The 120682-nt window shown below is 46.9% G+C and overlaps 3 protein-coding genes and 1 long non-coding RNA gene across 9 annotated transcripts; 1 reads left to right on the top strand and 3 right to left on the bottom strand.

Annotated features, from left to right (window-relative positions):
* Positions 1-24407: 24407 nt before the first annotated feature.
* UQCRB (ubiquinol-cytochrome c reductase binding protein) lies at positions 24408-29432 on the bottom strand. Of its 2 annotated transcripts, none has more exons than XM_084864620.1 (4): positions 29229-29432; positions 25809-25880; positions 25012-25178; positions 24408-24607 (listed from the first exon to the last, which is right to left on the bottom strand). In XM_084864620.1, exons 1-4 carry the CDS (start codon positions 29245-29247, stop codon positions 24530-24532), a joined length of 336 nt encoding a protein of 111 aa, XP_084720746.1. In that variant the 5' UTR covers positions 29248-29432; the 3' UTR covers positions 24408-24529. The 2 variants fall into 2 exon arrangements, with proteins under 2 accessions (XP_084720746.1, XP_084720745.1); XM_084864619.1 differs by lacking the exon at positions 29229-29432 and adding an exon at positions 27154-27193.
* A 934-nt stretch (positions 29433-30366) lies between these two features.
* On the bottom strand, positions 30367-45297 carry MTERF3 (mitochondrial transcription termination factor 3). Of its 2 annotated transcripts, XM_084864569.1 has the most exons (9): positions 45136-45266; positions 44012-44137; positions 41963-42305; positions 40847-40999; positions 35462-35651; positions 33781-33928; positions 33392-33463; positions 32125-32286; positions 30367-30650 (listed from the first exon to the last, which is right to left on the bottom strand). In XM_084864569.1, the coding sequence occupies exons 3-9, from the start codon at positions 42288-42290 to the stop codon at positions 30456-30458; spliced, it is 1248 nt and encodes a 415-aa protein (XP_084720695.1). In that variant the 5' UTR covers positions 42291-42305; positions 44012-44137; positions 45136-45266; the 3' UTR covers positions 30367-30455. The 2 variants fall into 2 exon arrangements, with proteins under 2 accessions (XP_084720695.1, XP_084720694.1); XM_084864568.1 differs by lacking the exon at positions 44012-44137 and having other exon boundaries at positions 45136-45297.
* Positions 45298-45557: 260 nt separating this feature from the next.
* Positions 45558-93049, top strand: PTDSS1 (phosphatidylserine synthase 1). 4 transcript variants are annotated; one of them, XM_084864571.1, is made up of 15 exons: positions 45558-45886; positions 55413-55504; positions 62392-62448; positions 63753-63801; positions 66589-66632; positions 69643-69767; positions 71529-71687; positions 74256-74407; positions 77382-77523; positions 78344-78456; positions 80037-80102; positions 85112-85211; positions 89317-89385; positions 90030-90099; positions 92050-93049. In XM_084864571.1, the coding sequence occupies exons 1-15, from the start codon at positions 45708-45710 to the stop codon at positions 92148-92150; spliced, it is 1518 nt and encodes a 505-aa protein (XP_084720697.1). In that variant the 5' UTR covers positions 45558-45707; the 3' UTR covers positions 92151-93049. The 4 variants fall into 4 exon arrangements, with proteins under 4 accessions (XP_084720697.1, XP_084720696.1, XP_084720698.1 ...); XM_084864570.1 differs by having other exon boundaries at positions 62392-62460; XM_084864572.1 differs by lacking the exon at positions 62392-62448 and having other exon boundaries at positions 45559-45886.
* On the bottom strand, positions 92573-97462 carry LOC311611988. The gene is made up of 2 exons (XR_014793192.1): positions 94193-97462; positions 92573-94154 (listed from the first exon to the last, which is right to left on the bottom strand). It is a non-coding gene; the product is annotated as an uncharacterized lncRNA (long non-coding RNA).
* Positions 97463-120682: the final 23220 nt, after the last annotated feature.

The following is a 120682-nucleotide window of genomic DNA, read 5'->3' as shown; positions in this document are numbered from 1 at the left end:
CAGGCCAGAGCACATCTAACTCTGGTAAATTAAGCCACTTTTTGAAAGGTGCAAGCTTATCTTTTTTTTTTTTTTTTTTTTTTTTTTTTTTTTTGTGGTGTAGCATCAGAAATATTTAGAAAAATAAGGGAATGGCATTTTTCATGAAAGTTGTGTTTTCATGAATTGAATAGGTCATAGTTTGACATTATTGTCTACGATAAAAGCCTGGGAATTCTGAATTGTTAGAAATAAAACAAGAGAGTGGTAAAACTCACATTCTTTCCTGCGAAAATAATGATAACAACAAAAGAATTGAGTTTTAGGTGTTGAATATATAGGTGCTTTTAATATATTCATTTTTTAGCCAAGACCGGTTTGGCTCAATGGATAGAGCGTCGGCTTGGGGACTGAAGGGTCCCGGGTTCGATTCCGGTCAAGGGCATGTACCTTGGTTGCGGGCATATCCCCAGTAGGGGGTATGCAAGAGGCAGCTGATCGATGACTCTCTCTCATCGATGTTTCTAACTCTCTATCTCTCTCCCTTCTTCTCTGTACAAAATCAATAAAATATATATTTAAATAAAAAAAATATATTCACTTTTTAAAAATATACTTTATTAATTTTTTACAGAGAGGAAGAGAGAGGGATAGAGAGTTAGAAACATCGATGAGAGAGAAACATTGATCAGCTGCCTCCTGCACACCCCCTACCAGGGATGTGCCCACAACCAAGGTACATGCCCTTGACCAGAATCGAACCTGGGACCTTTCAGTCCGCAGGCGGATGCTCTATCCACTGAGCCAAGCCGGTTTGGGTGGCAGTTGAACTTTTAATTTTTGAGGAAACTCCATGCTCTTTTCCATAATGGCTTCTCCTCTCTGCATCCCATCAGCAGGGCACCACGGTTCCCTTTTCTCCACATCCTCGCCAGCACCTGTTGTTTATTGATTTATTGATGGCAGCCATTTATTGATATCTCATTGTAGTTGTAATTTACACCTCTCTGATGATTAGTGATGTAAAGCAAACCACAAGAGGTGCCTCTAAACCAGAGGTTCTCAACCCTGGCTGCGAATTATAGAATCACCAGGGGAATGTAGTTTAACATCTCATTCCCGAGGCTCCATCCCAAACCAGTGAAATCAGAGTTGTCAGGGTGAAATCCAGCCTTCAGTACTTGTGAAATGACGCAGATGATTTGAATATGTAGCCCAAAGAGGAGAACCACTGCTTCAAACGATCACCGTCATCACCAACATCATCATCATCATCGTTGTCATCACCTCCACCCTTATTTATGTAACATCTTGCCCCATCTTCTCCCAAAGCTACATATTCTGACATAACGGGGAAATCCCCTGGCTGGGAATAAGGCAACAAAGAGGTTTTTTTTACGTTCTATCAGTAACTAGCTGTGTGATCTTCTTACCCCAATTCCTAAAGCTACAGATGATGATGATGATGAAGCTTACATTTATTGCATTCTTACTAAGCGCCAGAAACGTCAGAGCTTTACATATTTTATTTCTCTAATCCTCACAGCCACCAGTGAAGGAAGCGTTAGTCTACAGAAGAAGTAACTGAGGTTCACAAAGGTAACGTTCCTTGTCCAAGGTCATAGAATAAGTAGCAGAACCCGGATTTCAACTCCAGCTGGCAGATCCAGAAGCTCGCCTTCCTAACCACTCTTTAACACCACCTCCCTCAAGGACCTGCCCTAATGACAGAACTGGTAAAGCAGAGAATGCAAGACTTCCTTCCACCTCCGCCTACCTTCCAAACTCGCCCTTGACCTACTCAGTTTCCTCAAGACACCTGAATGACAGGGGGAAATATTCCTGGCTAGAAAAATGGAAACAGCCCCAGCCGGCATGGCTCCGCCGTTGAGGGTTGACCTGTGAACTAGGAGGTCATGGTTTGATTCCGGTCAGGGCACATGCCTGGGCTGTGGGCTCCATCCCCAGTGAGGCGTGTGCTGGAGGTAGCCGATCCATGATTCTTTCTCATCATGGATGTTTCTCTCTCTCTCCCTCTCCCTTCCTCTCTGAAATCAATAAAAAATATTATTTTCTTTTTTAAAGAGAGAAATGGAAACAGTCTAATCTAGCGAAAGGGGTCACTGCACTGAGCTACAATTCAAGGGGAAAGCGAGTCCCCCGATTAAATGTTCAGGGGTTTCCATTTGTGTGAGGAAAAAAACACAATTCATACTAGATAAGATTTAAGACCAGAAACTGCGGACTGGTAAATTTTTCTCGCACTACACCCCAGATGGCAATAGCAAGTGGAGGCTCTGATTTCTTTACGTTCTGTAGAGACCATAAAAAAAGTATACACGTGCAGAAATCGGTATGTGTTTTCTTTCCTGCCGTTCCACATGAGAGACAAATACAAGCGCATCCGACAACAGAAAGTACATTGCCGTTAGATAGCCCCAGAACGATGCAAGAGCGTTGTCTGAGCTCATAGACTGTTTAATTTCAAAGACTGTGCTCTGGTGTCCTGGGTCACAGTCCCGTGGGAGTGAACATTCAGATGGTTCCTGGTGAGCATCAGGGGTACCTAAGGCAACGTCTAAAATTGATTAGTGTCATGTACTCCAGGAGAAACGTGTTGTGTGACCTTCCTGGGGTAGACTGTCATCGCGCGCGCGCACTCAGAGGAGCCCTGTGAGGACATGGGAACTCACACCTGACAACAGGACCTGGTAGACAGGGACATCCCAGATATGAGGCCAAGGTGAAGAAAGCCCCTCCAAAGGCTGCATGCCTGGGAAGTTTTATTACAGATTTGTTCTAAGCAGGGCAGAGGGAGAGAGGGTTTAAAAGGGGGAGTCCCTCTATAGTAGGGGTGTCAAACTCAATCAGAGAAGGGGCCAAAATCTAAAATCCAGCCTAAATCGCAGGCCGAATGGTTTACTGAACAGTCATAAACTGACAATGTCATAAACTGACAGCAGAGTGCAGTGATGACAGCGGGGTTCGGGCCACATTGCAAGGCCTGGCGGGCTGGATTTGGCCCGCGGGCCTTGTGTTTGACACATGTGCTCTATAGGTTTATCTTCCCAGTCAGTGGTGGTGGTGAGGGGGTGGGGGTGGGAGTGGCCGATGGATGATTATCTCTCATCATTGATGTTTCTTTCTTTTTTCTTCTTTTTTTAATGTTTTTATTGATTTCAGAGAGAAAGGAAGAGGGAGAGATAAAAACATCAACCAGGAGAGAGAGAGTCATTGATTGGCTGCCTCTTGCACACTCCTTACTGGGGATGTGCCCGCAATCAAGGTACATGCCCTTGACTGGAATGGAACCTGGGACCCTTGAGTCTGCAAGCCAAAGCTCTATCCATTGAGCCAAACCAGACAGGGCTCATCATTGTTTCTGTCTGTCTCTCTCTCTCTCTCTCTCTCTCTCTCTCTCTCTCTCTCTCTCTCTCTCTCTCCCCCTTTCTCAAATCAATAAAAATATATATTTTTAAAAAAAACAAAAGACTGAACTGGCTGGATCATTTAAAAATATGAGAGGAAAGGATGTAATTACAATAGGACTGACAGATGGAAGAAGCAGGAGGGAACTGGTAAGCGTCCTTGGTATTTGCTGCCCATAGCAAGAAAACAGGCAACTGTAGAAGCGGTCTGATCCTCTAGCTATATAGACATTTGCTGGCTTGTGTTTATTCTCATTATTCAAGTGAGCCTTAGAGCATGTGCTGGACTTTTATCAGCTTACACGGCGGGGCCAAGTTTGCATAGTGCACATACTCTGTAGAAGTGAGTATTTATGCTGGGATTGTTGGACAAATACACAACCCGCTGGAATTCCTTCCCACAAAAGCTATCAAACGGAAAGAAAAGCTGGATCCACGTATAATGGGATTTGCTGACTGTGGGTCCCAGGGCTGTGCCAACGTTGGGACGAGTAGAAAGGTAATTCTATGTCTATTAGGTGGTTAAAAAGCAGTTGCGTAAAATCATCACCAAGGATCATTTTCATACGGCCTCAAGTCACTCTCACCAAGTAATTCTAGAGTTAGGAACCTTTCCAGAGAATTCCTGCAGAGCTATACTGGGATAAAATCTGGCCCATTGTGAATATAAAATGGCAGTTTTATTTAAACAGTTGTAACTCCTTAAGTCTCTTCGGGCTGACTCTAATATTGCTCCTTGTCTATGTACTTTGGACACATTTTCACTTTTCTCTAAAAAGAGCTCTAACTGCTTAGTCATCTTTCTTTGCTACCTCTGCCTTCTACTGAGTTTTTTGTTGAAAAAAAAAAAAAAAGTAAGTCATTTTTGCTTTTACAGTATTTGGACAAATTCGTAAGAAAGTTATCACTATTAATCCCTAATGCATGTCCTTACATTTGGCACGCTGACAGAGCCACTCTACTATCAATTTTTCAGCTGTGAAACTCCGCTGATAAGTCTTAATACCTCTAGTTTCTCAACTGCCAAGGGTTCCGCTCCATTGCCTTCCTCCCATTTCTTTGCCCAGAGTGAGTAATGACTTTCCACAGCCAAATTTAAAAGGCTGACTTAAATTATGGTCCCACCTGTGTCACTTCTGTTGCAAACGTGGGCTAATAAATGCATATGACCTAGAAAATGTTCAGTCGTTTTGTGTGTGTGTGTGTGGGGGTGTGTGTGTGTGTGTATGTTTTTTTTTTTGCAAGGCATGTGTAGTTTATGACCTTGAACTTGCATTGACTATGCATTGGCCAAGTTATCTCATCATCAAACTTTAGCCACCAGAATTAGTTTGAGCTTCATCCAATAATAGATTATGGTTTAATTTTTTTTAAGTATGTTTTTATTTATTTGAGAGAGTGGAAGGGAGGGGAAGAGATAAACAGCAATGATCTGCTGCCTCCTGCACAGCCCCCACTGGGGATGAGCCCACAACTCGGAGCATGTGCCCCGACCAGGAATCAAAGCTGTGACCACAGGATGATGCTCTACCAACGGAGCCACACTGGACAGGGCTGATTTCATTTCTGATTTGAGGAAAAGATAGATTGATTTGTGCAGCCAAGAAATAATTATTGGGTATGTATTATGTGCCATATGTGCCTAGGGTGACGAAGGGTGGTGAGAGTGTTGGTTGTTTGTTTTTCTTTCCTCAGTGGTGGCAATGAGCTAACCAGAGACTATAAGTCATGATTTGGGGCTATGGGTGAAGTAGTTTCCATGGCGACAGGTGCTAACAAAGGTGCTTTATAAGTGCCCAAAGGTAGTCTAAGCAAAGGCTCTGTCCTTAGTCTACTCTCTCGGGGATGGTAATGATTTTACCCTTTTTCTCTCTACTAATCTGCCAAGGACCAATCCCGGCATTTGATAATTACAGGAGTTTTACCAAAAGGTTGGTGAAGCTTGGGGAGATCAGCAGAGTGGGGTCACATGTAGTTCACCTGTTGGAAATGGTTAAAGGGCACTTCCCCTAAACCTGAATAGGATTGTTAGCTGCCAGACAGCTCAGGGCATTTTATTGCCTCCTGCTGGCCAAACACCTGGACAGCGGTAGGCTAGTCCCCAAACTGACAATGTTTCTGTAAACCCTTTGATACTGTACCCTTTGGAGTGTACATTTCCACCTTGACAAATTGTGTTTAATAAAAGTGCGGGTCCTTGGTCAAGGAGGAGAGCCTTCTAGCTCCTTCAGCTGGAAGCTCCTCTGACCCCCAATGCCTCTCAAAACTACCCTTTGTCCACGGACTCCTCCTTAATCATCTACGCGCAGCCCTTTCTCCAGAATGCTGAGCCCTTTGTAAGGCTGGGAAATAGAACCCCGGCACTAACCCTTGAACAGATTAAAGAACCAAACCCGACTTCTTGGGAGTCATTGGTCTCTGTGGGGAGACAGACATAAGCAGTACCAGCCTATGTTTGCAACCTTGCCTAAAACCTGTCCTAAAAACCCCCCTCTGATAACCACGCAGTTTGCAACCTAATGGCTTGAAACAGAAACCCACATCTACTGCCGGGATTTCCGCCCTCCTCTGTCTCCTCCTCAGTTCACCATCACCGCCATTCCCACCGCAGAGCGGTTCACTTTCTGGGAACTCTCTCCCGCCGATCCAGGCGGCTCACCCCCTGTCTGCCTTCAGGTTTCCTCTAAGGGCCACCTCCTCAGAAAGGCCACCTCTGCCCTCCTGTCCAATGGCAGCTTTCCCATCGTCTCCTAGCTCCTGTTCTTTCTCTTAAAAAAAGTTTATATATATATACATATGTTATTGCTCTTTTACAAAGAGTAAGGGAGAGGGATAGAGAGCCAGAAACATCGATCAGCTGCCTCCTGCACACCCCCTACTGGGGATGTGCCTGCAATCAAGGTGCATGCCCTTGACAGGAACCGAACCTGGGACCTTTCAGTTTGCAGGCCAACGCTCTATCCACTGAGCCAAACCAGCCAGGGCTCCTGTTCTCTTGATAGCATGATCCCTGCCTGCAACAACCCACTTCTTCGTGATGTCTCATCTACAGCAAAAGGGGAGCTCCTGGAGTACAAGGACTTTGTCTCTTCTTAGAGCAGCGCCTGGCACAGAATAAGCACTTCATAAATGTTTGTTGAATGTATGAATGAATTGTCTAAGAGACTGTGAGAGCCTCTAGAGCCAGAATGTGTCTTACTTATTTTTCAACCTCCAGGAAACAGTAGGCCTAGGGCAGTGGTCCGCAAACTCTTTAGTCAGCAGAGCCAAATATCAACAGGACAACGATTGCAATTTCTTTGGAGAGCCACATTTTTTAAACTTAAACTTCTTCCAATGCCACTTCTTCAAATAGACTCGCCATAGGCTGTGGTATTTTGTGGAAGAACCACACTCAAGGGGCCAAAGAGCCTCATGTGGCTTGCCGACCACGGGCCTGGGGCAAAACTGGATGATGTAAAGTAGCAGGGTGTGCATCGAAGCCACTGACCTTTGCTGAGGGTCTGCCTGTGGCGGGTCCCTGCAGTGAGCCTTAGGGGTGCGGCTTCGTTTCATCCTCAACTTTATGAGGTTGGTGCAATGGCCCCCACTTACAAGGGGAGGAGACTCACTGTCCGATTACTGATGTGACTTGCCCCATCACACGGCTAGCAAAGGGCAGACTCGGGATTTGAATAAGGTGACCAGACCCTCAGACAAATTGTTAAAAATCGGGACTGTCCCGCCCAAAGCGGAACGTCTGGTCACCTTAGATTTGAACCCAGTTCTCACCATCAGTGTCTCTATTCTTTCTTCCTCTTTGCTGCCTCCCTCAGCTACATCTAAATAAAGGGATACTTGACCCATATAAAGTCCCGTAATTAATGAAGAAAAACTAGAAAATTGTGTGCTACGTAAGCTATTTTACTTTCCCTGATTTTTTTTACTTTATTTTACGCCTGGTCAGTGATAGTGTCAGGTTCCCTGTCAAGAGGAATAAGGCGGAAGTCGTTATGATAAAAAGCATGACAGTTATTGAAGCCAATGGTGGACGTAAAGTGCTATATAAAGCAGCGATTGTGCGGCTAAAGTCATTGTTATTATTTTTCAATTAGCCACATGCTTTGCTCAGAAGTTAACTTGCTCTTGCCGCTCTTTCGACCTAACCTAAAGCATTCACCACTTTATTGTTAAAAAAAAAAAAAAAAAAAAGCCGAACCTGTTTGGCTCAGTGGATAGAGCGTCGGTCTGCGGACTGAGAGGTCCCAGGTTCAATTCCAGTCAAGGGCATGTACCTTGGTTGCGGGCACATCCCCAGTAGGGGATGTGCAGGAGGCAGCTGGTCAATGTTTCTCTCTCATTGACGTTTCTAGCTCTCTATCCCTCTCCTTTCCTCTCTGTGGAAAATCAATAAAATATATTTAAAAAAAAAAAAAAGGATTTGAAAATGCATTCCAATCCTCAGGTCTCCATGACAGACATGCTTTGCTTAGAGGTGCACTGTTGCATGTGTGAGTAAGAGGCAGCAGCAGGCAGCTCTTCTTCAAACTGTGAGCAGAGAGGGCTGTTTGGAGACTGAGGCAGGGGTAGGGAGTGGGGGGGGGGCGTTGCAAGAGGAGTGAACTTTAGACTGATTTGATTAAGTGACTGATCTTTAAATAGTTTACATTTTCCTAAGTCTGAAGTCATTGCCAGAGGATGCTCTTAGCCTGTTGGTTGTGGCCCATGCATTCAGAGTCAACTAAGGACACACCAGGAGCCAAAACATCTAGAGCCGTGGTCGGCAAACTGTGGCTCGTGAGCCACATGCGGCTTTTTGGCCCCTGGAGTGTGGCTCTTCCACAAAAGACCACGGCCTGGGCACATAGACATTGATATGAGAACTGTCGCGTCTATTTTGAAGAAGTGGCGTTAGAAGAAGTTTAAGTTTAAAAAATGTGGCTCTCCAAAGAAATTTCAATCGTTGTACTGTTGATATTTGGCTCAGTGGACTAATGAGTTTGCCGACCAGTGAACTAGAGGCAGTTGCTTGTGCTGCTTTGACTCAATAAAGGTTTTGCTAAGGTGTGGTGCTCCTGTCAAATAAAATAAAACAACACTGAATAAAACAACCACTTGGCCCTACTATTTAAGAGCTAACTACTCATGCCCTAGCTGGTTTGGCTCAGTGGCTAGTGCGTTGGCCTGCAGACCAAAGAGTCCAGGGTTCAATTCCAGTCAAGGACATGTACCTTGGTTGCAAGTTCCTTTCCGGCCGGGCCCTAGTCAGGGCCTCTTGCAGGAGGCAACCGATGGATGTGTTTCTCTCACATCAATGTTTCTCTCTCCCACTCTCTCTAAAAATCAATAAAAAAATATCCTTGGGTGAGGATTAACAAAAATAAAAATTAAAATTAAAGGAGCTAACTACTCGGTAATCGGCTTTAAATACAACCTGTGTGCTGTTGACTCTTCAATTTACTTGTCAGTCTGTACCCCTCGCATGAATGTGTAATAGGCAGCGATAACACAGCCACCCCGAGCACTTAACTGGCCCTTCAACTACCCAAACTAGCTCCAACTGCCCTCTGCGCCATCTCAGGAGTGGCAACTCTCTTGTTCCAATGGCTGAAGGAAAACATCTTGGAGTGTTCCTTCTTTCACAGCATGTGAGACTTCTGATCACATCAGCCTGGCAATTGTGAAAGGCCAAGTGGGCCCCTGCCCTGGGGCCTGGAAGGCTTGGGGATGCCTGGGGACCTGACACAGGAAAACATGAGTAGTCTCCCAAGTTGGTTTTGAAGGCCTTTCTCTTCTGACTCCCATTCACTCGCCAATGTATTTGCTCACAGGGCTTCGATTACCATCTCTGTGTGGGCTTTCCCAGTATCGCAGATTGTGGCCTTCTCTGAAGCACTTTCCCATCTGCAAGGTGGACATTTCCACATGGTGCCATGAATGCATTGGTTCAACCATGTATCAGACATTTATTGGCCAGTGGGTGTTCTAGGTATAAAAACACATGAGAAGTCTTACTGTCTTCATGGAGTTTATGGTTGGATGAGGATGTCATGCAGGCACACAAACTCAACACATGCAATATATTATTACAGTCTTCTATCCCCAAATCAATTCCATCACAACCCCACCACCTGCTAGAATTTACAGCTCCAAAGTCATACTTAATTCCTCTTTCTCTCTCTCCATCTTCCCCTCAATTTCATTACCTTTCCATCCTTGATCTGGTTATGTTACTATTTGCTAAGCAAGATATTTAACAATATAATGGCAATAAAGGTTTGCTGGCTTGAGCCAAATTTTAACTTCCATCTCCAAGCTTGTCACCCTCATATTCTATCAAGGTATCATTCTTAAGGTCCCCTTTAACAGAGGTTATTGTCTACGAAGACTTGTACTTCGTGCGTTAACATTTGGCTTATATCTTTGAAACCTATCTCCGAATCAAGGTTCTCATTATAGTTAAAGTTAAATTTCTAAGACTTCCAAAAGCCTGAAAACTTTATTGTCTAGAAAACGAAAACAGGCCGACAGACACGGTCTGGTTTTTTAAGGCCAGATCTGATGTTTCTTTAGAAAAGAAACATCTCTGCTGCTTAAAAAGACGCTGATGGTTCAGAAGGGGACTCTAAGGATTCCAGTTTTAAACAAACCCTAATAACAAAACACTGTCAGCCAAAAGGGAAAGCTGATCTCCAGACATGAAAGGTGCCAGCAATACCACCTTCCTTCCAGTGACGCCCAGTGACGCATCTTCCACCGGGCTTGTGGGAGAGCCAATCGGTTCCCTTTGAATGAAATCTTTATTCAGTGGCTTCAACGCTCCTGGGGGAAGGGGGGAGGTAGACAAGAGAAGCATTTCAGAAACAAATGGAGGCCCACATGCCAAGTTTCTGTTCTTGTTACTGTTCGGGGTTTGGCCCTGTGAAAACAGTCTCAGTTCCATGTTTTTCATTAAACTGGTTTGTTTGGCCAAAGCCCGGTGATAAATACAAATCTCTGAGGTTAGTCTCACCTTACTCGGAAAGCTAGGGCTGGGAAGTTCAGCTCTCTGCGGTCAGGGAACTCTGGAAGATGCTGATCTGCCATTGACAACAGGAGGCAGAGATGTGAGCCAGATCATTTTTTCTTTACAAATGTACAAATCTAGGACTTTTCCCCCTTGAAGCCCGGCAGACAGGCAACCCTTTGTTGGTCGTTCAGCACCAGGTGGGGGAGGAGAAAGCAGGGTGGGTGAAAAAAAATAAGATCCGTTCATAGGCCAAAGTCTGTTCTTTAGTGGCTCATAAGCACCAAAACTGAGCATTTCCTCATCCCTCCGTTTTCCTAATCCTTATCATAGGCAGTCCCACCCCTACAAGGGCGAGCCAGTAGGGGAAATGGAAGGGAGCAGGGTCCTATGTATTCTCACCCCAGTAGATCAGTCTGAAAAAGTTGATATTGACTTCTTGGTACTCAGATCCCCTTTCCTGGTATTGCCTTCCAGATCACATGCCCCTGCAGCTGATTTTCTCCAAGTTAATAAAATATACTCTATCTCCCCTCCTGGCATTAAAGACAAAGGAGTCTAGCCCTGACCGGTTTGGTCAGCGCATAGAGCATCAGCCTGTGGACTGAAGGGTCCCAGGTTCGATACCAGTCAAGGGCATGTGTCTTGGTTGCGGGCACATCCCCAGTAGGAGGTGTGCAAGAGGCAGCTGGTCGATGTTTCTCTCTCATCGATGTTTCTAACTCTTTATCCCTCTCCCTTCCTCTCTGTAAAAAATCAATAAATATATTTTTAAAAATAAAGACAAAGAAGTCTAAGTGCAAAAAAGAATGCTTTAGTGTTAGAAATCTGAAGGCCAAGGTTAATGTTTAGTTCTGTGTCACAACCTGAGAAATTATAATGGCCAGCAGGGATGAGGTGCTTACTAAGTGTCATGCACCATTCTGTGTGCTTACCTGCTTCATCATACTGTCTTATGAAACTATAATAATGTCATCATTATTTTCCTTTTTTAGAGATGATAAGCTAAACAGCTGGTAAGTGTGAGCTGGAATTTGAACCCAGACAATCTGACTTCAGTGACCATGCTCTTTAACAATTCAGACAGATCTGGCCTGCCCCTCAGTAAAAGAATGTGACCACAGCCAAGTGATTGGGCAGTGCTTCTCCCCACCCTTATTCCCAGGGGAGCAAGGATGTACGGAGGGCTACCTAGCGGAGCAGAGGGAACCACACAAGGAGAGAGCAGCAGCAGCATTCATTCCTTGGGCCAGGTGCAGCCAAGAGTACACGTCTCTGTGATGAGCCAGACACAGAGCCCCTACATGCCAGCATGTCAACCAACCAATCAGAATGGCGTGAGAGGTGCCTTCACAGTGCATTGTTGTTAATGGGAGAGAATGCAAAGACACCAAACGCCCTCAAATGTGGATAAGATGGAGGTGTTGATGCTGGACATCAATATGCATAATGAGATTAGTGCCCTTATAAGAAGAGACAGGAGAGGACCTGTTTCCCCTTTCTCTGTTTTCTCCACGTGGAGCTATAAGACGATGATCATCTACAAACCAAGGAGCGGGTCATCACAAGACACTGACCTGCTTGGGCCTTGATTTCGGACTTCCTAGCCTCCTGAACGGAGAGAAATATCTCTCTCTCCAGTGACCTACCAAAGATATGTAGGTAGGATTCAGTTTGTGGTCTAACACAACCAAAACGATCTATTAGAAGTTGTCAGGATGCTATAACAAATACTGTAAGACTGCATGTCTTAAATAATAAATATTTATCTCTCACAGTTTAGGAGGCTGGGAAGTCCAAGATCAAGGTACCAGCAGGTTGGTGTCTGGTGAGAATAGAGAGAGAGGGAGCAAGTTCTCTCATGTCTCTTCTCCCATCACGATGCTCTACTCTCATGGCCTGATTACCTTCCAAAAGCCCTATCTTCAAACCATCACATTGGGGACTAGGGCTCAACAGATTAATCTGGGGGTACACAGACATTCAGTTTATAGCAGGTGCCATTCTATAAGGCTTCATCAAAACACACACACACACACAAAAAGTACAGAGAGAGAGAGAGAGACAGGGAGAGAGGAGAGATAGAAAGAAGAGGGGGGGGGGGAGAGAGAGAGAGAGAGAGAGAGAGAGAGAGAGAGAGAGAGAGAGAGAGAGAAAGAAACCGTTTTAATTCCCACACTATTCCCAAAAGGCTTATTTCATGTCACTGTGTCACTAGGACAGACAGCTTATCTGTTTTGTTCACCACTGTACGTCCAATGTTTCATTGCCTGGGCCAGAAAGTATTTAGCCAGAAGTGTTGAATCCCATTAATCAGACTATCCCATTCCTCCAACTAGTCAAGGTCTGTCTTTATCTTCTTCCTGAAACGTCCCGTGCATTCAAACCTCACACAAAGTCTCAAGATTCTGACTAGACTTAGCTACTTCTGTTGACTCACAGCAGAAATGCTATAATTTATCAGATATTACCAATATTTTCATAATTGAAAGGAAGTCAACATTCCAATGTAAGGTTAATGTTGGGTGGGAAAAGCTTAAAGAGAGGAAACCAAAAATGCTATATCTCTACTTTTGTTTAACTCAGGCACAACCTCTACAATAGAAATACAGATTTTTTTTTGTGTCCAATGAAAGAATCTCTTTAGATATTAAAACAGCTGTTTTCATTAATCCCTCTACTCTCAAATCTCTATCTTAAATCTCTGAAATAAGTCCATAGGCCCTTTTCTAGAAATGATGAAGCTATGGAATCAAAATTATCACTCCAGTCCAGCCCCCAAACCAGGCTCCAAGTTGAAGTGTTAAGGTCTAATGTTGATATTTTGCTTTTTAGATTAACCAAGTCGTAATTTGAAACAGCTGTTCATTGGCAAATCCGTTTTCTTGCTTTCCCCTGATCTTCAGATAACAGCCTCAACAGTTAAAAGAATAAAATAGAGGCCAGTGAACTAAGCCATGTGTTCGGGTCTCAATATTTGTTATTGAGTTAGCTAACAAAATCTTAATACCAAAACTTCAGAGTGTGGTGGACAGAAAAGAAATTCGGGGAGAAAAAAGACAAATGCCCCCAAATGGCTGTTCCTAGCTTTGGCTCACCCATCTGTGCTGCAAATACCTGAGTATAGACCCAAGGCACTCCCTCTAACCCCAGAGACAAGTTCCAGCCAGTGGTTCGGCGTGTGCTTGGGCTTCTCTATCAATTTCCAGTCCGAAGCTCCCTCCCACACCCAATAAAAGGCATCTGAGTGTGTTGCTTTCCTATCACGTTTAGCTCATGAAGTTAAGTGACCTAGTCTTGCAATTTCCTAGTTTAAGGGCTTTAAGATTTGACCCTGGCTCCGGAGGGCAATTTAGGACTTATTCTTTCTTGCAGTGGACAAACTGCTCCCAGAATTCCAAGAAGGGACTATGAAGGCAAAGATGGCTCCACCCTCATGGCCTGATTACCTTCCCAAAGCCCTATCTCCAGCCCTAGCTGGTTTGGCTCAGTGGATAGAATGTCAGCCTGGGGACTTGGGAGTCCCGGGTTCGATTCCAGCCAAGGGCACATGCCTGAGTTGCGGGCTCGATCCCCAGGAGGGGGAGTGCAGGAGGCAGCCAATCAATGATTCTCTCTCATCATTGATGTTTCTATCTCTCCCTCTCCCTTCCTCTCCGAACTCAATAAAATATATTAAAAAAAACACACAAAAAAAACACAAAAAAACCCCTATCTCCAAACCATCACATTGGGGATTAGGGCTCAACAGATTAATCTGGGGGGCCACAGACATTCAGTTTATAGCAGGTGCCATTCTATAAGGCTTCATCCACACCCACCCACACACACACACACACACACACGGAGAGAGGAGAGAGAAATAGAGAGAGACAGGGAGGGAGGGAGGGAGGGAAGGGGAGAGAGAGAGAGAGAGAGAGAGAGAGAGAGAGAGAGAGAGAGAGAGAGAGAGAAGAGGAGAGAAGAGAAATAGGAAGAAGGAAGGGGAGAGAAGAAGAGAGGGAGAGAGAGAGAGAGAGAGAGAGAGAGAGAGAGAGAGAGAGAGAGAGACTGACTGTGAAGGCCTAGACTCAACTCACAAAACATTTAATTCCCAAAAGGCTTATTTCATGTCACTGTGTCACTAGGACAGACAGTTTATCTGTTTTGTTCACCACTGTACGTCCAATGTTATTCAAATGGCGGGAAATCAGCAATGGCTGCTACCCAGGAGTGCTCTGCAGCAAGTTCCATCCAAAATACTTTATAGATGACAACAATGACACAACACATATTAAAGAGTGAGAGATTTCCAAACTATACTTCAGAGAGACTATCGTTTTCTGGTAACATGCATGCTATTAAAAACTAAAAGAAAGGTGAAAAAAATGCAGAAAACTGAAGGCACAATAAATCTCTTACTTTATGAAGAAATGAAGAGAGATAAGGTGCTGGCTCCGAGAAAGGTTTGGAGTTTGCTTTTTATTTTTTTTATATAAGGGGAATACACATTGTATCAGTGATCCTTAAACTAGATGATTCTGATTATATCTATTTGCATACTGAGTTAGAACCTCTGAGAATGTGTACTACAGAAAAGGCACCCAGATGGATATCATGTATACCCCTGGTTAAGAAAATTTGTATTGTATACGTATTTCTTACTCTTTACTTTTTCCTAATACCATAATTTTTCCCAATGCCTTTAATTTTTTAATGTTCTTTTATTTATTTATTTATTTATTTATTTATTTATAAATATATTTTATTGATGTTTTACAGAGAGGAAGAGAGAGGGATAGTTAGAAACATCGATGAGAGAGAATCATCGATCAGCTGCCTCTTGCACACCCCCTGCTGGGGATGTTCCTGCAACCAAGGTACATGCCCTTGACTGGAATCGAAACCTGCGACCTTTCAGTCCACAGGTTGATGCTCTATCCACTGAGCCAAACCGGTTTCGGCTAATTTTTTTAATGTTCTGACTATAAAAACAATTATTTGAAAATATGGAAAAGCTACACATTAAAGGATTAAAATCACATCTATTCTCATTAGTGTTTTTATTTTAGTTTTTAAAATGAATTTATTGGGCTTAAATTGATTAAGAAAACCATACAGGTTTCAAGTGTACATTTCAATCACACATCATCTGCATACTGCACCATGCACACCACCCAAAGTAAGTCTCTTTCTGTTGGCAGTGAAAATGTCACCGGTTGTTGCTGGCTTTGGAGCTGGGTTCATCAACCTCAGTACTTGAGTTCTGACTAAGAAAGAATTCAAAGTCAAGAGGAGGTCATGTTTTTGTATCCATTTAGTTACCCTCTGTCTTTATATTGGAGCATTTAAGCCATTTACACTTAAAGTTATTATTGATAGGCACATATTTATCGCCAGTTCACTTTTTATACCTATGTTCCTCTCTTTTTCAATTTTTTTCCCTTTCTTCTTCTTAAAGTAGACTCTTTAACATTTTTTTGTAATACAGGTTTGGTGGTAATTAACTCCTTTAGCATTTTGCTGGTTTATTTTTTCCTGGGAAGCTCTTTATTTCTCCTTGAATTTTAAATGCTAGCCTTGCTAGGTAGTCTTGATTGTAGGTTTCTACTTTCCATCACTTTGAATATTTCATGGCAATCGCTCCTGGTCTACAGTGTTTCTGTTGAGAAATCAGCTTTCAGCCTAATGTGAGCTTCCTTGTGGGTAACCATTTTAATTTTGATGCGCCTTGGTTTGTGCAAAAAGTAGAAATGCCTTAAGAAATAAAGAACTTTTGAATAGATAGAGAAACATATCAGGCTCCTTGTCTTTAGACAATGGACATTTTAAAAATAGTATCTAAAGAGAAAATCAGGTCTATGACAGACTTGAACAGGCTGACTTTTATGTGAACATAAAATACAAACCATACAATATGTTAGCTAAGTCTCTTGGACAGAACTGAAAGCGGAGCAAAGGTAATCAATTTAGGATATTATTAAAACCTAAGGGGAAATGAAATGTCCATTTTGGTAACGTTGGGTGTGCCTGTGTTTCTCACACCTCGGTGTTATTGTGGACGCTCCAGTGGCTGGCTGCAAAATCCTGATGGTCTGCTAACCCTGGCTTCATCCAGGCTTGCGTGGAACACACATTGGAAGCACTTGAGGTTAAGAGATCTCTCTCCCTTGCATGACAAAGAGTTTTAAAGGCTGTTCTCCCCTCACCAACCATGCTCCCTGTCTAAATTCTTTAAGCCTTTGGACTCTGTCCTATAAAAATGCAGAAGCACAGGTGCACACGGAGTCCCACCGCAGCTCCATTTGTTGTAGCGTTCCATTGGAAGCAAACCAAGTGTCAGTCAACAGGAGCGTGGCTGAGTAAATTATGGGACATCCGTAACCTGGAGGGTTACGCTTCCTTTAAAAAGAATGAGTTTTATACATTCCACTCACTGGCTCTGCTTAAAACCCTACAGGGTTTCCAGTTATATTCATGCAAAACCCAAACTCCTTTCCCTGGTCTAAAATGCCTCCATCAGCCGGCTATGCCTGCCATTCTGACCCCAGGGTTTTCACTCCCCCTCCTCTGTTCAGACTCAGTACGATGGCCTTCTCCATCAGCTTCTCCTTGGCCGCTCCCAGCTCATGGCCACCGCATGTCCTTTGCACTTGCTGTTCTCTCTGCAGTGAATCATCTTTCCGGGACCAGTCTTTTTCAGCCTTAGTTATACATTAAATCCATCTGCACCCCCGGCTGCATCCCAGATCAACCAATTCCGAATCTGCAGTGGTTTCTTTCTTTCTTTCTTTCTTTCTTTCTTTCTTTCTTTCTTTCTTTCTTTCTTTCTTTCTTTCTTTCTTTCCTTTCTTTCTTTCTTTCTTTCTTTCTTTCTTTCTTTCTTTCTTTTTTTTAAAAAAAATATATTTTATTGATTTTTTACAGAGAGGAAGATAGAGGGATAGAGAGTTAGAAATACTGATGAGAGAGAATCATCGATCAGCTGCCTCCTGCACACCCCCTATTGGGGATGTGCCCGAAACCAAGGCACATGCCCTTGACTGGAATCGAACCCGGGACCTTTCAGTCCGCAGGGTGACGCTCTATCCACTGAGCCAAACCGGTCTCGGCTGCAGTGGTTTCTAAGCACCAGACTGTTTTGATCTGGGTGGCCTGCTTGTTTTTATGCTTCTCAGGTGATTTTCTGTGCAGCCCCAGCTTGAGAACCAGGATGGTTTCCCACGCTGGCTCCTCTCCAACATGTAGGTTATAATTAAATGTCACCTCCTCAGAAAAAGTAGGATCACATGATTTTAAAAACTAAATATTTTGTTTAGTTGAACGAGATTAAAAAAAAAAAAGTATCTATATAAAAGCCTAATAGGCAAAGTGTCCCCTAGGGAGTTCGACTGACTGGGAATTCGATTGCTCGCTATGACGTGTGCTGACCACCAGGGGGCAGCGCCGAACAAGGTCCGGGCCAGCAGCTGGCAGCCGCTAGGGACCTCCCCATACACAAATGTCATGCACTGGGCCGTTAGTAAGTAAAGATGAGCAGAGAATGAAATTGTAAATGTAAAGATGGTAAGTATGTGACAGCATACATTGAAAAGACAGCAGAGCAATTTCAAGGGGGACAAAATTTAAATTTCAGTTTGCTCACCTGCTAACTGTGATGTTGTTCCAGTTACCTAATATCTCTGAGCCTCTTTGAAAAGTGGATAGTCATACTTGCCTTAGAGCGATTTTTAAGGAATAATGAGACCACCAATGGCACGAAATGAACACTCGGCAAATAGTATTAGTTATTGTTCATTAACAAATGGCTGGTTAAAGCAGCAAGTGCTTCATAGATTCAAAGACAATAGAAATGTCAAGTGTCTGGGGATCAGAGAGAGTTTCTCCGGCAAGTAGAGAGAATACTGAGGGTTGCGTGTGGCATCCCAGGATACAGGAACAGGAAGGACAAGTGTTAGTTAGAGGTGACCTTTTTCAGAGTGTGTTTGGGGAAGAGGGAGTTAAACAGGAAAAAAAGAGCTTGTCCAGACAGACAGTGCAGCAGCGGTATGTCAGGATGGGCGAGCCTTCTGTTTTCTGTCATATAGCATCTTTTTGGCACTGCGTTTCCCTGAATTAAATTGCGTAGAAGAGTAAGTCTCTGATTGGAAGCAGATTCGTCAGGCAAAGAGGTGAGGGGGAGCAGGGGCAGGGGGTGGGGTAGGCCTAGGAGATGGGCTTTGGGGAGCCATTCTCTTCCTCAGGAACGTGTGGTCTCTTGGAGGCTGACTCTGAGTCATGAGTTGGCCAACATCAAAGAAGAAAGCTTGTAAGGTTTCCTGGGGGCAGACCACAAACCCGTTCCTAGTGGCAGTGCTTGGGGCCCCCACTGGGAAAACCTTGTGGAGAGCCCAGTTCTCTCTGTGTGACTCAGGGTCCTGGGAGGACCCCATTCGGCAACTGAGACACTTCCAGGGAAGGGACGACTAAGAAAGGACTGGCTGTGGAACCAGCAGGGATGAGCGTGGGGAGGGAGAGACTGTAGGAATCCTGAGAGGGGCTGATGGACAGAGAGTGGCCTTCTGCAGAGGAACACAGCCAACGGCCAACCTCTGATCCAGTAGGGGGCGGGCTGGGGAATGAATCCCACCATTTTTCTCTTTGTGTCCACCGTCTCCTGCAGGTGACTTCCTATTGGCCAAGTCCAAGCCAGAAGCCAGACGGCAAGGGTGTTATTTACATGCAACTCATACAGGTCAGCATCTGGGGGTGCAGAGCAGAGTGAAGAAGTGTAGAGTGCATCTGGAATATCTAGCACAGCAACCAATCTCATACAGAAGGGGCTGATTATCAGCCTGCTTCCCACTTAAGAGATCCCCCTTAGCGGGTACCCTTCATGCCTCTCTGTCTACTCCCAATCCTACCCTTGAACATGTCATTGGACCTTCTAATATAGGGGTGTCAAACTCAATCAGAGAAGGGGCCAAAATCTAAAATCCAGCCAAAATCGCGGGCCGAATGGTTTACTGAACAGTCATAAACTGACAATGTCATAAACTGACAGCGGAGTGCAGTGATGACAGCGCGGTGAGGGCCACATTGCAAGGCCTGGCGGGCTGGATTTGGCCCGCGGGCCTTGTGTTTGACACATGTGTTCTAATATCTCTAAAAAAATTAACAGTTGGACCTTCACTACCCAGAATCTATCCAAACACTTTCCTGCTAACAGCATCCAAACATCTTGCCATATTGCATATACTTTTCCAAGTTTAATCTCCCAGATATGTGCCACTCGATCAATGCAATGCCTGCTCTTCCTTATGCCTGTGCTTCCATGCTTCTGAGCATGTCCTGTTTATTTTCTTCTTCTTGTAAAGCACTTCACTACCTTCTTGGTTTGACTGGCTTTGCTGACTACAAACTCAGCCAGGTTGTCAAAAGGTCTACTTTGATCACCCTCTAGGCTGAAGGCTGTGTTAGTTCACTTGGTGCATATTTTTTAGTTAGTTTACATATTTATTTACATATAGATGTGTCCACCATCTTGATTTCGCTCTTGGTGGTTTTCAACTGGGGGCAATTGTGTCCCCAAGGGACGTTTGGCAATGTGTGGAGACATTTTTGGTTGTCACAACATGGGGGAAACTGGAGATGCTGCTAAACATCCTATAATGTACAGGGAAGCCCCCCCAATAAAGATTTATTCAGCCTCAAATGTCAATAGTGCCAATAGTGAGAAACCTTGCCCCACACCTAGCTTCTGCCTAGCTTGGCACATAAAAAGCATGCCCCTTCCCCTCCCCAAAACCACAAAACAAAACATAAGGGTAAAATGATATTTTTAAGCCCAATTTCCTCTTCTATAGGTGTAGTAGCTATGCCAGAAGTTTGCAAGGAAGATATGAAGAGAATCTGCTACTCCCATCATTAGTATTAATTCATACTAACAATGAAACGCATAAATAAAATTACATACGCAGAATGGTTTGGTGTGGAAATGAATCTTAAAGATTTTGTAGTCAAAACCTTTCCTTTTATAGCTAAGGAGCACCAATCTGTAAAGGCTAATGATTTGCCTAGATCATTGGTATCACATTTTAGTTTCCAGTTTAGTGGCAAACCACACTTTCAGTGCATGCATAAGAAAGGAATTAGAAACTGACTCTTGTAACAGAAATAATTATTTTTTTTTGCGGGGGGTGGGGGGGGTTTGGCTTGTGAATACAATTTTCATGTGTATTTATAAAATGTTCTTTAAAATAGAATACTAACAGAGCAATGATTCAGTTGAATAATGTTACCAGAAGTTTCATAGGGGTTTATTTTTAAATTACTTTTTGGCATTTATGTAGAAATGGGCAAATGTATTAAAATACAAAGTTAAACAAATACAATTTTCAATTGTAGGAGAGATATAGTCAAAATCCAGAATAACTTAAATAGTTTGTCTTAATACAAAATACCTAAGTCCCTCAAATACTAACAGGCTTCTGGAATCTATGCTGAAAATTACCTTGTAATGAATTACTCAGTTCGTCTTCTCTGCTCAATTGCTAATACATACAATAAAATTTCTTAACAAAATATAATTCAGAGGCACCATCTGACCTGACATCTCAAATTCTAATATGTTATGGCTTTTAATATGAACACCGGTATAACCAGAATTTAAACAAATTATGGCAAATAAATTAAAACATTTAGATTTTAACATCTATAGACTTTATTAGGTGTTCCTTATACAGTCATCTGGTATGTTTAAAGAGTGAGCAATCCTATAAGAGGAAATATGGTCATAACTGATTGAAGTAATAAAATCCTGAAACTAAATAACATCTCATAATTCATTGCACAGCATATATTAGATTTCATTACATCAGTATATAGCTTAGTAGTAAATTCTCCTGATGGCCATAAACCTCTAAGGTGTTGTCATCCTGAAAAATGAAGGGGAGGGAGTTGGTGAGGGTACAGAAAGGATAAATCTTCAGCAGTGTGGCGAGGTGTACTCTTAAATTGTAAAGTTGTAGTACATCACCACCTAGTGGCAGAATTTAGTACCTTATTCTAATAAAGAGACCTTTCCCCTATATTCTCTAGTTATGTCCCATTCACCCTTTAAGTATATTCATATCTGATACTTTAGTTACTAAAACTTATGTCACCCAAAAGGGTAAACCCATTTGCACTTCACCCACCAGACTATCAAGTACTTAGTATAGTTTTATGTTCATCTAGCTTTTATTATTTTATTATTTTTTCAAATATGTTTTTATTTATTTTAGAGAAGGGAGAGGGAGGAACATTGATTGGCTGCCTCCTACACCCCCACCCCCCCACCTCAAGGGGGATGGAGCCCGAAACTCAGGCATGTACCCTGACCAGGAATCAACGGTAACCCTTGGGTTCATGGGATGGTGCTCAACCAACTGAGCCACCCTAGCTGAACTTCACGTGGCTTTTAAATTCTAAATTCTTTGGTTATTTAAAAAAAAATTTTTTTTATTAAATTATTATCTGTGTACATGTTTTACCACACCCCCCCCCATACATACCCTCCCCTCCCTCTTTGATTATTTTCAAATCCATACATAGGTCTATGTTAGCATCATCCTGTTTATGAACATAGGATTATTATGGCTATAGTGACTTTAGGCTTCGGCCCTGTTACCATTCTTATTACTGAATCCTTTAGCAAGTCAGAATGGTGCTTACCATGTGCCAAGACCTGTTCTGAGTACCTGATATATAATGAAATTGGTTGATTTCAAAACAACCCTCTAAAGTCAGTTCTATCATTAGCTCCATTCTAGAGCCGAGAAAATGGAGGCACAGAGAAGTCAAACCCAACAAGTCAATGGATTCAGATCTGGATAGTTGTACCTAGAATTGGCTATGAATTACTCCTTTATTACCCTGTCTACAGGATGATGGGCCAAATAGGTTACATGGAAATAACACTAATCCATCATGTATGAGATTCAGGTTTACTTGAAAACGTCTGAGAGAGGAAAGAAACTGAAGCATTGAAATACTGGACGGTGCCTGGTTGTCTGGGAATTTATCTCAGTTACTTACTTGTAGGTCTGATAGGGAAGCATCCTGACACAAAAGTATGTATTCTTCAACTGACCCTGATGCAAAGAGTCCCTCACTAAGATGTCCCTTAACATTGTCATCGACCACGATCTTTATCAGTTTCTACGTGGTTTACAGTACTGTTCCAAACATGTCACAAATCTCACAAAATATTAAGCATATAAAAGAACCGCTGCCCCAAAACGATTTGCCCAGTGGTTAGAGCACTGGCCACAGACCCAAGTCTTAGATTCGATTCCAATAAAGGGCACATACCTTGGTTGCAGGCTTGATCTATGACCCCATCTGGGTGCGTGGGGCAATCCATGTGTCTGTGTCCCTCCCTTCTACTTTCTAAAAATCAATGGAAAAAATATCCTCGGGTGAAGATTAACAAAACAAGTGTGTTTACCATAACCAAAACCTTTATATCCAAGGAAGATTTAGGCAACTCAGACCAAATAAAAAAAAATTGACATGATATAGAATAGGGTTTCAGAAAATAATCTGAATATCAAAGAGAAGGGCAGCTCTTAGGATATTTGATCTAATAGATTAGCAAATTTTTAAGACCTTATGTTCATGTTGCAAAAGTCAAACATAAATAAATGTCAACATATCTAACTTTGTGGGAAACATAAAATATGTGAACACATGCTTTTTAGTTTTAGGAGTTTCACCTGACACAGAACTTTTCAGTTTTGCTCTTTGAGGGAAGATCCTACCACACACAGCAGGGGCCAGGAGAACCCTGTGCAGGCTGCAGGTCCCGGGTCCCTTTCCCACTCGCTGGGCTTCTAGGCATGCTTCCTCCACAGAAGTCATCTTAGGATTTAGGGGTGGCAATGATATCATTGAATGGTTTTTATATTAAAGTTATCATAACCTTAAAACTTCAAACTATTATTAGTATCTAACCTTTACAATATACTTTCTAACAATCATTTCAAAAGTAGAAAAGCCTCTGGGATATGGGGAGAAAATATGTCTTTATATTTTTGTCTGATTTTTGTTTTCTAATACACAGGAACACCTTATACAGACGCATCCTGGGCTATATACACAATTTTAAGATAGGATGCGGACTCAATTATATGTTGAGAACTGTGATTGCAGAGGGAACAACAGGGGGTGGATCCTCTCTCTCTCAGTAACAAGTCTGAGAGCCAGACTGCTCAAGTACAGTTTGCTTCAGATAAAATGATGGCACTTGTTTCTTGTTCCATTCCATTCCTGCAAGTTAGGCCCTACAGGGGCTACTAGGCATCTTGCTAATCTGCAAACGCAGTAGCAAGATGACTATTCTATTTGGAAGAATATTATATCTCTCACCAAATCAAGAAGTTATCCAACCTGATTAAAATGGTTTGGTAGCCCTGGTCACATGGCTGTTGGCTGGAGCGTTGTCCCATGCACCACATAGGCTTTGGGTTCGATTCTTGGTCAGGGCATGTACACAGGTTGCAAGTTCAATGCCCAGTCAGGGTGCATGAGGGCAACCAATTGATATTTCTCACATCGATGTTTATTTTCTCTCTCTCTCATATCAATAAACATACTCTCAGGTGAGGAATAAAAATAAAAAAATTTAAAAAATGGCTTCTCTTAGCTTCAGGAGGCCATTAAACAATAATTGAAGAATACCTTGTAAGTTTGAAAAGAATTTATTTATTTTAATTTTATTTTTTTAAAATATATTTTATTGAATTTTTACAGAGAGGAAGAGAGAAGGATAGAGAGTTAGAAACATCGATGACAGAGAATCACTGATCAGCTGCCTCTTGCACACCCCCTACTAGGGATGTGCCCGCAACCAAAGTACATGCCCTTGACCGGAATCAAACCCGGGACCTTTCAGTCCGCAGGCTGACGCTCTATCCACTGAGCCAAACAGGTTTCGGCAAGTTTGAAAAGAATTTAACAGATAAGTAAATGCAGTAGTTATTAAAAATAAAGTTAAGAATTCAAAAACTCCAACAAAAGTTATAATAGACATTTATTTATATATTTGAAACCCAGATGGTTTTAAATTGTGCATTTCAAGTTTAACCAACATAATTAAAATACTGAGGACAGATGCACCCACAGATTGATTCCATGATCATTTCTTTGCCCATTCTTCTCTTTCTTTTCTTTCCCGAATAACCTCTTTCAGATACGGTTCAAGGTAGAATTTATCCTAAAGAACGAATAAAAGAAAAATATCATATGCTACCATCACCATCGCATACTGGTATACTTCAAACACTCAATAGGTCTTAAACAACAAAAAGTCATTGAAAATTTCATTCCCAACTTAAAAAAGTATTTTCTAGCAAACTAAGAGCTGTCTGCTTTTTTAAAGTTTAAAACCCAGGAAGATATTGTAAACTTGCTTAGTGACTTTGGAACAGTCACTTCATGTTTCTGTCTCCATGTTTGTCTCTAAAATGAAGTTAACATGTGCTCTATCATCTCACCATACTGTCATAAGGACATTTATTTGTGACAACATTAAGAACCCTAAAGCCCTACGCAAATGAATGTTTCTGTCTGTAATACTCAGTCCTTAGCGGACAGTGTCAGACACAGAAGCTGTCCCACCTCCTCATATTTCGTCCACTGCTCCTTGGGCAGGATCTGCTGCCGCATGGACAGGTCCAGCGCCCTCTTGATGCGGAACACCCTGTCGTTGTACAGGCTCTCGGGAAGCCTTCTGATGGCTTCTTCCACATCTTCATCCACATGGATGGTGTCGTCTCGCATTAGCCCTACGACAGGAAACAGGAGAGATTAAATATGTGTCTCACAAATCAGGAATTAAAAAAAAAAAAATGAGTAAGATATCTTTATGACTTATAAACTTAAGACTTGGGGTGAAATATCAAGAGTTATTTATAATCAAGCTCAATGTATTTCATATATGATAATGGGTTATTTAGTGGATTATTTATAAAATGGTACTTTGGAAACAATAGACGAGCCTTTTAAAATCTGTTGCCACAGAATTCACCTTTAACCGAAAACAAATTTTAAAATGTCTACCTTGTTTTTAAACACACATAGGAAAAATCTCTACTTTCAAAGTTCATAGAACTTAAATTTTAAATGCTAAGTGGAGGAGGTGGGAGAGAGAGCGTATACTAAGAAAAAAGTCCAGCTACTATATTTCAAGAACATAAATCATTTCCTCCTCAAACATTTAAGACAAGTCCATCCCTCTCTTCTCAAAATAATAAAAAATGGATGTGATTTAACATAATAAAATGTGACCTAATAGTAACATCTTCTAAGGTACACAAGCATAGTTACTTTTTTGGACTCTTAATGACTTTTGCAAAAAAACTACTCTCAGAAAAAAGAAAAAGAAAAAAGCAGGAGGAGGAAGTGCAGACACTCACCCAGTTTATTGAATCCTGCCGCATTGTAATACCATTTCCGAATGCCGTCCAGCCACCGGCCCGATGCTGCAGCTGATAATTGTCACACTGTTAGTTGCTACAACTCACTTATTGTACTATCGGAAACTGCTGATGGGTAAGTCACCCCTGTCTGATATATCGTTAACGGTTAGAGAGTGCAAGCATAGGAAGGTATTTCCTTTTAACAGTGTATACTCCATATACTGTTGGTAAAAATTCTTATTTTGTCTATGAGCAAGAGAAACTGCAGGTAAAAAAAAAAAAAAAAATTGGGCAAGCCATGGGAAAACAGGCGAACTCAAACACCTAATGTACAAGAGATTTACTATTGCCACCCAAAGGCAAGCGTGTCATTCCTTTATGTCCCCCTGCACCTGTCAGAATTAAAGGGGCAGGGTATGGGAAAGAAACTCAGAATTTCCCAATTATAGTTTCAGAAACAGATTACAGGTAACAAATCTAAACTTCCCTGTCAAAGGGAGTTGGTGTTGTAAGAAAAGAAGGTGAAGTGTCAGGACAGGGTGGCGATCTAAATGACCCCCATCTTTCAAAATTTGTATTTTCTGCATCACCTTTTTGTTACTTGGCTACCCTCTTTAGTATTTCTGGGAGGATTCTGATACCATTACTTAGTCATTTAACCTTAAAAAGGATCAGCCAGAGAAGCCCATTTTCCACATCCCCCCCAAGCTTTCCATCAAGGGAATGGATATTTGAAAACGGATGAGAAGCCAAAACCGGTTTGGCTCAGTGGATAAAGCGTCAGCCTGTGGACTGAAAGGTCCAGGGTTCGATTCCGGTCAAGGGCATGTACGTTGGTTGAGGGCACATCCCCAGAAGGGGGTGTTCAAGAGGCAGCTGATCGATGATTCTCTCTCATCGATGTTTCTAACTCTCTATCCCTCTATCTTCCTCTTTGTAAAAAATCAATAAAATATATTTAAAAAAGAAAGAAAAGAAAACGGATGAGAAGAAACAGGTAACGTTAAAACTTGAGGAATAACATGACAGTGCCTGGTGTTCACAGGAGAAATGTGGTACAGAAGGGGAGGTGGAGAAAGCTTAAAACCGCCTTTACATTTCTGGCCTGGGTTAGGCCCTTATCAAGCAAACTCCGTTCCCTCCAACCCCTCCTTGCCCCTCCTCCTAGTACATCAGTGTGAGCCTTTGGTAACTCTCCTGGGAAACTAAGCACCACGGATGACCAAGGAGCCAACCATCTACAGACACGCCTGTGGAAAATCAGTTACTGGTGAGTGCATCAGCCAGCGATGGAGAGAGTGATGAACGTGCACGGAACACTGGTTGTGCGCCAAGCACTGACCCGCTTGCTTTACCCAGATCCGCATGCGGGTCCCTGACACGGAGGCACCGGTCTCACAGAAGCCCTCCCACCCGGGGTGGAAGCCAGCCGGGTCTGTCCGGCGCCAAGCACCGCGGAGGGGCAGAGCGCCTTCAATATTCGTGAAGTTAAATTTAATAACGGATTCTTACGGGTCTGCCCGTCAATGTCGCTTAGGTTGGTGAACAGCTTCACGAGGACTGAGGGCAGAGAAGGGGATATATATATATATATATATATATATATATATGTATATATATATATACACATACACACACACACATCATACACACACACACACACACACACACACACACACATATATTAACAGCTTTGTCAATTTATACCGTCAGAGGGCAGAGATTAGCAACAAGAACACCAAAAAGGTAAAACTCTCTTTGACGTTCCCGTTCTGTGTTAAATATTCCGGTAAGTTCAGCTTTCTATTCAATAACAGGTGTTTGTCTCAGTGCCTCCCATAAATACAGATTCCTTCAAATCCACAGGCCACGCTGAGCTCCCGGGTAAGGTACACTCGAAGCTTCCCTGTCACCTGTGCTCAGCTCCCTCTGGTTCCCGGTTTGGGAAGCGAGAGGGGCAGAAGGCCGCCTCCAACCCCATGTCCTCCGGCCACTCGGCCTCGGTTATCAGGGTCAAGGGTAAGGTGACCAGACGTCCCGATTTTTAACCATCTGTCCCGCGCCCCGCGCTGTTTTAAAAAAGTCCCGATGTTTGGAAGGAATGCACGACAAGCTAGGGAACGCGGGAGAGCGGGAAGGGAATAGACGGTTTTCGGCGGCCTTGTGGCTATTTAGCCAGGGTATGGGTTTTATATTATTTTTGTTAATTTTATAATGTTAAACTTTAATAACAACAAATAATTGTTGAGAACTGATTATCGAGGACTGCTTATCAAAGGTCGCATTGTTGATCAGTTGTTAGAATTGTGGAATACGCGCTGTCCTTACCAGGAACTAATGCTGCGACTGAACGCGTTTTTTTTCTACGGTAAAGTGTGGACGTCAGAAAAATCACAATTAAGTGTTGAGACTTTGAAAGCCGTTTTGAAATTCTTGTGAAAAATTTCATGATCTTTTAAACGACGACAGCAATTTACTAAAAAAAAAAAAATTCACTCAATTGAGAAATATGCCAAAGAATAAAATAATACTATACCTAATTTTTTTAATGTATTATAGTTGTAAATTGTACTTATGTTGAAATTTTAAAAAACGTATTACAGTACTATTTTTGCGTTCTATGAAAATTTTTGTTGCTCCATATAGACCAAATTTAAAAAAAATATATATATATCTTATTGATTTTGTACAGAGAGGAAAGGAGAGAGATAGAGAGCTAGAAACATCAATGAGAGAGTCATCGACCAGCTGCCTCTTGCACACCCCCTACTGGGGATATGCCCGCAACCAAGGTACATGCCCTTGACCGGGATCGAACCCGGGACCTTTCAGTCTCCAAGCCGACGCTCTATCCATTGAGCCAAACAGGTCTCAGCTATATAGACCAAAATTTTAATGAAGAACCCCCCCTCCCCCCAACCCACTCCCGTCACTGGCGTCCCGCTTTACCAATGTTAAAATCTGGTCACCTCAGTCTAGGGCGATCGAACACCCCCCGGGGAGCATGCGTCGCGCCCACGCCCCTGCGGGCACTTGGCTCCCCGTTCCTTTCGGCCGAAAGTCACCAGCCATGTCCTTGTGCCCTTGAACTCTCCTAAGGCCAGTCGGCAGGGATGCCCAGCGCAGGCAGATGGGACGCCAGCGGGGCCGGGGCCGCGCGGGCACCGCCACCCACAGCCGAGCCGCAGCGCCCCAAGGCCCTACCTACCTCGGCGGCCCGGGCTGGGGTCGCCGGGGTGCCGGGTGGGAGGGTGGGGGGCAGGCGGAAGGCCGCCTTCACGCCGGACCGGAGCCGCCCTTCCCTTCTGCCGCGGAACCAGCCGGCCCCGGAGAGAGCGAGAGGAAGAGGAGCAAGCCGCTGCGAGAATGAGAGGTGCGGCGCAGCGATGCCCGGCAGGGAGGACCCCGATTACCTACCGGCAGGCCGGCCCGCCATCTTGACCCGACACTGAAGCGTTGCCTGCTGGGTAAGTCCCGGAGGGCGCGCGGGGTCCACAGTGCGCAGGCGCCTCAGGGGACGCCCGCGCGCAGGCGCAGTTCTGACGGCGATGACGTAGGGTCGCTGTCGTGAGGGCCATTCCGCCGGCGTCCCTAGCAACGGAGGAAGTCGCTGTGCTCCGCGTGGCCTGATGGGAAAAACCCCAGGGAGGAAGGAATGAGGGCGCCGGGGCCGTGGCCTGGGTTCTGTTAGTGACAAGCTGTGAGACTCTGGGCAATGTTAATCGCGCCCTGTGCCAAGCGAAGCGCTAAGCATGGGCTGGACATATTCTGGTTCAATTCTCTCATTTAATTCTAACTTTTAAGTACTATGTGTAACCCTATTTGGGAGAGGAGAAAGCAGGCTCAGAAGGGTTGTCCTGACCTCTTACTGTCTCATTGACATCTACTTTCCTGCAAACTGCTTTCCTCCCTATGCTTTTTCCTTTCCTGATTATCAGTAGCCACCTGTGGGCATCCCTAAGTATCTGTGCTTGGGAAGACAGCACTGTAAATAGTCCAAAATTACATGTTTTGTAGCATTAGGTGAGTAGTAGATATTACGTAAATACAGTATGTTCCAGAAACTCATTGAACATTTAAAATAAAATACAGATGTCTTGTGATAAAACCACTTTAAAATCCCTGTGACTGCCCAGCCGGCGTGGCTCAGTGGCTGAGTGTCGACCTATGAATCAGGAGGTCACAGTTAGATTCCAGGTCCGGGCACATGCCTGAGGCGAGGGCTCATTCTTCAGTAGGGAGTGTGCAGGAGGCAGGTGACCAATGATTCTCATCACTGATGTTTCTCTCTCTCCCTCCCTCTGAAATTTAAAAAATAAATAATAAAAGCCCTGTGATTTTAAGAGGAAAATCCTCCACTTCTCATCTTCACCAGAAACGATGCCAGCCTATATATATTCAAACTGTTTCTCTAAGCTTGCTATATTGTGATTTTTCTCCTTCCCCAGAAGGAAGGGAATGGTTGAGTCAAAGAATTAAGTCACTAGGAACTTTTAAGAAAGATCTGAGAACTTTACCCAAATTTACAATATCAAGAAATTGTCTCCAGTATCAATTGAGATTCAAGGCATTTATTTTGAAGTATATTAATTTATTAATACATACTTTTATTTTACATGGTTACATTTTAACATTCATCAAAAACTAAAGAGTTTTTAAGAATTTTTCAAAGTCCTGTACTGAGGCTTTGGCAATCTCTTCACAAAATATTTCATCAGGCACTGATACCAATTTGTCCAAAGAGATGTAGTTAGCTTTTGCTGGATCATACTGTGCTCTTCCTAAATAGGCCAGAAAAAAATGTCTTTCTTTGACTTTAAACAACCTTGCATTAAATACCTACAAAAGAAAAAGAATTTTAAAAAATATGCACTGAAAGATGAACTATTAAAATGTTTACCGTATATGGCTAAAAATTTTAATAGGCTAACAAATGTAAAATATTGACCACATGCTCAGTAAGTCTGATAAATGCCCAAGGTTTATAGCTTCCACTAAGACATTATGATTAAAAAGGGACTCAAAGCTTACAAACAGAACAATTATAAAAAAATTAAGGGCTACATTGTAGTCTAAGAACACTGACTAATCAATGTAGAGACAGGAAAATTTCATTCTGTTAATGATCCATTAAATAATCAGGGAGTAAAAAACAAACAAAAACCTGGCCTGAGAACTACCAATTCCCTGTTCCCTGATGTGGAAGAAGCGCAGAGGGAGAGGGAAGACAAAGTTTTATGGAATCCTGAATATAACGTCTTTCCTTAACGAGAGATTTCCTCATGTCATTATCCTTTACCGTCAACCATTCTGCTCTTAAATGACAAATTAACCATACCTATTAAGTTATAATTGTTTCCCATGTTAATTAATTATAAAATTGCTGTGCCAACAATACTGTTATTTTCTTGAGACAATATTTCACACCAGAATTTTAAATGCACCTGTCAAAAATTTATTCTGTATCAGTTTCCTCGCAGCCTATTGTCAGTGAATGTATTTTTCCATTGATGATAAGTTTTGATTTTTGTTTTCCGAGCACTACCACCCAGACAGACCACTAGGAGTCTAAGAGTCCCAATACAACAATTCTACAATTCAAGAATCTAGAGTTTGGGGTGACTCAAATCTATGTGTGTATGTTTGTAAAAAATATATATTTTTATTGTTTTCAGAGAGGAAGTGAGGAAAAAGAAACATCAAGGATGAGAGAGAATCATTGACTAGCTGCCTCCTGCATGCCCCATACTGGGGATGGAGTCTGAAACCTGGGTATGTGCCCTTGACCGGAACTGAACCCAGGACCCTTCAGTCCCTAGGCTTATGCCCTATCCACTGAGCCAAATCGGCTAGGACTCCAAGTGCTTTTTGAGCCTTTGCTCCAAAGTGTTATCTTGATAAAAAGATGGGCAACAGAAATATGACTTTCACAGCTGAGACCGGTTTGGCTCAATGGATAGAGCGTCGGCTTGGGGACTGAAGGGTCCTGGGTTCGATTCCGGTCAAGGGCACATACCTTGGTTGCGGGCGTATCCCCAGTAGGGGATGTGCAAGAGGCAGCTGATCGATGACTCTCTCTCATCGATGTTTCTAACTCTCTATCTCTCTCCCTTCCTCTCTGTACAAAATCAATAAAAATATATTTTAAAAAGAAAAAAAGAAAAAAAAAGAAATATGACTTTCACACAGCTCTCAGAGCCAGACTGCATTTGGTCCAGTTCCTTCACAGAGCACGGCATTTTCAGAGCGAGCAGCATGGTGCTGGAGCAGCGGCAGACGGAGGACAAGGATGCTCTCACAGCCTGCGCGTTACCTGCGGGAACCTGACGATGATGTGGTGGGGAATGTTCATCACGTTGTGCACAAAATCGAACGTCTCCGTAAGTTTCCTTTTATTCGCAGTCAACATCTTTGGGATTCGGGTGATCATATGTTGAATTTCGTTACGTTGAAAACCTAGTTCAAGACGATAAACCTAAAAGAAAGGGGAGTTGCTATAAGTCATGAATAGAAAGTTAACTTGGTACTATGCCAGAGGACACATGGATTCTTCTAATATTTAAAATAAGGACCGAAAAGTCTGGAGACAGCTATGCCCCTGCCCTCAGGGATCGTAGCTTCCTGCTTCTGGGGTAATCTGAATTTCAGACCCCCTCCTGGGAATGAGCTGCTCAGCACTGAGGACCCAGAAGGAGCTTGCATGATTATGCGGCAGAATGATGGGGGCTGTTGAGACCCGGGCAGGTGGTCGTTTTGGGCCCTACCATACAGTAAGATTTTTCAAAATGCTTTTTGAGCCTCTGCTCCCAAGTGTTATCTGAAGCACATGTCAGAACTCCAGAGAGAGATGAGAAAACTACACACCCGAACGTGCGTTCGGTCTCCTATGAGCAGCTGAGCGCCCCGCCAGTCCCCGGCCTGTATCTCTCCGCGCTGTCCCCACTGGACCGGAAGCTCCATGGAGCAGGGCCGCCCTCCCGCACAGAGTGGGGGCAGGTGCCCACAACTTGTACCACTGAATGTGAAACACCGTGAGCGCCTCAGCAAACACGGAGGCCTTAGGTAATGATTTCACACATTCCTCCAGCTTTGTATACCAACAGCCAGCTGCCCTTGGCGCTACGCACTCGCTGGGAGAAACACGGAGAATGTCTGGCGTGTTCTGTGATAGAACCAGGGCCGGCATCTGGCACAGGTGTAAGGAGAGCAATGTGCTGGCCACTGCCCTTCACAGAAGCCGACCGGATCCAGTCTCCAAAACTCATCCCCACCTGCCCACACAGACAGAGGCTCTCGTTCTGGCAGCGGAAGCAGTTTCCAGGGAGCACCCACATACCTAGGAGTACAAGCGTCTGTGTCTGCAAGGTGACCTACTCATGCAACACCTGGTGAACACGTGAACATATCACCTACAACAAACAGCGTGCTAGATAGTTCTCATTTTCTAGTCTCATCTTTTTAGAAAGAACATGTATAATATAGTTTTCTTTAAGATGACAACAGCAAAAATCTATCCTCTTCAGAGGACTTAAACACCTCAAGAAAGAAGCTGATTTCTCAAAAGCTTAACGTTATCCTACCTTCATATTCTCTTTCACGGGCTCCAGACTTCCAGTTAGTAGCCTTGGGAGACGAACCACCAGATCTCTAGTCTGCAATTATAAAACAGTCTATCATTACCATATGTGCAACTAGTTTGGGAAGCCAAACTAGTTTCAAAAAACTAAAAATTCTAAAATGACCCTCAGAAAAGGGCGAGGAACCCCAGAAATACATAAACGTAAAACTGTTTGAGGGGAAAAAAACATACTAAAACAAAAGGAAACAACTGGATGGAATATTATAAAATGATACAGCTACATGTTTCAGCTAGCAGGCTTCTTCATTCATAGCTGTTAGAAACATGAGATGTAACAATTACTAAATGTCGCTGACCTGGAAGTACAAAAATTCCCCCCTTTGTCTTTACCTTCTTCACATTAAGTTCAAGTTCTTTCTGAAAGAATCCCAGTCTGTTATCCAGTCTTTCCACGGAAAAACTCAGCAAAAACGGCGCCTTCCTGACCATCTGTGTGATGTCCGACTTACTGAAACTTTTTGACTGTAGATAAGCCACTCTAAAAACACAAATACACATATGTGATAAACATTTACTAGTGCATGCTACTTTCCAAAATAACTATTGTTTTTAAAAAGATTTCTATACCCCCCCAAATAAAATAAAATATCTATAACAATAAATGCGAAATATGCTAATTAGACCGGACTGCCAAATGAACTTTCTGACGGCCTTCTGGATGAGGCCGGGGCTGTGAGGGCCAAGGTAAGCCACTGCAGCTGTGAGGTCCAAGCTTCTTGCACAAATTTTGTGCATCGGGCCTCTAGTTCTACAATAATGGCCCAGATATGGTTAAATCAAGCATCCATCCAACTATAGAATGGTACCCATCTACACTTAAAAGCAGTAAATAACCTTTTCAGTTAATCTGACTTACTTAGTTACTTGATAGAAAAAAAAAAAAAAAAAGAAGAAATGGATTCTGTTTAAGAATTTTTTTTTTTTTTTGTCTAAGAAGAGAAAATACACAAATTAAGAAAATAGATTGAGAATTCTTTTTACAAAGGAAGACTCGAGTATGAGAGGAATTTTATTTTAGTATCTCAGAGAAACTGAAAGGAATTTTACTGCATTTACTAAGTATGTAATTTTTACTGTAGTCTTTCAATATGTATTTTGTTAACAATGATGATATTTCCTGCTAAATTTCTGGAAACCAAAATAAGGTAGTGAAATATAGACAGTCTGACTATAAAATAACAGTATTGATTTTTAAAAATCTATACACAGAGTAAAAGTCAGTTTTATTACTAGTAAATGTCTAAAATATATCAGGACATTATCTTGTTTAATTCTTACCAGGAAAACAAAAACAAAAAAACCACACACAAACCTTGTGAACGAATGGGGGAGGGTGGGTGTGCGCGCTCCGATTGATTGGCAGGCTCCACGGATCTGGGGAACGGGTGTGTGTGTGTGTGTGTGTGTGTGTGTGTGTGTATGTGTGTGGCAGCGGACAGGGGCGGCTCCAGGCCAAGGCAGGTGTGGGCGGAGGGTGGGGCCGTGAAGCTGGGCAGCAAAGCTGGGGCTGCAGAGCTGGAGCTGCGAAGCCAGCAACCAGAGGAAGGAAGGCCTACCCTTGCACAAATTTCGTGCATCGGGCCTCTAGTAAAATATAACATCTGATTCATGGTATAGAAAGATCATAAGTGTTAAAGGGAGGCATAGAACTTAGCTGAAATCTCAATTTGCCATTAAGTAGCTGGTAGTTTTATAAGTTATTTAATTTCTCTGGATCTCTGTGTTTTCAAATGTAATATGGAAATTTTATCTGGTTCACAAGGTTCGTGTGGGGTTGTTTTTGTTTTCATATAAAAATAAGAATGGGCTATTGAATAAAAATAAAATTTAAAAAAAACAACAAAAAACACCTGTTTTAGATTCTTAATTTTGGTCAAAGTTCAAACAAAACAGTAATGTTCATGTTCATTCTCTCCGATGATACTTGTGCAGCTGAGATTTAAAAAACAATACAGATATTTCCTTCAGAATCACTTCATGGGTTATGTGGGAATCATTCTAAAATTCCTACCTGGTTTTAAGATTTTCAAGGTCTTCCGAGAAAATAGCATAATTTTTCGTCAGGAAGGCTCCCAGTTGGCTATCCTCTATACCCAGATCTTTAAGGAACAGGAGTACTTGGTTAATGTCTTTTTCGAAATCCAGTCTCAGAAGGAGATTGGCTGCTTCTGGGTGTTTCTCTATCTTGGACAAGTCCACTCCTGTGATAAATACAAACACTGCTTGAAGAGAACTGCTTAACTCAGCCATTAAACTTCACATAGATGTTTAAGAAATCAGTGATGGAGATCAACAACCTATCCAAAGGAGAACTGAGAAAGGCCAATGGAAACTTCAAAGTATTTTTAACTAAATTGGTTGCAGAAATAAAAATAAATAAAAATGAAAACAGTAATTATTTCAAAGTCATATACAGAGAAAAACAGTGTATTTGGCGCTAAGTTACCACTTAAAACAAAGTCATTAAGTCAGATTAGGATCACCACCATTCTCCATGGTCTCCTGAGTACAGTTTGAAGGATGCTTATGAGCCCCTAAAGAGCTCCATAGTAATCACCTACCTGGAAATTCTGTAGGGTAACAAACCATATGAATAAAATTAAGTTTCTTTGAAGCTTTATAAAAAATCTTTTTCTTATTTACAAGCATTGTTTTAAAATACGCTTATGATCCCCTCCGTAGGAGAATACAAAGGACCCTATGTCTTACTCATCATTGTAACCCCAGGTCTTTAGCACAAGACAAGCATCTTTTTTTTTTTTTTTCCGTAAAATATATTTTATTGATTTTTTACAGAGAGGAAGGGAAAGAGATGGAAAGTTAGAAACATTGATGAGAGAGAAACACCGATCAGCTGCCTCCTGCACACCCCCCACTGGTACATGCCCAGGTACATGCCCTTGACTGGAATCGAACCCGGGACCCTTCAGTCCACAGGCTGACGCTCTATCCGTTGAGCCAAACCGGTCTTGGCAGAGACAAGCATCTTAAAGGAGCTCAAGAAACGTCTGTCCGAGAGCAGGTGAGCACTGCGGCCTTCAAATACCCCACAGAGCGGAAAGGACACACCCTCCACCCGCACCTACTCGCACAGTCCTCGGTGATCTAAGCCAACCACACAGGACAGGAGAGAAAGAGTAAAAAAGGGAAATAGCAAGTCGTTATTTCAAATCATTCTTTGATTATGGATATGATTAGGTGTCAGCATTAGTTAGGCAGAGAATCAAAGTAACCTGTAATTCAAAATTCTCATTAAACTGAGCACTTTAGTCTCTCATTGTTTTCCTTTTATGTGATTTAAAAAAAATGAACATGAATAGGAAAGCCCTATTCTTTACTTTAGAATAAACATTTAAGGATAATGTAAAACCCTAATTTTGGATTCAAATTTCATATTCATTAACATATTTCACCAGGTTCAAAATAACTCGAACTGATTTATAGATGCAACTTTTCAGTCTAAAATATAAAAGCAATGAAATAAAAACATTCTTTCTTTATTGGTGTCTACAAGTAGAAAAATTATAATTTGTTATTTTTAGATCCATATATAATTCTAAATTCAAATTGCTGGATATTAAACAGGTATTGACCTAAGATGGTTGAAAGCAGAAAAAGACTATAGAATGAAGACCAGAAACAGAGCCAGGATGAACTAAAAATCTGGCCTACAGTAAAAGCGGCATTCAAGTCAAAAGGGGAAAACAGTTCAGTAGAATACAATGGGATCACTTGGAAAAAATTAAAGAATTCCTTTTATATATGATTTGAAAATTAATTTCATATAGATATAAACCTAAAGTATACCAACTTTAAAACTACTAGAAGAAAACAGAATTAAAAAAATAATATTAAGTTTGAAAAAACTACAAAACCTATGTACAGCTTTTAGTATGGTAATATTTGCATAGGAGAAGGTATGGCAAATCACTCCATAAATTTTTAAAAAAATATATATTTTATTGATTTTTTACAGAGAGGAAGGGAGAGAGATAGAGAGCTAGGGACGTCGATGAGAGAGAGACATCGACCAGCCGCCTCTTGCACACCCCCTACCGGGGATGTGCCCACAACCGATGTACATGCCCTTGATTGGAATCGAACCTGGGACCCTTCAGTCCGCAGACCAACACTCTACCACTGAGCCAAACCAGTTTCGGCACACTCCATAAATTGAAGAGTGGAACTGACAATGTAGAGAGGTTAAGAGTTCTTTCTTTTGTAATATTTGCACTTGTAACAACTCGATATAATTTTTTTGCAATTTAAAATATTAAGTTAAAAAATGAAATTTTTGAATGGACAGATAAGTAAATTAGAAACCAGTTTCAAAAATCTGTGCAATATGGGGGAAGGGATGCTTTAAAACTAACATAAAGGATTCAGACTTCAAATTTAACGAAATATTACAGTTTAAATGTGCTGAAGTGCCTTGCTCAGCATGAGCTGTCACGTCCTGACTGTGCTGAAATGAAAATCTTGAGAAGCTGCTTTTTCACAGCAAAACGAGAGCTGAATCTCATCAGGAAAGCACACTGCTGTCAGCACAAATCATGGGCTTACAATTTCATTAACTTGAGAAATAGTCATGAATGCCTACTATGGACCAGGCCGTTCTGGTAGGTTCTGGGGATATATAAAATGAATAATAAAGAAAGATTCTAACTTCTAGGTGACCACAGTCTAAGTTGGCTTTATTCCATCATTTCAGTCACTACAAACATTACTGTTATGTTCAGTTAGTGTTACACATATTTACTGTATCAATCAGGGTCTGGCGGGCAAAGGAAATTGCCCTAGAAAGTTAAAATGAAAACAACTTTAATGGAGGGACTCTATACAGTGCTGTGAGCAGAATTAAGAGAACAAAGGAGGGCATGCCTAGAGCTAAAGACACAGAGAAAAAGTATCCCCCACACCTAGCGGGAGCTGGAAGCTATGAAGAAACGGTTTCTCAGGAGGAGCTGTTGTCATGGAGGAGACTGTTACGACCCAGAGCAGGGAGGGAACAGGAAAAAAATACTCCTGCCTGCCTCCCTCTCCTCCGCAGGTGCCTCCCACTGGGCTCCAGCATCCCAGAAGCCGGCTGGCCAAGGACCCCAGTGCGCAGACGTTAGCCTCCTGGGACGGAGGACAGGCAGAGGAAGGCAGAAAACAGATCTGGGAAGCAGACAGAGAAGTAGATCACCAGGTTCTCAGCAATACTGCCTGACGGTGCAATCATGGTTCCTCTACGTCCTGTCACGTAAGTTACCTCTTAGATATGCACCTGAAGTAGCAGCATGCAGTGAAGGAATGCCTGACGCATATTCCACAGCTCTAGGAGTGCTGTAAGTTATCTGGAGGTAGGGACCCTGTTATTTCATCCAGAGCACCGATCACAAAGCTGGGAAAGCTGTTCGAAAAGGAAGGACACCGGTGCCTCTGTTTGCAGCAATTGTCTTTCTCTCCCCTTTGAACCCACACGTCGCTTTATTTGTGCCCCTTATATGGGACCTATCACTTCCCTCCTTGCATTCTAACTATTTGTATGTGAATATGTAGGTGCTTGTGAGTTTGTGCAGCTTCTTGAGGACCTGGCCATTCCCTATACATTTAGGCGCTTGCACAAGGACCCGAGTAAACAGTCACTATGCTATTAGTGCTGGGATTGAAGCAAGGAGGGGTGAGCCCAGAGAAGGGCCACGCTGTTTGGAAGGTCAGAGAAGATATTTCAGCAGGTACTTGAACTTGAATTAAGTTCTCCAGTTGCCCAAGATGACCAACCAAAGGAAGGGTGGCAAGCAGTGAAGCTAAAAAGGTCAGTGTGGGACCAGAAGAACTTTGAAGCCATGGGAAAGCTTTGAAGGATTTCAAGTAGGTTCCTGACAGTTGAATTTATTTGCATTTTAGACAGAGCACTAACCTTAGAGAGATTATCAGGGCAATATTGCTGATGAGAAGACTATCACGTTAGGAAGCACCCAACTTTTCAGTGAAAAATGAGAACCTAAACCAGATGGATCTGAGATAATCCCTTACCTGTCCTCCAGGAGAAAGAAGGTTCATCATCTGGAAAAATCAAGTAAGGGAAGTGGCAGACGCATAGACAGTGGAAAAAGCAGAAGGCTAAAGTAAGGTGCTATGCTGAAAACAAGAGGACTAATTAAGAGCTCGCAGATCCCTTGGGTGCCTTCAACTATACAAACCCAAGCGCATTCCGTGTCAACAAGCTCAGATACTGTGGAGCAGTCCTAGAGAGAACCCATCAAATCTGGGGAGACAGTCGGCTCCAGGAGGAAGGTTGGGGGAGTGGGGAAATGGAACAAATACATCATCTGTAGGGTTAACTGTAGGAAAAACTGTCCCGAGAGGCCACTGGAAGATGTGGGAAAATGTGGCCTGAGGAACAAAGAAAACTAATAAAAAAAAACAAGACAGCCGAAACTGGTTTGGCTCAGTGGTAGAGCGTTGGTCTGCGGACTGAAAGGTCCCGGGTTCGATTCCGGTCAAGGGCATGTACCTTGGTTGCGGGCATATCCCCGGTAGGGGGTGTGCAAGAGGCAGCTGGTCAATGTTTCTCTCTCATCGACGTTTCTAGCTCTCTATCTCTCTCCTTTCCTCTCTGTAAAAAATCAATAAAAAATATTAAAAAAAAAAAAAAAAAAAAAAGACAATTATCAATCATGGAAAAATGAAAAGTTTTACAGGAAGGAAAATAATCATGATACACTTCCTGGAGAGCAGTGAGGAATATTTATGGTCATTATGTAAGCACTGACTAAAGACTTATTTAAAACTAGTTAATATAACTACACTAGAGGCCAGTGCACGAATTCATGCACGGGTGGGATCTAGCTGGCTCGCCCCAATGGGGATCCATCTGGCTGGGACAGCTGGGGGGCAGGGCCATGGGCAGTTGGCCATCTGGCTCTGGCCCCGATTGGGGTGTTGGGGACCAATCTGGGGCCGGACTGGACAGGGGTGGTGCTGATTGGGCCCGGATCAGGCTAGTTGGCTGCCACAATGAACATCATAGCCACCAGCCACCGGTCATTCCGGTCATTCCACCATTCTGGTTGCTGGGCTTTTATATATGTAGGTTGGGAGAATTGATGAGAACAGGGGGACATGTGTGTATATATGAGATCAACTGATGTCTGAAACGAATAAGCCAAGCAGCAGCACTGCAAATAATTACAAAAACATTTAGGGTTAAATGCACACAGAAAGAGCTAAAGAAGTGGATCCTCTGGAGAAGGGGATGCCATGTCAGGAAGGATGAAGCAGAGTACAGTTTTCACTAGAAGCCATTCACACAGTTTGACTTCTGCTCATGTGTATGTACTATTGTGATAGATTATAAATGCGTAGTTTAAACCAAGTAAAAAAAGTGAAGAGTACACTCAAGACTTACCTAGAAGCACTAGCTTCTGCAGGGTCTCAGAATGATCCACATAGTCTCGAAGTGTGAATGAATCTGGGGGCAAAGGAGGGTCTGCAATAATCCGAACAGCCTCCTGCTCAGAAATTGGCTGCAAAGGAGACAATGGAGGCACATCATCCAGATCTGTGAAGCCAGCCACATGGAAAGAGAGAAGCAAGTCAGCTCTCCAATCTGTACACTTCAAACTGTTTCTACAACAACTTGCATTCTAGCTATTCTTATGTGTGTATTTAAATGCTTGGCTTCCCTAGTTGCCTTATTTATAAATCTTGGGATCATTTCAAGATTAAACATCTAAGAAGTACAAATATTTCTACCTTCTAATAGGAAAGGTTAAGACCATTTAGATAAGAAATTTCTTGGAAAATTTCTATTTCACAGATGAGTCCTTCCCCTTTCCTTCACTTTTAATCAACAGATAAGTGACTCTAGTTCACCCTTGATTCTGAGGTTTTAGTCTTAAACAATTACGGAAGATACTGGAAATTATAACCTAAGAAATAAGGACTGATTTCTTTTTGCCTCTAATCATCACACTTTCTAATTTCATATAGCCAGTCTCTTCTCCTGGCCTCCCAATCTCTTCTCCTCCCCCTGCCCCCCCATTGTCTTGCATATTCTTCTTAACCTAATATCTCATTTGCAGTGAAATATTCTTACATACAAATATTCCTAGAATAGGAGTAGCAGGAAGGAGAAGACTGACTATTGGTTGAGTGTGGTAGTCATTACATAACTAAATGCATATGTTAAAATTCATAGAACTATATACCCCCAAAAGGATACATTTTTATGATATAAATCATACCTTAATAAACCTAATTATCTGAAAAAAAATTTTTTTATAAATAAAGTATTTAGGAAGCAAATGTTGTATACAGAGCTATAAAGTAATTTTATACATATTACCATACAAACATTTTATCTTAGTAAAATAGAGGCAAAGTAGAAGTAACTAGAACTGGCAATGTTATTCTTCTTGCCTGGTATGAAATATGACTTGCAGTAGGCTAAGAGTATAAACAGGTAGCTTATTCAATCTACTAGTGGGGGGCAGAAGGGACTTTTCTGAAAGTTCAGAATTACCTTCTAGAGACAGCTCAGAATCAAAGTTGGGTGACTTCTGTGGCTGCTCACTCACGGAAGGAAGCACAGTGCTTTGGGCAGAATCAATCTCCTGCCCACTTGGTTTGGTACACTGGGAACTACTGTTCCATCTGAAGCAAGTCCTGAACGTCTTCAGTCCCCACTGGAGAAAGCCACTGTCAGAGGACACCTGCGGCCGAGCAGCAAGTCTATGCAACAATGTTTGTCCTGGTCTCCGATAATGACTTCTGAGTTGTGCAGCAGTAATTAAGCTGTTCAGTTTAATTGAGTTCAACCATCTGGGTATCTGTTGGGCCGACAGGGCCATTTTTCTTAAAGCAGCCTGCAAAAGATATATGAATAACCATTTAAAAAAAAATAGAAACGTACTTTATGTTTAAATGTTTAAAACAATATTCAGACAATCAAAAGATAAACTGGAAACTATTTTTCTTCAAATTAAAGGGTATTTAATAAATCTAGGTGACTAAAATAGTCAGATGTTTCTTAAACACAAGAAAAGTCAGAAACAAGGTAGTCTGATTTCCAAACCAAAAGACAGGAAATTCTAGCCTGGAAAAATAAAGCTATGCTTTACAATTTAAAAGCAATACGCCACGCCGGGTATAGCTCAGTGGTTGAGAGTCAACCCAGGAACCAAGAGGTAACCAGTTCGATTTCCGGTCAGGACACAAGTACAGGTTGCAGGCTAGATCCCCAGTGGGGGACTTGCCGGAGGCAGCCAATCAATGATTCTCTCTCATCGTTAATGTTTCTTTCTCTCTCTCTCTCTCTCTCTCTCTCTCTCTCTCTCTCTCTCTCTCTCTCTCTCTCTCTCTCTCTCTCCCTTCTTCTCCTAAATCAGGGGTCTTCAAACTACGGCCCGCGGGCCACATGCGGCCCGCAGAGGAGTCTGATCCGGCCCGCCAGGTTTTTTGGGCAGTGAGCGCAGCCGAGGTGTTACAGTAGGAATTAGTAGTTCATATAGTCCGGCCCTCCAGCTCTCTGAGGGACCGTGATCTGGCCCCCACTTTAAAAAGTTTGAGGACCCCTGTCCTAAATCAATAAAAAATATTTTTTTAAAGTCAAAACTAGAGAGCAAAATTAAATGAGATACATAAGCAATAAGCAATGAATGCATGTATATTTATGATGAAAAAAGTCACTTTTAGGAAGATTTTTAAAGTGACTTAAAAACTCTTATAAGAAAAGGTTGGTAAAAGGTTGGAAGGAATATGAAAGAATTTATATCTAGCCAGTTTAATTGAAAAGGTAAATCTGATGCACACATAATTTTACTTTAGGTATTAGTATTGATCACACAACCAAATATAAATGATTTGAACACAATTTATTTTTGCTTTGGTTTTCCATATACTGGAATTCAGCTTGTTTTATGCTCCAAGTTAGACCAAATACTTCAGACACTAAACTTGTACCGAAATTTTACAGTTGACCATTGAACAATTTGGGTGCCAGGGGCACTGACTACCAGGCAGTGGAAAATCTGGGTATCACTTGAGTCCACCCGGCACATATGCAGTCTCGTAAACATAAGTCTAAAGTGCTTAATTTGAAGTCTCCTGAAAGGGATTGAATAATAAACAAAGCCATACTGTCATTCTGAAATGATTTTTAAAAAGAAATAAGCATTCACTGATGATTTTTGTTAAATTTTGTTAGGAAATGAGCCTCCAAACTGTCACCTTTTCCCTCAAACCTACTACATTCATTCTCTGCACTAAATCAGAAGCCAGAAAACCCTCCCGCTGGCTACCTTGGCAAGACTGCGTTTCTAGCACATTGTCTGGCCCAGGCTGGGGTTCAATAACCATTCTTTCAATAATGGGTTTTTAAAAGGTTACAGGTATAATAAGATGATCCCAAGTCCCTATTTGCTGTAAAATGTTTTGACTTCTAACTTTATCTAAGAATGTCCTTATATTTCAAAGCAAACTCCTGAAGTCTCCCTCACGCTGAAGCCTTCCCAGGCTCAAATTAACACCCCCTCCTACAATACTCCTGTTAATCCTTCTTTTTTTTACTTACTTCATGTCACTGCTGTGTGTATTTCTTAATAACTGATTGGCTGTTCTTTCAGGAGAGCAGGGTGTCCTCTTTGGGTTCACTCTCCTAATGATGATCCCCCAGTAGCCTGCACTGCGCCAAAGTTTGCTGGGTTGAAATAAATCAGTTGCAACTACGGTTAACTTACCTGCCTACACAGCGGGTAAGACGTTTGCATCTATAGTAATAAAAGTGTAAAATGCTAATTAGACCCACAGCCAAATGACCTTCTGGATGTCATGAAGCCTCGGTGGCAGGTGGAGGCAGAGGAGGTTAGGGGCAATCAGGCAGAGGGGTTAGGGGTGACCAGGCAGGCAGGCAGAGAGGTTAGGGGTGACCAGGCAGGCAGGCAAAAATGGTTAGGGGCGACCAGGCAGGCAGGCAAGTGGTTAGGGTCATGAAGCAGGCTAGCAACAATCCCGGATTGTGCCAGCGATGTCTGACAGCCAGTTTAGGCCCAATTCAAATCGGCAGTTGGACAGCCCCAGGGGTCTGTCCGAGATTGCAAGAGGGTGCAGGCCTGGGCTGAGGGAACCATCCCCTCCCCCCCCTCCCCCCCCACGAATTTCTGCACCGGGTCTCTAGTTTGTGCATAAAAGCCCTCCTTAGTGACAACAGTCTTTGACTCTCTCATCAGGAATAGTAAAGAAAAAAGCCTTAAAGCATTCTTTTAGCCCACTAAAGCATTACATACTTCTCAACTGTTGGCCTTAGCCCTTCCCTCGGAATAGTCATTGGCACGGAAATGCTGTTCGAGGTTTCCACCTCTGCAAGGCTGACAAGCGACAGGTGAAACCGGGCTGGGAAACCGGCTTCGTGAGCAAACTGCTCCCGCCCTCCCCGGGCCACTGTGGTCTCCATCTGGGCATCCACACCGGGCTTCCGCAGACAGACAGACAGACAGACACTGACCTCCCCGCCCTGCGCCAAGCGGGCTCGTAAGATGGTTTTTGGTCTCACCGGCCGCGGGTAAAAACAAAACTATCCTCCCTGGGGCCGCCCAAGACCCCCAAAGGCCCCGCGAGGCCAGGCAAGGCCAGGCCGAGGCCGGACCCAAACCCCGGCGGCCGGGGCAGCGCCCTCGCGCCCCACCAGCTCCGCTTTACCTGCGGCGAGGCCCGGCCAGTCCTGTGGTTCGGTTCGGTTCGGTTCGCAGAGGCGGTCGCGGCGGCGCCGGGTCCCACCCGGCAAAGCGCTCCGGGTCCCACCTGCCCACCTCGGGCTCTCCCCGCGCAGGGCCCGCTCCGGGCCGGCCGCGCCCACGTGGGCTGCGCGGGGAGTGGGCGACACCATCCGGGAGGCAGCGCGGGGGGGAGGGCGGCTCGCGGGGGCCCAGAGCGGGCCGGGGCGCCAGCGTTCCTTCTCCCGCTCGCCACTCCCCTCGCTCTCATCACCGGGGAAGGTGAGGACATAGGACGCGCACGGAGACGCCGGTCCCGCGGCGCTAGCTGGGGCTCGGCCGGCCACTCCCCCCCCCCCTTCCCCGCGGCAGAGTGGGCGGTGCCGACCCCGCCCCCCGGCGCCCGTCCTTCCTCCGGCGCTCGGCGGGCCCGCGGCGCCAGACCCGGCTCCGCGCCGTCCGTCCGTCCTCCTCGCGCTGCGGCTCGTCACCTCCGGGGCCCCCGCCTGCCAGGGCCGGGGCCGCCGCCGCCGCCGCGGCAGGACGGGGAGGCGGGCCATGGCGTCCTGCGTGGGGAGCAGGACCCTGAGCAAGGACGATGTGAACTACAAGATGCATTTCCGGATGATCAACGAGCAGCAAGTGGAGGACATCACCATCGACTTCTTCTACCGGCCGCACACCATCACGCTGCTCAGCTTCACCATCGTCAGCCTCATGTACTTCGCCTTCACCAGGTGCGGCGGGGGCGGGGGCCGCGCGGCGGGGGCCGGGGCGGGGGCCGGGCGGGGGGCGCGCCCCGGGGCGGAGGGAAGGGGCGGCGGGGAGCGGCCCGGTGCGGGGCCCGGAGGGCGGGAGGGAGGGAGGGGAAGCGGCCCGGCGGCTCCTCGCGCGCCCGCACTCCGCCGCCCACGCCGCTCCTCCGCCGGCCGGGCGGCGGGCAGCACACGCCCCTCCCTGGGCAGCCCGGGCACCGCCACCCCGGACCCACCCCGGCCCGGCCTCTCCCGCCTCCCCGGCCGGCGCCGCGGGGCCAGCACGACGCCCGTCTCCTGCCGCCGCCGCCCTCGGCGCCGCTCCCCGCTCCCATCGCGACGCCGGCCCCCTCCTCTCCGATCCCGGTCTCCACCGCGTGAATCATCGCGATGCGCCACTCTGAGGATCCAGCCCCGCGGCGCCTCCCCGCACCGGGGCCAGGCCCCGGCGGACCCTTCCCGCGGAGCTGCTCCGGGCTGGGCACTCCCCCGCCATCTAAAAATAAAAATAAAAATAAAAATGCACAGGCGAGGTGCACGCCACCTCCCGCAGGCACTGTGCACGCATCATCCAGCACAGCCTTCTCCAGCCTCACACCGACACACATCCCTGTGGCCCTTCCTCCTGCCGGCCCAGCCAGCACCCAGCACCCAACGCACATCCCTGTGGCCCTTCCTCCTGGAGCAGCCAGCACCCATCACCTAACGCACATCCCTGTGGCCCTTCCTCCTGCCGGCGCAGCCAGCACCCATCACCTAACGCACATCCCTGTGGCCCTTCCTCCTGCTGCAGCCAGCACCCATCACCTAACTCACATCCCTGTGACCCTTCCTCCTGCCAGCACAGCCAGCACCCAGCACCTAACGCACATCCCTGTGGCCCTTCCTCCTGCCGGCGCAGCCAGCACCCATCACCTAACTCACATCCCTGTGGCCCTTCCTCCTGCCAGCACAGCCAGCACCCAGCACCTAACTCACATCCCTGTGACCCTTCCTCCTGCCAGCACAGCCAGCACCCATCACCTAACACACATCCCTGTGACCCTTCCTCCTGCCAGCACAGCCAGCACCCAGCACCTAACGCACATCCCTGTGACCCTTCCTCCTGCCAGCACAGCCAGCACCCATCACCTAACTCACATCCCTGTGACCCTTCCTCCTGCCAGCACAGCCAGCACCCAGCACCTAACGCACATCCCTGTGGCCCTTCCTCCTGCCGGCGCAGCCAGCACCCATCACCTAACACACATCCCTGTGGCCCTTCCTCCTGCTGCAGCCAGCACCCATCACCTAACGCACATCCCTGTGGCCCTTCCTCCTGCCGGCGCAGCCAGCACCCAGCACCCAATGCACATCACTGTGGCCCTTCCTCCTGCCGGCGCACCAGCACCCAGCACCCAGCACCGCTGGTGCCCGTGGCTACACACACAGACACCATGCACCGTTCATCACCTAACGTACTTGCTCAGTTAGGTGGTGTCTTTCTAATGGAGCAAGTACGCTGTAGATGTTGTAAGGACCCCGGTGCACAGTCAGTGAATGCTATAGAGCAGTGGTCAGCAAACTGCGGCTCCCGCGAGCCACCTACGGCTCTTTGGCCCCTTGAGTTTTTAGCAAAGGCCAGCGTAGGAGGGCCCTAAGTTAATAACAATGTACCTACCTAAATAGTTTAAGTTCTAAAAAAAATGTGGCTCTCGAAAGAAATTGTTGTGCTGTTGATATTTGGCTCTGTTGACTGATGAGTTTGCCGACCACTGCTGTAGAGTGTTAGAACACGTAAACCTCATACAGTATAGCACAACTCTTATCTCCCTGAACACACACACACACACACACACACACACACACACACACACTCAGTACTTCCAATAGACACTCCTATGCACAGTTGCTACTCAGCCCAATTCTTAACACGTTGTCAGGAGCATGTGGCCCCTCAGCCTCACCCCGGGGAACTGATTCGTCCCTAGTTCATAAGGACACACAACCCGTGGGTCCAGCTGACAAACATGTATATCTTCTGAACGAACGTCTTTAAAGCAAGGGGAGGCTTACCTACCACACACCACTATGGCTTACAAGATCAACCCAAAGAAATGTGGTTTGGGAGCGAGATGGTTTCAACACTGGGGGTTCTTTCTTATTTTTAAAATATATTTTTATTGATTTTAGAGAGGAAGGGAGAGGGAGAGAGAAACATCAGAGATGAGAGAGCATCTTGGACCAGCTGCCTCCTGCACGCCTTACATTGGGGCTGTGCCCTGACTGGGAATGGAACCATGACCTCCTGGTTCTTAGGTCATTACTCAACCACTGAGCCTCACTGGCGGGACAAAAACTGTGTTCTTCAGTTACTTAACCTTTCTCTAAGCCCCAGGATTCACACCTGTAAAATGGGGGTAAAATTCACACCTCATATGGGGTTATCAAGGTTGAATGACTATGAGTGAATGTGCTTAAGCAGAGTATCTGGTGCAGGATGCAGTTCATGTCAGTTATTTCTCTTCCAACATTTTAATACAACAATCAGTGGATCTCAGTCCAGGTCAGCAGAAAATGTGCAGTGATCACAAGCTTTGGGAGAAGGTATTTTGTGGGGGGTGGGTAAAAATGCTCACCGTGCCCTGGCTGGTGTGGCTCAGCTGATTGGAGCATTCTCCTGTGCACTGAGAGGTGGCGGGTCTGATTTCTGATCAGGGCACACAGCCAGGTTTCAGGTTCCATATCCGGTTGGGGCATGTACAGGAGGCAACTGATAAAAGCATGGAAAATGTTTCTCATAGCCACATTTCTGCCTGTCTCTCTCATTCTCTCTCCTCTCTCTCCTCCCTTTCTCTAAGTTCATTGAACAAAAAATAATTAATTGCCCTCTATATACACCTGTGTGTGTGTGTGTGTGTGTGTGTGTACTCAACACAGGTGCCAATGGTACCTCCCTTGGGAATCATTGCAGATTTTCATAAAACTAATACTAATATTTATTTCTTCCCACATTATACTTGTTCCTTACCTCCATATTTCTTTTGATTCTTGGTTTCTATTTTGTTAAGTGTTTATTTGCATGAATCTACCTAAAGTTGTAAAATATGTGACAGTCACTCTTAATGATTGGAGATGCAGCTACTGTTATTGTAATATCTCCTGCTAATGCTGTGCTGTGGGTAAGACTCTCTTCCCACAGTGTTCACTGTCTCCTTCCTCTCTAAAATCAATAAGAGTCCAGGAGCACATTTCTAGCTTTGGAGAAAAATCAGTCTTGTCCTAATTTTGGTACCTTCAAATATCTTGTTTTGTTAACTGGTTTTACAATTTAATAGCTTTGTGGCCACTTAATCTTGCTAAGCTTCAGTTTTCTTATCAGTGTAAGGAAAAAAATACCTAGTAATACTTCAGGATTATCTGTCATGAGGGTTCAATTATTTTTTATTTTTAGGTAATCTGTGTTTAGCACAGTGCAAATAGTAAGTGCCCAATATTAGCTATTGTTATTACATCATTTTACTGTATGTTAATACCTTCTAAATTTTTTTTTTTATTATTATTTTTTTGTGATTGAGGATGTAGTATGCTCTCCAGTTGAGAAAAGGGATAAAGGCATTGGAAAAATGGATATTGCTTTGCTTAGATAATACACCTGCCTGTTTCATATTAACTTCAGTTTAATTTCATCTCATATATAGGTTGGCAATTATATATATTTTTAAATAATGAGAAATAAGAATGAGTAGTTTGCTTCAACCTTTTATCTTTAATATTATTCTGGACCCCTTCAGAATAGATCTTTCTTCCTCTTTTCTGATACAGGAAGTCAGATTCTTCTGGAATTTCCCTTTTACAGCATATTCTGCCAAAACAGTTGACAAATTGCAACAGTGAACATATATAAGAAATCAATATGAATTTTAACATCTTGTCAAAAGTAAAGGCATAATTTGAATCTCAAACTATGGCCTTTTCTAAAAATTATGATTTTATCTCCCACTAACTTCATAAAGACAGACATCACACTGAAGAACTAACTAATAAATTTCTCCTTATGTAAAATCATAAGTACCATTAATACAATTAATAATTACTGTATCTTATTCATGTCTTGTAATGATTCCTAGGCCTTCAAGGTGGGACATTACAGTGATAGCTCTGTCTTCCTCCATAAAAACGGAAAGCACTCATTTGGAGGTGTCTTTGAGCTCGCTGAGTGAACACCACGAGCAAGTCTCACCCTCCCCAGTTAATAAATTTATAGACAAGAAGTTATCCTTGAAATTAAATGGCGGCAGAAATATCAAGGAAGATTGCGGAGATTCGATCCCTTTATGAAACTTGTGATAGGTCCGCGTGTAGAGATGGCAGCTAGTGGGCAACGGAGGATTGGAATGGTGGTAATATGAGGAAGTAGCATCAGCAGGTTAGAAAGCTGGGAACGAGGGTGAAGAATGGCTGTGTTCACCAGAGAAATCAGCTGCTTCCCTTCTCTTCAAGGCACTGCACTATAAACATTGAGTCGTGTACATCTTCACATTACACTTTTGTTAAATACTAAACTTTTATATTGGTAAAAAAAAAAAAAAAAAAAAAAAAAAAAAAAAATTTTTTGGCCCAGCAAATAGAGCATCAGCCTGTGGACTGAAGGGTCCCAGGTTCAATTCCGGTCAAGGGTACATGCCCAGGTGGCTGGCTTCATCCCCAGTGGGGGGTGTGCGGGAAGCAGCCTATCAGTGATTCTCTCTCCTCATTGATGTTTCTGTCTCTCTCTCCCTTCCTCTCTGAAATCCATAAAAATATATTTTTAAAGAAGATGGAAAGCTGTGACTTCTTAAATGAAAATTATTTATTCTGTTCTTTTCTGTGATGATTATCTCTGATACCAAATTCTATTTATAACAGATTTTAGTTGGATGACTGTTCAGTGCAATTCTGTATAAGTTTAAAAATATGTCTTCCAGTTTGTTTTTCAAAGACTTGTAGTGTAAGAGAAGAGGAGACGGAATACGTTGGGGCTGTCACGTTGTCAGAGAATACTTTTGGTGTGTCATATTACCAGCATGTGAACCACAGTACCTGGGTCATGTCACATGCTCCAGAGGCACAGCAAGAATTTGGGATTGGGACGGATTAGACACCTCGTGCAGAAGTCTGAGACAAGTTTGGATTTGTCAAGTACTTTTGTTAAATAGCAACTAGGCCAACTCACTGTTAAATCCTAGCATTTACATGTCCTGTCCCTATCGCTGTCATTAGAAATAAAATTGAGTCATTCTCCCCAAGTTTTACAAAAGCTTATTCTGCTACCTTTTAGAGTAAGTATTTCTCTAACTTAAATGCTTGGGCGTGTGTCTTAAAAGTCTGTTCTGCCCCAGTGGGGCCAGCAGAACCTTTGTCTCAAGCTCAGAGTATAGCGATTTCTCTGCTACAGAGGTTGGTAACCTTGAAAACGTTGACTAGCCTTAGTTTCAAAAACTCCGTTAGATTTGAAAACACAGAATCTGCTAACTCCCATTCACAGCAGCCCACCTCTCCTCAGAGGCCCCTGGAGATAGAACCAGCCCCTGTCCACTCACCGGCAGAGGTGGCCTCCCTGCACCTTGCAGTGCCCAACTTGTCCAAGCTACGTTTCTCCTTGACATGGGACTAAAGAGATGGACATGGTTAAAGCTAGCTGAGATAATAATTTAGTTTTATGTCTCATTGTCCCTTTTCTTTGTGATTCTCTCAAGAATAAGGACAGTGTCTGTTCGTTTTTGTCTTCTTAGCCCCCAGACTTATACCTACCCCCCCAGCTAGGCATGAGCTACCTGAGGGAGTAAGCAGACATCAATGAAGAGCATTCGGACATTGTGAACTGATAGCAGGCACTTCTGTACCGGGATCTATGATCTGTTAGTGTGTGTTACGTTACTTTATCCTTACAACAACCCAGTGAGCGGGACTGTTATTTTCCTCGATATACAGGGGAGGTGACACCAGGGCACAGAGAGGTTGGGTAATCTGCCCACGATCACACAGGCTGATGAGTGTTGAAGCAGAATTCTCACCCCGGCATTCTGGCCTCAAGCTTCCTACAGGGGAGAAAACTTTGAACTTTGGAGCCAGATCCCATCCATAAAATGCAGATTGTGATCATTCCCCCCTCTAGGCTGATGGGAAGATTAAGAGCTATCATGCACAGGCAGCATTCTGAGTGCAGCGGAGACAATGGCTGATGTTCGGAGCTAACTAATTCTCATCCCCTCATTGGGTTTTCCGGAGTCACCGATGTGGTCTTATGGTCTTTGCAGCTAAGTTGCTTTTCATGCTTACCTATAGAAAATTTTGGTTAATACCCCATTTTGCAAATGAGTCTGACAATGGGAGATAATGTTTATAAACTGCCATTCAGTGCCTGGCACACAGTAGATGCTTGATAAAGACGAGCTATTATTGTCTTCATCATCACCAGTATCAGCAGTGGGATGCTGGTCTGAAGGGGGGGCTGTGTCTCCGCGCTCCCTGTGTGTGGCCATTCTTCAGTAAAAGCTGACGCACCTGGGAATTGGATTTGGCTTCCCTCCTAAGCCAGAGGGCCTCTCACGTAACCTGGTCCTCTTCGGGCTGGCATTCTCATCAGGCTGGCATTCTTAGGCCTGCGTCCATAACTTCCGGACAGACTTAAGTCCTTAGAGTGCCCATTAGCATAGGACTGCATTTCTCTGCGGGAGGAAGTCTGTCTGACTCGGTAGTTTGGTTTTGTAATCAGATCTGCATGAACCTAACAGTCAAGCCTTGTTTGTCCAGCCTCGGTGTGAGTGCTGTTTGGCCATATGAAGATAAGAGACAGTGTTACCTGTGTGGTCTCTTTATTTTAGTGCCTTACGTTCAATCCTGTGTAAGTCTGGAAATTACTAAATAGAGTTAATAATTATGAAATTATTAAATAGAAACTTACTATAAACAGAAGCTGATATCTGCAGTAACTTCTGTTTATAAAACAACATCCCAGGACCTGTCTTTAATTAGGTAATTATTAGGTAATATTGTTTCATTCCATACCTCTTCGTGTAGTTTGATGTTCTAAATTTTTTAATGCTAACTTGGTTTTCTTCTAAGAGATATATATATATATATATATATATATATATATATATATATATATTTTTTTTTTTTTTTTTTTTAATATATTTTATTGAGTTTTTACAGAGAGAAAGGGAGAGGGATAGAAACCTAGAAACATTGATGAGCGAGAGACATCAATCAGCTGCCTCTTGCACACCCCCTACTGGGGATGTGCCCGCAACCAAGGTACGTGCCCTTGACCGGAATCGAACCCGGGACCCTTCAGTTCGCAGGCCGATGCTCTATCCACTGAGCCAAACCCGTCTTGGCTCTTCTAAGATATTTTTGACATTTTTTTTCTTTTAGCAATATTTAATCTTAATTTAATGTTTGTCTTTTGAAAGTTTTCACTGCAGTCCTTCCCCATATAAACTCAACTTTTTGTAAACTCAACTTTTTATAATCATTTTTGAATTTATTGCTATATCTCATTATCTCTAAAATATCTCCTTCCACTCTTTTTCTCTCATTTTCTGTCTACTCATCCTATATATTTTAAAAAATTGCTGAACTTCCCTTTCCCAAGCTTCTCAGTAATTACCAATAATTCAGAAAACCTTACTATCTTACATTTCTCTTTTCCCTTTCCTCTTTTGTTTGCTTCTTTTGAGCCCCAAATACCAGTATATTACTAGACTCCTCTCTCTCATATATATATATATATATATATATATATATATATATACACACACACACACACATACACACACACACACACATATGAGGAAGGATCATTGACCGGCTGTCTCCTGCACACTCCTTACTGGGGATGGAGCCTGCAGCCCGGGCATGTGCCCTGACCAGCACCAAACAGTGCCCTCCTGCTTCATAGGTGACGCTCAATCACTGAGTCATGCCAGCCAATTGGGCTCTTCTTCTTCTTCTTCTTCTTCTTCTTCTTCCTCTTCCTCTTCCTCTTCCTCTTCCTCTTCCTCTTCTTCCTCCTCCTCCTCCCCTTCTCCTTCTTCTTCTTCTTCTTCTTCTTCTTCTTCTTCTTCTTCTTCTTCTTCTTCTTCTTCTTCTTCTTCTTCCTCTCTTTTCTTTTCTTTTCCAAATATAAACTTTCAAAACCTAATTCTTCTTCTCCATCAGTATTAAGACAATTTTCATTTGAGAATTTTTACTTTGTTCTACGCAATAAGTTTTCTCCCTATCAATGATTAATCCATTGAGGACCTACTATGTGCCAGACTCCGAGGATACAATAAATGAATAATTCCCAACCTTTAGTAGGTTACTTTATACAGGGAAGGCAGACAACATGTAAACCATCAAATGGAGTCATTTCAGCTACTGGAGTTATAGAGATGATGAATACAGTAATAAACTGGAAATGACCAGGCATGGCACGGAGGAAGCTCATCTCTTTCCATTATAATTTTTTGTCTTCTGGTGTGATTTTATAGTCTGGTGTTTTATTTTCTCTTTTAACATTTTTTCAGTGGTACCTTTTTTTTATTCCACTTTCCCCCTTTTTCATTCATCCCCTAGTCGGTGGTCTGCAAACTCATTAGTCAACAGAGCCAAATATCAACAGGACAGCGATTGAAATTTCTTTTGAGGGCCACATTTTTTAAACTTAAACTTCCTCTAACACCATTTCTTCAAAATAGACTCGCCCAGGCCGTGGTATTTTGTGGAAGAGCCACACTCAAGGGGCCAAAGAGCCTCATGTGGCTCTTGAGCTGCAGTTTGCCGACCACGGCTCACTTATAAGGATTGAGTATAAGTGTAATTCATTGCCTTATGCCTTCTTCCTTATAATCTTTTGCTTTCTTTCCGATTCCTGGAAAGTTTCTTTCCCACAGTCTGTATCATGAAGGTCATCTTTAATTATTCTTGAAACCAAAAGGCATTTCTCCAGAATAAACCTCACCTTTTGACATCCTGGGGTTTTTTTGTTTTTGTTTTTTTAAAGAAGAGTGATTCTTAACTGTTTGTCTGAGCATAATGTGTGTTGGTGTGTAAGGTGCCTTTCTTTCTTTCTTTCTTTTTTTAAAAATATATTTTATTGATTTTTTTAGAGAGGAAAGGAGAGGGATAGAGAGTTAGAAACGTCGATGAGAGAGAATCATCTACCAGCTGCCTCTTGCACACCCCCTACCGGGGATGTGCCCGCAACCAATGTACATGCCCTTGACCGGAATCGAACCTGGGACCCTTCAGTCAGCAGACCGACGCTCTACCACTGAGCCAAACCGGTTTTTCGGCACCAGGTGCCTTTCTTATAAGAACTGGACTTTATTATGAGATTGAGTTATGTTAGGAAATGATAATGAGTAGTATATAGTGTGCATAATGACTTTGTTCAGTAAAAGAAATTTTAGCAATCCCCTGGTTTTTAGAACATGGAACTCTGACTCCTTCTAGGCTTAGATCTGAAAATGAATACTCAGTGTTCTTTTTCTGCTTTCAGGGATGACTCTGTCCCAGAAGACAACATCTGGCGCGGTATCCTCTCTGTTATTTTCTTCTTTCTTATCATCAGTGTGTTAGCTTTCCCCAACGGTAAGTGATGTGCTACTTATCACGTTTCTCCTATGCGTTGTGCCCTTTGGGTATTTTTAGTTGTAAGCCATCTAGAAGATGGAACTAAAAGGTGGAATAAAAATAACAGTCTGGGTTTCGTGTGATGGTTGAGGCACAGGCTCTGGAGGCAGACTGCCCATTCTGCACTTCCATAGCTCTGTAGCCACGTGAAGGACTCAGGAAACAGATTATCACTAAATGAACCTATCAGTTTATTACTCTACAAAATGGAGGTAACAGGTAGGTACTGTTGTAAGAGTTCAGTTCTCTGAAGAGAGAATGACAAATTGCAAGCTCTCAGTGAATGTCAGCTGCTGTTCTTGTTGCTGTTTTTGTTCTCATCAGCCCAGTCCTACATGCTCAATCACTCAGTTACTCCATTTTGCTAAGGACAGGTTCAGTGCTATAATGAGTATTACTTAATAATTTGTTGTCATGGTGAACTTTGCTGATTATATGTAGATATGAATTTGCATCAGCAGGTAAAAAAGACATTATTACCATGAATTTTACTCCCTATCGTGATTATAGAGTGAGGCAGAAACTTTGTTTAAAAAAAGTAGTTTGGTATTCTGCCATCCTTGAGATTCATTCTTTCCTCTGAACGGTCCCTTACAAATCACTTTCATTTTTCTTATTCCCCTTCAGCACCTTCTTCCTAGAATATTTTTTCTCTGTAACCATTTTTAAATGCTCACTTCCTATTTCCTACTTTTACAGTTATGGTATTTTGAAATTCATTCTTTCTTATGAGTTATGCTCCATAAGCCCCATTCATGATAAATATCTATTCTTCTCTATTTCATTTATCCAGTAGAAGGTAATGTGTGATAGGAGAAGCCTGTTATGAATGGTACTGGTTGCTGCGTGGAAATGCACCATGGTAATAGGAGTCTAGTACCCGTCCCAGTGTGTATGTGCTGGGTGGTGGTGCTCTGACACCAGCTGGATGTCCTGCAGTTCACCTCCATTCTGATGCTGTCTACCCAGCGAGAGTGTCGGGTCCCGCAGGTTAAGGGCTCAGACCCCACTTGGGAGGCCAGTTGCAAGTCTAGGTTGGTACCTGTGCTTCTTCCTAGAATGGCTGTAATCAGAGGTCCCATAACCTCCTCCTTGAGTTCCGCTGATTGCTCGAGAGGCTCTCAGGACTCAGGAAGCCAGTTTGCTCACTGAATGAACCCGTCACTTTGTTCCAAAGGCTGTTCATGAGCAGCCCGAGGCAGATGCGTGAAGCATGTGGTCAGAGTCCGTGGGGAGGGCCAGGAGCTCCCATGCCTTCCCCAGGAGCACCGCTTTCCTGGCCTCCACACCAGGTCTCAGCCCAGAAGCTCGCCAGCCCCGTCCTCGCGGGGTTTTCTGGAGGTCTGTCACATAGGCGGATGGATCAAATCACTGACATCGGTGATCGGATTCATCTCCAGCTCCTCTCCGCGGACTAGGTCTGGGAGTGGGACTGAAAGTGCCAAGCCTCCAGTCACCTGGTTGGCTCCACTGGCCCCACCCTCTGGTGCTTCCCGAAACTCACCTCATGATCTGAACAAGAGACACTTTACTGTCCTCATCACTTTGGAAATTCCAAGGGTTTTAGGAGTTCTCTGTGTCACAAACAGAAACACAGATCCTGTTCCAAATACCTATTTATTATAAATCACAGTATCACCCATGGCAAAGCCCTCAGGCTTTTCCGGAGGGTGGCAGTGGAATTCTGTATTTTTGCTTATTTTGTGCAGCACTCTAGGTTTTTTGCTGGCAGCATGATAATCCAGCCATTAAGCCATGACTGAATCCTTTAGGGAAGGCACTGTTGTAGATAAGCCAAGTCATTGTGGAGTTGAACTCTCCAACCACTCAAACTTTTAGATTAAATATATCTTTCGTGAGAGGCTGCTGTCCTACTCAGTGCAGACTGCGTTAACAGAATACTGTAGACTAGGGGCTTCACACAGGACTTCTCCTGAGGCCAGTTCTCTCCAGCTGTGAACCTGAAACTGGACACGTTCTGTGCTTTGTCTTCTTGAAGGAAAGATTTCAATCAGGAGACAAAGTGTAGAAAAGCAAGAATTTATTGACAGCAGCAATAAATACTTAAGGCAGAGAAACAAGGAAGGGCTTAGAGGAAACCACAGGAGAGCCTGGGCGGGGCTGCTTTCTCTCTGGGAAGTCAGAGAAAGGGGGGCTTTGGAGACAGGTTTAGGGGGTCTGCTGCCCATTGCTCCCCTGGTTACAAGCCTCATGGGGTCCCTTGGAGGCCTGTGGGGGAGGAAAAGGGGAAGAAAATGGCGTGGACATGTTCCTTGAAGAGAGTGCACTGGGACCTTATTTTCAGGGATTTTAAAGGATGGGCCTTTAGGGGAGGTCTGAGGGGCAGGGCAATAGAATATTCATCTGCTTTATGCTGATGGATCAAAATGAGGTTTATTCTCTTAATTTGTCTGTCCAGTGGGTGTGGTTGGCAAATGGCACTCTGTTGGATTTCTGAATCTGTCTCCCTGAGTAGGAGATTTAAGCTGTTTACCCTCCGGCTGGGGAGGAGAAGAACAAACCATTTACTCTTATGTGTCCTTGCTTTAGGGCAGATAGGATTTACTCGGTGGTTGCTAACTGCTGATGAACTATCTGTCTCAGTTGCCCTATTCCCTTGTCCTGAAATTTCCCTAGCCTCTCCCTATTCTATAACACTGTAGTGTGACTGGCTGAGGATAGACATTCCTATTTTAAAAGAGAATGAGAAAGAACGGAGGGGTGATGGTTGCAAAGCTAGTCCAGCACCTAGGAAGGCCAATTCTATGAGATCTTAGGTCAAAAAGCCTTAAGGTTTAAGAATAATTCTCTTCGCCTCAGTGCTTGCCCTTGGAAACCAAGGTGAAGGCTGCCCCCTTCTCCCTTCCTCTCGCTGACCTTGGCTCTCTGAGCGTGTGATGGAAGTGACAGCCCAGCCTGGACAGCCTCTGAATCGCCTTTGCGGTCCTTCTTGTCTTAAAGAATAGCCAGCGTTCCCATCAGGTAACTCTGGTTCCGTCTCTGGGAAGTCCAACCGTCTTCAGAGTTAGGATTTCCACAACAGAATTTGGAGGGAGACACACATTAACACCTGCATGTCTTGTGCCTTTCTACTGCAATCACGGGTTCTGATATGCATACTTATTGGGGCATGATGACAAGACATCCATGATATGGAATGAGTTGATCTCGCTGTAGGATTCACTTTCTAGGAAAAGACCCTGATGTCAACCAGCTTCTTGGCTATTTGACAGCTTCTTTTCCTTCTCACCTCCAACACACAAAGTCTCAGGATTTTAGGAATAGATCGTTTGGACATTGTGTAGCCTGGCCTCTTTCAGGGGTGCCATGCTGTAGTGCCAGCTAAGTGGCCACCTGCGATATAAATCATTTCACACTCACTAGACCCACCAGGCTGTGGGTGGTCCCCCTGAGCTCGGGATCCTGGCCTTTTCATACAGAGGTAGCTTAGAATACAGCCCAGTGCAAGAAGATTGTAAGGCTCATCTCAGGTGGGATACCAGCACAAGCCAGCTGCCACCAAAGCCCCCAGGGAAGGTGAGTGGGTGACAATTCAGGTGATGGTGACTGCCACCTCCCGCAGCCGCTCTCACCTTCTGTGGCCTGTGAAGGCCTGCTGCGTACTGTCATCAGTTGATGCCAGGACCTCATTGGCCTGTGCCCTCTGTTTCTGTTTCTTATCTCACCTGTCCCCAGTCCTACTCCTTTTTTAAAGTCAATCAGCAGAGTACAAGCTCAGGAAACTGATCAGTCCAAAAGTGTCAGGTCTGTTCTTCAAGACTTCCTCTTTCTTTGGCTGTGTTGCTTAATTCATAGGATTACTTCTTCACACTTTGAAGGTTTCTTTTCTATCTTTTTTTTTCTTTTCTGAATTGCTATTTCTTAAGGCTTTTTGATCTGAGATCTCAGAGCCATTTCTGAAGTCTGCCGACTCTACAGGCACCCATCCACAAAGCTTTAGTGGGAGCTGGGTTTGGGGCTTCACTAGCAGGTGTTTTTCTTAAGGTACCAAAGGCCTTGGGGGCTAAAATCTATTGGAGGTAACATTTGTGATTCCTGCTGGTTCTTCCTCTTACTTGCTAATGAAGTCTTCTGGTATTCAGAGCCCACTCAGCCTAACCAGTCTCCCATGTGGAGCCGTGCTTTCGTTTTCTCTCTGGAAAGATAAAAGTTAAGTTTGTTTTATGCTTTTCTTATCCTGGATGTGTGGACTTGGTGGTACATACACATACAAAGAGGGGGATCCATAAGGCTCACCTAGTTCGGTCTGCTCGGTTCTCAGCTAGGAAGGCTGAACCCGTAATCGTCATTCACCCAGAGAGGTCAAGAGGTCACGGGTACTTGGTGTCAGCCTGGTGATCCGGCCCAGCTCGGCATTGCTCTGGTCGTTTCTCCCCTCAGGTTGTCTGTGAGGTGTTTTCTCTCTGTCTTCTCCTATGTTCCTGTCTCACTCTGTTTCTCTTCCTCTCCATCAGTCTCTGGCTTTCTCTTCCCAGGAGTGTGGTCTTAGGCAGTGTGCCCTGGGTCCTGCAGAGGGCGGAGGTGGCCATTCTCCTGTGTTGCCAGCATCTGCCAAGACCAGCAGCGGCCAGCAGATCGATCTGAACCTGCATACTTTCTCCCTTTCCTACTCTCTTCCTGCCTTTCCTCCCCCCACCACCTCTGGGCGCATGCTCACACCCATCACTCACCTGGAGGCAGAACATCCCCAAACAAGGTCTCAGACAGACCTGGAAAAGGACAATGGCAGTTCGGTAATCTTCATATGCAGGATGGGGTGTTGGGGACATAGGAGAGGAATGGATACTCAACTAAGGGATGTAATCGACTCTTTTTAGTTAGGGTGGCTTTGGGGGGTGCCTTGGAGTTGATGGGGAGCCGGGCCACTGGGAACGGTGCTCCTGAGCTGTGTGGCTCCCTCCCAGAGCCAGCCGATCAGGCCACGTGCCAGAAGGCTGCTTCTCTGAGTGGAATATGTATGCCTCTTCTCGCTCCAGTCTTGCCATCTTATTTTCCGTTCTCCCCACCCTTGGCACGTAATCTCAGATGAAGTAACGAAATGAATCGGAGAGACAAAGCCCAACACTTGTCTTCTCCTTGAAACACACTCTGGGGCAGCGCCTGCAGTGAATGGCATCCACAGAATGGCTCTGCTTTGGCAACTTCGAATGCATTTATCCTTGACCCGGTAAAGGCTGCCCTGCTTGCTTGAGTAGAGGCCTCGATATGATTGCCTCCACATGGCTCACGTGTGTGAGTTATACATGCTGTCTGTGCGGTAGAATCGGTCAGCTGCCGGAAGGGAGCGCTGGGATTTCTTTTTGTTCAGAGTCTGACTAACAAAGAAAGCCCTGGACTTTCTCCATGGGGCTTTATAACAGAGTGCTTTGGGCCCCAGGTAATAGGAAACCCACTTCAAAATGGCTTCCAGAATCAGGAAAATGTTTCCTTTCGTACATCGCCAGCAGTTCCCCAATAGGTGGCTCCAGGGATGGCTGTTCCGTGGCTCGGGGACCTCCCCTGTTTCCCATATTTCCAGTATGTTGGTCCCAGCCTGCGCCTCCTGCCCTGGTCACCTTGAGGGAGCTGCTCAGCGCCAGACACAGGTCCTGACTGTCCAGCAAGAGAAAACGTCCTCTCTGTGTTTTTGAGAGTGAGGAAACCTTTCCTAGAAAGCCTCCAGCACACATGCCCTCAGCCCTCCTTGCCCAGGGATGGGCGACGGCCTCTTTCCAAGGAGAGCCGAGGACAGGCACTTACCGGGCCCGCAGGAGTGGCTCACAGCCCATCTCATTGACCGGAAGAGTGGAAGAAAGGATGGCCTCCTTCGGCTTGGAGTTCAGCAGAGCACGTGGGACAGGAACCAGATCCTCTGTCAGTCAGCAGGATGAGTAACAGGCGGGGCTCTCCAGTTCCTTCCCTCGCCCTGTCCTCGGACCCGGAGGGACAGAGCCCGGGCTGACGGGGAGGAAGGCCTGGCCTCCTGCCGTCTTCTCTCCCGTTCTCTTCCGGTTCCCTTACTCGTTTGTTTGTTTTAAATGCTACTTCCATCATCTCATTACAGCAACTGGCACTCAAATATAAGTGTAATTTTATAATTGGAGTTAATCATATCACTATATCAGGGGTGGAATTTAGAAGCCTATTTCAGCCTCCAGTTGGCTTAGAGATTTCTTTCAACAGATAACTGACTGGTGTGCTTTCCTGGTTTCTGAAGAGTTCCTCTCCCACCCCCCTCCAAGAGCACCCAAGCCTGCTCCGGACCCCAATCCTGGCCCACAGTGACCTCTCAAAGGATAGATGTTGAATTAAATAACAAATCTGCCAGCAAAAAAAAGTCACAGCATTAGCCCTCTTTTCTTTTCTTTTTTTTGATTTGGGCATAAATTATTTAATTAATTCACTTTTGATGAACATTTAAGTGGTTTCCAAATTTTGATATTTTAGGCAACACTTTTAAAAAATTTTCTTTATTGATTACGGTATCACACATTTGTCCTCATCCCTCCCATTCCCATCCCAAACCCTTCCTCGCAAATGCCCCCACCCCCCTGTTTTCTGTGGCCACTGGCTAGGCCCATAGGCATGCACACAAGTCCTTTGGTTGATCTCCCCTCCTTACCCCACCCTTTCCTACCTTCCCTCTGAAGTTTGACAGTCTGATCGATGCTTCCCTGTCTCCGGGTCTGTTTTTGTTCATCAGTTTATGTTGTTCATTATTTCCCTTAGATGAGTGAGACATATTGGCAAGAGAAAGAACACTCAGCACTTCTGTAAGGTATTCTGAGTAGAGTGAAGTAGTATTTCCTGATTTTCCTGATTTTATCATTCTGTTTGTCCTTCAGGCTCATTTGGCTTCTCTGAGCTCAGCGTGGTGCCAATTACATCCCTGAGATTTGAAGGTGATCCAGAAGGTTCACGGCTTCTAATTTTTTTTTTTTTTTTAAAGTTCTTATCTCCTCATTCTCTGCCCACTGCTCACTACTTTTTCTCATTTAAGTTTTCCCCCTTAGGTTTAAAATATGCATAGGAATACTTTTATTTACTTGTTTCTTAGAGACATTTACACTTGAATAGTAAGCCAATATCTTCCAGCTTTATCAATTATACCTCAATAAAGCTGAAAAAAATACCAAGGGAACAGACTAAGAGGGCGTGAAGACAAAAGTGTGACTTCTAGTTTTTGTTGAAGAATTATCCCTCCTGAGGGTTTGGTCCCTTAAACTCAGTAGTAGGGATAACTATTGCTGGCAAGACAAGCAGTGGCCTTCTTTCTAATTTCTAAGATCATTTTTGAAAGGCTCCTCTTCTCATGATGAAGACATTTTGCTTCTATGTCTTGAAATTCAGCTTGCTCTGAATATCTGATGTATGTCCTCGGGATGCAGGGCCTGCTGAAGGAGAGAAAACAGGTAGTTTTCAGTGAGCCTGGGAAGAAACAGAATCCAGAGCCAAGCAGGCCTCTTTCTTCCCACGCTCAGTGCCTTCCGTGTCCTGGGCACAGAGAAGAGACGGGCTGGGGCTCCGGCTCCTCCCGGCACATGTGCACACTCGCTGGGAGAGGAGGTCTGTGCAGAAGGCCATGAGGAAATCACATGCTCAGAGGAGGCAGAGATGGTATAGTCCTCCTAGGCAGACCGTGTGTGGAAAGCATGGCTTTCAGAAGGTGGCTTGCACGGGGTACCCAGGCGTGGGTAACCTAGTGAGCATAAATGCCAAGGCTTACAGTATAGAGAAATGCCAGCCTCGTTTTTGGTTTTTTAAGAAGTCTAATGATATTTTAGTGATAGTACTGCCTGATGATGACGATGGCTCTCTCAGCGAGTAATGTTACTGAACTGCACTTCTAAGAAGGGGCCAGCGTTGAGGTTGGCCGCTGAGACTCACCGTACCTGCGCCAGGCTTTACCTCACCCGCTGGCAGTAAATGGCACCGTTGGTTCCCACCAACCTGGCTGGGGACAGAGCACCTTGGCACTCTGTGTCCTCTGGCACCCACCTTCCTAAGCCTTTTTCGGATCCGGTGCACTTCAGTTTGCAAAGCCGAGAGGCCATTTTTAAAAGTTGTCTCTTTTGAGAAACGTTGTGATGGGATCCTATGATGTGTAAGTGGGAAACATAGAACTCAAAGAGGAAACAGATCGATTAGGGATAAGTCGAGGCTTAAGAACAAGCAAACAGCAATAAAATGCACATTCTCTTTCCAGGTCCCGGAGCAGCGTGGGCCTGTCACAGGGAGTCACAGAGTAACCGAGGGAAGTACCCGGGGGCGGAAGCAGGGTGTGCAGGTTAAGGCGAGCTGGAAGGCCCCTCGGCTCCCAGGTCCTCAAGCACCTGTCTGTCTGTCCTCTCACTTCGGAACAACTGCCTGGGGCCAGATAAGCCGGGGCTGTGTCTGTTTTCCAGAGGCTTCTCTTGCAGCAGTGGCCGGTGGAAGAGGACTTTGGGGCCTTTCTGCTAGTTGATGTGCGGGAGCTCCCATCCGCCGCCTGGCATTTCCCCGTCCTGGCAGCTTTTCTTGACTTTGCTCATCAGTTCCACTTGCAGGACCTCAACAGCACCCACCAGCTTGCTCCTCCCGCCTTGCTCCCCTGACCCCGAGGCAGGCCTAGCTCCGGCTTTCACTCCTCCTCAGTCTCCCCTCCTGAGCTGGCCCAGGCCTGACAGAGTTGATGGAGACGTGCTTGTGTGCTCTCAGGCCAGAGAGGAGTCCTGTGAGCTGGGTGACCCTGGACGACTTCTTTGGGGCTCACTGTTCTTATGTAAAATGGGAGTGATGGTACCCCGCTGTTAGGAGAACTAAGACAAAACGTAGGGGGGTCTCAGCCTTCAGCCTGGTACCCAGTGAGTGCTCAGAAAGTACTGCTGATTGTTATAAATTAACATTATGATTGCTCTTGAGAACAGCAATGTATGGTTTTGAGTGTTGATTGGGCATGGAGTTCTATTTCAAGCCGACTAGATGAGAGTTGGACCTTGTAAGAGGAAGCCGTAGAGAAGCCGGGGTCCCCTGTTAAGAGAGGTTAATTCAGTGGCATGGATGAAGTAATATTTCAAGCCGGATAATTATCATAATACAGAGTTCATTCGTTCATGGTGACAAGTCAAGAGACATCAACTCAAAATCTGAAGAGAAAATTACTCAAAAGATGGCCGTATTAGCTGTCAGTTTTTCCAATGGCATGTGAGGAAAGTAAACCACATTATGATGTTACCTAAAAGGGGATCCAGGCTTCTCTGCTTCAGTGTGCTTTTCGGAGAGAGGAGCAGATGTTAAAAAGACTAGAGGTACCTCTCACCTCTGAGCTTCACTACGTGCCATCAAACTCGGGCATCAGCTTAATTTGGATAAAGCAGAGTCTCTCACAAAGCTAACGTACTTTCTGAATTCTCACCATTTATACTCAGGAACCGAATATAACTGGATAGTGGGGATACTTGTAACAGATTTCCCTAACGTGAACTTGATTCATCAAAAGAAAGCAGTTCATCTATATTTTAATTTTTTAGCCTGTGTAAGAAGAGAGGGATTTTAGAATGCATTCCAGAGTAAAAATTACAGTGTCAATATTTGCCTCAGACAGGATTCCCGGTTGCAAGCAACAGAAGCTGACCGTGCTGGTTTGAAAGCCTGTTAACGGGTATTGGCTGGCTTGCGGAGGAGTTGTAGAGACTAGGAAACCAGTTCCCAGGAGAGCTAGACAATTGGCATGTCACACAGATCTGGTCTGATGCGGAAACCCCAGTGAGCTTAGGCCGTAGTCTGGCCCACTGTCACTTCTGTGGTGAACTGTCATGGAGCCTCATGCCACAGTCAGCAGTGTGAGGAGTGCCGCCTCCTTCGACGACTCTGCCTGCTAGCCAGCACAGAGGGAGGAGTGGAGGGCGTGCACAGTCACCTCTCCTCCCGTCTGCATGGGTGCGACTGAAGAACAGCCCTAGTTAGAAAGAATCCTGGGCAGCCAGTTCGGCATCGCCCCGGGGGACGTGGGGAGACCTGGGACACATGACGCTGGGAGTCCTCCCGGGGAGGAGGGCGGTTCCGCAGGCCGGGCAGCTCCGGGCAGGCCGGGCCATTAGCACGGTGTTCAGCGTTTTCGAGTTATAACCCTTCCGTTGGTCATAAACCACTCTAGGGAAACAGCTTGCTTGCCTTCTGCTTTTTTTTTTTTTTTTTTAATGAAATAAAAGAGAAGAGAAGTTATTGTGTATCACTTATAGTTTCATCTTGTGAAACTTTTCATTGAACATGATCTGCATCGTGCATGGAAACTGAGTTGCCGGGTGAAAGCTATTGTTACCACAGTTCATGATCTTCAAAGCCTGCACCCTCCAGTACTCAAGAGTTTATTTTCAGTTTCACTACCCATCTCACTTATTTGCAAAGCATAGTATCTGTCTTTTTTCTTTTCATTTTCAGAGTAAGTCATGCCCCTCCACCCTGACACACACACACACACACACACACACACACACTCACACTCACACACTATCCAGACCTTTTTTCCCTGGAGCAGTGGTCGGCAAACTCATTAGTCAACAGAGCCAAATATCAACAATACAACGATTGAAGTTTCTTTTGAGAGCCAAAATTTTAAAAGTTAAACTTCTTCTAACACTACTTCTTCAACATAGCCTCGCCCAGGCCGTGGTATTTTGTGAAAGAGCCACACTCAAGGGGCCAAAGAGCCGCATGTGGCTCTCGAGCCGCAGTTTGCCGACCACAGCCCTGGAGCTTCTGCGGAGCAGGGAGCTTTCGCCTGTGGAGGTACACTCTGTATGACTTACACTGACAGGTAACCTACTTACTGCTGTAACAATGCTTCCCTGGGAAATGATGACCTGAGTCCTAAAGAGAAAAAACACACATAACTGGAGGGGGCCTGTTATGTGTATGGCAATAATGGTTACAATGTGGACAAAACACTTCAACCCAGACTTGGACCTCAAAGTGTCTATAAAAATATTTAAAGAGCCTTTCGTTGTCTTTAGTCTTGTCTCTGAAATGAGTTGGTTCTAACCCTGTTATGTTACCTCTGCAGGTCCATTTACTCGGCCTCACCCAGCCTTATGGAGAATGGTTTTTGGTGAGTTACCCATTAGGTTTTAAAATATATGCTACTTAAAAAAGTTTTTTCCCCCCTGTATATTATGGCAGTTTTGCTTACCACTCTATAGGAAAAAAACTGTACAGCTTTTTACTTCTTTGTGTTCCTAATATAAATTTTTTTATTAAAATCTTTGCCACAAAATAAAGTACTGGAGACAACCAACACCCTCGTACACGTGAACCGTTTTAGCCCCTTTGCCCCCTTCTTATGCTGTTGCCTCTGCAGTACACAGGACCCGCCGCAGGGACTGTGGCTTGTTTTCCTTTAACCAGTTAACTACCACACGTCCAAAACGGAAACCATCCCCACCGCCACAATATTTTGAATTTAATTTAAAAAATCAATTTGCAGCGAATTTTATAAAAATAAATATATTACTCACAATTCGGATGTTCTTGAATATTTTCAGCTGAAAATTCTGACAAAAAACAATTATTTCAAAGTTGGTTAGGGCTGCCACTTAGGGAAAACATTCTTTTATAGACGCATATGGCGTGTGGGGAGGGTCCACCACTTGCATCTACAGAAGCTTATGGTGGACAACGGGTTAAGCATCTTCCTGTTTCTCTTCGCTAGTGCAAGCTCAAGTGCATCCTCTGAGCACATTGGTCTCATCGGCATCGAGGAGGACTGAGAAGTCCAACGACTTCAGAGTTATGAACGGGAAAGAACTTGGGAAAGGGAGAAATCTTTAGACAAAGAGCCCTGGTTTGAACTACAGTTTAGTGATGGGCATTTGATATAAATACTGGATGTCTTATTTTTATTTGATTTCTAGTCCAAATAGTCAAACCACCTGAATGGATTTAATACAGATCTTCAGAACTGTAGACATTGGCTTCATCTTGCCTAAATAAGACATCAAATAAATAACTTTAACTTCTGCAAAAGGACCTTCAAGACGGACCTTTCGCTCAAGGTTGCCTGTTTTTCTTTCCGTGTTCAGGAATCAAAGGGAAATCCCTTTGAATTTAATGGTCCGTCCAGACCTTGGTCCAGTGCCCTGTGGGCAGGCGCTCTCTGCCCCGAGGCTGGGCTGGGCAGACAGCCCAGGAGCCGCTCTGCCAGTCAGGAGGGCCTGCAGAGGGAGGACAGCGGCAGCAAACACACCGTTCAGCCAGTCATCTCATCCCAAAAGTCAGATGTGGCTTAAGTGTTAGGACTGTAGTGAAGCCATGTGAGGTGACAGTGACTGGGTGGCTGCTTTTGCCTGTGCGTGAGGCAGGCTGAAGGCAGGTGCTTAATCCAAACCCTGCAGGCGGAGGAGGATCTGAGCATGCCAGGGCGGGGGTGGGAGCCAGACGGAGGACGAGACCCAGTGGTCCGCAGCGAGAAAACAGTTCGGCGTGTCCCGGCCGGGTGGCTGGGGCGGAGCAGGCCTGGGGACGCCATGAGCGGTCAGAGTCTGGCACAGACGGAAACCTGCCGGCCTGTAGGCCGCTCAGGGTTGTGGGTGTGAAGGGCAGTCGGAGATCATGGGAGGATTTTTTGCAAAGAAGTGAGATGGTTCATTTATGTTTTTAAAAAGACAGTCCTGGTTGCACCATACTCTCACCTCATGGACTTCATATTTCTGCATGAAGTGAAAAGTTATTTTCAGCTAGTTGGCTACACCCGAGCTTTTCCTGTTTCAGATGGCCCACTACAGGGAATGAGCAGTTTTGTTTCTTCCCTGAGGTCTTTTTGGGATCTTGGAGCCCTTTGCTGATCCGATGAGAACTGTAGATCCTTTCCTCTCTTAGCAGATACACAACACACATGCATGCATGCATGCTTGTTCCACACACACAGTTCTGCATGTTTCTTCATGGACCTTGAAGCCCAACCATGAACTGCAATGTTTTCTTTCTATCTTGAAATAATTATTTTGAGAGAATTATAATAAACAGTTACAGGGTGAGGGTCGGGGGACATTTGAGTTGAAAATTGGTGTGAAAATAGCTGGTGCACAAGTGCAAACCCCAGGAGGTCCTCACACCCGTGTGCCTACATCCTGGGATCACAACCTGACCCTGGTGGGAGTGCTCCTCTACATACACCCGCCCCCATACACCCGCCCTGGCCTGGGACTGGCCGCTCCTGTTGGAAGGCCCGGCGCTGTAGCCGGTCCATTGCATTCCAGCACGGTGTCCTCTCCTCTGGAGCGGCTCCCTGCAGATTAGTGCTGAGCCAGGTTTGGACGGGGTGCTGTGGTCCAAGGTCATTTGTATCACAGTGTCTCTAGATGGCCTATCTTAACACATACATTCTAGCAGGTTCCACAGAAACAGAAGTGACAGAGCCCCAGTGGTTGATTTTCAGTGCTTTCTGAAGGGTATTTGCAGGCTTTTGCCTTCTGAGAGTAGATTCACTCTGTTCTTCAATGATGAGGAAACCAGTCACGATAGGGTGTGACAGTGAGGTAATGCCTGCAAGGGCTCACGTGGGCCACCTCCCGCACTCCAGACCTGTCACTGCTGAACTGGCCCCCAACTCTCTAGCCGGCCTCACCCACCTGCACCCCCTCTCCGCACAGTGGCCAGAGTCAGCCTCAAAAATGTTTCCTAGATCATCTTATTTCCCCTCCTTGTTTCACAGACAATAAAATGTGAAACCTTTGCCGTGGCCCCAGCCTGACTCACCTCAGGGCCACCGCACTCCTTCCCCTTGCTGCCGGCACCCCAGCCACGTGCGACTTCCAGACACGTCTCTGTGCAGGGACCTACTGCAGCCTTTCTGGGCCTGAGAGCTGCGCTCACCCCTCCACTCCCAGCCCACCCCTCTGTCTGCCAGTCTCGGCTTCAGCTTACTTTTCTCAGCAAGTGTTGCTGACTCTCTCGGTCTGAACTTGGACCGTGCATGAGCCTCTCACAAGGAAGCGCCAGATGGTGCTGGGGGTCTGGCACAGCGTCGGTGTCGGCTTGGCCGTAAGGGACTCGGGGGTAATGTGGGTTGTGCATCCGCCACCCAGGTCTGTGCTCAGTGTGACACCGCTTCTTTCCCTCAGGCCTCAGTGTGCTCTACTTCCTCTTCCTGGTCTTCCTCCTCTTCCTGAACTTCGAGCAGGTGAAGTCCATCATGTACTGGCTAGATCCAAATCTCCGCTACGCCACGAGGGAGGCGGACATCATGGTACGTACCGGTCAGTGGCTCCGGGGGCTTCTGGGCTCCGGGGTGTGGAGGGATCCCATGCACGTTCCAGTGGCTCCTGCTCCCTGCCCCTGAGTAGAGCTGAGCACAGTCTCTGGCAGGTTGGGGAGGGCGTGGCTGCCCTGAGGGATAGTCTGGGAAGCGAAGTCCTCTGGGAGCCACAGGCGTGTGAACGTGATCATCAGGCGGCCTTGGGCACTCGTTAGCTGTAGGACTTTGGGTAGCGCCCTATTTGGGGATTGACTGCGAACTAAAGAAGTAACATTATCCACGAGGCCAGCATGGCACCTGGCACACACAGCAGTCTGTCACCTCCAGCCTCCGCCACAACCCTTCCCACCCGCTGCCACGAGGGGCCGCTTGTCATGGTTCAGGCCATTGCGTTCAATAGCTTCACCAAACCACAAAACGCAACTTTCTTCTTGGCTGAGGCTGCTCTGTGCTTTGGTGTCAGTTTTATACTGTAATGCGTTCGCTCCACACTCCCTCAGTGCCTAGTACTTGGCACAGTTTGAAGAAAGCTGGTGGCTCAGAAAGGGAGGTCAGCATTTGGGTCTGTCTCTGGCCCAAATGCTGGCCTCCGTTTCTGAAACAGTAGGAAGGGACTTAGTAAAGGGTCCGAGAAGTCATCCTTCTACTGCAGTTGAGATTGGTCAGACCCTTCGGAATGGTGTTTCCCGACTGTATCTTTAACACTTATAAAGGACATAAAGGCAGGAATAGGAATCCAGAAATGACTCCGGAGTCTCGGGAGGACAGTGTGTGGGAAGAGGATGGAGCAGGGTGCCTCACAGCTTCGAATGATGATTGTGGCGGTTGGGGTGAGGATGACACTGGGGCTGATTGGGGCTATCTACTCTGCCAGGCATGGGGCTGGGCGCTTTGTATTGAATCTATACAAGCCTCACGCATGCATGGCAGACAGTCGTATCCCCATCTTTCCGAGGAGAAATAGAAGCTTAAAATCGTTAAATATTTTGCTCAGAGCACACATTAGCAAGATCCCTTTGGCTCTAAAACCTGTACTTTCCTTTTGGACTAGTCTTCAGTTATACAGTTATAATAATAATAATAATAATAATAATAATAAATTAGTGTTCTCATGCTCACTGAAGTCTGTGAAATCTTAGCGATTAGAAGAAAGATGTCTCAGATATATTTCCCCCACAATTTTCTTGGACTTAAAAAATTTTTTTTTTTTTTTAATTTCAGAGAGGAATGGAGAGGGAGAAAGAGATAGAAACATCAATAATGAGAGAGAATTATTGATCAGCTGCCTCCTGCACACCTCCTACTGGGGATCAAGCCTGCAACCCAGGAATGTACCCTTGACTGGAATTGAACCCAGGACCCTTCAGTCTGCAGGCTGACACTCTATCCACTGAGCCAAACCACCTAGGGCTTTATTTATGTTTTGTTACTGACCTTAACACAGTTACCCTGTGGTCAGGTGACATAGCATATGTGATACCCCTTCTTTGAGATGTGTAGTAAGCCTTTGTGAAATTATTTCGCTCCTCTTTTTAACCCAGCTTTTGCAGTTCAGAACAAAGCAGTTTAATTTATAAACTCTAATTAATGCTTATCCATATTTCTTTAAGAATCTAAAAATTAAAACATTTTTGTTGGGCAGGACATATATTACTTATTAAGGTCACATCAGTTCCTATTTAATATCAGAATCCTGGAAGCCAGCTGATTTCTAGAGCATCATTAATTATTCCCCTTTTTACTTTTAAACAGGAGTATGCCGTGAACTGCCATGTTATCACCTGGGAGAGGATTATCAGCCATTTCGATATATTTGCATTTGGGCATTTCTGGGGCTGGGCCATGAAGGCCTTACTGATCCGCAGTTATGGCCTCTGCTGGACCATCAGCATCACCTGGGAGCTAACCGAGGTAAGAAGGGGGCAGGCTGTCATCTGGACCCTGCAGTGCAGATAGTTTGTATGGAGGAAGAAGCTGTCCGTCAGTTCACAGTCAAGCATCCATTCTCCAGTGTCGGGAACAGAACTGCCTTGAAAACACCCCCGTAGGAATATTTTACAGCTTTGTGAGAAAAAGATAGCTTCTTGCTAACTTAAACTGTGCCTCTGTGTCACAGATATTAAAGAACATCATCCCCATTTGCCAAGGTTGCAGGTTCGATCACTGGTCAGGGCGCATACAAGAAGCAACCAATGAATCCTTCATAATAAGTGGACAAATAAGTGGAACAAGTCAATGTTTCTCTCTCTCTTTTTCTCTCTAAAATCTATCAATAAATAAAAAACTTTTAAAACACACAAAATGAAATAAAGCTCAAGAATGAAATTGAAATCCCAAGTGAGACAAAGGTTAGTGAGTTCTGTTTAGAAGTAAATAGGTAGTTTACCCAGTAATGAGATTCCAGTTTGAAATAAATAGGATTGTGGTGTTTAGGAATTCCTAGGGCATTGATGGTGCTTTGTAGCTGAAGGATGAATTTCTGATACAGCGTTACATCTCAGTAATCACATGTATTGTCTCATTTAATGAATGGAGAGAGATATATTCTTGAAAAACCATTAGCAAAATGAAATTTTGGGAACTAACTCGTTAATTGTTTAGTTATTATATTACTCTTATTCATTCACAAGAGCACATTTTGGCCCTGTGCACAGCATGCTTCTCCAAGCCAGTCCTTATCCTGATGCTAACCTAGAGAGAGGAGCCCAGTTCTCCAGGGAAGCTCCTCAGGCTGCGGTGTCCTCCACGCCACGCCCCCAGCCACGCCCCCAGCCACGCCCCAGCCGCTCCCCCAGCCGCTGGGTTTCAGCAGCTGATGCTCCACCTTGTGGCTGGGGAATGAGTCTCAGGGTAATGACCCCTGGGCCAGAGCGCAGGCCCCAACTGTCACATGCCAGATCTGCTTTGTACCTCTCGGCAGCAGGCACGTTAAGAAGGCAAGCACCTCACACACATGCCTTTGTTTTAGTCTATGAAACGCTTTCATGAGCGGTTTTATTTTGTAGTATTTATTACATTGCTCCAGAGTAATTCTCCTCTCCTCCATTACTTGGTAATTATATTACTCTGTAATTGTGGGGTTGCCTCCGTAGAGAACCCCAGGCAGTTTCTCTGTAATTTCAGACTTTAAAACGGGCCTTCCCACCGCAGGGCGCTCTGTCCCGGGCTCGGCTGTGCTGCCCTGGTTTTGAACAACACTGTGCAGCAGACTTCTGTTCCTCCCTGGGCATTCCTTTCTGAAATGCCTCATCTCTGTCTCCCCAAGCCAGTCGTTTCTGGCCTTACTGATCCCACTTCAGCATACCTTCCTTGCAGTCGCCATCTCTCAGGATGGCTCTCTCTTGTCCCCACTGTGCTCCTTTTATGTCACCATGGTAACACTTGCCACAGCCTACACTATTTTGTGTTCTACAATAGATGAACATCTGACTCTGCCCTTGAGGTCAAGCACCTTGATTTCATTTTGTCTTGCCACCTGCTCATCATCGCTGTTTCATAAAAGATGATCATTTTTGGGAATCAGTGAGTGAGTGTGAGATTTCCCGTTAAGCTATTAATTCCGTATATCATCTCATCAAGGTCTCGCTTTTTTACTTTATGTTTATAGCTTCCTCCCTGTTTTACCCAAATAAACAGGGAGTGGAACATCTCTAAAACGCACAGCTTCAGTTACCACTGCTGATCCTGAGTGTTAGGCCAGTGCTTCGTTGGCAGGTCCGAGAACGTCTCTCCTTTACCCTCCTGAGTCCTTGTCGTGTTGCCCTTAGCCAGCGCAGCTCATCAGTGGCATTTTGTAAAGAGGGACCATCATTTCTCTAAGGCCTCTCTCAGAAGATGAGCTGTCTGCATCAGTACTGTCTGCAAACCACTCGAAATATAAAACCAAGAACCAGGTTACAAACCCTAAAAACTGACATATCAACAACTTTTCCTAAAACATGTATTATTATTATTATTATTTTTAAAAAATATATTTTATTGATTTTTTACAGAGAAGAAAGGAGAAAGACAGAGAGTCAGAAACATCGATGAGAGAGAAACATCGATCAGCTTCCTCTTGCACACCCCCCATTGGGGATGTGCCCGCAACCAAGGTACATGCCCTTGACCGGAATCGAACCTGGGACCCTTCAGTCTGCAGGCTGATGCTCTATCCACTGAGCCACACCGGTTTCGGCTAAAACATGTATTATTAAAAGGAAATTTGCTCGGCTGATTTCATAATTGAGCATCAACTTATGAACTAAGAGGTCACAGTTGGATTCCTGGTCAGGGCACACACCTGGATTTCGGGCTCAATCCCCAGTAGGGAGTGTGCAGGAGGCAGTTAATTCATGATTCTCTGTCATCATTATTTCTATCTCTCCCTTCCTCTATGAAATAAATTAAAAGTATTTTTTTTAAAAAGGAAACTTACCTTTATGTGTGGTACTCCATTTTTTATCTTTATGTTACCACCGTCGTCTGTTGTGTTCTCAGCTTTTCTTCATGCATCTGCTGCCCAATTTCGCTGAGTGCTGGTGGGACCAGGTGGTCCTGGACATCCTGCTGTGCAACGGCGGCGGCATCTGGCTGGGCATGGTCGTCTGCCGCTTCTTGGAGATGAGGACCTACCATTGGGCCAGCTTCAGGTGAGCCGCCCCTCTGGACAGCGTCACAGCTTTCGCAGAGAACCGGAACTGCTGTCATAGGTGCAGCCTGTGATACGGTCTTTGATGACAATAAATAAATTATACATTAGTAATTGAAACTCATAAATGATTAGAAACCTAATTTCAGGCATTCATCCAGAAAGTACTAAGTCATTTATGATTTTCCCAAAACTCCTCCTTTGTACCTGTGTGCCTCAGCCTGCAGTCAGGCTGCCATCGCTGGATTAGTCAGTTCCCTCTCTCCAGGGCAACCCCTCAAAGCCTCCTCACACCATTGCTGGATTGATTTTTGAAGAATGTCCCATTCCCCTATGACAGCTTCCCGTGGTCTTTAAGACAAAGTGTGCTTCCGTGGACTCGGCAGGGTGCCTTTCTCCACACCCTCCAGGGTCCGGAGTGCCCTGAGCCCATGTATACACTCCCGCCGGCCTGGGTTTGACCTGTGTTCCCATGGGCCTTCACTCTCCTGACCTGGCTCACTTGTTACGTCTGCAGGTGGTTGTCTCAGACTGTCTAGTTTAAGCTGCGCGTCCCTCCTCTGCCCCCGTGGAGGACAGTGCTTCTGTGAACTTGCTCCTCAGTTTGACTGGCAGGAACCATGCCATTGATAAAGAGGGAAAGCACGCGGTATTGATAATGAAAACAGTCCTTTTTAGTGTGTCCAAAACTTCATTGATTTATATAACAAAATATGAGCATTTTCCAACAGTTAATTAAAAAAAATTTTTTTCAAAAGGTTTTTTTTCATATCCCAACATATGGATAAACCATAAGGTATTTAAACAATTTCCTTTTATGAGCATTTAGTTATTTCAAACTTTTCACTTTTATAAAAAAGTGGACATTTTTTAATATGTGCCTTTGTGTGCATATCTGATTTTTTTTAATATAAATTCTTACAAGAAGAATATACCAACTTATGTTCTCACTTGTATACACCAATGAATGTGTGTTCATTTCACTATTGCTTTGAATTTTATTTTTAAGCTTTGTCAGTTTTATTATACATAAAATTGTGTGACATTAAATTTCTAGTGTATTTCTATTGGATTTTTCTCTTTTATTAGCGATTTTTTCCGGATTAAGGATTTTAACATTTGTCATAAATGTGACTTTATTTTCCATTTTGTCATCCTCTTTTAATTTTTTTGTGGAAGTTTTGTCATTTAAACTTTAAAAGCTTTAAATCTTTTTGTTTAGGTTCATGTTAACCCATATTTTCTTCTAATTCTTTAGTGGTTTAGTCTTTTTATTATAAGAAATTTTAGAATTCTTTCTTTAATCAGTGACTAGAAAGAATGCTTGTTAATATATTTAAGACACCACATATATAATGTAATAAACTGTAGCTGTGCTGGATACTGCTCCAAGCAAGCTCTATAATTGAGCTTTCTATCAATCTTAGGGTAGACACTACATTTTTCTCATATTAGGGATGATGATACAAAGATTTAGGTTTAGCAATTGCTGAAGGACACTTAACCATCGAACTGAATTTTAACCAGAGTCTGAATTTGTGTCAGATATTTTCACATATTTATACTTCAAATTCAACTTGAGAATCATTTTGTCGGGTCAACAAACTAATCAACAGAAAATCCCATTGGTGCTTTTTAAAAAGTTCTATGGTTCTTTTTTAAAACTGCTTTTTTAAAATAGCACCAAAAGTTCTATTGGTGCTATTTAAAAAAAATCTATAGTCATTTTTGTATAAATGGCTATAGATTCACTTAAGTTGAATTAACAACTTCTTTACTATATGAAGTATTCCAAATCCTAATTAGGCCAAAGTTCTCTATTTATTCCCCACTATCCCTGCATCTTTTGACGAAGTTTGGCCATTTTTAAAAAACACAGGACCTTCATAGTTCCTGTTTATTTTGGAGAGTTTCTGTTTTGCCTACGTGCTTGTTGATGGGTAGGTGAGTGAATGAGGAGCAAACCTGGTTTCCTTCCGCTTCCCCCGCCTCCCTCCAGAGGAGTAAAGGCCTGACTTGTTTGCACTTGAGCACTTAGCACGGTGAGACTTACAGATCCCTGATGTACGCTGACACTGTTCACTGCTGTGGACCAGGTTTTGGCTCTCCTGCACTAGCGAGGCAGGGCTGGCCTGCACACCCGCTCTCAGGCCTGCAGAGTGAGCCTGCGTCCTCTAGTTGCTCTCTCTGAGCCTACATCTGAAATATGTGACTGTTTCTGCCATGGGCATATGACATTTTTAATTAAGTCAATTCTGGGATCAAAAATAAGGTTGCCCTTGCCGGTTTGGCTTAGTGGATAGAGTGTTGGCCTGCAGACTGCAAGGTTCCAGGTTCGATTCCAGTCAAGGGCATGTACCTTGGTTGCGGGCACATCCCCAGTGGGGGATGTGTAGGAGGCAGCTGATCTATGTTTCTCTCGTATTGATGTTTCTAACTCTCTATCTCTCTCCCTTCCTTTTTGTAAAAAAAACAATAAAATATATATATGTATATATTTTCAATAAGGTTAAAATTCGCGGCTCACTTACCTGAGGGAGAAACAGGGTGAAGTGAAGACGTGGAGACGGCGAGAATATGGAGCATGCTCTCTTACTAAGACGCCTCGGTCTGGAAGACAAACAGTGGTGCTAGTCGGATCCTTGCTGGCACCCTTCTCCTTCCTGCCTGGGTCCAGAAATTGGTCTCCAGTGCCTCTCAGCTCCTTTCGTCGGCATTCACCAAGCAAGGCCCTTCCTGGCTCTGTGGGACTGGGCTCTGCGGTGCCAGTCATCCCGGACTTCCCCGGGCGTGACCCGGGCAGAGGGGCCCTTGGAGCAGAGCCAGCGCTCAGAGCAAGGCCTTTTGTGCGGGCACTGGTTGTAAACAGTCAATGCAGAGGCTTTTCTGTTGTTTGTTTTTTCTTGTTTTGGGGTTTTTGTTCTTCCCCTTTCTTATCTCTTCGGATTCTCACTGGAGCAGTTCTCTTCTTACAGGGACATCCACACCACCACCGGGAAAATCAAAAGAGCCGTGCTGCAGTTCACGCCCGCCAGCTGGACCTACGTCCGATGGTTCGACCCCAAGTCTTCATTTCAGAGGGTGGCTGGGGTATACCTGTTCATGATCATCTGGCAGGTATGCTTTCAGATGCCCTGAACCAGGGGGGAAAATAAAACTATCCAAGAATTTAGAGGTGATGCTAGTTGACATTGCTTACCAGCTAGGTGCTTCATCATGAAGGCATTTTAAAATATGAGTCTTTGAATGACAAATAAGGAACAAATTAAAATTTCCCTAAAGGAGCTCATAGTAATCATCCATCACCCAAAGAATTAGGTCTTGGATTGCTTTTTAGAAAGATCATTTTCAGGACCAAATTAACAAATGCAAGGCTTATTTTTGTTGTTGTTTCAAATTCAATGTGTGATTTTTAAAATTGTGTCTAGGCTGTTGCCACTTTCAGTAATTTATTTTATTTTATTTGTTTAAATATGTTTTCATTGATTTTAGGAAGAGAGAGAGAGAGAGAGAGAGAGAGAGAGAGAGAGTGAGAAACATCAATGATGAGAGAGAATCATTGATCGGCTGCCTCATATGCCTTCTACTGGGGATCAAACCCGCAACTGAGGCATGGGACCCGACCAGGAATTGAACCAGGACTGTCCCCGCAGATCACATGACCCAAGTAACACTGTGTGAACCAGGAAGCATGACAAGTAGCTGGTGCCCCCAGGTGCTTCTAGCACCCCAGTACCTCCCTCTTGCCCCCTGCTGGCTGATTGGCTGATGCCTGTGTTGTACTGGCTATTACAAGTCTCAGTAGCGACCCTTGGAAGACCCATGTGTTCTCTGAAAATGCTTTGAACATACCAGTTAGTTTTAGTGTAGACTTCCCATAAGGGAATATATGATTATGACTTAGTATCAGGTTGACGGATGCCTCCTTCTTTTTCAGCTGACTGAGTTGAACACCTTCTTCTTGAAACATATCTTTGTGTTCCAAGCCGGTCATCCACTGAGCTGGTGTAGGATTCTCTTCATTGGTGGCATCACGGCGCCCACAGTGAGGTAAAGCTTTGTACGTCTCACTGTCACGTGAGCATGTTAACCTGCTCTGTATTCTCCTGTTTAGCATAAGGGAAGTCACATAAACTAGCAGATTCCCCATGAAACTATCACTGTAAAGAATTATATGTTCATAACATGAAGAAAATGTTTTGCTCAGACCTCAGTAACAGAAGTGAATAATGAAAACCACAACATCATTTTCAAACCCCTTATAATCTCCAGGTCTTATTAAAAAAATGAGTAGCAGTGATGTTGAGGTTTCCTTTTTAATGAGATTATTGAAAAATACAAATGTTTTTATGGTAAATCTGAAATCATAGATGATGTTATTTTTTTTAATTTACAGTTGACATTCAATATATATTTTTTATTGTATTTTTATTGATTTCAGAGAGGAAGGGAGAGGGAGAGAGAGACAGAAACATCAATGATTGGAGAGAATCATTGATCAGCTTCCTCCTGCATGCCCTACACTGGGGACTGAGCTCACAACCTGGGCATGTGCCCCGTGACCTCCTGGTTCATAGGTTGACGCTCAATCTCTAAGACACATTAGCTGGGCAAAGATCTGAATTCTTTATCACCTGAATTCTTCAGTGGGGTCTTTAGGGTGAAGAGATGATAGTTCATGGATGAGCTTTAGATATAAGTGAATCCCCTGAAGTTTGATGCAAAATTCTGTGTTTTATATGCCTTTATAGACGGCTTTCATAAATCCTCAGAGTTTGTTATCTCAGACACGATGATGAACGCCTGGTGCAGGTGCAGCTTCTGAAGGGATGGGTTGAGCACTAGAATGTGGCCAGTCCACATCGAAATGTGCTATAATGTAAAGTACCCCGCACCGTGGAGACCCACAAACACAACTGTACAAACACAACATAGAGTGCTTCTTTATACTGTTTTCAGTATGTGGGTTAAATCACATAGATTATGAAAGTGAATTTCATCTTTCCTTTTTGCATTCTTATGTGGCTATTGGAAAATTTTTAATTGTGGTTGTGGCTTGTCTTGTATTTCTGTTGGGTAGATGCTGTTCTAAGTCTTTCAGCTCTGTATCATTGACCACCTACTTTTCTCTTTCAATCTTGCCAATAACATTCAAAATCGTTGGCATTTAGTGACTGCGAGGTGCCATTCTGGTTCCTGAGAGCCAGGAAATATCTCTGTTTTTTGCCTGGTTACCATCAGCCACCTTGGCCTGGAGTGAGCCAGAGGAGACAGTTAATGGCGGCATGGGTGACTCTCAGAATCGCCTCCACGGCGGGGGACTGAGGCACCCACTGGGGCTGCTTTGGCTCAAGGCTCTGGGAGCCTGTCCCTGGACCAAGCCCGTCTTTGCCAGTAGCCTGGCCCTTTAAACCAGGCTCCCCTCCTTGCATCCCAGCCCAAACTCCTAACTTCTCATAGGGACATCCCAACAGTCACCAGCTTCCCAGTTCCTAGAGGAGAACTAGATCAGGCAGCTGGAGTGTATGGAGGAGGGCAGGACATCTGTATATTCATCTGTCACAGTAACTTAATTCCACGTTGACCGCTGGCTTACCGAAGCTCAGTGAATGCCCCCTTTGTCCTTTCAGACAGTACTACGCTTACCTCACCGACACGCAGTGCAAGCGCGTGGGGACTCAGTGCTGGGTGTTTGGGTAAGTGCCTGCCGCTGGGGAGGTTTAAAAACGCGTTCGCCTCTGCATCGCTTCTGCTGTTTCTTGGCCCGGTGTTGATGCCTTTCAATGCGATTTTCCTAGGAAGGCTTGCTGATGTTTTTAGATGGCTTTCATTTGTGGGTTGTTTTTTTTTTAACCTTAGTTCTTTTTATTCTCAGAAGGTAAAGTATAAAATACAGTGAATTAGATAATTACTTTATAATTCCTTTAAATTAATATAGATTGGAGAAACCAAGGTGGCGGCGTAGGTAAACAACTGGTCTGCCGCCTCGCACAACAATTTCAAAATTAAAACTAATATACAGGACGTCTATCACCCAAAAACACGGGAAGGCTGGCTGGAAGAGAAAGGAGTGCAGGAGCTGAAAAGCAGAGGAGCCTCGGTACCGATGCATGCGAATCGGGCTGGTGGCGGGCGACTGGGCGTGCGGCCTTTTTTTTTCCAACCCGAAGGGAAACAAGCTCCCGATCACTTTGAAATCCAGTTTCTGGGGTCACATGGGGGACCCAGACGCCTATGGGGAGAAGCTGGTCTGTCGGCCATTGGGTCCGAAAGTGAGGGTGACTCTCTTGCAGAGGTGCGAGCAGCAATCATTGTTTACTGCGCTGGATCGCAGGGACGGCTGACTGCAGCCATCGCTGTTAGCCACTCCCCAGCCAAGTGACATCCTGAGACCCCGCCCCACCCTGAGGCCCCGCTGCCCATTCTACAGACCTGCCCAAGCACCACACAGCTGCTTTTGCATATAAATGGCCTGTATTGTGGCAGCTTAAGGAAATAGACTACAGCTCCAGCAACAAAACCGCCAAGTCCCAAGCAATCAGGAGAAAACTGTAGTTCTTGTGGTAGCCCCTGCTCGGTGGCCTTAGACAGTAGCTGAACTGCTCCCCATTGGAGATCTGGAAACTATTGTATCTAGTGGTCAGTGTGAGATGACACTAGATTTCAACTACTCTCATAAGGGACACATTCAAGAGACAGACTCCCCTATCCCGGCCAAAACTCCGAGGACCCAGGCTCATACGGGTGGAGTCCGACTGTAGAGAAAGGCACCTGGAGACTCCGAGTCTGGGAGACTAGGGGAGCCAGGACCTGCCATGGGCAGGGTCTATAGTCGTATGCGAGTAAGTGTTCACAGAGAGGTCTGACGGCGGAGGTTGCCGCTGTTTCTCAAAAGCAGAAGGAATCAGAAGCTCCAGATTATAGAGACCCAACCCAATTCTGGGCAAGCCCCTGGGGCACCCACGCTTTTGCATGGGGAATCTGAGACAGACGGAAACTCAGGGGAGCAGCGGAAGGCAGAGGTCGGAGGCTTGCACACAAGGGCAGGGCTGACGGGAAGCCAAGACTGTCAGCTCATCCCTGAGACTCTGCCCCATCCAACTGAGCACAGAAGCTTTTGCAATTTTGCAAGTCTGATCCTATAAGACTGTCTCCAATACAGAAGGTATCCCGGAGTAGACACAGCTGATACATCCAATGGGCTTGAAGGTCAATTCCTCCCAGTGATACCAACAACAATCAAGTCTTAACTACAACAAGGCTGTACACGCAGTCCACAAAGGAGAGCACCAACAGTATCTACCTCAGGTAACTGGGGAGGCTGACCCACCAGGCCATATAGGACACCAAACACACAAAGTGATCCTACCAACTCTGGGAAGCAGCAAAAATGCTGAGACAAGGAAATAGATCTCAAACGAAAGAGAGGGAGAAGAACAAAAGACTGGATATAGAGTTCAAAACCACGGTTAAAAGGTTTTTCAAGAATTTCCTAGAAAAGGCCGATAAAATAAATGAGACCTTTGAGGATATGAAAAGGGATCAAGTAGAAATAAAGCATACACTGACTGAAAAAAAACACATTATTCAGAGTCCTAAAAACAGACTGGAAGATTGCAAGAATCAAGTCAAAGATTTGGAACACAAAGAGCCAGAGGACACTCTCCCACAGAAGTGAGAAGAGAAGGGAATCCAGAAAGTTGAAGATAGTATAAGAAGCCTCTGGGACAACTTCAAAGGAACCAACATCAGAATTATGGGGGTCCCAGAAGAAGAGATAGAGCAAGATACTGAAAACCTATTGGAAGAAATAGTTACGGAAAACTTCCCCCACCTGGTGAACGAAATAGACTTACAAGGACAGGAAGTGCACAGAACCCCAAAAAAAGGAATCCAAAGAGGACCACACCAAGACACATCATAATTAAAATTCCAAGAGCAAAAGACAAAGAGAATATTAAAAGCAGCAAGAGAAAAGCAGTTAGTTAGCTATAAAGGAGCACCCATCCGATTGTCAGCTGATTTCTCAACAGAAACCATGCAGGCCAGACTGGAGTGGTGATGAATAGCGAGAATTATTCTCCCAACCCCGGCCCAAAGCCCTGGACCCAGGCTCAACCAAGATTACTGTGTCCAGCAAAGTTATCATTCAGAATTGAAGGGCAGATAAAGAGCTTCACAGGTAAGAAAAAGCTAAAGGAGTTCATCACCTCCAAACAAGTATTATATGACATGCTGAAAGGTATTCTTAAAGAAGAAAGAAAATAAATAAATAAGAAGAAGAAGAAGAAAGATAAAAATTATAATCAACAAATACATATATATCAACAAGTTAATCTAAAAATCAAGTGAATTAAAAATCTGAGGAACAGGTCTGCATAGCTAGTCTGTCCTGCTGTTCATAGCTTCCGTCACCCGGGGCTGTCACATCTATCAAGTATAAATTGAATGCAAATCAAAACGACAATGTGGTATCATCTCACACCTGTCAGAATGGCCAACATCAACAAATCAACAAAGGACAAGTGTTGGTGAGGATGTGGAGAAAAAGGAACCCTCGTGCACTGCTGGTGGGAATGCAGACTGGTGCAACCACTGTGGAGAACAGAATGGAGTTTCCTCAAAAACTGAAAATGGAACTCCCATTTGACCCAGTAATCCCACTCTTAGTAATATAACCTAAGAAACTGGAAACCCAATAAGAAAGGATATTGCATCCCTATGTTCATAGCAGCACAATTTACAATAGCCAGTATTTGGAAACAGCCTAGGTGCCCATCAGCAGATGACTGGATCAGAAAACCATGGTACATCTACATAATGGAATACTATACTGCCATAAAAAAGAAGGAATTCTTACCATTTGCAGCAGCCTGGATGGAATTGGAGAACATCATGCTAAGTGAAATAAGCCAGTCAATGAAAGAAAAACACCACATGATCTCACTCATTTATGGATAATAAAGAAAATTATAAACTGTTGAACAAAAAGATAGATACAGAGATAGTAAAGCATCAAACAGACTGTCAAATTACAGTGGGAAGGTTAGGGAGAGGTTGTTGGGAGCCATCAGAGTTGAGGCAAGCAACTCCCGTCTTAAGAAAATACAACTCCATCTTAGAATTAAGTTCCTTCTAGCAGAAGTTATGCGGTGCCCTGTGGGTTTGGCCAGAAGCTAAAGATAACCTGCTGCTTAGCATATCTTGCTCGGGAGGATCTCTGCAACTCCCCTTCCTGATCCTCCCCCATAGCTAGCCCCGCCTTGGAATGTTCCCATGGCAACTCAGCCAGTCAGCCATTGCTGATTGAATCAGAGCCTGCGCCCGTAAAGATAAGACACCACTCTAGCAACTAAAAGTTAGGACACCGCCCTAGCAGCTAGAAGTTAGAGTGCCGCCCTGGCAGTTAGCCAATCCTGTGTTGCCAGATACCTTACCACCTTGTCACTCAGTGCCTAAACCAATTATACACTGTCAAAGACCCCGCTGCGTAGTCAACCCTGCCCCCCTTTGTTCCTGCTGTATATATACTGCTATTCCAAAAATAAAGTTTGAGGCTTGATCAGAACTTTGTCTTGCCTCCATTTCTCCGTTTCCCCTGTCCCTTCTTTTCATCCTCCACAGGTCCTCCCTTTCCCCACGTTGTCGTGCCCCGCGGGTCGGGGCAAGAGGTGGGGGAGATAAGAGATCAACTGAAAGACTTATGTGCATGCATATAAGCATAACCAATGGACACAAAACTCTGGGGGGAGAGGGCATGTATGGGAGTGGGGTGGGGGGACAATGGTAAGATGTGTACACATATAATACCTTAATAAAAAATGAAAAGAAAAAAATGGGATTTAAAAATAAATAAAATGTAAATTGAATCATGGTAATTCCTAGGGGGCCTGCAACCCATGTTCCTCTAAAACTCAACGCTGCCCCTTCCCCTCACTCTAGGCCGCCCCACCGCCCCCCTTCCCACCCAGTCTTTGCTCAGTGGTCACCCCACTGAGAAGGCCACATGCATGGACACTGGCTTAGCCCAGAGTCCTTAGCATAGGAGCAAAGCACTTCCTAAAGCTGGTGACTGACAAGTTCAGGCCATTATGAAGTCAGCTGTGAGGTCCGGACCTTTTATTAAACATATATGTGTATATATAATTATATAGTATATGTAATACACACACACACACACACACACACACACACACACACGCACGCACGCCCCCACACACACACACACACACACACACACACACAGTTGACCAACATGGGGATCAGGGGCATCAACCCCTGAAGTTGACAATTTGCATATCACTCTTAACTCCCCCCCAAACTTAACTGCTAGTCGCCTGCTGTTGAACAGAAGGCTTTCCGATGACATGAACAGTGAACACATATCTGTATGTTATATGTATTGTATATGCACTCTTACACTAAGCTAGAGAAAAGGAAGTGTTACTAAGAAAACCGTAAGGAAAATACATTTACAGTATTTATTGAGATAAGCGGTCGCACACAGTCCAAACCCATATTGTTCAGGCGTCAGCTGTATCTTATGTGGGAAGTGCAGTGGGGTAGAATGATGTCATTTTGTGGGGGACCTGCTACCACTGTTTGGAGCAGAAATCCTGTGCACTTCTTAATGGAATAATGCATTTTTTTCCGGCAAGGTATATGCTCTGATACTGGGAATTTAACCTCTTGTTCTTTGTTACAGGGTCATTGCTTTCCTGGAAGCTATTGTTTGCATAAAATTTGGACAAGATCTCTTCTCTAAGACACAGATACTCTATGTTGTGCTTTGGCTTCTTTGCGTGGTAAGTCATTACTTTTCTTACCCAAAGGGTTAGCTAAACTCCCCTCACCTCTTTTGTGTACCAAGGTTTCTTAGAAGTTCATAGACAGGATATGCTATTATCCTGGTCAGAAGTCCTGGTCAGAAGTCCTCTGCAGGCGCCTCGTACATGCATTCATTTTACTTATAAAGGGAATTCATCTATACACTCTGAGCATCCCGGGCCTGCAGCTCCACCATCCTCGGACCCTCCCCTCACCTCTGATGGGAAGTGAGAGCTTACCTCGCTTACACATTGCAACTGTCCTCCTTAACGTAGGTGTTTTATTGTTTTGGAGAAAAGTCTTATTTTACATGTAAGCTTAGGAGTCTTTGTTCACGTGGTCTAGAAGATTAATTTGCACTCCTTTATAATCACTGAGAATTCTAATGTGTCTGGACCTAGATAGAGTAGATGACCCCCATTATTGATTCAGTTCCAACAATTACCAGCTCACAGCCAGTTTGGTTTCCTTCTGTGTTCTTACTGCTTCTGTCCACCCCAAATTATTTTGAAGCAGATTCACCTGTAATATTTCGGGATTTATCTCTAAAAGAAGAAAAAATTGCCTTTTTTGTTTGTTTGTTTAATGCAACCACCATATCATTATCACGTTTGAAAAAGCATTAGCAATATTCCTTAACATTATCAAATATCTAATCAAAGTTCGGATTACTGACTTAAATTTCGGATTGCTGTTCTTAAATTTTGTATCAGGAAAACGTATTTGAATCAGTACCCACCTTTAACAATTGTTGGCATGCCTCTTTAAGTCTCTTTTAATTTGTAATTCCCTTCTATCTCTCGCTCTCTCACCTTTGCAGTTTACTTGTTGAAGAAACCAGTTCCTTTGTCCTGTAGGTTTTCCCATGGTCTGGATTTTCCGATTTCATCCTGTCTGTAATGGAATAGATTTCTTTGTCCTCTGTATTTTCTATAAATTGGTAGCTGAATCTAGAGGCTTAATCAGATTCAGGTCTTATTTTTTTTGCAAGACTAAACTTTATATTTTTAAGAGTTTTTTGTTGCCTTTCAAAGTTTCTATTTTTAGGGTTACTGTGAGAAATCCTCACTGTGCCAGGGTACCTGGAGCCGTTCTGCCCTGTGTTAGCTCGAACAACCAGAGGCAACAATGGTTTCCTTTGTACTGAGACTCCAGAGTTCGCACTCTGACGCACTGAGCCTCCATGCAGGGATAGGGAGGAGAGGTGCAGATGTGCGTGGAGATTGTAACAAGTGCTGTGACCTCAGGTGTGTGACTGCCTCGCCTGGTGCCTGGGGGTACACAGAGAGTGGAGGCAGGGGGACTCCTGGGACGTTGGCAGGTGTCCAGCCCCCCCCCCCCCTTGACCCCTCAGTGCATCAGTGACCTCAGGAAACCCGCTCTGGTCACCCCACCTTCAGGGACCCCACAGTCTCTCCTTAAGTTGTAGAGACCTGCTCTCTGTTTTACTTATTTGAACTTCACATAGGCCTTACGTTGGTGATTTGGGATTTGCATTGGTGTCTGTGATTGTGTAAGGACCTGAAGCACTTCTGGTCCTCCCATTGACCTCTCCCCACTTAGCAGGGTCCCTGCGTGTTTGTTCTTCCTTCACACATCTCCTGAATGCTCGTCAGCACTGCACCCGGTGCGGGCGCCCACAGGTGGATGGTGGGATGAGAATTAGTACTCACCCTGCGCAGATGCTGTTCTAAGCCCTGCTCATGAATGGCACAATTCTCTACGCGGTGAGGGGAGGCACTATTAGCCCTTTTATTGGTGAATGAATAAAGGCTCAGGGAGGTTCATACTTGCCCCAGTCACGCAGAGGGAAGTGGCAGAGGGTGCCCATCCAAGGGTCTCCACATCTGGACGGGAATTATATGTACAAAGGGATGATGTTAACGTGCGCTAAGCATCACGGAGGACTTGTACACGGAGCTGAAGGAGCGCTGGAGAGAGCACATAGGAGGTGGGAGTTGGCCAGGGCTCCCAGGAGGTAATGAGTGAGCAGGACTGAGGGGTCCCGTGAACAGCTCTCCCATCCCTCAGGTGCCCCACTCCTCTCTTCTGTCACTCTCTGGTCTGCGGGTCACCAGGTGCTAGTCATCCACCCATGTGGCTCAGCTCCACCCTCCTCTTCCCGCTGCCCGTGTAGCCATCCACACACCAGGTTCTCCATCCTGCCCTTCGCGTCCATCCTCCACACTGCCGCCGCCGCCGGGCGATCTTCCCGAATTCCAGTCCTAAGCCTTTCCCTGCTCGGAATCTCCCCCTGTTGTCGGGGGCTGGGGAGGCCCAGTCGTACAATGTTGTCCTCCCCCCAGAAGGAGGGAGAGAGAGCGGGAGGAGGACCTGCAGATCAGAGGAGCAGCATCGATCGGCTGCCTCCTGCACGGCCCCAACTGGGGACCAAGCCCGCAGACCCGGCTGCCTGTGCCTGATGGGAATTGAACTGTGACCTGGTTCATAGGTCAACGCTAAACCACTGAACCCGACAGCTGGGCTCATGGCCATTTCTAAAGATCAAGATTGATCTCAAACTCAGGAGTGAGGCCAACACAACCCACTACAGCAGGGGTCTTCAAACTACGGCCCGCGGGCCACATGCGGCCCGCAGAGGAGTCTGATCCGGCCCGCTAGGTTTTTTGGGCAGTGAGCGCAGCCGAGGTGTTACAGTAGGAATTAGTAGTTCATATAGTCCGGCCCTCCAGCTCTCTGAGGGACCGTGATCTGGCCCCCACTTTAAAAAGTTTGAGGACCCCTGCACTACAGGAATGTTAAGTATGTGCACCAGGGCTCCCATCTGACTGCGAGGAACGGAGCCCCTCCTCTTCCCCTCGCTGGGGGAGAACATACTGGGACGGTAGGTTAGCTTAGTGGCTAGACCAGCGGGAGAGAAGGTGGCCTGCTGGCCTCAGCGGGTGTCAGTGCGGTGAGCTGGGACCTCCTTGTTCTGACCTGGAGGCCGCCTGGTTTGACACCCTCAGTGCCGCCACAGCCTTCGCTCTCATCCCACACGTTTTTCTTCTCTTTCTTATTTTATTTCCTTTCTTTAACAAAATCTGTACAGTTGCTGTTTTAAATTTAGGCCTTGACATTTTTAGTGGGTACTTGCCTAGATTTCCACAGGTGTGATTGCAAACCCCAAATTACAAGCTTTTGTCTCCTGGGACCAGTGTGAACGGGCCTTTTGTATGGGCCTTTGTACCAGGGGAAGAGTACGTTAGCACCCACAGTGGGCTGTGTGTGGCGACTGTGCTGATAAGCTCCCCTCCTGTCTGCTCAGCCTGCCCCCTGCAGAGCTGTCTGCTGAGCTGCCCTCCCAGGGCTGGGATGGGGCTGGGGACTAAAGCAGATGAGCCTCTCACACCTGCCCTCTGGTGGACAAAATTCGAAATGACAGCGCAGCCCTCACTTCCCATTGGCCCAGTGGAGTGACCTTTCTCTGGGCTGCCTCCTCACTCTGCTGCATAGCCACCTACTGGCCTCAGAAGGAGGGACCCACCCTCCCGACCACACACACACACACACACACACACACACACACACACACACCCCGGTGAAGCGTAGATGGCCTGTTTTGCTCCTTGGAGAGGACCTAGCACATACATAGGCCAATACGCTGCACACTCTCCCACTCTCCCAAACCTTGAAGGTGGTCCTTCAGTGGGTGGTGTGTGTTAGAAATCTGAGCGTGTGCTAGAATTGGTAAAGATGAGAAGTTTTTCTTTTATAGTTTTAATACATTCATTCATTGCCTAGTTTTTTGATGGGGGAATGTGAGCCTTTTTTCTTTAGCTCTCACATCTGTAGGTGGATGCCAAACAATCCAAACTGCATGTGGATTTAATGTAAGTGGTCTGGTGTCCTGTGTGTTCCATGTTCCCTCCATCAGGCTGCTCTTCCCGCTTCCCTGGTTCATCATAAAGAGGAGGCTGCTCTCATAGCCTTCTGGCAAAGCCTCCCCGATGCTCCAGCTCCGCTCCGGGCTCATCGCTGCCCCACCCCGGGGAGGCGGCCGGAGCATCTAGCAGCCTCCTGTGAATTCCACGGACACCCAGAGCTCTGGGCAGCTGATCACACGTGCCGTTTCCCTTGCAGGCCTTCACCACCTTCCTGTGCCTGTACGGCATGGTGTGGTACGCGGAGCACTGCGGCCACCGAGGCAAGGTAGGCGGGGCGGGGTCAGGGCGGTGAGCGGGCCGGGGCGGGCTCCTGGGAGAACCTGCGGCCTCAGCCTGTGGACCCCGGACCAGCCCGGTTCCCTCCCTGCAGGGGGCTGTGTACGCTGTAACCCCTTGTCCATATGCCAGCATGTTACCCTCCTCTGGAAGAGGTTTAGGACTTGTTTGTTTGTGTAAAGCCTGTGGGAGAGCCCGGGTCACTTTTGGGAAGGCTGCCTCTGATCCCCAGCCCTTCCACTTTGTCCCGCCTCCTCCTGGGCCCAGCCGGGATTCTCCCTGTAAGACGCCCGCCCGCCCGCCCGCCCGCCTCCAGTAGATGCAGGGATTAGTGAGAAGATGGGTGTGTGCGGGCTTAAAGCACTAGAGCAGTCCTGTCAACTGTAATTTTTTTTTTAAGTAACACTTTTCGCTCTTTATTCATCATACTTTGAGTCTAAGGAACAAAAGGTCCTTTCTAGAAGCGCGTTCTGCATCACCCGGGAGATGACCTTGGCTTCCTAGCTGAGAATAGAAGCTGCAGGAGGTCCTGGCCTGGGTGTGGAGACCGAGCCGCTGCGGAGGGCAGAGCTGTCACCGCCCTCCCTCCCGGGGGGGTCCCCGCTCCTCACCCAGCCGCCCCTCTCTCCGCAGACCTACTCCGAGTGTGAGGACGGCAGCTACAGCCCGGACATTTCCTGGCCTCACGGGAAAGGCACAAAAGGTACCTCTGTTCTGCTCACTGCCTAACCCTCACTGGTCCTGCCCTGCCCAAGGCCCAGGGAGGAGACTGAGGGCCAGCGTTTCGCTTCTGCGTGCTGAGCATGTGCTCGGAGGGTCTCAGGCTCATCGGCGCCTCCGTTCCTTCTAAGGAACATGCCTGTGCTGGCAGGCTCTGCCCAGGAAGGAACATGCCTGTGCTGGCAGGATCTGCCCTGGAAACGTGCTTAAGAGGAGGCGCCGCGGGTTCTGCCTGCTCTGAGGCAGGCAGGCGTCACGGCCCCACGTCTCAGCTTCCCCGGGAGTGTTCTCCCTCCGGCTTTAACCTGAGTGAGAGGCTTAGGAAGGCCCGTGCCCCGGGAGGAAAGCCTTTCCGAAGGGGTAGGTGGGTGGCCCATTTGTCCCAGAGGCAGGCGGCGGGAGAGGGATGTCAGCGGTGGTCAGGGATCTCCCGCTGGCCTCTCTCCAAGGAGCGTTTGGGGAAGATTTGGGGCCACTCGTTATTTTAAAGAATTAGGGACGTGAAATAATGGCACTGAGACACCCTATTGGACAGCAGTTCCTCTGAGCCCACTGGGAGGCCTGACTGAAGGCGAGAACCAAGCCGGGCCGAGGTTCAGCTCCGAGAATCACCGCCCAGAGGACCTCCCCAGAAAGAACGGGGAGAGGAAGGCGGTGTCCTGGCCGCCCTCCCGAGTTCCCTGGGGGTCAAGCCTCTCCGAGCTCTCCCTCCGGATGACACTGGCATACACTCCACTGCACTGGCACCCCCCCCCCCCCCCACACACACACACACACTCGTTGAGGGGGTTTTTGCCAAACCAAGGAGTTGGTCAGCAACCTGGTTCAGAATGCTGATATAAACGGGCAGAGGGGTTCCCCAGGGCTCCCTGATTCACAGCCCGTTCTTACAGATCAGTCCTCGGCACATGCAGCACTTCTCCACTGAAAAGGCTGAGAGAAGTAAGCGGTGCTGGAGCTATACGCCAATAAAAAATAGAATAGTAAAAAAAAAAGAAAAGAAAAAATCCTCAGAGTGGCAAAAGTCCTGTGGACTAAGCCAGATGCCCCTTACCATGGAGGCCAGCACCCTCTGAACTTCCTTAGTGGCGGTCTCAGGTGGAGACCCCCTGGGGCGGGGCTGGGCCCCGGGACAGACAGCCTTCTGGCTTGGCTGTGAGGCCAGGAGTTGGCCATGTACATAGCCCAAGAGCAGAGCCTACCCAATGCCAGAAAGTTGGCTGACCTCCCAAGCCTTACACATCTGTCCCTGGAGTGTCTCTCCCACCCGCCACTCTCCCCCTACCCCCCATTCCCCCACCTCCGCCATCTCTACCCCGAGGTGCCAGCTGATTGACTGCGCAGCACTCAGCTGGCCAGAGGTCTTTCTCTGAACTCCCCCCCACCCAGCCTGACAGCGAGGTGGTGCTGTCCTTGTAGAAGGCTCCTCTCGAGGGCAGGTGGCATCTTCGCGGCGTGGCTCCAGCCCTTTTGTCGTGAGCAGATCTGTGAAGTGGCCTCCAGGTCACATGATGGAGGGCATGTGACCTGTTTAACTTTATAAAGCCAGGAAGCCCGTCCAGTTTAGGGGTTTGGAGATGGGTGTGTAGCGAGTCCAGGTGAGGGAACCTGGATCGCGCACTCTGGCTGCGAGGGTAAACTTGACCCCCATGCAGTTTCCCTTTTCATTGCCCTCCTTTGTGCTTCGGTTTCATTTGTGCGCTCAATTCTGGCTCCATCACCTCACCTGCACGTCATGCGAGTGTAGGAATTCTCGGGGCCGCCACCCCACTCCCCCCAGGCTGTGTGCCCTGCGGCTCAGCTCTGGGGCCTCCCTGCCTTGCCTTCATTTATTAACGAGGCCACTAGGTGGCGCGCAAGGACCAGTGGAAGAGCCCGCACTTCACAGCCCTGAGTGAGCCACGGTGGCAGTGACTGTACGTTCCTCTGGCAGGTTCTGAAGACAGGCATCCAGGCAACAGCGAAAGCCACTCTTCCCGAAGAAGAAACCGACATTCCAAGTCCAAAGTCACCAACGGCGTTGGGAAGAAATGAAAGACCCAGTTGGTCCAAGATGTCTGGAGAGTGCCTAGAACGGAGAGGGACGCGGGGTCATGGCACCTCCCGCCTGGAGGTCACGGACGGGAAGAGGAGAGGGGACCCCGGGGGGTGTCATTAGCTGAGGGCGTCGGTCTTTCCCACGGGCACGGCCACAGCAGGCAGGCGCTGCCCGGGGCCCTGTGCCGAGGCGGGGTCCCCTCCTCCAGGTCAGCGCTCGGCACGCGGTCACCAGCAGCAAGCGGGACACGGGTTCGAAGGAAAAGGCCGCTGCTCTCACCGCTGCCAAGAGCCATGCGCCCCGTGGGCACCGGGAGACTCTCCCTCGCCAGGGTGATGGCCGCAGAGCTGATGGCCCCGGGCGTTAGGAACCTGCCTCCCCACTCCACTGGTTTACACTCAGGCCGCCTGTCTGTGTCTTATTTTGTTGTTTATTTTTAAGTCCGGATGCTTGACCGCCCTCAGAAGCCACTGCTGGAGCTGAACTGGGGAGGGCCCGTCTTGTAGGCGAAGGGAAAGGAGGGCTTTTGCGTTTCTGAGCAGCCACCCTCACCCCCCCCCCCGTTAGGCCTGACGCCTCCCGGCAGGTGTGACCCACTCCGAGGGGAGGGCAGCCGCCAACAGGGGCCTGGGCTCCGGCGGGACCCTCCCCGGCCACACTCCCCACAGTGCGCTCAGCGGCCTGCTGGGCCGCCCCTCCGCAGCCAGGTGCCTTTGCCGTTCGTTCGTTCGTTCGTTGTCTCCTCCGTGGCGTGTCGCTGACATTGTCTCTTGCTCCGTGTGAGGTGCTGGTGAGTGCTCCCTTCTCCATGCCAGGCTCCGCCCTCTGCCGGCTCCTGTTTCCGGAAAAACAATCCACATTAAAGCCTGTCCAAGACCTGTCTGCCAGGTGCTCACTCTCTGCCTCCTCTGGTCTGTTCCCTGCTTATCAGCAGCCTGTGTTCTTAGAGGGACCCTAGGAGCAGGCGGCTGTGAGTGCTTTATGGAGACGTATAGACACCTGCTGAAAGCAGAGCACAAAGGTTTCCCCGTCTTTTCTCCCGTTAAGGAGATCTTTAACCCTGGGAGTGTCCCGTTTTCCTTTTTCTTTCTTTCTTTCTTTCTTTCTTTCTTTCTTTCTTTTTTTTTTTTTTTTTTAATATATTTTATTGATTTTTCACAGAGAGGAAGAGAGAGATAGTTAGAAACATCGATGAGAGAGAATCATCGATCAGCTGCCTTTTTTACACCCCCTGCTGGGGATGTGCCCACAACCAAGGTACATGCCCTTGCCTGGAATCGAACCAGGGACCTTTCAGTCCGCAGGCCGACGCTCTAGCTACTGAGCCAAACCGGTCCCGGCCGTTTTCCTTTTTCTGCAGAAGAATTCCGGGCGAAGGGGCTCAGTGAGTCACGCAGGCGGGTCGCAGCCTGGGTCTGGGCCTCTGGCGGCGCTTGGCTGAGGGCCAGTGAGGAAGGGCCGCTGCGGGGGCTGCCGTGTGCGGAGCGAGCCGCGCCGTGGGAGCCCCGAGGCGAGGCAGCGAGCTGCGCCCCCCCGCCCGGCTGGTGTGGCTCAGTGGCTGAGCACCGGCCCATAAACCAAGAGGATTTCTGGTTGGGTTCCTCGGGGCACATGCCCAGGTTGTGGGCTCCACCCCCAGGAGGGGGTGTGCAGGAAGACAGCCAATTCATGTTAGTCAGTGTTTTGGTCTCCCTCTCCCCTCCTCTTCCTCTAAAAACCAATTAAAAACATTAAAAGAAGAGACATGCACCCGAGAACGTTGGAACCCGGCGAGCAGGCCTCTGGGAAACACGGTGTCGGGTGAGTGGAGGTGAATGTGTTTCCTGCACTTCGCTGGCCGCACTGAGGGCTTCTGCGTCTCCCACACACGTCTCCCTCCTCCCTCCCGGGGCCACTCCCAGAGCGTCTGCGGGTCTGTTCTCTGGGGCATCGGGCCTGGAGCCTTCACACTCCTCTGGCCAGTGATAGCTGGGGAACAGCTCAGTCCCACCCGAGAGGCACTCTCCCTCCTAGGCCATTGAGAGGCACCTGTTCGCACCGGGTTAGCACTGGGTGCTCCTCTTAGCCTTCTCCAGGGAGAAGAGCTGCGTGTGCTGGGGTGAGCGCTGACTCGGACTTCGCTGTGGGCTATGCAAAAAGCGAGTACACACGAGACCATTTTCCTCAGCCTCTGTGTACGGAACGGCCAGGAGAGTCCTCGGATCCTTCCCAGGCCCTTCCTTGGAGTTTACGCTCTTCCCCTTCCGGTAAGCACTCCTGGCTCCAGTGGGTACAAGGCCAGTGCTCTCCCCGACTGGCCAGCCCCGCCGAGCCGCTCCTCCCGGAAACCACACCGTGGCTTTGGCCTGCTTTCCCCGCCCGTCTCCATGGAAACAGACCTCACGCTGATGGAAAGGGGATGCAGGTTTCAGAGACCTCGTCTAATATGGGACGTTATTTGATTGCAAATGAGCACACGCTCCTGACTTACAGACCGCCCAAAAGCCACTGTTTCCGACGGGCTGCGGGAAGGATGTTTGATGTGTTTCCTCCGTAAGCAGCCTTGCCCTGCGTGGTAGCCACTGCTCCCTTCTTGTCACCGGGTCTTCCCGCAGCCCCTCCGGCTTCTCCGTCTGCCCCTTTGTAAACGCCCTGCAAACTGCCCCCACGGCAGGGCCGGGGCGGCTCACTGGCCCGTTAGACAGTTTGACGATAGAGGACACCCTGTAAACGCCCGTCTCATTTCTGCCGGGGCTTGTGCTGGCCCAGGAGAAATAAAATAAAACCCTCTGCCAGATGCGTCCGTCCGCACCTGGGGGCCTCCCTCCGAAGCTGCCTCGAGGCCCTTCTAAGGGAGGCCTCTTGTGAGGACCCGCCTCCGGGACGGACCGCTGTTGTGTGTGTGATCCTGCAGGCGGGCAGGCCCTGGCCGCGGAGGCTGGCGAGGGAGAGAAGGCCAGGCCCGAGGTGGGAGAGAGAACACAGGGGAAGGCAGGCTGACGTGAGCACTGCACACACGGCTTCGCCCGCGCGCTCTCTGGGTTCTGCCAGGAGCTCCTGGCTGACAGTCCGGCGGGTGGGCTGCCTGGGTAGCCTGGTGGTTGCTAAGGAAACAGGAGTCCCACAGGCGGCTATGGCAGCCTGGAGGCCATCTCCCATTTGTATGGTTCAGACCAAGGAGAGCCATCGGGGTTTCATCGCAGACCCACCTGTCCTTGGGGTGTGTCGCTGGAAGAATCAGGTGTGGGGTTTTGTGCTCAGGGGGTTGGCGTTAGGGCTAAGGCTGCAGTCTGCTGGCCCATAATTGGATTCTTACAGCACTTCCCGTGTCACATTTTATTCCAAATCTGGTGCCACAGCAATCGCAGGTGACCTATGGCCATTGCAGATGAAGTAAACATTTTATTTTTTTAAATATATGTTTTATTGATTTTTTTACAGAGAGGAAGGGAGAGGGATAGTTAGAAACATCAATGAAAGAGAAACATCCATCAGCTGCCTCCTGCACACTCCCCACTGGGGATGTGCCCACAACCCAGGTACATGCCCTTGACCAGGATCGAACCCGGCACCGTTGAGTCCGCAAGCCGATGCTCCATCCATTGAGCCAAACTGGTTTCGGCTGAAGTAAACATTTTAATTGAACTTTGATGCAGTACACACTTAAGGCTTTTTCATTTTGCGGTCTGCTGTGAATTTAAAGGAACTGTGAGTGTCTACAAAAGGAGGGTATGAACTTGTAGTTTGTGGGGATGCTCAGAGGGACGAGTCCCCCTTGCCTCCTGCTTCCTGAAGACAGCGATAATCCACTCACAGCCTCACGGGACAGCCTGTCCCACGTCCCTCTGGGCCTCGGTGGGGCGGTTTTGAAGCCGAGACCTTTGCTGTCATAACCTAACACAAGGATGTGCGCAGGTCCAGGGAGCCCCAAGGCTCAGGGCCGAGCTGTTTATGCATCTTAATGCTCAGGCTGAAAACCGACCTGGTGGCGGGGCAGTGACAGGCACGCCTCCCACCCGCAGTGCTGGCACAGGGGATGCGCAAGCCCCCGACATGATCCCCTGGAGCGGGGAGACCGGCGTTGGCAAATGCACCCCCTTCTCCTAAACGCAGTGAGGACAGCGTCATCACTCAGGAACTAGGGTTTGCAGAGGTCTGCTGCCACAGCTGACGTAACCGCCCACCCAGCCTCGGCTCTGCTGGGCCCAGCCAGACTGGAACCTGTGGCCCGTGTGAATGGTTTGCCTTTGTTATAGGAATGCTCCCAAACATCCTGCCCCAGGGCCCATCACCTATGGGCACTAGCATGCCGGGCCTGCCCCTCCACAGTCTCCCAGGGCCTCAGAGACCATCCCCCCAGCTCCGTAGGATGCTGAGTAAAGGGAACTGTGGCTTACAAACCACAGGACATGAGGTTTGTTTACCGTTAAACAGAAAATAGAAACATTGGAGCCTGAAGGACCAAAATGCTGCGTTTTCATGTCTGAAGCTTACACACAACAGCCGTGATGCCGGTGTGGGGCCCAGGCCGGGGGCACGTCCGTCCTCACGGCCCGCCCTGGGTAGCAGGCCTGCGCCCACTCGCCCCACAGCTGTTCCCGCCCGTTCTTGGCAGTCCACCCGCCTGCACCGAGGACCGGACTGGCGAGGCGCTGGATCTCAGTGCACCCTGGGAAAGGCTTCAGAAAGTTCTACTTTTTCCCTAACGTGATTTTATTGATTTGAGAGAGGGAGAGAGAGAAACATTAAGGGTGAGAGAATCATTGATCGGCTGCCTCCTACACGCCCCCTGTAGAGGATCAAGCCCACAACCTGGGCATATGCCCTTAACCGGAATCAAACCCAGAACCCTTCGGTCTGTGTCCACTGAGCAATACCGGCTAGGGCAAGAAAGCTCCACTTTAAGAATGTTTAGGGCCCTAACTGATTTGGCTCAGTGGATAGAGCATAGGCCTACAGACTGAAGGGTCCCAGGTTCGATTCCTGTCAAGGGCATGTACCTTGGTTGCGGCCACATCCCCAGTAGGGAGTGTGCAGGAGGCATCTGATTGATGTCTCTAACTATCCCTCTCCCTCTCTGTAAAAACGCAAAGTGTATTTTTTTTTTTTAAAAAAAGCTTAGGATCCCCACTTCTCTGAGTGGATGAAATCCAGACCAGAATTGGGGGGGGGGGGGGGGGGTTCGCCAGCGTCACTGCAGGCGAATCTTTTAGATAAAAGCATGCTCAGCACCGGGAACCTTTGAGAGACTGGGGGGCCACATCAGCACTGGCTTTTCTGGAGAGCGAGGTGGAAAGGGTGCCCCTCACACAGCCCCTCCCACCGTGTGTCCAGCACCGGATGTGTGTTCTTTTCTCTCTCCTTTAAAAATAAAAATAAAAATATATATGCAATATTTTTATTGATTTCAAAGGGGAAGGGAGAGGGAGAGAGAGAAACACCCATGATGGGAAGCAGTGATGCCTGCCTTCTGTAAGGCTCCACACTGAGGATCAAGCTGGCAGCCGGGCATGTGCCCTGATGGGGAACCCCTGAGCTAGGCCGGCCCCCCAAATGTGTGTTCTGGAATCCTGTGAGTTTGCTGTGTTCTCCCATTTCCCAAGGTCTCGAGGCTGCGAGGATAAGCAGGCGAACAAGAGCACGCCGCCACCAGGGGGCGCCGGGGAGCCCTAGCCTAAGGTTCACCCCCGGCTCCAGGACTCCTGTGCACCCATCTCACCCCCTGTAGGATCCAGTCGCCCCACCTCGCTCCCTTGGCCTCAGCAAAGAGTCCTTGGGAGGCCCACGCCCCTGTCTCCCTGCCTTCGGAAGGGGCCAGAGTGACTCGGGTCCAGGCGCTGGCTGCGTGAGGGATGGCCACCCCTCGGAGCCAGATGCTGGCCCGGGTGCAATTGGGCTGGCTGCTGCGGGCAGAGGAGGCCTGCCAGCCTGGGTGCCTCTCGCTCCCGGGAAGCAGGGTCCTCCGTCCCCAGGCGGTTCTTTTCCTGCTGCTCCGATGCCTCCTGCAAACTCCAGGCAGGGCCTCCAGCCTGGAGCTCCCTCTGCCCTCAGGAATCTGATTTACGATCTGGTGAGGCCGTAAACCTCTGCTCCTCACTTCTGGAAAACGGCGGAGTATGGGAAAGAATGTAAATCATAAATACCGCGTTCCTAACGGCCAGCAATCACGGAACGGCCCGGGGCTGCTGGCTTTTAAGGGTGGTGTGCATATGGCTTTCATTTCTCGGGGAGAGCAGATAACGGTGCCGAAAGGTCCCTCGGAGAGGCTGTTTTTCCAGAGCGAACACTAGCATTTTTCTGATGACTCGCTGCCAACTAGTTTGAAACGCCCCCGGCCCCCGGGAGGGAAGGGGCGGGAGGTGCCCCTGAGGTCTGTGCCCTCCTCGGCCTGCCCCTGCGGCCTCCCCTGCAGGCCAGCCCCTGGGTTCTCACTCTGCGAGACCCTCCCCAGCACGCTAACTTGGAGGGAGGAGGTTTTCCCGTCTGTTTTTGAATTTCCCTTCCTGTCCCTTTTACCAGGCCAGGCTCTGCTCGCTCCGTGGGACTGCTCACGGCTGCCGGAAGCTGTAAGGACAGCCACGGAGGCTCCTGAGACGGGGCAGCCGCAGGGTGTGAGTGTGTGTTCCCGCGGTGGGCCAGCCCGGGCTTGGATTTCACAAGCTGGGCAGCAGCGGCTCCGTGCCCGCCTCCTCTGACCACGGAATCCAATGCCCAGGCTCATTTCCCCCCCTTTCGGCCCAGCCTCGCCCAGTGCACACATGATGGGAGAAAGCTGAACAAACACCTCGAGTCTCCGACAGCCAGAGCATCTATTGAAGTCCACGGTGTTTTTCTTTGTGTGGTTAGCAAGTATGCTGACCGTGGAGCCGTGTGTGCGAATATGATGCTTAAAATCACACACGTGTCCCCCCACAGGCATATATACTCTCCCAGGCACCTAGTCACTCCTGCACTCGCCCTCCTGTCTTCCTGATGTTTCCTTTGGAAGCCGGACCCCACAGCGGGCGTGGGGGAGAGGTGGAGCCTCAGCCGCAGGTCCGTTTTTCTATGTTTTTTTAAAAATATATTTTATTGATTTTTCACAGAGAGGAAGGGAGAGAAATAGAGAGCTAGAAACATTGATGACAGAGAAACATCGACCAGCTGCCTCTTGCACACCCCCTACTGGGGATGTGCCCGCAACCAACGTACATGCCCTTGACCGGAATCGAACCCGGGACCTTTCAGTCCGCAGACCGATGCTCTACCACTGAGCCAAACTGGCTTCGTTGTTTTTCTATTGTATGTTGTGTCTCTGCCAGAAGGTTCTGTGTATGCGCATCTGAGTGATGTCAACAGCAAAGATAAGCCGGGACGGCCACAGGGCAGGTACACCTCAGAACCATGGCTCATTGTATGTGTCCGTTTGACCCGGGTCAGGATGCCCAGTCAGCTAGAACAGCATTACACGGGGGGGAGGGGGGTTTCCTCCATCCCTCTGCTGAGAGTCAATAGATCTCCATCGATAGTGGAAATTGATCGCGCCCCTTTGGGGTGTTAGTCAGAAAATTTCTTCCAAGTTTCTGAGGGCATCCATTCCTTGACGATGAGGTCTGAGCCCACTTCTTGATTCCCAGCGCGAGGGCTGGGGCAGGTGCAGAACCCCACCCCCACCCCCGCAGCGCCTGCCTTGGTGCTGCCAGAGCCCCAAGAATGCTCCTGTGTTCTGCCTTGGGTGCCGGTTCACGGGTGTAACTCAAAACTCCGGGTTTTGTGGAGCCCTCCATTTGGGGTTCGCAATTCTAGAGGTTCTTTCTAAGAAAAAGAATATAAAAAATGCTTACCTCCCAAACTTGATCAAAGTAAATGCCACGTGACCCCAGTGCCAGGCAGCTGTGGGCTTGGAAGAAGCGGAGGCGAGTGAGGGGGACTCAACATCACAAACCGCACAGAAATCTGCCTCTACCTTCACCTGGGTTCAGAGAAGCCACATCTCAAATCCTTCCCACTGACTGCTCAGACCCTGAGACGCCAGTGCCGGCGGGATGCCCCTGTGAGCCTCATTCCGTCCCGCCCACGTTCTCTAAGACTTAGGGATCCGTCCTACCCTGGGGCCCCATCAGCCCTCGGGCACCCCGATTCCGGTGCTCGCCCTCAGGGCAGTGGCCAGCTGGCCGTTCTGGCTGGCACGCCTGGTCCGTTCCAGCCCACGGCAGTAGTGGCCAGCCTGGGTGGCCAGGTGGCCCCAGGCCCGAGAGCCATCCCCACAGCACAGCACTGTGCCAGAAAGGGGGAGTCTACTGGACATTCACGCCGCCAGCAGCCTCCTCCACGCCCAGCTCTGCCCCTAGTGGAGCCCCGCTCACCCCTGGCACCTCCTTCCCTCTGCTGGGGCCTCCCAAGCCATCACAGCCAGGGCCACGCTCATGCATCAGGGGGAGTCCCAGAAGCCGCAGCAAACAAAATAACTAAGGGGAAAGAGTAGTGTTCTCACTCCCTGCTCCCCTGTCCCCCGCCCTTTGCCCTCTGTGACTGTCGCCTCCCGCCCGGACAGCCTGTCCCCAGCGGGCATTGCAAATGGGCACTCGGCCCAGGGCCCAGAGGAGAAGAACCAGGAGCTCTGCTCGGCAGGCCCGTCTCCAGCCCTGGGGGTCTCTCCCCAGAAGGATCTGCGGGTCTGCCTCATCGGATGTGACAGTTGACAGAGCAGTTCCTGCTCCCATGTGAGCTGCTTCGTTCCTGACAAGACGCAGTTCCTCTGGTCCTCAGATGGCGACAGCAGCCTTTACGGGGGTTCTGGCCGGAGCCACGTGTCTTGGAAAGATGTTCTTCCTTCTCTGCATGCAGGCCCGGTGGCTCTTCATGAGAAAGGGGCTCCAGGAAGAACGTCCACAGGTGGTTTCCCTGAACTGAAAGGATCACCTGTCATCCTGCTCCTTGGATCCTGTCGGGACCGGCTTTGCGTAGGGAGCTGTGTTTGCTTCAAACGCAAATGTTCTTCCCTCTCACATCTGCTCACCACAGGCTTTCCTAACAGGCCGTGGCAGGCCGTCGAGGAACATATTTTATCCCTTGAACAAAGCTAGGACTCTGTCTTGACCATGGAGCTGAGTTATTTAGATTGCATTTATAGCTTCTCCATCAACGAAGTGATATTCTACCTGGAAAAAGGCCAAACATGCCTTGGTTGAAAGGAATTGAATCCCAAGATAACATCTGTGTTAAAAATGTTGTTTCTAGGCAAATATATATATATATAATAGCCTAAGCAACTGTCTGACCGTCTGACCGATAGCTATGACACACAATGACCACCAGGGGGCAAATACTCAACACAGCTGCTGAGTTGCCGTGACTTGGCAGCTGCAGTTCTTGGGGGATGCACCTGGAATCATAGAGGAAGGAGCCAGATTCCAGGGCGCGTACCTGGAAACTATCCTCTCACAATCCAGGACCCCTCGGGGGATGTTGGAGCACCGGTTTCAGCCCAATCTTCACAGGCCAGGTTGAAGAACCCACAGGTGCACGAATTCGTGCACTGGGCCTCTAGTATCATATGACTATGGCGCTGGATTTCAGAAACATTGTAGGCTACATTCTGAGAAACAGGAAAGCGTTATCAGGAGACAGGAGGAGAGAGGTTGATTTGGAAAGCGTCAGACCAACAAGCTTGTTATTAATCCACAGTAAAATTCTAGAGCAGGCTATTAAAGGTGGTCTGTGACCATCCTTACAGAAGGAAACATCAATTACTGGATATTAGTCAAGATTCACTAAGAACAAGCCATACAGGACTAATGTATCATTTTTTTCCGTAAGATTACTAGGTTGGGAGATCAAGTGCATGCTATAAATGAACAAATCTCAGAGTATACATCCCACCTAAGTTTAAAAATGATTTTTAAAACTTTCAAGAAACCCAGCATGCTATCATAGCTCCTCTTGGAGAGTCCCAGTGCACATGAACACATTAAAGGTTCTGAGAATTTTTGTACCAAAGAAAACCTACTTAAAATGGTCACAATGAGCAAACCAGTGTTCCAAAGAACACCTTTGGAGAAAGGACGGTTTGGAAAAATTTCTGCAAGGTGTATATTCAAAGTCTTTTGTCACATACATTGTGAAGGAAATGAAGAAATAGGGGAGTAAAAATAGCTCTTTGGAATCACAGATGACTAGACAGCTGTACCTACAAAGCCTTAGTTGACTAGCAGCCATTTTATGGAGGGTCTCTAATAGAATGTCTAGAACAGCGGTTCTCAACCTTTCTCATGCCTCGAACCTTTAATACAGTTCCTCGTGTTGTGGTGGCCCCCAGCCATAACGTTTTTGAGAGGATCAGTGAACAGCTGGTGGAAAAAGTTGTTCGTCATGGATTGCTGAGATGTAAGGAACAGGACCCACTCCAGCGAGCTCCAATGAAGAGAAGAGCTTATTATAACAACACAGAGGTGGGTGTCTCAAGGTGAGGTCTCAGGAAAGACTAGAAACAGAAACAAGTTAAAAAAAAATAAAGTTCCTCTCTTTGTTCCTATAAAACCCACATTCATTTTGTCAACAGCAAGGCACTGCTGTTCGGGCTTTGTGGATAGAACTGTAAATAAGGCAGACCATAATCTGGGAAAGATGAGTAGTAATAAACAAGAATTTTCAAATCCTTGAAATTGTATGAAGAAAAATTGAATACTGTGAGGAAGAATACCATGGAGGTGGGGTTGGGATTGGGCCCTACTTTGCTCTGATGAGCACTGACTGCTTCTCTGAAGAGCCACATGGAAGCTGCACTGAGCTGATAGCCACGTGGAATTCGAGGTGGAAAGGACAGTGTGTTAAGGATGTGAGAGAGATCATGAGCCTGGAGGGAGGTGAGGGAGGGACTGGAGCAGATGGACAGGGTAACAGCAGGCACCAGAAGGCACAGAGCCTTGTTATCTTGGAATGGATTTTTTTTTTTCTCCAGCACAATGGGAATCCATTCACAGATTTTAAACTAGGGAGTGACATGATCTGATTTACATTTCTAAAAGATCCTCTGGAAGTGAAGTGGAGAAGAGGTTGGAGAAGGGGAAGAATGAAGGAGTTTTTTTTGTTTTTGTTTGTTTTTTACTGACTTCAGAGAGAGAGAAACATCAATTTGTTGGTCCACTTATTTATGCATTCATTGGTCGCTTCTTGTATGTGCCCTGACAGGGAACAGAACCTGCAACCTTGGCATCCACAACCCAGTGGTCGCGAGCCACATGCAGCTCTTTGGCCCCTTGAGTGTGGCTCTTCCACAAAATACTAAGCCCTGGGCGAGTCTATTTTGAAGAAGTTTCGTTAAAAGAAGTTTAAGTTTTAAAAAAAATGTGGCTCTCAAAAGAAATGTCAATCATTGGACTGTTGATATTTGGCTCTGTGGTCTAATGAGTTTGCCGACCACTGGCCTAACCAGCTTAGCTACCTGGTCAGAGCTGGGAATGAGATTCTTGGAGATAGTGACTTAAGCCAAGGTGGAGACAGGGAAGGTGAAGGGAAGTCAAGACATACTTGGGGCACATGAACGTTCAGCAGCATTATTCATGATAGCAAAAAGGTAAACATGATCCAATGCCTATCAACTGATGGATGGTGAACAAATGTGGTGTCTCCACACAGTGGAAGATTAGCCATCGAAAGGAATGAGGTAAACCTGAAAAATATGGGTAAACCTGAAAAAACATTACATTAAATGAAAGAAACCAGTCACAAAGGATTACATATTTATAATTTTGTTCATAAGAAGGCGCAGAATAGGAAACTCTGTAGAGACAGAAAGTAGGTTAGTGGTTGCCTGGGGCTGTGGGAGAGGGTGGTGGGAAGAGAGGTGATAGCTGCTAGTACAAGGGGGGTGGGGAGTATCTTGTTGAGAGGATGGAAATGTTCTGAAATGGACCGTGAGGATGGTTGCACATGCCTATGAATGCACCAAAAGCCACTGGGTTGTGCAGTTTGAATGGGTGAATTATATGGGATACAGACTGTATCTCAATAAAGCCGTTAAAATCAGCGACTCCTCCTTGGGAGGCCGAATGACAGGGCCCGCTCTGGTTCGGAGCAGGAGGGCGCAGCCTCTCATCTCTGTTTTCTCGGAGTCACTGCTTCATTCCCTTTCCCCTCCGTGGCCAGGCTTTCTCTGTGACAGGGTGAGAAGTGATTACTCTACATCCCATCGGGGCCCGGTGCCCCAGTGCCCGGACAGTAGAAATCTCGGTCACCCAATTCCACATCCTCAGGATGGAGCTTGTTTGCCCAGCATGGGCCAGTGCCGGGGATCAGGGCTGCCGGGGCTGTCAGCCAGGCCCACCGCTGAGCAGGGCTGTGTGGGATGCGCAGTTCCCATCCTCAGAGGTCAGAGGGGTCCATTTTCAGGTTTTTTCAGACAGAACCTACATCTAGGGAGCACCTTCCATGTGCCACATCCACTGTCAGCTGCTTTCGCATCTCTAATGTACCCCTTCTCGACGCTGTATGAAAGCTTGTGCTGACCAGTTCCCTAGTGGTGTATGCATATTGTTACACCACCAGTAAAGTCATCTACCCCTGGGTAGGAAAAGACTTTTTTTGTTTAAATATATTTTTTTGATTTTTTACAGAGAGGGATAGAGAATTAGAAACATTGATGAGAGAGAAGAATCAATCAGCTGCCTCCTGCACACCCCCCACTGGGGATGTGCCCGCAACCAAGGTACATGCCCTTGACTGGAATCAAACCTGGGACCTTTCAGTCTGCAGGCCGATGCTCTATCCACTGAGCCAAACCTGTTAGGGCAGGAAAAGACCTTCTTAATGGGATGACCAGCCACTGAGCATGGTTACCAGAAGGCTGTGTTTTCAGTTCACCAAGACCCAGGGCTCCTGGTTCCTCCTGGTTAGTGATAGGCTTTAGCCAACAGAGAGGTGTTTCTGAAAAACACACTTAAAAACCAGTCTGGTGGGAAGTGAGCCTGTCACCAAATGATTTGGTTCTTACACATTGGTAATCTGTGAATTCCCCAATCAAAAATTCTCCCCCACTTGATGACCTGACATTAATTCTTTAGGAAGAATGATTGCTAATGCTTCGGGCTGAAGGTGGGGGACGAGACCCAAGGAAAAATCCATATTCTTGAAGCGAATCAGTGTTTGTGTTGTAGGCAGAAGCCAAATCCAAACCATATTTCCCAAAAAGAGTTCCCCTCTTCACTCTCAGATCCACGGGCATGAGATGAGAAACCCAATCCGTATGTTTCCTACTCATTTGCACTTAACTCATCAAAGCGTTTCCTCCGAGGAACTATTTGATGTCCAAGGAGACATGGAGACGGTTCCTCTTTAACAAACCTTTGTTCTTAGACATAAAGGAGCTGCTGAGATTGTATGTGCAAAGAACAAATGAACTTGAACCTCAGAAAGGTTAAACTTTAAGTAGGTTCTATATTTGGAAGAACAACTTTAGGAATGAGCTGATATATATATATATATTTTTTTTTATTTTTTTTTTTATTTTTTTTTAAGGAGGGCTTCCAATGGATTTGGATTTTCGTGTCAAAACAATTTTCTCTCCGCTCTTGGTAGGCACCACTGGCGGATAAAGTCCATCTCATAAGGCGTTCTGAGATGTGATCTTCAACTTTTCAGTTGGGAGAGGCACACCTAATTTTGATCTCTCTCTGATCATTTGTGGCCAAATCTGCCCCCGGGGGGTGGAGGGTGCGGGGCGATGCATCCTTTGCGAGTCCAGCGTGTGCCCTGTGCGTGGAGGAGAACAAAGCTCCTTAGGAAAGAGGCACCTGCAACCACAGGGCCCCCTCCCTGGGGCCCCTCCACCAGGACCATGCCCAAGCCAGCTCAGAAAGCGAGTTCCTGACCCCCTGACCCCCCAATCCCAAATCTCTCCCCCATCTGCTTTCTTCCACCTTGATCCTTCATTCACACACATTTATTTGCACCCCTTTGCACAGCGGTGTCATGGGGCTGGGGCAGGGGAAGCAGAAGAAGCTGCCGCTGCCTCTGACAGGTTCACCATCTCACGGGGAAAGAAAGCTTCCCACCTGAGCAGTGCATCAGCTGTGGGCTCGGTGGTGGTGGTTCCAGAAGGTCCAAAAACAGGAAGGATGGTCAGGGATGGACAGAGCAGGAAAAGTTCCCCCAGCCAGTGGGCCCTGGGGACGGAACCGCAGTCTGAGTCCTGATACAGCCATGCCCAGACCAAGACGCAGGTATCCTGGGCCTTAGGTGGGGTTCTGAAGGCCATGGGTGGGCCACCCTGTGGTCCTTACAATACAACATTGCTGCTTCTCAGCGCGGTCTCTGCTGTCTCTGAGGCAGAGCATGGAAAAATAGAGAATGGATGGATGCTTTTGGTGGTCCCAGTGACTGGAGGAGGCCACGGGTCTTCAGCAGGCACCTAAGGTCTACGGGAATGTCCTGCATGACAAACAGTGACGCTGGGGTCCTCTGTATTTCTAACCGTCCCACTGGATAGTCATGTCAGTGCACAATCTGCAAGTCTCTGAACCCAGACTCTAAATCATCTCCATACATACATAGAGGGTTTTTCTCCATTCAATTAATACTCCGTCTCACAAGAATGTAACCCTATAAAAAAGTTGTACCGTTTTTGTTTTGTTGGAACTTGACTGAGTTGTTTTATTTCGGAAAATCGCATCTCTGAAGGCAGTAGCATTCCCGGAATTTGAGTTATTACTCCGCGTTAATCGCTGGCCCATTAATGGTGACTCTGCAAATGTATTCAAGCATCTGATTATTCTTTCTTCTTGTCTAGTCATAAGTTGAAATGCATTTTAAACTACAGGTTCCTTTCTTTTATCTTTTTATTACAGTTAGGCCATTATGCTGATTTTTAACAATTATGCATGTAGATGAGTTATGTCTAACGTTTATTTCAGGAGAGGGTGTTGCAAATTGATTGTTCTAAGGAAGGTGGTTGAGAACCACCAATTCTGTACTGGCACCATCCAGTAGAAATGCATTCAAGCTACAAAGAAAATGTTGTTTTCTAGTAGCCATCTTAAAAAAATAAATAAATAAAAAGAACAGAATATTAGGCAGCCTTAAGAAGAAAGGAAATCCTGTTACATGCTACTCCATGGGTGAACATGGAGAACTTCATACTAAGTAAAACAAGTCAGTTACAAAAAGACCAATGCTGGCCCTAACTGATTGGGCTCAGTGAATAGAGCGTTGGCCTGGGGACTGAAGGGTCCCAGGTTCGATTCCGGTCAAGGGCATGTACCTTGGTTGAGGGCATATCTTCAGTAGAGAATGTGCAGGAAGCAGCTGATCAATGTTTCTTTCTTATCGATGTTTCTAACTCTCTATCCCTTTTCCTTCCTCTCTATAAAAAAATCAATAAAATGTATTTTTTTAAAAGAGTTTCTTTAAAAAAAAAAAAAAAAAGACCAATACTGGATGATTTCACTTAATAGGAGGCATCTAAAGCAGTCAGATTCTTAGAAGCATACAGCGGGATGGTGGTTGCTAAGGGCTGCCTGAGGAGGAAGAGGGAGGTGTTACTTCACAGGGATAGTGTTTCCAATTTGCAAGACGAAGAAGTGCGGGAGGTCTGTGTCACATGTGTGACTCTCCTGCACACACTGAGCAGCACACTTACATGTTGAAGATGATACGTTCTGTGTTATGTACTTTTCACCAAAATCAAGAATTAAAAGGAGCAGGTAAAATGAGTTTTAATAACATGTATTTATTTAACCCAGGATGTCCCAAGTGCCCTCATTAGGATTTGGCACTCTCAACACATAATCGATATAAAAACGATCAATGGCATACTAGTATTTTCCTTGCTTTTTCTTGCAAAAGTTTCTGGCATCCGTGTGTATCTGACACGGACGGCACCTATCAACCCACACCAGCCACATGTCTGGTGCTCAACGGGCACCTGTGGCTGGTGGTGACCACCCTGGACAGTAAAGGACTAGGGCCGTGGCCGGCAAACTGCGGCTCTTTGGCCCCTTGGGTGTGGCTCTTCCACAAGATACCACGGCCTGGGCGAGTCTGTTTTGAAGAAGTGGCGTTAGACGAAGTTTAAGTTTAAAAAATGTGGCTCTCTAAAGAAATTTCAATCGCTGCACTGTCGATATTTGGCTCTGTGGACTCATGAGTTTGCCAACCACGGGGCTAGGGACTAGCTAACACTCGCTGAGCAGACTGTCAGAGCCAGGCCCCTGCGAATGCCTCACCATGCTGAGTCCTCACAGACTACTAAGGGCCCTCGAGACAGGCACAATCACTGTCCGAGCACACAAGTGTGTACACGTGAGACACGGAGATCAGAGAGCTGGAGCGGCCTGCCTGAGGTCCTGCACTGACTCCAGGTGGAAAGCTGAACCCAGGCTCCTGGCTCCCCAGCCTGGCCTTAGCCACTGAGCTCCGGGCGCCTCTATGGGACGTGGCCCGAGGACTCCTTTTCCGGCTGGGGAGTGGACACAGCCCTGAGGCCTTACAGCAGCAGGAGTCTGGCTGGCCCTCGGGGAGCAGGGTAGGCCTGTCTCTCCCCCCCATTCCCCGGGGAGCCTGGGAGAGGTGTGCCTGCCCTTCAGGGAAGCAGGAGGAATGTGTGCCGCACGGCCTCCTGCAAGGGTCCTCTTCTTCCCCGCGTCCCCATTAGGAGAGGCCGTGGTCTGGGCAATTCAACTCAGAACAGCTGGGGCGGAAGGACGGTCCCAGCTCACCGCGGGGATCTTGCTGGTGAGCTGCCTGCGTTCCAGGCCGTTTCCTCCGGGTTCTCCTTCCTCAGGACGGATCTTTTCATCTTCTGGGACTCCCTCAAGGTTTTACAAAACCACCACCTCCTCGCTCGTGATCAACGTACGCCCCATCACAGAAGGATACAGCTTCCCCCACCGCCCCTCCTTGGTGCACCGTCTCATGTCAACTCGCTTCATTTCAACGCCTCCGGAGAGGCTGCTGACGAGCTGACCCCTGGCCCCGCTGGTCCCGTGGCCCTTCCTTCTGCTCCATGTTCGAGACCAAGCTGACTCCTGCCGCACAGGAAGGGGAGGGCCCGGCCCTCGGATCAGAGGCCTGGCCGAAGCCCCCCTCTCCCCCATGAGAGTCTGAGCCCCCACGACATGAGACTCCACTGGCTGCTCCCAGGAGCCTGAATAGTCAGCCACTGGGGTGCATCGGCCTCCTGCTTCCCACGGGGCAGCGTACAGAGCCAGGTAACTACACCCAGATTCTCTTTACGGGGCCCCTCAACTATCCAGAAAGGGCGCCGGACGGGCTGAGGGGACCCCTCCAGCCCCCACCCCCAATGCACGAATGTTGTGCACCGGGCCTCTGGTTATTTCACAAAGGGGTGATGTCAAGCTGTGGCCCCCAGGGCTGGGGGCAGTAGCACGCAGAGCCGGAGAAGGGCCCCCCTCCCAGAAGCCCTCCGCTGCGGGGAGACCCGGTGCTTGGACAGGACCCCGCACCCCTGCTTTGGGGAAGCATCGCATGCCCGGCAGCTCCTCTCCCCGGCCCCGTCCTCTCCGGGGTGTCAGATGGGTCCCTTCGCCGGAGCGCTGTGATTCAGGTCAGTCTGTTCCTCCCGTTACCCTGATCTCATTCTGTTGGCACCAGGCCGTGGCCCGAGGCCCTGCTGCCTCCCGAAGGCTGCCCACTCCTGCGGGGCAGCCGGGAGGGGGAAGAGCTGGCTGAGCTCACACCTGAGCCAGGCTGGGCTCTGAGTGCCCTCGCCGCCCGTCTCCTTAGCAGGGGTCTTCAAACTACGGCCCGCGGGCCACATGCGGCCCGCAGAGGAGTCTGATCCGGCCCGCCAGGTTTTTTGGGCAGTGAGCGCAGCCGAAGTGTTACAGTAGGGATTAGTAGTTCATATAGTCCGGCCCTCCAGCTTTCTGAGGGACCGTGATCTGGCCCCCACTTTAAAAAGTTTGAGGACCCCTGCCTTAGAGCTTCACGGAGGGATTATCACCGTGTCCTCCCCATTTTACAGATTAGGAAACCGAGTCAGTGTGGTGAGGCACAAGGCCCAAGGCCACACAACTAATGTAACTGGGAAAGTGGAGATTCGAACCTACATCTCTCTGACTCCGGAGCCTAGGGGCCTCACTCCTGTGCCATGCTGCTAAGGGTTAGCTGGCCAGGGGATGAGGCGGGGGGATTACTAGGACTTTGGTAGATTACCCACGGACGCCCGTTTTCATCAATGTTGACGGTGCCTTATGCTCGTGGCATACAGTAATGATAATTTCCCTTCCCCCTCCAAGCCATAGTCATTAGCTCAGGGGTGGGCTCGTTGTCCCAGCCAGGCCAGTAGAAGGACTTCAGGAGGGATTTTCAAGGTGAGATTTTAGAAAAGAGTGAGCAAAGACAAACCCTGGCGATCCCCCGCTGGTCTCAGGCTCGGTCCTGACTCCCTCATCCTCACCTGCGCCTCACATCCCTCTGCATCCTGCTCTCAGCCCTCCCCCTTGCCATGCGGTCATCTCGTTTTGTTTTTGCCATTGCATCACCCCGACTGGTCAGGACTGGCACTGTCTTCCTGGTGGGACTTGGGCTTCTTTCCATGGGATTCGTCCTTCCTGCCGCTCCACTGATCCCCGCCACCTTGCTCGCCCCTGCCTGGGCGGAGCGGGAGGATGGCTAGCGCCGTTAAAAACAGGCCGAGAAGCCCCGCTGCGCCAGTGGACTCCGGCCAACCTGGCGGCTTAGAGTCCTCAGCCTCTTCGTGCAGGGCAGCTACCGCCTCCCGCGGCTGAGGGAGGACTCTCGGTCTCATCTCCCACAACCTTTGCCTTGACAGAGAGGCCCAGGCCCAAACCTGCTGCACAGACAAACACGTACGAATAAGCAGGCGCTGGAGATAAGGCACGGTCTCTTTTCTCGGTGTGATGGCATCTCTGCCCTCTGTCTGACACACACTTGGCATCCCGGGACAGATGATGTTCTAAGTGACAGCTTTCATCGGAGCCCCTAGTCAGAAGGAGGCCACAGCCTCCTCGGCTCAGGGCGGCACAGAGGTCGGGGGCGGAGGGGGGAGGAAGGGAGGGTCTCAGGCGTGGTGGGTTATGATAGAGTGTGTAAGCTACTGAGCCTCCAAAATTCTTAAGCTTTGTTTATGTCAGCAGGGAGGGCTTGTATCGTATTTCTGGCTCTCCAGAAATATATGGTGCATATCTTTTGCACCATTGATTTTTAAAAATGAGAAATCGTTTCTAAACCTATCATACCAATAAGAAAAAAACAAACCCTCTAGTGCTGATGAAAGAAAAAGATTGCTGAAGCTCTACCCAGAATATATATATGCGGTCACACACATCGATGGTTAATTAATATTGGACAAGGAAGTTAAAAATACCCACTAGGGGAAAAGATAGTCTCTTTAAGAGTCTCATGCTCTACCGACTGAGCTAGCCGGGCGAGATGATAGTCTCTTTAATAACTGGGGTTGGGCCCTGGCTGGTTTGGCTCAGTGGATAGAGTGTCAGCCTGCAGACTCAGGGCTCCTGGGTTCAATTCTAGTCGGGGGCACAAGCCTTCCTTGGCTCTGATGCTTTGTGTACTTGCTCACTTCTCATCATTGAGAGTCAACTGGCCTGTCTCCTTCCCTTGGCTGTAATTCCTAGTCCCTTTCTCCCTAGCACCAAGCAGAATACCTGGCCATTAGCAGGTGATCAATTTGTTTGCAAAATGGAATGTAACTAAAAAAAGGAGGAGGAGAAGAAGAAGAAGAAGAAGAAGAAGAAGAAGAAGAAGAAGAAGAAGAAGAAGAAGAAGAAGAACCAGTTTTGCTTTCCTTCCTTCCTCCCTGCCTCCCAGCCATGTGTTGGAGAAGGGATCACCCATGAGAATTTCTTGGCCAAACGCAGGTAACTGATGAGAAGGGCATGAAGGAGGCACAGCCCTGGAAAGATCATGCGTTGGAAGTGACCACACATAGACATGTGCTTTGTCTGTGTTCACTTTAACTGCCCCAGGCCTTCCACGGCGTTAGCTCTCAGGGCGAGCTCCGGAGCTGGAGTCTGTGCTGGCTGACCTCTGCTGTTTATCTGGAAGAGAAGAAAGCAACCGGAAGCCGGGCTAAGTCCATGCTCCCAGGACTCCCAGCGCCTGGCGGAGGGAAGGTCGGGGAGGTGCCGTCAGCAGATAGAACGCCCATGGAGGGCTGCTGGCCTAGCTTCATCCACCGCCGTCCAAATACACGGACTCGGGCTTGACATTTGCCAAAGGAGAGCTGAACAAACGGAGGAAAAACGACTCTCCACCTATTCCACACCACATCAGAGGCGCCAAGTGGAGTATTTTTGTTTTGTGGGTTTTTTTTTTTAAGTAGACCATCGTGTTTTTGTTTTTGTTGTTGTTTTTTGTTTGTTTGTTTGTTTTATATTTTACTGATTTTTTTTTTTTTTTTACAGAGAAGAAGAGAGATTTAGATAGAGATTTAGAAATACCAATGAGAGAGAATCATCAATCAGCTGCCTCCTGCACACAACCAAGGTGCATGCCCTTGACCGGAATCGAACCTGGGACCCTTCAGTCCGCAGGCCGACGCTCTATCCACTGAGCCACACCGGTTTCGGTAAAGTGGGGTTTTTAATGTTAGAAAACGGACTCACAGAGAGAGGGGGTAGGGGTCATCTATGCCGAGCTACTCTTCGCAGCGCTGAGCCAGGCCTCTGGCTCATGGCCCATGCTGCCTCATTCCAGTCCATGGGGAAGAAGGGGCGAGCGTGATGCGGGGCCTTTACGTGTAACGTACATGCTTTCGCACCGTGTGGAAGGAAGCGCTGGGAGCCAGCGATTCCCGGTCGCAGACGTGCCAGGAAAGAACCTGGAGGCCGGGGAGGGGCAGGGCTCCTGCTTCTCCCCGCACCTTCACCCAGGCCCGGACACCACACGGTCACGGGATCCGCACTCTGGGCAGGAAGATTCTGGGCCACCCTGTTGCCCACCGCCTGCTGGGAAAGGCTGGGCCTGTATCCAGGGAGAGCTGGGCAGGTCTGCAAGGCCTGGGGCTTCTTACCCTTTCTGTGTGTCCTCTGAAGAGCGCCTGGGTGGAGGTCATGGCTGGGAAGAAAGTCCTGGAGCCTGGAGGATGTGTTACCTTTGCTCTGAGAAGTGGTAAGAATGGCCAGAGATTTAAAGAAAAAAGAAAAAAAAAAAGTGTGAGAAGAACTCATTGCATTAGCCAGAGGGCTTGGTGGCCGAAGGGCTTCCTGGTTGGCCCCTGGCTCTCCCCGGCCGGAGACGCGGGTGCCAGGCCTCTGGGGCGGGCTGGTGTGGTTCTGCTTCCCCAGCAGGCCCGGCTCTGAGGCCGAGTCATCCTTCCTAGCCCCGTGCCTGTGCTGCCTCCCTGAGAGCGTGTTCACATGTGGAGAGGGATCCGAAATCCTCTATTTTGGGGAGAAAAAAAAATCTCCCATCATGCCTTGCCACTGTACTTCTAGGCACTGAGTGGAAATTCCTTTCTAAATAGTTAAAATTCACTTAGCCATCCAGGAACTGCTGAAGGCGACGAAGCCTTCGGTTTGAATTTGTCAACTCTGTTCTAGCGGCAAGAAAGGCTATTGAAACACTCTCTCTCTCTCTCTCTCTCTCTCTCTCTCTCTCTCTCTCACACACACACACACACACACACACACACACACACACACACACTCCGTACCTGTTGCTGTTGCTGCCAGCCCATCCTTAGGGTTTCTTGGCACACAAAGACCACAATGCCCGCACACTCACTGCCCGTGCCAGGGTCCTGCCGGGGAGCTCGCCCTGTGACACGCGTTTCCATATATGGCCGTGTGACTAGGAGCTGAGGGAACATGTGGCCCGCGCTGTTGGCTACAAATCTCGAGTCATTCCCTGGGAAGGGAGCGAGGGTAGCAGGCCTGCGAGGCCGCGGGGAATGCCCGTCTGCCACGAGAGGGAACACGCTCCTGGGAAAGGGCAGGGGCTCCCGAGCCCCAGCGCCCAGAGGGTTGTGCTCCCCCTCTCTCCCTTTGCCAGGGCTGAGACCTCCTGGGGTTCTCTGAACCGGGGCACTGCAGGCCGGGCATCTGGAACTGCCCTCCGCCCAGGCCTGGGCTCCCTGCCCCCTGTCCCTTGCTCCCTGCCTCCTGCCTCCTGCCCCCTGCTCCCTGCTCCCTGCCCCCTGCCCCCTGCCCCCTGCTCCCTGCTTCCCGCCCCCGGCTCCCTGCCCCCTGCCCCCTGCCCCCTCCTCCCTGCCCCCTGCCCCCTTCCCCCTGCCCCCGGCTCCCTGCCCCCTGCCCCCTGCCCCCTGCTCCCTGCCCCCTGCCCCCTGCTCCCTGCCCCCTGCCCCCTTCTTCCCGCCCCCTACCCCCTCCTCCCTGCCCCCTGCCCCCTGCCCCCTGACCCCTGCCCCCTGCCCCCCCCCCCCCCAGTCCCTCCACCGCTGCATGTTGTGTGGAAGCCACCGGGTCCTCTCCAGGCGGCTCGGTTTTCAGAGACCAGACCAGCATGCGTCACTTGTGAACGCCGGGAAGAAAGCAACTTTACTGCCCAAGTAAGAAGTGGTGTTAAACTTTTATTGGCTTTTAATTTTACATCAACGCAGGCTCTGTCTGCCAGATGCAGGGAAAGGCAATAGCGTTGAAGTCGTTTAACCGCCAGCGTTCGGCTGGTTTTCTGGTCTAAAAATACCGCAGCAGGCTGAAGTGTGGGGCCGGCTTAACGGGATAGAAAGGAGGAAAGATGAATGCAGGGTCCCTCGCTCGGTGTCAGGGGTTCGGCGGCACCAGGGCGGAGCGCGGAGGCACTGGCCAGCCTCCGGGCCGTGGCTGGGCTTCCAGTCTGTGGACAGGCCTGCGGAGGTGGCTGCGGACGGGCCTGGGTTACACCCCTGCCCTGTCTCTCCCATAGGCGTGTGTTTTGGGCCAGTTCTCACCTGAAATTTGGGGAACTTGGGAAATCTTGCCCCAGGGATGGGGAAGGGTGAAGGGAGATGACACGTGGGAAGCATTTATCCCAGTGCCTGGCCCTTCTTAAGCTCCCACTGAACAAGCCTGGGGGCCAGTTACCAGTGGGCTCCGCTCAGCGTCCGGTATTTCTGACACAAACCGTGACTGTAAGGTCATTCCCTGGAAAACAGCAACGCCAGCGTGCGTTTCTTCAGAACCACTTCCTGTGCACAACCTGGAGAACGCTGAAGCTGCTCAGGAGGTCTTAGTATTGGACTACGGGTATTTTTATATAGCAGTTCACATCCTGGTACCTGCCAAGTCTCAGGATCTCTCTCCCTGCTGATACTCATTCATATGTCTTTCTCCTCCTCCTCCTCCTCTTTCTCCTCTTCCTCCTCCTCTTTCTCCTCCTCCTCCTCCTCTTCTTCCTCCTCTTCCTCTTTCTCTTCCTCCTCCTTCTCTTCCTCCTCCTCCTCCTTCCTCCTCCTCCTCCTTCCTCCTCCTTTTTTTTCCTCCTTCTCCTTCTCCTCCTCCTTCTCCTCCTCCTCCTCCTCCTTCTCCTCCTCCTCCTCCTCCTCCTCCCCCTCCTCCTCCCCCTTCTCCTCCTCCTCCTCCTCCTCCCCCTTCTCCTCCTCCTCCTCCTCCTCCTCCTCCTTCTTCTTCTTCTTCTTCTTCTTCTTCTTCTTCTTCTTCTTCTTCTTCTTCTTCTTCTTCTTCTTCTTCTTCCTCTCTCTCTCTCTCTCTCTCTCTCTCTCTCTCTCTCCCTCCCTTCCTACCTCCCTCCCTCCCTCCCTCCCTCCCTCCTCCTTACCCCCTCCCTCCCTCTCTTTTTCTTTCTTCGTCTCACCAGAGACAGTAAGTTTTCAGACCAATGCCACCACTGCTGCATTTTCTTTTCATAGTGCCAGCTTGGGTTCACACCCTTTGTTATTTGTCACCTAAACCTTGTGATAAAGTCCACCCCTCACATTTCAGGACTGGCTTCCCTACCTAGAGAAAGGTCTGAACATTGCCCTGCAGTCTACCTTTGCATGTTTAGCGTAGAAAAGTGAAGATGTAAGGGACACATTCTTCAAGTATTACTTGGGCCTCAGGGAGACTTATCCAACTACTAGAGGCCTGGTGCACAGATTCATGCACCCGTGGGGTCCCTCAGCGTGGCCTGTGGAGATTGAGCAGAAACCAGCTCTCCGACATCCCCTGAGGGGTCCCGATTGCGAGAGGGTGCAGGCCAGGCTGAGGGACCCCACTGGTGCATGATTGGGGATTGGGGCAGGGAGGGAACATGGAGGGCCTCCAGGGCACATCCGGCCCATCTCACCCAGTCCCCATTGGCCAGACCCCAGCAGCAAGCTAACCTACCAGTCTTCCCCCTGGTGGTCAGTGTGTGTCATAGCGACTGGTCTAATGGCCGGACACTTAGCATATTAGGCTTTTTTTTTTTTTTTTTTTTTTTTTTTTTTTTTTTTTTTTATTAGATAGGATTAACTGTGTGGACTCAGGGCTTCTAAGACTTCTTCCAGTTCTAGTTGCGATGCATTGTGGGACCCGGGCTTTGACAGGATGACCATGAAAACTTCTCAGTAAATATTCAGTAAATTGGTTAATGAATTAAAGGCCTAGGTATTTAGCCCAGACGCTCCTACGGGAGAATACAGCCTGAGTCCCCGATACCCCACACATCGGCAAGAACACGCTCTTATGTGAAATGAGGATGTCTGAGGTCCAGCTTCACCTTCCTCTCCCTGAGGAGCCCCTTTCTGGGAATATCCAGGGAAATCCACCTTGAAGGGGCGAGGCCTGGAGCTGACCGCAGCCCCCTTTCAAAGGCAGTGGCTAGCAACTGCAATCGCGAAGACCAGAAGGGCCGGCGTCCGCAAGAATCCTTTTTCTCTGAGCAGCTTGTTTTATTTCAACCGAGTTGGCGTCCCGCAGTTTAGGCATCTCCTCCAAGAAGTCTTATTCAACAGGCCAGAGGCATAGGCGGAGGAGCCCGGGCGCTCAGAGACGGCACGCTGCCCGCACCTGAAGTTATTAAATCTCAGCCCGTGGACAGGAAAAGGCCGTAATGCTACCAGCGGAGACGGAGAGCGCACACAGAATCTGCCGACGTGACGCCAGCGCGTTGGGAAATGGAGCAAACGGGAATTGCTCATGGCTCGCGCCTGGGATTGATGTTACAGCGACGAGTGTTTGGCGACTGCAGTGGGTTTTGTGTACACCTCATTCACAGTCACCCAAGCACTCCCCTGGGCGAAAATGTAATCAAATGCGTGGTTTCTAGTTGGTAGATTTGTGGCATCAGTGGTAAAAACAACACAAACAATCCACCTCTCCCTCCCTCTCTCTCTCTCTCTCTCTCTCTCTCTCTCTCTCTCTCTCTCTCTCTCTCTCTCTCTCTTCACACACACATACACACACACACACACACACACACACACACACACACACCTATGGCCTGATGGACATGAGCACAGCCTCTGCCACCACTCTTCCTAGCTTTGGGTCCTGGCTCAGCCTGGTGGCTTTAAACAACAGGGATTATTTTCTCCCGGTTCTGGAGGCCAGGGTCCAAAGTCAGCCTCCCCTCACTTCCTGTACAGCGGAGCTGAGTGCCACTCTGCATGGTGGGAGCCTCTGTGCCTCTGCAGCAGCACTAAGGACCTCTTGGGAGATGTCCGACTGCTGGCTCAGGGGAGCAGGCCTAAACCGGCAGGCAGACATCCCCCAAGGGGTCCAGACTGCAAGAGGGTACAGGCCAGGAGGGACCCTGTCCCAGTGTACAAATGTCAGGCACTGGGTCTCTAACATATATATAATTTTCTTTTCATCTTTATTGTTGAAATTATTCTTTTCCCCCATTAACCTCTTACAGCCTGCTCCCATCCTCACTACCTCATTGTCACTAAAAATCAATGGGAAAAGTATCCTCTGATGAGGATTAAGAAAAAAGGCAACCTGGAATTTAAATAAACAAATATGACTCTCCCGTTCGGTGAAGAGTAGGACAGTCAGAGCTGAGATTCAGTCCTGGAGGATGAACTGGAAGAAACAGTAAAACCACAGAGCCAAGAGCTGGCCGCTGCAAGGAGACAGCAATGCCAGTGTCGGTCTCAGACGTGTTCACCAAGTCTCACATCACAGCACGTCTTGGCAAATTTCTGAGTCCCGAAGGTAATAAAGCATTGCATCTTTCCGGCTCACAGGTAAAAAGAAGGAAAAGGAAGCCAAGTGGCCGTCAACTCTGCGGGATTGGGAGTTCGGTGAGTAACACTTAACGATCTTTTGAGGGAACAAAACGACTGCGAGGTAAGATTCCTGCGCTAGCCCAGCCACCCCTCCTCTGTCAGTGAGAAAGGAAGACGGCTGGGGTAAGCGAGAATCCGGTGTGTGTTATTCCCAGAACCCACCTAAGGAAACTGCTAGAGAAAGGACTCTCATTAGACAAGTGAGTCAGAACCGAGAGCTCAAGGTTAGGGGAGAAGACGATGACAGGAAAGGGATGTGAGCTGTGATGCTATGCAATACACACGTGGAAGACCTGCGTCCATCCTGGTAGGCGGCCTGAGAATGTGTACTAGATGTTCTAGATAGGGATTCTTGAAATAGGCAAGGAATGTGCCAAGGAAATTGTAATAATGATACTCTTGAAGCTCTTCTGCATCTCAGCTGAACCTAGGAGTGGGAGAGGGAAGGAGCCAAAAGCAAAACCATGATGGCTCTTTGGGAGAGGGAGAGGGAGAGAGAGAGGGAGAGGAGGGGGGTGGAGGAAGGAGAAGGGGAGAGAGGAAGAAAAGCCTCCTAAACAAGGATCAGTAAACATGAAGACCGAGTGAACTAAATAGAGAACAGAAACATCGTAGACACTGTAAACAAACCCCCAGGCTAGTTCTTAAAAAATTCAACAAAACTAATAATCCCCACTCCAGTCTGATTAAAGAACAGAGAGAACAAAAAATAGATTGGGAGTGAAAAAAAAAAAAAGAGTCATCGTCACAGATCGAGGAGAGATTAAGATAATTATAATAATTTATTATATGCTCACTCTGTAACAATACGTTGGAGTATCTAAAGGAAATTACCGAAATTAATCTAAGAAGTAAAATCCCGAAGAACTAATTATAGCGGGAGAGAAGGAGAAGATTAAGATCTGGCACTAAAAAGGGAAACCAGGCAGATGGTTCCAGGGCTCAGTTTTCCAATCTTCAAAGACTAGATTATATCAATGCTAATTAATTTATTCTAGGCCCCGGAAAAAAATGGAAAGTTTTTCCATTTATTTTATAAAGCAAGCATAATTTTAGTATTTAACTTCGATAAAGATAGGACAGAAAAAGAAAACTACTGGCCCATCTTACAGCTGTAGATGAAAAAAAAAAAATCCTGAATAAAATAGTCACAAATGTAGTCTAGAAATAAGAAACTGTAGCTAAGAAGAGTTTGTTCTAGAATTATTAAACACAGCATCAAGCAATCTACCAAAATACTTTTGTTGAAAAATGAAAGGTGAAAAGTCAGATCATCCTATGAACAGTTCCTGAAAAGCCATTTCATAAAATTCAGCAGCCACCCCTAGTGAATCTTTAAGGAAAATAAGAACAAAATAATAGTGGTTGGACATAATTAAGTCTCTTTATCAAAAATCAATAGCTAGTATCATTCTAATCAGCAAAATATGGAAAGCGTTCTTATTAAAATCAAGAACCAGACAAGAATGCCCACTACTTTCATTTTAATTCGGCTTTTTCTTAAAGACTTAGAGATTTAAACAAATACAATACGTTAAGAACATAAAGTGATTAATACAGACATTTGAAAACAGAACTAAAGTATTGGAATCTTTCTTTTTGCTCAGGGTTCTCTCCTTTTTCAGATTTATGCCTGCTCTTTTTTTTTTTTAATATATATTTTATTGATTTTTTACAGAGAGGAAGAGAGAGAAGGATAGAGAGTTAGAAACATCGATGAGAGAGACATAGATCAGCTGCCTCCTGCACACCCCACACTGGGAATGTGCCCACAATCAAGGTATATGCCCTTGACCGGAATCGAACCTGGGACCCTTTAGTCCGCAGGCCGACGCTCCATCCATTAAACCAAACTGCTTTCAGCAGATTTATGCCTGCTCTTAACATTACTATTTAACAGTGCCTTGGAGGTATTTTTTTTTTTTTTTTTTTTTTTTTTTTTTTTTTTTTTTTTTTTTTTAGAAAAAACAGTGAGAACATAAAATTGAATAACGGACATAAATATTTTCTTCCACTAATAATATGATTGTATTCTAAACCCTCCTAAACTCTAGTTTTTTTCCTTAAAAACAACAACACAAACAACAAAAACAACCACTCAGATTAGTGAAGAATTTGGTCAGGTGGCAAGACTTACAAAAGTGCACACAAAAATGAATCACGTCTCCATCTGACAGCATCAATGGATCCCATTCAAAATCCACATCAGCACACCTTGAACCGCCCTTTCTCCGAGTTCATTGCTCCGGAGTGATGAAAATGTTTAGGACTGAGATAAGGGCGGTGGTGATAACAGCATTGTGAACGTCACCGATGCCTCTGAATGGCTCACGTTAAAAGTGGTTAATTTCATGGTATGTACATTTCATCTCGATAAATTATTTAGGAAAACAAATCCCTTTCTCTCCCAGCCTAAAA

This window comes from Pipistrellus hanaki (genome assembly GCF_964339955.1).
Source record: "Pipistrellus hanaki genome assembly, chromosome: 17".
In the NCBI taxonomy this organism is placed as follows: Eukaryota; Metazoa; Chordata; class Mammalia; order Chiroptera; family Vespertilionidae; genus Pipistrellus; species Pipistrellus hanaki.
The sequence above is the reverse complement of the archived record's forward strand: the minus strand, read 5'-3'. Positions and strand labels throughout refer to the sequence as shown.

Coding starts and splice junctions, on each gene's coding strand:
- MTERF3 (XM_084864568.1), bottom strand. CDS start 42,290: ATGGCCCTGTCGGCCCAACAGATACCCAGATGGTTGAACTCAATTAAA. Junction 33,929..35,461: donor CTTGAAAATCTTAAAACCAG/GTAGGAATTTTA, acceptor TTGTGTTTTTAG/AGTGGCTTATCTACAGTCAA. Junction 33,464..33,780: donor TTGAACTTAATGTGAAGAAG/GTAAAGACAAAG, acceptor TTATAATTGCAG/ACTAGAGATCTGGTGGTTCG.
- PTDSS1 (XM_084864570.1), top strand. CDS start 45,708: ATGGCGTCCTGCGTGGGGAGCAGGACCCTGAGCAAGGACGATGTGAAC. Junction 45,887..55,412: donor ATGTACTTCGCCTTCACCAG/GTGCGGCGGGGG, acceptor TTCTGCTTTCAG/GGATGACTCTGTCCCAGAAG. Junction 63,802..66,588: donor GAGTCACAGAGTAACCGAGG/GAAGTACCCGGG, acceptor TACCTCTGCAGG/TCCATTTACTCGGCCTCACC.
- UQCRB (XM_084864619.1), bottom strand. CDS start 27,178: ATGCGGATCTGGGTAAAGCAAGCGG. Junction 25,881..27,153: donor GATCTGGGTAAAGCAAGCGG/GTCAGTGCTTGG, acceptor GACAATTATCAG/CTGCAGCATCGGGCCGGTGG. Junction 25,179..25,808: donor GGCAGGATTCAATAAACTGG/GTGAGTGTCTGC, acceptor TTCCTGTCGTAG/GGCTAATGCGAGACGACACC.